The sequence below is a fragment of the Nelumbo lutea genome, chromosome 1 (genome assembly GCF_056320005.1).
Source record: "Nelumbo lutea isolate HS-2025 chromosome 1, American lotus-T2T, whole genome shotgun sequence".
In the NCBI taxonomy this organism is placed as follows: Eukaryota; Viridiplantae; Streptophyta; class Magnoliopsida; order Proteales; family Nelumbonaceae; genus Nelumbo; species Nelumbo lutea.
In genome coordinates this window covers 154,229,370-154,351,529 of record NC_142684.1, presented here as the reverse complement: position 1 = coordinate 154,351,529, position 122,160 = coordinate 154,229,370, and the positions used below count along the sequence as shown (strand labels likewise).

At 38.4% G+C, this 122,160-nt stretch overlaps 3 protein-coding genes, 1 long non-coding RNA gene and 1 other non-coding gene across 9 annotated transcripts; 3 read left to right on the top strand and 2 right to left on the bottom strand.

Moving 5' to 3' along the window:
* Nucleotides 1-2,529: 2,529 nt before the first annotated feature.
* On the top strand, nucleotides 2,530-5,021 carry LOC148878525 (uncharacterized). The gene is made up of 2 exons (XR_016102526.1): nucleotides 2,530-4,077; nucleotides 4,767-5,021. It is a non-coding gene; the product is annotated as an uncharacterized LOC148878525 (long non-coding RNA).
* Nucleotides 5,022-20,699: 15,678 nt separating this feature from the next.
* On the top strand, nucleotides 20,700-26,580 carry LOC148878524 (transmembrane emp24 domain-containing protein p24beta2-like). Its single transcript, XM_088955929.1, has 5 exons — nucleotides 20,700-21,016; nucleotides 21,569-21,778; nucleotides 22,504-22,690; nucleotides 22,784-22,891; nucleotides 26,117-26,580. Exons 2-5 carry the CDS (start codon nucleotides 21,569-21,571, stop codon nucleotides 26,248-26,250), a joined length of 639 nt encoding a protein of 212 aa, XP_088812055.1. The 5' UTR covers nucleotides 20,700-21,016; the 3' UTR covers nucleotides 26,251-26,580.
* Nucleotides 26,581-34,700: 8,120 nt separating this feature from the next.
* On the top strand, nucleotides 34,701-34,786 carry LOC148878523 (small nucleolar RNA snoR14). Its single transcript, XR_016106000.1, has one exon. It is a non-coding gene; the product is annotated as a small nucleolar RNA snoR14 (small nucleolar RNA).
* Nucleotides 34,787-45,422: 10,636 nt separating this feature from the next.
* On the bottom strand, nucleotides 45,423-51,233 carry LOC148878522 (protein NOI4-like). Its single transcript, XM_088955921.1, has 3 exons — nucleotides 51,074-51,233; nucleotides 46,796-46,978; nucleotides 45,423-45,768 (listed from the first exon to the last, which is right to left on the bottom strand). Exons 1-3 carry the CDS (start codon nucleotides 51,077-51,079, stop codon nucleotides 45,724-45,726), a joined length of 234 nt encoding a protein of 77 aa, XP_088812047.1. The 5' UTR covers nucleotides 51,080-51,233; the 3' UTR covers nucleotides 45,423-45,723.
* A 6,230-nt stretch (nucleotides 51,234-57,463) lies between these two features.
* Nucleotides 57,464-103,897, bottom strand: LOC148878521 (E3 ubiquitin-protein ligase UPL1-like). 5 transcript variants are annotated; one of them, XM_088955909.1, is made up of 17 exons: nucleotides 103,432-103,897; nucleotides 88,592-88,687; nucleotides 88,302-88,508; nucleotides 80,155-88,089; nucleotides 79,754-80,071; nucleotides 79,033-79,234; nucleotides 78,657-78,943; nucleotides 78,277-78,566; nucleotides 76,931-78,065; nucleotides 76,695-76,841; nucleotides 76,499-76,579; nucleotides 76,051-76,276; nucleotides 75,797-75,936; nucleotides 59,874-59,980; nucleotides 59,590-59,759; nucleotides 58,077-58,164; nucleotides 57,464-57,854 (listed from the first exon to the last, which is right to left on the bottom strand). In XM_088955909.1, the coding sequence occupies exons 1-15, from the start codon at nucleotides 103,462-103,464 to the stop codon at nucleotides 59,657-59,659; spliced, it is 11,307 nt and encodes a 3,768-aa protein (XP_088812035.1). In that variant the 5' UTR covers nucleotides 103,465-103,897; the 3' UTR covers nucleotides 57,464-57,854; nucleotides 58,077-58,164; nucleotides 59,590-59,656. The 5 variants fall into 5 exon arrangements, with proteins under 5 accessions (XP_088812035.1, XP_088812046.1, XP_088812032.1 ...); XM_088955920.1 differs by having other exon boundaries at nucleotides 57,464-58,164; nucleotides 80,155-80,525; nucleotides 80,637-88,089; XM_088955906.1 differs by having other exon boundaries at nucleotides 57,464-58,164.
* Nucleotides 103,898-122,160: the final 18,263 nt, after the last annotated feature.

Below are 122,160 nucleotides of genomic sequence, written 5' to 3'. Positions count from 1 at the left end.
GAGCATGCATCATATAGGTTTATTTAATTGTTAAATTGTCATTGCTAGTTGTGAATGTGTTAGGATTTCTTTCTTTTTATCATTTTAATTGCTTCTTGTGCTTAGTTTATTTTATTCTTTTATATTATATTGCTGAATTGCATTTTAGAAATAATTGTTCATGCATTGTAGTTAGTTGCATTCATTCTGTGTTTATTTTGTCTTTCCGTTAATCCATTTTAAGAGCATCCAACTTAAATAAGATAAGGTGGGGATTTCATCACCCTTCCTTGGTCCAAAAATCACCACCCTTCACGTGCGGTTTACCCTAACCCTACTTTAAAATTTGGATAGGAAGATCTTTCAGGGAAGCCTCACATTTGGTTCAAAGGTGTGTTGAATTTTAGGAAAGCTTGTGATTTCTTTCCATAACCGGTAGTTGGTGTCTAAAGAAAGAGGTTAAACGGTTATGCCAAAGCGGGTTTTGTGGTTACTTAATTAGGTTATTGCAAGAGCAAGGGGAGCCTCCAGCATCCCCACCTTTTACCTGGCTAACCAAAGGAAGTGGTGTAATTCCAAGTGAATCTAAAAGGATTCATATTGGTTGAACCACTAGTTTAGGAAACCTTAGGTCAATCCTAAGTTGTGTGGTTGATTTGCTTGCATTTTTTAAAAATTTAAAAACATAAATTTGAATTTAAATTTTGAAATCTGAATTTAAACTTAAATTTTAAATTTCAAAAAGAAAACAAAAACAAAAAATAATAAAAATTAAAAAATTCAAATTTGAATTTAAATTTCAGGTATTTAAGTTTCAAAATTTGAATTAAAAAAAATAAAAATTTATTAAATTTGAGTTTAAATTTCAAGAATTTAAATTTCAAATTTCAAAAAAAAAAGAAAAAAATGAAGAAAAAGGGGGTTAAAACAAAATAAGAGAAAATGAATTCAATGGCCGAAGTTTGTGGAATGGGAAACTACTTCCAACCAAAGCCAAAAATTGATTGGAACCACGTGTCTCAACAACTAGACGGGATTAATGGTATGGCCCAAACACTTGATGAAGTCCTTGCACGTCGTCAACAAAGTGGCCCATACCCAACCTTGTCATCCTACCCATCATGTTCCATCTGTGCAAGCGTGACCCATCATGTTAGCCAATGCCCTGCAGTGGGCCCATGTTAACCAGTCATTCCAAACCAAGTACATGCGGCCAACAAATTTTTCTAACCTATTGCTAACCCATCCTTTAGTCCATATAACCCTAGGTAGGAAAATCAGCCCAACTTCAGTTATAGGGCCCAAGTCCAAGAAACCCCCTGCCAGATGCGCACTCCTAATGGTCTGAAGCCCAGACTCACTGGGAGTACAATGATTACCCTGGGACTCAACCGGCTCAACCATGTCAAACATACACGCAGTCCCAACAGTATCATCATCCATCTAACTCTATGGCCCAGCAATTTAAGAAGCCACAAGGGTAGAACCAGTTCCAGCAGATGTATCCTAGGAACCAACCGACCCAATCTTATTAGGCTCACCCCCGACCTCCTCAAGCCCATTCAGTAGATGATCAATTCATGCAGCTTCAGCAGTTGATCCTAAATCAGTAACAGTCCATCGATATATTAGAGAGCCAAATAAGACGGCTAGCCGAAGCTAAGGCGAAGAGAGAAGTAAGGAAAATACCGAGTCAACCAGTTGCGACTCCTAGAAATCAGCCATCGGGTTTTCCTCCACAACAAATTCAACCACCTCCTAAGAACCCTTAGTGCAAAAATACCAAGGCCATTACAACCTTAAGGAATGGGAGGATTTTAGAGGACCTGTGTGAGAAAAAGAGAGTTAATGAAAAGGAGTATGAAGATCATAAGTTGGGGAGGGAAGAAAAAGGAAGGGAGAATTTAGAGGAAGAGCTTATAGTGAACCAACCCACAGTTCCCTTTCCAGCTGCACTCACAGCCAGGTCGATGTGAAAGAATAGAGAGACTCACAACGAGGAGAGTAGGGAAGTCCGTATTAACTTCCCTCTCCTCGACATGATCCAACATATCCTGGCCTATGCCAAGTTCTTGAAAGAGTTGTATATTCAAATGATGGAGCCACAATCGGCCCCACAAAAAATGATGCTTTCGACAGATGTTAATGCAGCTCTCCTAAACCAACTTCTGCAAAAACTGAAAGATCCTGATGGTCCTCTCATAAGCTGTCATCTCTGGAATCACCTTTGATCGAGCCTTACTGGATTTAGGGGTCAGTATAAATATGCTTTCGTCCATTTATGATATGTTTAGGATCGGCAAGTTAAAAACAACCCCAGTAACTCTAAAACTCATTGATTGGTTAGTCAAGACTCCTTGAAGTGTTATTGAGGATGTAATGGTCAGGGTAGTGGGTTCTCACTTCCTAGTGGATTTCATCATCCTAGACATGACCCTAACCGATGAACTAAATCACATCTCGATAATCTTAAGATGTCTATTTCTAGCAACGGCTAATACAAACTGTAAATCGGGGGAAATGAACATTTCATTAGGGGAGCAAAAAGTCCGGTTAAACGTTTTTAGTGCCTCTAAGTATCCAAACTTAGGGAAACATGAATGCAAGGTAGATATAGTAGACAATCTTTTAGATGCCCTACCTACCCCTTGGTTAGACCAATCTGAACCCCGTCTGTTGGAAGATGAAAGTGAGTTGGAGAGTTTAGATGAAGAAAGTGTGTAAATGTGTCTGGCTGAAGACATTAAACTTAGCGCTGCTGGTTGGGAGGTAACCCAACATAATTTTCAATTACTTTAGGATTAGAGTTTTTGTTCCGTGATTCGAGACCAGGTGGCAGACCTTGAACCCCTCAAGAAAGCCCTATTGATTGTCCCCTTTGGCCCAAGTCCTTTTTGCATCAATCTAGTCATGCCATTGGGGACAATGGCACTTAAGTTGGGGGTGAGGAAAGAGAGAAAAAAAAATGAAGATTTGAAAAAAAAATTGAGAAACTAATCCTTTAAATATGTAGAATTAAAATTTCACTAATTTTTTGTTAAGTCTTTTCCATTAAAAGAGATTCCCAAACAGAAAAAGTTGAGGAAAATAATAAAAAGAATATTGAATTTTGTAGAAATTGGTAGCAAGTGATAGGAGTCAAAATTGTTCTCATTTGAATATTGTCGAAACTGTTTAGAAATTGGAAAATACTCCCAAGTTTGCCCCTATCAAGATAAGAAGAGAAAGATGGAGAAATTAGCTAAATAAAATTCTTCAAATTGTTAGAAACAGTGGACTGCCCTAAACAATGCTACAAAAAGAGAGAGAGAGAGAGAGAGAGAGAATAAAAGGTCAATGGATACCCTAGACTTAGTAACTGGGTCTCTTCACCTAAGTCAAGTGTTGAGATTCGCGTCAAACGGGAAAGGGAATGCCAAAGATAATCACCTAACACTTAGTAACTGTGTCTCTTCACCTAAGACAAGTGTCGTGATTCGCGTCAAATGGTGGAAGGTAACAATAGATATAAGTGCGCAAATCAAGTTCAGGGGTAGAAAATCCACTGTAAAAAATGATAAGAAAAAAACTTGTATGATTTTAAAATCAATATCAGATTATCAAGACAGTCTGCAAATGGAAGGGTAAATAAGATTTTTAAGCCACGTTTCTGTAATATTCAAAACAAGACAGTTTTACCCCTAAAGCCTAATACCAATCTATACAGAGTTTGAGAATGCTGGAATCAGGATGCTTGAGTAATTCTGTCACGGATGATCTTGAAATGGGAAGGATCTTTATGCTTAGTGTATTTTTAAGGTTGCATTGCAAAGAAACTAGCAATGGTTAAGTTAGGGGGTACGATAACTCTGCATTTTGATGCCTTAAGGGCATCAGTTCAAGGGTATTTTCAGCCTTAGAATTGTCAAATTGTGTCATTTTCCCAGTTAATTTCAATGTTGTGACCTCTAAGGGTCTTTGTGCAAATTCTTTGCAAAACTGAGAAGTTTTCATGGCTGAAATGCAGGTTTTGGGAAGCTGGTGTGAAGTCCAGTTGAGAGAGGGGGTGGTTTTGTGAAAAACTGAAAGCAGGAGGGCGCCTCCTCACTACTAAACCCAGTTTGGTGCCCCTACTACTATATTAGCATGCTCCCCACGTCTTAGAAAACCCTAGGGCACCTTTTAACACATTCTTTTCACTCTTAAAAAACCCTAGTCGCCCCTAATTGCTAAATCCTCACCTTCCATCCCTTCTAATTTTCACCATCCATTCTAGGGCACTCTCTTTTTAGCATTCTAGTCCTTGGAGCCACCTAACTTCTATTCTTCACCATTCAGCCTTTAGCCATTAAATCTCAACTTTACATAATATTAGGTGCCTTCTCATTTTCTTCTCAGCCTTAGGATCACCCTACAACCATCCTAATCTTTCATTCTAAACCCTAAGGCACCCATATTTTTGCAAAAACCCAGTTGTCACCCCCTCTTTCTCTCTAATCCCAGCTTTATCCACCATTCTCTATAAAAAGGATCCCAAAGGCCCTCGAGAAGGGGTTGGTCAATTCACCCAGTTAACAAGGCTAAGGTTTCTTGAGGAGTTCAAGGGTTGTAGAAGGGTAGGACACCTAGATCTTGTCAAGAGGGGTTCTTACAAGCTGTTCAACCAATCTCCAACTACCGCCATTGGATTTGATCAACCATTCTTTTCTTTTGTTTATTTTCTTTTTTGTTATTTTTATTTCTATAACATTTTAGTTTAATTCTTGTTCGTTTCTCTGTTTTGCATATCTGAATTCATTCGGTTCAAGGAAAAGATGTCTCGAGGGGTTCAAGGGTTGTAGAAAGGACAAATGCCTAGTTCTTGTCGGGAGGGGCTTCTGCAAGCTATCTGGTCGATCTGTAGCTACCGCCATCGGATCCAAATTCTGGATCTTTTTTTATTTATTTCTTTTATTTCCTTTGTTGATTCTCATACTTTATTAAATTCTAATTTTTATTTATTGTCTCTTTTAAATTCAAAACATTTAATTTCAACAATAATAGATTCTATTTTCTTATTTTCTGCAATTCTCAATTGTATTCTCTTGTCCGAATCTAAGTATATATTAATTTTTCACTTGCTTCCCTGTGGATACGACTTGTTCTCACCCATTTACTACATTAGTAGTTGTTTGAGAAGCAGTAAAAATTATAAATGTTTAAACTGGTATTTCGGGGTGTTTAACGATGTGCTTTCGGAGACACCAGGTCTCGATGCCCCACGAGGACACATTGGTGGTGACCATAACCATCGCCAACTACCTGGTGAAGAGCATGCTTGTAGACAACGACTCTTCGGTAGACATCCTCTTCTACTACACCTTTGAGAAGATGAAGCTAACATTGGATCAGCTGCAACCGGTCAATGTGCCACTAGTAGGCTTCTCTAGAGCCATTGTCAAACCAAAAGGAAGAAATCACCCTACCAATCACGATAGGGACAGAGCCTCGTCAGGTGACTAGGATGACCGAGCTCTTGCTCATGAAGATAGGCTCCATTTACAATGCCATCATTAGGAGGTCGACCCTTCATGCACTCAAGGTAGCCATTTCATCATATCACCTCTCCATGAAGTTCCCCACCAAGAATGGCATCAGAGTCGTCTGGGGGAACCAGTAGACAACCAAACAGTGCTATGTGGTAGCACTAAAAGGAAAAAATAAAGAAGCTTTGACGTTGGAAGGACTTGACCTCAGGGACGAGCCAACAAGTCGAGGCCAATTGATCGAGGACCTCGTCTTAGTTCCCCTACACGAGGCTGACCCCAAGAAGACGGTGCATGTCGGGCTCCACCTTCCTCCAGACACACTTTCCAAAGTGATAAGCTTCCTCAAATCTAATGTCGACGTCTTTGTTTGGTATGCTACTGACATGCTAGGAATTTACCCCTCGGTCATTACTCATGGGCTAAGCGCGGACCCGAGTTGTAGGTTAGTTTGGCAGAAAAAGATGAACTTTGTAACAAAGCATTGGAAAGCCATTAGAGAGGAGGTAAACAAGCTACTCGACATTGGTTTCATTCGAGAGGTATACTATCCTAACTAGTTGTCCAATGTGGTCATGGTTAAGAAGGCTAATGGGAAGTGGCGAATCTGTATTGACTTCAAAGACCTCAACTGAGCCTATCCCAAAAACAGTTTTCCTTTGTCGAGGGTCGACCACCTCATCGATGCCACCATAAGGTACGAGCTGTTAAGCTTCATGGATGCCTTCTCCGGATATAATCAGATCAAAATGCAGCCTGAGGATGAGGAGAAAACCTCATCCATCACTAAGCATGGCACATACTACTACAAGGTCATGCCCTTCGGACTGAAGAATGTTAGAGTGACCTACCAACGGTTGGTGAACAAAGTATTCAAGGACCAGATGGGAAGAAGCGTCAAGGCCTACATCGACGACATGGTAGTGAATAGCCTAAGCTAATCAGCACACCTTGGACCTCGAAGAGACCTTTGCAATGCTGAGAAAGTACAACATGAAGTTGAACCCTAGCAAGTGCACCTTTGGTGTCACCTCGGGCAAATTCTTTTGGCTTCATCATCACTTAGTGAGGCATATAGGCCAACCCCAAAAAGATTAATGCCATACTTGACATGGAGTCACCTTGGTCCATTAAGGAAACATAGAGACTCACCAGCCGAGTGGCTTCCCTCAACTGATTCATGTCGAAGTCGGTCGACCGTTGCATACCCTTTTTCCAAACCATCAAGAAGCTAAAAGACTTCCAATGGACTGAAGAGTGCTAGAAAGCCTTTGATGAACTAAAGTCCTACCTTGCCTCGCCCCCTCTACTTACACGACCCCTTTCGGGAGAAGATGAAGGAGTGTAGAGGCTGATATACTATATCAGCAAGGTCCTCTATGACACTAAGACCAGATACCCCGAGGTGGAGAAACTAGCCTTCGCGTTGGTGGTCTTGGCCAGGAAACTTAGGCCCTACTTCTAAGCTCATAGCATCACAGTATCGACCATCCAACCCCTTAAGTCCATACTTGCCAGCCTAAGGCCTTGGGTTAGCTGACCAAGTGGGTCGTCGAATTGTCTGAATTTGACCTGCACTACCAGCCGAGACCTGCCATTAAAGCACAAGCCTTAGTAGATTTCTTGGTGGAGTGCACCTTTAGCAAAAAACCTCGGCCAGGCTCCCGTGGAAGATGAGGGACATTGGCTGACCTAGAGACTATTTGTGGACAGGCCCTCTAATGCTAAGGGCAGTGGAACAAGCTTAATACATCTTACCCTAGACAACAACGAGGTAGAATATGCATTGAGATTCAACTTTCCAGCCTCCAACGACGAAGCCGAGTATGAGGCCCTGCTCACTAAACTACAACTTGAAAGAATGGTAGGATCCATCTAATGGATGCCTTAAAGATTGCGGAATGGGTGGGCGAATTTCAAAATTTTCCTACCTTCTCTCAATTGGGAATCGTATTCCCTAAATTTAGAATACAATATTCAATGATCCTACTTGAACCATAATCGAACCAGATCTGAACCAAAAAGAAAAGGGATGACTATACCTGATCCGGAGAAGCAGTATCTCCCAAAGTTGGTGTTCACGCCCAAAGAGGACACCAAGATCTGCTCCTGCTGAAGATGACACAGCTGTAGGTGGAACGGAACCAGCAGAGTGCGTCCTACACACTGGATCTTTCTCAAGAACCCTCTGGAAACTCTGAGCACCAAATCTTTTACAGTCTTTTCTTTAAAAATGATGTCAAGAATTGATTTCTTGATTTCTTTCTTCTACAAAGATCAAATCTTGCAAGAAGGAATGGCGGCGGCTGGAGGAGAACTCCTAGGACGAAGATGGTTGAATTGCTTCTCTTCTCTTTGGAGTGTGAATGAGATCTAATCACAATTTGCAAGATGCTTTCTTGCTTGAACCCTTGGTTCTAATATCTCCTTTTTCTCTTAGGGTTTCTCCTCTTTTCTTCTTGATTAAGAAACCTCCTAAATTAGGAGTTATCCCAATCCAAATCAGTATTTGGATAGGGGATTATCTTAATCCTATCTCCAAATTAAGTTAGCTTACTCCTGATCTTATCAAGAGGTTACCAGATTCAAATCTGATTTGAATTTGGTCTCCCAAAGTGGATAAGGTTAAAGGCCTAATCCTTTTGCTAACATTAATCTCAGATCCGCCCCATAGATGGGTGATCATATCAGCCCAGCTCGAAATAGACTTTTGGCCCATTAAGTGTTCAGTGCTTAACTAGTTTCCAATCTACTGCCCAGTTGGGCTTGTTTGTATGGCGTGGGACCCAAGCATTGATCTATACACCAGCCACATGGGTTCGGCCCAGCCGAATTCACTAAAAAAGTTCAATGAACCCTTGAGCCCATCACGACCCTATGGGCCCAACACTTACATTAAGTGGTCCCTGGGCCAAGCCATCTTATAAAAAACCAAGGGACTGTGGGCAGGTGCAAAATTAGTCCATCAGGTACTATACTAAATGGTCTTACACTTAACCTCTCAGCCCTTAATGATTAAGCACTGCCCAACAAGAGAGGACTTCTCCCTCGGCTGCAAGGAACAGTGTCACACTCTCCACTCACATGGATCCCTGGAATTAAAACCATTTGCAAACATTTTGAAATCGTACACACACACACACACACACACACACACACACATATATATATATATATCTATTTTGCAAAACAAAATTTCAACGATTGAAATCAACTGCCGGCAGTTTGGTTTCCATCACAGAGAGTGCATTCCCGATCATTACCTTTGTCCGACAAAGGGGCTGATCTTGTCACTATGATCACCCACTCAGATGAATTCTCAGACTGCCCCAACATGCCCAGGTTTTGATCCCCGCTAAGGATCTAACTGATTGGCATATCAAAGACAGCCCAATCCGACACTTAGTGAAGTGCCATAATTGAGTCTTGGGGTCAGGTGTAACTTTCCAGTTTTGTCCATTTGTCTCCAAGGTCTAGGGCAATACTGGAAATTTGGTCCGATTCAAGGATTCGAGTAATCCCATACTGCATGTGCCTTGGGTCTTACCCTGGTGGCCGAGACAGGCCATCCCAACACTTGGTGACACACCAGTATCAGCCTTGGCAGGATAAATCTCCACAGACTTATCCAACGGCTGTGAACATTTAAAACTAACACGAGTCTCTATAAGTGTCCAGTTTTAGGGTCTTACACAGAATTATACCAAACAACATGAATCAAACATGCACTTTATTTATTTACACTAAATTACAAAAGTATATCAAATCGGATTGAAGCTAAGGGCATACAAAACTGTCTAACAGCTCCCACTTGCACTTAGGTCCAATTTGGTACAAGTCGGAATCCCATACTTTCCACGTGTTTCTCAAACACCTTCTATGTCAGTGGCTTAGTCAATGGGTCAAGCACATTATCCGCTGATGCTACCTTCTAAATTAGGACGTCCCCTCTACCAACGATCTCCCGCAGTACATGGTACTTCCTCTCGATGTGCTTTGATTTCGACTAGGCCCGAGGCTCTTTAGCCTGGGCGATCGCTCCATTGTTGTCACACAACAACGGGATGGGTGATGTGCTAGACGGAATCACTCCCAATTCGTGTATGAATTTCTTCATCCACACGACTTCCTTGGCAGCTTCACTTGCGGCAATGTACTCGGCCTCGGTTGTGGAATCTGCAGTGGACCCCTATTTGTTGCTTTTCCAACAAACAACACACGATCCTATCGTAAAAACATACCCAGATGTAGACTTTCTATCATCTTGATCCGATTGGAAATCGGCATCGGTATACCCTAGAACTTGTAGTGAACTACCATCGAATACCAGACAAAACTCTTTTGTCCTTCGAAGGTATTTAAGTATGTTTTTCACAGCAATCCAATGCTCCTGCCCTAGGTAGGTTTGGAATCTGCTTAACACACTCACCGCCTAAGCAATGTCTAGGCGAGTGCACATCATGGCATACATGATGCTCCATACGGCTGAGGCATAGGGAACCTCTCTCATGCCCTCAATCTCCTCAGAAGTCTTGGGAGACATCTTCTTGGAGAGAGTGACTCCATGCTTGAAAGGAACGTTTCCTTTCTTGGAGTTTTCCATATTGTATCTTTTGACAATTTTGTCAATGTAAACAGCTTGGGATAATCCAACTATCCGCTTCGATCTATCTCTATAGAGTCGAAAACCCAGTATGCATGAAACTTCTCCAAGATCTTTCATGGAGAACTGCTGTGATAGCCATACCTTGACCGAAGTCAACATTCCTACATCATTCCTAATGAGTAGGATATCGTCCACGTACAACACCAAGTATGCATGAAACTTCTTATAAACACAGGGTTCATCCGGATTCTGTTCAAAGTCAAACGTTTTGACGGCAGAATCAAAACGGATGTTCCAACTCCTAGAAGCCTGCTTAAGTCCATATATGGATTTATTAAGTTTACATACCATGTGTTCCTGACCAGCAGCTATGAAGCCTTGTGACTGTTACATGTAGATATCTTCACTAAGATCTCCATTCAGGAACACGGTTTTGACATCCATTTGTCAAATCTCGTAGTCATGGTATGTTGCTACATCTAGCAGGATCTTAATGGATTTAAGCATGGTCACGAGCGAAAATGTTTCCTCCTAATCGATACATTCTTTCCGAGTATACCCTTTCGTCACCAAACGAGCTTTGTAGGTCTCAATCCTGCCATCAGGGCCCTTCTTCATCTTGTAGACCCATTTGCAACCAATTGCTTTTACCTCAGAGGGCAGATCTACTAGAGTCCAGACCCCATTGGTCTCCATCGAGTCCATCTCAACTCTCATGACCTCCACCCACTTCTGGGAATCTATGTCTAACATAGCCTCCGCGTAAGTTACGGGATCCTCCTCACTAGTCAGGGCTTCCACCAAGTAACTATCCTGGTCATAACCATATCGAATTGGTGGTTTGGATACCCGAGTGGATCTTCTAAGTTGGTCACTACCTAGAACTTGTGGAACATCTCCCACTGCTCTTGAGCTCTCCTCATCAAGAACTATTTCCTGATGATGGGTGTCCAGGATGTATTCAGTTTCTAAGAATTGGGCATTTCGACTACAGAACACTTTCTACTCACTTGGGTCATAGAATAGATAGCCCACTGAATCTTTTAGGTAGCCTATAAATAGGCAACGACTGGTTTTGGATTCCAACTTGTCCGTACTTGTTCTTTTAACGTGTGCAGAACAACCCCAAATCGTCAAGTGTCTTACACTTGGCTTCCTTCCGGTCCATAGTTCATATGGAGTCTTTAGAACTGATTTGGTTGGAACCCGATTCAGTACATAGATAGCGGTCTCTAATGTATATCCCCAAAAGGATGTGGGTAATTCTGAGCATACGAGAAGTGACCAGACCATGTCCAACAAGGTCCTATTCCTCCTCTCTGAAACACTGTTGAGTTGAGGTGTGGCAGGAGAAACTAATTATGACACGATCCCGTTGTCCTTCAAGTAGTCCCTGAATTCGTTAGAGAGATACTTGCCACCTCGATCCGATTGAAGGGCCTTAATTTCTCTCCCTAACTGTTTCTCGATTTCCTGTCTGAACTCTTTGAACATTTCAAAGGATTCAGACTTGTGTCTCATTAGGTACACGTAACCATATCATGAAAAATCATCTGTAAAGGTGATAAAATACACGTGTTGATTTCGTGTCCTAACACTCAGGGGACCACATACATCAGTACCTTGAAGGCAAGGCTCACAAGTGTGCCTGCAGATCTTTCAAGCTTACTGTCAAATGGCCGCTTAGTCATTTTACCTTGAAGGCAAGGCTCACAAGTGGAAAGATTTTCTACGGTTAGAAAATCCAAAGGACCATCCTTTACCAGCCTTGTGATTCGGTCAACACCGATATGGCCAAGTCGGTAATGCTAAAGGCACGTGGGATTTACTGTATCACGATTCCTTTTCTTGGGATTTTTGACCGACGTAGTTTCGGTTAAGTTAGTTTCCAAAGAAGGATGTAGAACATAGAGACCGTTCTCCAGTTTCCCGCATGCGATGAATTTGTTATTCCGTTTAACAGTAATCATATTACTAAAATAAATAGTATATTCATCAGCACACAGCTTAAAAACAGAAATTAAATTTCTTCTCAAGTTTTGTACATAAAGACTATCTTTAAGTACAAGCATTCTTTCTCTAAAAACTAATTCTACGGTTCCTATTGCTGCAACTGCAACACTCGTAGTCATTCCCAAGAATAGTGTCACTTCGCCTTCATTCAATCTTTTGCTAACTTTGAACCCTCGCAGTGAGTTACACGCATGAGTTGAAGCCCTGGAGTCAACACACCAGGACATAAAAGTAACTAACATATTAGTTTCTATGACACAAGTTTTGATGTTACATTTCTTAGATTCCAGGTAGGCAGGACATTTCATCTTCCAGTGGCCGGTCTGCTTGTAGAAGTGACAGACATCAGATGCCTTGTTCTTCTTCTACTTCTTGGGTTTGGCAGCTTTCTTCTAGGGCTTCTTTGTCTTTCTCTTTTTCTTGCCCGATTTGTTAGCTTCAGCAAGCATAACCACAGGCTCATCCTTCTTGAGTAGATCATCGGCCCTCTGCAACATATTGCTGAGTTCCTAGACACTGACATTCAGCTTATTCATGTTGTAGTTCATTGTGAACGCATTGAACCAAGTGAACGGGGAGTACGAGGCCAGGGAGCCAAATATGGCTAAGTACTTATCCAAAGTCTGGGAACTATCCAACCACTTCTAACACTTTACCCTACATCAAGTCCCACAAGTTGAGAACATGAGAGTCGATACCCTCCTCAAGCTTACAAGTAGCTTGGGGTTGGCCACACTATACATGTTGAGAAGCTCGTGCGACCCAACATTGAGGAGAAGTAGGTGTGTCCAGTACAAGCCGAGTCCTATTGGATGGACCCCATCCTCGCCTACCTGCAGCACGAGCAACTCCCCTCGGACAAGAACGAAGCAATGAAAGTTTGATGGTAGGAAGCCCACTATGCTCTGCTCGAAGGAAAATTGTGTAGGAGATCTTTCATTTTGCCCTACCTCTGATGCCTTCACCGAGAGGAGGGAAAGTATGTGTTGCGAGAGATCCACAGAGGCATCTATGACACCCACCTCGAAGGTAGAGCCTTGGCACAAAAAGTGCTAAGGTAAGGATATTTTTTGTTGACATACAAAAGGATGCCGCTGAGCTAGTGTAGAAGTGTGACCAATGCCAAAGACACTCCAACATCTCCCATCGGTCAGCCACAACCCTCTCATCCCTCAACAGTCCATGGCCCTTTGCTAAGTGGGGAATGGACCTCCTTGGGCCCTTCCCTCAAGCCACTAGGAACAATAAGTACTTGGTCGTCGCGGTAGACTACTTCACCAAATGGGTCAAAGCCGAGCCCTTGGTAACCATCACAGCCAAAATGATCCAAAATTTCTTCTGGAATAATGTCATCTGCCACTTTGGCATCCCCCACATGCTTGCCACTAACAATGGCAAACAAGTCGATGTTGCAAGGTTTTGAGAATGGTGTGTAAGTCTCATAATAAACTAGTAATAGACCTCAGTTGGCTACCCCCAAACCAATGGCCTGGTTGAGGTCACCAACAGAACCATTCTGGAGGAATTGAAGACAAGGTTGGGCAGAGCTAAGGATCTTTGGGCTGACGAGCTGTATAGCATCATTTGGGCCTAGCGGATGACATCTCGTAGTGCCATGGGAGAGACACCGTTCAACTTGACATACGGGATCGAGAACATCATCCCAACAGAGATTGGCGAGTTGACGCTCCAAATCGAGACATACGATGAGGCCGAGAATGATGAAGAGCTAAGAAACAATGTATATTTATTGGAAGGTGTCCAAGAATAGGCTCAGGTCAGGGTCACAGCCTATTAGCAAAGGGTTGCCAAATATTATAACTCTCGAGTGAAGGAGCACCACTTCCAAGAAAGTGACATCGTCCTCAGAAAAGTCATGGTGCCCAAGCCCAATGTTGGAAAGCTCGGCCCAAACTAGGAAGGGCCATATAGAATCAGGCAGGTGGTCAGCTCGGGCACCATTCGATTGGAGTTCTTGGGTGGAAGACCGGTACCTCGTACTTGGAACTCCGAGAACCTTCGAATGTACTACCAATGATGTAATCTCCATTATAAAATTTTATCAATGAAAAGTACAAAGTTCCTTCCACATCAGCTCAAACTTTTAGTGTAAATGTTCCTTCTCCACCTAACTTCTAGGACCCCTCGGCCGCATGACTAGCCGTAGCACACAACCTTCTCCAAGGTTATATGCTCGGACTGGACAATGACCCAAGCACATGACTCTTAAAGAGTTATACGCCCACTTGGCTACTCTCTAAGGCAAAGAGCTTCGTGGACCTCACCTACAGTATCGGCATGCGATGTTAGCCCACTACCTAATGCAAACTAAGGCAAATAAACACACTAAAATGGGAAACACTACTTCACTAAGTCAAGGACACTTTGTGACCTCATCCAGGAATCACTTGCTGAGCCTCGGCTGCACACAAGCCTGTTTTCTATGTCCCTAAGGAGGGTTAAGTCAGGTGAGCTAAGGCAATTGCTTCCCTTTCCTTCCCGCTAAGGAAAGGGGCCTTGAGCCCTCGGTGGCAAAGCTTGACCTCAGCCTAACTTCCTTAAATTCCTAAGTGAATGACTAAGTAAGAAACAACGAGTTTTTATGCTACTTGTGACCTATCAAAGGGGGCATCGACCCCTAGCTCAACAAGAAAGAAAAGACAAGAAAAGAAGAAATTGCCTTAGCTTGACAAAAAAAATTAGTATGTTTTCATTCATTGGCACTGTATAAGCTTTACAAAAAATCGGCCTCAGTTGGGGGAGGCCGAACTCCTTACAAAAATGATAAATGCAAAAGAGAAACTGGGAACTATACAAAGAGAATAAACAAAAATAAACTTCAGAGAGAAGTCCTCGGCCCCGTGTGAGTCATCTTCAAGCATCAACATCCATGCACTCGTTAGTTGCCTCAACCTGTGCGGGCTAACCATCGCTGACATGGCCCTTGGAGGGTTGCACCGTCTCGGCTAGCCCCTGCGCCTCTACCACTTGATCACCTTCGGCTTGAGGCCTTAGCAAGTTGACGTCGAAGTCAAGTTGGATCGCCAACGCTTGGTTTCGTGTCTTCGATGCCCTCCAAATAGGAAACAACACCAAACTTTGCCATCTTGTCCTTGTAAACGTCAATGGTCTTCCACTCCTCGATAGCCTTCTTCTTTGCCTCCTAGAGCTTCTCCCTGGCCTCCTTCAAATTATCTTCGACCTTGTTCAAAGAAGCCCGGAGAGCCCTCACCTGCTCCTTCTTGGCCAATACCTCGGCCTCCATCTCCTTCTAGTGGCCACATTCCTTACGCACCGCTACAACAGATGCCTCCCAGTTGCTTTGCTTCTCAATCAGCTAGTGCTTCACCTTGTTAATCTCCTCCTGGGAGGTCCTTAGCTGCTGAAGGAGGACCTCCACTTTGTCTCATAGGCTGACGGCGGTGGAAGATGTCTACAAGGAACAAGTAGTTGTTAGATCAAAGTATGGAAAAAGAGGAAAATTCACTAAGTATAAAGAAAAAGAGCCTCACCTCGACCAACTGATCCACCAATGTGTCTCAAACCCCCTGGACGGACACTTGGGTCCAGGACTACCTATCCGCCACTAGGAGTATCCCGATCACCAGGGCTTGATCGACCTTCAAGGTGCTGAGAGACTTGCCCTCCCAGATGCTCTAGTTGGGGCGGTAGACTCTTCTCGCCGCCAATGGCATGTCAAAAGAGTGGGGCTAGATTGCTGAGATCCCCCGACAACACCCTTGGCTTGGCAATCCTTCACCATCAGTCTCTTCCCCCTTGGAGGTTGGAGGGGCCTCGGCAAGCCTCTTAGGTGTGGGCGCCTTCCTCCCCTCGGCTTCGGCCGATGCCTTTCTCCTCTTGGCCCCAGTCGGCACCTTCGCTTGAGGTGGTTCCTTTGAAGCAGTTGTCTCCTTCAGGATAGGCCTCCTCAACGGCCCCTCGCCCAAGCCCCTCTTGGTGGACTTCGCCATCTCCATGATTCGATCCTTGATGTCGTTGTCCATCTCTACAACACACAACATAATGCATCAGTTCGAAGGCAAGGAATAAAAGTAAGTCAACGTAGATAACTGACAGCATGAGTGCCCATACCGAGGCGGGTGGGGCTGAGGCCAGCCCACACCAAGGCTTCCTCCACTACCAAGGGCTCGGTGTGAATCGTCTCTGACACCTGAATCCAGTCATCACGTTGGCCTCCTCATCATTATCATAGGGTCGTATCCTCTCAACAACATAATCCAGCTTCCCCCAGTCAAACTTGAAAGGCCAACCTTTCGAACAGGACGCGAAGAAGTATTTCTTCTTCCATTTGTGGACAGACAACAGGTTGTCCATGACTCTACCCCGTCAGGCTTGGAAGTAAAATAGGCCTTCCCTAGCAGGGTGCTTCCTCAAGGCGAACAGGAATCGGAAGACAAATGGTTATGTGCACACCTTGGAGGTGGGCCATCACCAACACAGCTATGATTGTCCTAATGATGTTGGGAGCTAATTGATTGAGGGAGAGATTGTAGCAATTGAGGAGATCAAAGATGAGTGGGGGAATTGGAAATTGGAGGCCGAAGTGGAGGTAGTGTGTGTGCATACAAACCTCCCCCTTGGCTGGCTACCACGACCTGTCACCAACGCTAGGGACTCTAACCTTATAGCCCCCAAGAATATGATACATCTCAGCAAGGGCCCTCACTTGCTCCTTGCTAAGTTTTTTGTCCAGGTCAGAGCATGGATAACATATCAAAGTCACACCTCGTCCTTCGCCTTTGGCTAACTCCTCAGGAGTGAGGTCCTTGGCCTCCTCCGACTCCACCACTTTGGGACACACTAAAATGTTCCCTGTGGCATCGCCCTTCATCCTCGTAGAGCTAGTACTTTCATCGGGAGATTCCTCACCCCGCCAACTACATCGGCACCTCTAGGGGCAGTCCTCACCCTTAGTACCTGGAATTGGGTATGCTAGTGTTAGAGAGGTCAGGAAGTTCATAGCATTCAGGACCGGGGTCAAAGTATGACATGGTTCCAGAGGAGTTCTTTACCTAGTAATCTGAGTTGAAGGAAGAAAGCTAAGGGTTCGACTAGTTGGTGTCCAAGGTCTCTAGAGACTTAAGCGAAAGCAAGCAAATGGTAGGAAGCTGCCTCAACCAACAACCCCATTTAAAGGAAAATGGATAGCTCAGATCGCTTCAATCCAACGACCGTAGAGTTGCCGACTTGACAACTTGAATCAATGCATGCCACATGGTGCCTACCTCGGGATTATGAAACGACACCAAGAGAATCAATCGGTCTGCCTATCGGTTTTGGGACAGGAGTGACCTAAACTGGGTGACCCACCATCCATCTTGACACGGGCACGACCAATCAACGCTGACACCCGTCCCACGTACGGATCTGCGACAAATGCCCGTACAGAACCCGATAGATGAATGCGAATGCCTCGCACCCGTGTCATGCACAGCCTTGCAACCTCAGCTCGACACAACTCTCAAAGAAGCAAGATGTCAACAAAGGAACCGCCACCACAGGGTTACCCAGGGGAGCTCTCAACAACCGAGGCCGAGGCCTCTGCCAAACGCTCCATCCTACGCCTCCACATGGTGCTATAATATTCTCTTCGGCCGAAGTTGAGGTCTCAACTCAACACACCAATTCGACCTCGACCATCATGGCCTCGAGAATGGGGGGCAAGTGATATAGGCATATATAGTGGGGTCCAGGATTAAGCCACGTGGCATCAGTCAGAGGAAATCCTAGTCGTCCATTCCCAGCAACCTCCAACCACTCTAAGGCAAGGTCAAGTATAAATAGGGGTGCCCAGCTCCAGGTAAAGCCATCTTGCTCCTTATTGCTCTCTAGCTCTCTTGCTCTCTAGGTAAAGCCATCTTTGGGAGGTCGGCCCGGCACGACCCACGGCTTGAGCCCATGCGGGCCCATGTCATGTCATGGGCCAGGCTGGTCCATGGATCGGGCCAAGCCTTTTTTTATTTTGAAAAATAATGAAAATTTTAACATAATTTAAAAAACAGAAAAAAACTGGAAAAAAATATGAAAATTTTATTTTATATGAACTTTGATGTATACAATTGTTTATATATACAATAATAAAAAGAAATAATATAAAAAAATTGAAAATAAAATTATATATATCAATATATTATATAATTATTATATATAATATGTATAATAATATATATATGCATATTTAATTGTAAGCCGTCAACACGACCCACGGCTTTGTATGTGGCAATTTTAGATAATAATAATAATAATAATAATAATAATAATAATAATAATAATATACCCAAAATTTTTATACTTTATGTATTTTTTATTATTAATCAAATGCAAATTGCAAAATCCAAATTTGGTTGCATAAACACCTCATCCAAATATGTGATAATCATATCAAATTGTGAAGTTTCAAGTATCTTTGACATGCCTATCTACTTGGCTAGACTCCTCTTTTTGTAGTGCTTTATCTTTTGTGTATCTTTTCTCTTTTGTTCTTTTATAAAAAAAAATTAAGATTTAAATAGATGAAATTGAATGAGGTGAAAAGTAGTAGTTCAATTTACAATTTAGACCTTACAAGTAAATAGGGACTAAATTAATAAATGAATATTTTAGTCATTGTATTAAAAATCAAACCAAAATGGATAGTCAAACCGTTTGGCCCGGGAACTGGTTAGGTCATTGGTTCCATTTTGGCACTGGATTGCTATTTTACAAAAACCATTGAAATGGTTAGAGAACCATTGACCGGGTCGATTTAACCATTAAAATGTTCAACCCAATTAATGGTTCTTGTGTTGTTTTCAAACTAATTTCAAATTTGTTATTTATTTTAAAATATAAATTAAAATAATTTGAAAAAGACAAACTTTCATATTTTATAATCCTATTCGATTGTTCCCAATGGTCAAAACTAGTTAGGGTTTTTAGTTTTTCCATTTTGATTTTGAGTTTTTTCATTTATTTGATTCTTTTTAAGGTATAACAAAAAAAAAAAAAATTGCAACTGCAATGAAGAAATCAAAAAATCGATCCAAGAGATGAGAGATTAAACACCGATCTTATATTAAAATCTAAGATACACCAATGAAGTAAATAATCTAGGACTTGAGAGAGGTTTAGAAAGATGAAAGAGATGTAAGAAAAGAGCAAACTGTGTTGTAGCAATGTTGATGACGAACATGGAGATAGTTGTCGGTGGCGATTCCTTCTTATTATTCTTCTCAAGGCAAATGGTTTTGCAACAACAACCGGTGAACATAGTGACAACCACCTCTGGTGATTCTTTCTTCTATTCTTCTTCTTCTTCATCACCATCTTATTATTCTCTTTTTTTTTCTCAATTTTTAGCTTTAACCAGCCGCCTCTTTCTCAAAGTCTCACACTCCCCTCTCATAATATATATAAGGTGGACTTTGACCCACTCAAACTGGATGGTTGAACCGTTGGTCTAGAAATCGAAAGTCAAAGTGGTTTTATTTTTGGGTCAATTTTTAAAACCTTGATTTTTGTCAAAAATATTTTTAATAATAGTGTAAATATAGAAATATGGATGTGATCAGTTTTTTATATTTTTTGTGTAAAAATAATTTTGATATGTCACACTTATTTTTTGTTTAACATGACAAATAATATGATATTATACATGTGTCTGAATTCTTTTTTTGCAAAATTTATGTATTTTTTAAACTTTATTATTTATTTATGACATTAAAGGTTAACACATTTAACCCAAAAGTTGAACCATTTACTATTAGTTTTTATATTTCATTTTTGGTTAGTTCTATCTTATGTATTTCATTTTCATTTTCAGTAAAAATAATTCTTGTTTATTACACTTATTTTTTAGTTTGATTAATAAAAATATCATAAATGTGTCTAGTTTTTTTTTGTAATCTTCTATATTTATTTCTATTTAAAAAATTTTATTACCTAACTATGAGTTCATAGGTTGATCAATTTGATTTGAATTATTGAATTGCATAATCGCTACTTGGATAAAGAATGATTTTGTTTTTGAGTCAGTTTTAAAATTATGGATTTATATTGTTAAAATATTGACATAGATCTAATTGATAGTATTTATTAGCGAAAAATAACTTAAAAAATATAGGATTTAATAAGAGAAAATGAGATTTAATACCATAAGTGTAAAACTTAATGAGAGGGGATTAAATGACCTGTAAAGTAATAATTAAAGTTACATTTTCAAACCTTACAATTAGAAATAAATTAAAATACACAAATATAGTCATTATGATAATCATTAAAACTATAATAAAATAACTTTTATATCCTTTCTCAAATAAGAGAATGAAGGATAATTTTAGTCCAAAAAAATTTTAACACTTTTATATATAATATAGATAAATATAAATATTATAGATCATACCAATACGAGGACTGCAAATAACACGACTCGATCGTATGATTTCATACCAGCCCATAGACCTAAAACCTCAAACCCGATACATCCTGTACAATCATGCCATACCTGGCACGGCCCCCGATCTATATGCCGAGCCGTGCCCAGCCACGGGCGGCACAGTCCGATTTATTAGAAAAGGGCGGCAAGAAGCATATTTCGAGGGTTGTCCGGTAATATGTGTGACGCTACGATTCAAGCGGGACCCACTGACGAAGAGCCCGCCTTTCCACGGGTTCGAACGCGTACCTTCCTCAACGGGAGGGATCCCAATTCCCAAATAACAACCTTTATTACAACAAATGTCAGGTCATTTATCGTTCGTTACTTCTCGGTCTGAAATAAAGAAGCGGAGAAGGCTCGTTTGGTTAGTTTACCAATTTTATATTTGAGAGAGCTCAATATTGAGGAGAGAAGGTGCAGTCTTTCGTCTTCTCCTGCAAACTTTCCCTAGATCCATTGCATTCTTCAAATCCAAAGGTAATTAATTCCTACCTCATGGCCATAGTTTACATTTCATCTTTTTCTTTTAACCGATGAAATCAAAAGGGATTTTATAATTTCGTTGGATGCATAATTATCCCTTTCTTTTCATCAGAGTTCAGCTTATCAGATCTGATTCTACGTTGTTTCGTCTTCGCTAGATTTTAAATTAAAGTTCTACACAGGAGCCTTTTTTGATTTTGCATTCTTTTTTCCATCCTTTTTTTTTTCTGGGAGGGTGGCGGGTTTCCGTTTTCTAATTCTTTGTGGTTGTTGCAATTTGAAAACAATCCGTATTAGCGTGAATCCGGTTTTATCTCTCTCTCTCTCTCTCTCTCTCTATGTATATATATGATTTCCAGACTCCTAATTTCTTATTAATGGATTGTTCGTCTCTCTCTCTGGTCTTGGGTGGGTGTGTGAAGTCGTAATTGTCTGTAGATATAGCGGTCGAGGACAAAAAACAGTTTCACGACATAATACTTGGTTTGTCTTGGGAACCCTTTTATCTCTAATCAATATTTTCGTGTTGTTGTGGTGAATTTACAGATGGAGGTTCTTCCCTCGATATTTGCACTTATTGTCCCACTGGTGCTTCTATCAAGCTTGCAAACAGCAATTGGAATTAGATTTGTTATCGACAGAGAAGAGTGCTTCTCTCACAACGTTCAGTATGAAGGGGATACCGTTCATGTTTCCTTTGTTGTGATTAAAGCTGACACACCATGGAGTTACGGTGAAGATGGTGTAGATCTTGTGGTAAGTTCTGCTTATTTTCGGGGAAGTGGGATCAGGTGTACCAACTACCAAGTATCTTCATTGCCATTTTACATTTTTCTCAAACATTTAAAGCAATCTACAGTAATGATTTTGATGGAAACAGAAGAAAAGAACTTAATACCTATTGATACCATACCAATAAAAAAAAGACTTATGGTTAAGCCAGTTCATCCCATCGATTGAATTGGATTTATCCAGCTCAGTCTCTTTTCTAGGTGTGTTACTGGCATAGATTTTAATATATGGTGTATAAAAAGGGTGTGCCAAGATGTTAAAATTCAAACCGGTGGAGTTTCGGGAGTCAGATATACAGTATAAAATTGGGATATCGAGGGCATCGGTTAACGAGTTTTTTTAGGGGGACCACAAGAGAAGACTGCTAGGGATTTTAATTGCGTAATCAACGATTGTGTGACAGAAAATTGAAGAAAATACTCATCAAAATTTTCAGTGGTATCCTTTAGTTGTATGATGTGTTCCCAAAGATTCGCTAGCAACCTTTTCTTTTTCCCCTTCCTTCTTCCAAAGTCCTTAAAAGGAGCTTGTATTTATATACTAGTTTGATGATTTCGGACTTCTAATGCTACTCGGTTGATTTCCTGAGATTTGTCTGTCTGAGACTTTCCTTAGCCTTTGTTTTACACCGTTCTCTCATTTGCTATAAATACCATCACATGATTGCATGAGTGTGTTGTTATAATCAGGTAAAGGGGCCTTCTGGTGATCAAATTCATGACTCTCGTGATAAGACAAGTGAAAAGTTTGACTTCACAGTTCGCAAGAAAGGTCTTCACCAATTTTGCTTCACTAACAAATCTCCTTATCATGAAACCATAGACTTTGATGTACATGTTGGCCATTTTGCACACTTTGATCAGCATGCTAAAGATGGTAAGAGCACTATGTTTCTGGGTTATATCTTCTAGTTTGTGTGCACCTAGCTTGAGTGAATAGACTTCTGATAGCTTATCTCTATGTCCGTAGAACATTTCAACCCCTTGATGGAACAGATTGCTAAGTTAGAGGAATCTCTTTATAATATCCAATTTGAACAACACTGGTTGGAGGCTCAGACTGACCGCCAAGCACTAGGTATGTATAAAAATATCTTATTTTAATCAACAGAAAATCTCATTCAGATAGAAATAGAAAACACAGTGCAGCCTGCTCTCCAAGAAACTTGGAGTGGTATAAAAGAAACAAAGTTAACAGTCAATGATTGACAGCATCGGAAAGCCCAAACATAAAACAAAATTACAAATGTTTCCCTTGACCATCCGGCATCTCCCATAGTTATCTCTTGTTGACTTCCATCCTGGATAGACTGTCTGCTGTTAGTCTGTTAGCAGACCTGGGAGTCCCACCCGAGAAATCAAGGTCATTCAATCTGAGAGAAACCAACTGATCACAACTTGACAACCTACCTCAACCACCAACCTCTTCAGTCTCTTTCCCGTGCAAATCTCAGACCATGCAAAAGACCTAATGGCCCTTAAAAGAGTTTCTCATTCTAGCTGGGCCAATATATAGTTAAAGAACATATTCCCCATGTGATATCTGAAAACTAGGGGTCATTGCATGGTGTGATGGTAAAGTTTTGGGCTGACAAGTGTAAGAATGTGGGTTCAAGGGCAGCCATTTTGTGCAGAAGAATGCAAAAAATTAGGACCGTATCCAGTTTGTTCCTTCTTAGACCCCAAATAGCTGGTACCAACTTTGGGCAATGGCCTTTTTATATCTGAAAGCTCCTATACCTGATTGGCCTGGGTTCCCGAGAGAGCTACCATCAAGCTTTAGCTCAACATATCCTTGTTCAAGTGCAACCTATGGCGTATAGAACTGACTAGTCTTTGACTATCCTCTTAGGATCAATTCAATTGGGATTCCTTGAAACCCCGCTCTAGCGTTGAACCTATCTTCCACCCATATCAAGCAAAGATCTATAATACTATCACTTTCTGAATTTTGACTTTTGTTCTCAAAAAAATTGTATGTTGCTCTTGAACTAAATACTTCGTTAGAATTTCTAACCTTATTCAGTGCCATAGAATTTTCCCTCTTTTTGTCTGCATAGGAAGAAGCCGACCCCATATAGTTGGGACCAGGCTTTGTTGAGTTGAGGAAGGCAACCTGACACTTTAAAGTGAAAGGACACTCAAGAAAGAGATGATTCACATTCTCATCATTTCTCAGACAAAAGACACATGTATGAGGAGATATGCACTGATTAATCCTCCTCTATTAGAGCATGTCACCCATGTTCATAATTTTCAAGAAAGCCTCCCAACAAAAGACTTTCACCTTAGGAGACAGGTCCAATCCATAGAGCTGATGCTGAGAAATAGGGGGTGGAGAGAGCTATCACCAAAGGACATCAAAAAGAAATTACAAGAAAATCAACTGTGGATATTGATGTCCAGATTCTTTGATAATCACTGTGGGAACAAAAAAGATAGGGCTATGGGTTTTAGGAGGGGCTTGAAGGATCACGAAAGCCTCAAGTCATTGGTCTGTTGAATAATGTAGTTTATAATTTTCTATTTTATTATTATAATCTCTAAATAAGAATATAAAAATATTTTATAGCCCCATGTACAAAATAGCTAGGTGCTTAAGTGAGGTGATCCTCCATGGGCACCTTGTCGCCTAGGTGTCCACCTTGGTGTTGCCTTGACAACCCCTTACCATCCTGCATCAACTTTGGTGTAGCTCCATTTTAATCTAAATTATTGAATGAATGCCCAATGGAGTAGGGAACCTTGGAGACAAAATCAATTTGTTGGATGATTCTAATTGACCAGGTAAAATATCTCTTTCAAGATTACAGCCTTTTTATTTGATTGGCCAAGAACTCTACAATCTTTTTAGATGTTAAGGCCATCTGATTGACTTAATATCTGGTATACAAAATCCTCAACTAGAATATGATAAATGAAACCTTTAGAATTTTAGGGAATTGTGCACCATGTATTGTAGGGGTGCATGCTACCAAAGTTCTGGTGGTAAAGAAACTTAGTTATGTGCATCTAGGGGTGCCAAAGCTGATCTTTTCACGAGCTGCTCAAGCTCGGCTCAGCTCGGTTTCAACCGAGCTCGAGCCCAATTCACTAGCTCGATTATGAAACAAGGCGAGCTCGAGCCTACTAGAGCTCGGCTCGTGAGCCTCACGAGCCGGCTCGAATATATATATATATATAATAAAAATATTATAATTCTTATTTTTTTAAATATCAAATAAAAAATATTCAAAATCGAGCTCGAGACTCATACTATTCAGCTCAGCTCGGCTCGAATTCACCCCTATGTGCATCGCCTTCTATCCAGGAGAAAGTGCCAGGTCAATGGTTCATACCATGTGGGAAAAAAAAAATCCTTCCTTTTGGGCAATTGTTTTGCTGATGTGGCAGTTGTTTTTGTTTTCAAAAACAAAGCCAACCACGTTGTCAAACACCCCCTTAATGTTAAACATTGTATAATGCGTTGAGTTTGGATGGGGTACTGAATGAATGACAAACCTAGGGTGTAGTCAGTCTAACAGTCTGTATTGAAGACATAATATAAGGAAAGGATATGCATGACCATTTTTTTAAACATTTGACAGACATTCTCTCTCTCTCTCTCTCTCTCTCTCTCTCTCTCTCTCTCTCCCCAAAAAAAGTCTAAATCCTGTTTACACTATTCTTACACATGGCAAGATTGTGGAAGCTTAATGATCCATCAGTCATTTTTGTTCATGTTAATCTACTTCAATTATTTACCATGTAAATACTCTGCATTAAGAGCATACACTCAAATTCAACACAACAGTCTCATCCCGACTGGATGAAGTCAGTTACATCAATCCTATTTCACCTATTCGACTCTACGCTTTGCAGTACCATGTCTATTGTTGATTATGGACCCTGCAGTTGTTTCTCACTACTTCAACACATGTCTGTTTTGGCCTCGCCCTGATCTTCTAGATCATTCAACTTGCAATGGATGACTTCTTAATTGTGCTGTATAGTGTAAATGACCGGATCATCTTAATCTGCTTTCCCTCATTTTATCTCTTGTCAGGGCTACTCTTGAATCCCATAAATAAATATTCTAAGTGAACAATTAAGTTTGTGTAGGCATCGAAATTTACAATTTTCTCTAGCATTTCCTTATGATATAAAGAGAAGTTTAAACAATGATTGAAGAGTTCTCTTATTTCAATTTTATATTTGGGAAACTAGCATAATTTTCAATGCATTTCCAGCAAAAGTAGATATTATAATGGATCTTATATTTCCATCATTCTTTTAATTCTGATTTTAAGCTGACAAACCGCAGTGAATGAAGGAATGAGCCGGAGGGCAATACATAAGGCCATGTTTGAGTCAGCAGCACTAATAGGAGCTAGTGTTCTCCAAGTCTATCTCCTTCGTCGCTTGTTTGAACGAAAACTTGGAACATCTAGAGTTTAGGTTCAACGGTGGAGTTTTTATTGGTTGTAAAATTCAAAGGATATTTTCTTCCCTGGATAATTTTTTTTTCCTTTTTTAGTGAAAATGGAAACAAAATGGTTCTGTAGCTCATTCCTTCATGGAATTTCCCTACAGGGAATAATATGTACAGTTGCTAATTCTGGGATTTTACTTGGAAGGTTGGATTTTACTGGGATTTTCCTTTGGTCACCTAATTTTAGGTGGATAGTTTTTTGAATTTCTGATACGTATATCTGTATTTTCTTGTTTTAACTGATTATGTTATGTGCTTCGGAAGTAAATAAACTGGGAAAAAATTGCAGAGCCAAGATATCTTTTATTTATTTAGAAAAAAAATGAATAATTCATTAATTGTCTAAACAGTAAACATATTTACATATAGTCCCCTAGCAGATAACTGATAGGTAATATTTACATTCCTTTTACAATCGAAAGATACATCATAACATTATGGCCCCATTCGTTTTTCCGGAAAGTTATTTACCCAGATTTATCCATATTCTTTTATTTTCAGGTAAATAAGAAAACGTCTGTTTTAGCCATAAAAGGCCATTATTAAAAGGGGTAATGTTGCTCAATTCAAGTGTTGGCAACTTTTCTCCAGATGAGAAAGTTACTTACCCAGGAGATAGGGTACCAGGGAAATAAATTTTTTATGATCCCCTTATAAATCTAAAAAAAGAAGATGGGTATCTTGGTCAATAGAAACTAAAATCTCATTGACCAACTTTCTCCCCTCTCAAATCCAAAAAAAAGAATGGGCCTTATGTTTAAAGCAACTTTCTGTCCACACACAATTAGTGGATTTGCTTTGCATCAGGTTTACTATTTGTTTAGCATCAGAATAATCTATGATATCCTTAATTCTTTTAATCTTTGCTTCCAAGATTCCCCAATTTCTGCAAGCACCCTGTCATTGCCATCAATGATGGTAAGTACAAGCCGCTCTCTCCAATTGTTGCATCAAAGAGCCATTAGCATAAATGCGTTTAATATCAAGTTTATGTTGATCCTCCTTAACAGATACATTTGTCTTTGGAATGAGCTAATTTTGTGATTTAGGATACAAGTATACATGATATCAGAGATGGCAATTTCCACCCTATTCGATGGTTACTTGCCCCTACTTTCCCTGACGAGATGGGGAGATTTTTATGTCTGAAGAATGAATTTTGCAGTGGGGATAGGTTATTAGATTTTACAACCTGTACGGGTGCAGTTAGGGTACAGTTCGGTAAAACTTGACTCTTCCGATTTACACATTGAATTTACTAAAATAACCTTGGTATTTATAATTAAATTATTGTTTTAAGGCATGTATACTTATGCATTATATATTGAATTTAATTATGCTTTGAATCTTATATATAGGATAATTAATAATTTATGTATTTGTTTACATGTTCGAATCAAATAATTGGAAATTTTGATGTCTGTTTAGATTATTATTATTATTATTATTATTATTATTATTATTATTATTATTATTATTATTATTATAATATATACACCAAAATTCCCATTTTTGGCTTCTGCCAATGTTCTATTATTTTATGAAATAACTTTCCTAAAGTGTTTACTTTAGATATATTTTTCTGAAGCCCGAACCAAATAGCTCTGGCGTATTGGTAAGAGAAGAAAATATGATTCAAGAGTTCTCTATATGAACAAACAATATTGCTCATAGATTTTAAAATATTCAATTTGTCTTTTCTTTTTGATGGATCCCAATAAGTTTTGCATAAGAAAAGCTGAAATTTGAAAGGAAATTTTAATTTTCATATCTCCCTCTAGTTTACATTTGTATGAGATACAGAGAGAAAGTTTAAATAGCACTTATATGCGGATTTCACTATGTACTGATGTGTATTTGAATATTTCCAAAGGATCATGTCTCTATTGATCTACATCTACCTCTACTAATTTAACTCCAGATTAGAGTCTTAAGATGCTTTGAGCAGAATGCTTTTAAATCCACACAACAATTTGTCAAACCGCTATCCCAATATAGCTATCCCAATATATGAAAGAGTGGAGTTGTTATTAATCCTTAACAACTTGTCAAACCACGCTAGTCAAGGAGAGTGATTTTTAGGGTTCATTTGTTTGTTTTTTTTTGTTTTTTTTTTGGATTTTGAGAGGGGGCTAGGGGGAAGTTAGTCAATGGGACTTTGATTCCCATTGATCAAGATACCCGTGTTCTTTTTTTCAGATATACGTGGTTTTGTGGAAATTTTATTTTTCTTGGGTATCACTTACTTGGGTAAGTGCATTTATCTGGGTAAATAATTTCCCGAAAATCAAACAGGGCCTTAATGATTTTTTATTGATACAAAATCACTTTGTGCTTCTAATTTTAAAACACAAGTCCATTGGTTTGGTTCTCAAAAAACACAAGGGCAGTCCCATACTAGAAATGGTTTACATAGTCTAGTTAGAAGATAGAACTTACTATAAGAATCGTTTCTTATATTTCTACCCAAGTCTTTTAGCATGCTCCTAGCTCCTCTAGTCCCTTCTATTTGTAATAGATAGATGTTGTCAAATGCTTTCTATGTACATGATCAAACCATCTCATGTTAGAATGCACGTGTGAGTGTAGAATCTCGCATTGAAAAGAGATAAGAATGAAAAGTACTTTATATACAAGGATTGGCCCACAATTAAATAGTTCAAGCTTTGGGGTTAAAGGTATTAACTCCAATGTGTATATCCTACATATGTTTAAGTTCCCTAATTTTGACAACTCCTCTCATTGTACAACAGTAGTATTAGAGGCAAAGGTTCAACTAGGCTCAAGTATTGACTTGCACACATTTATTGAGTGTAAGAAGAAGAAGAAGAAGAAGAAGAAGAAGAAGAAGAAGAGGTATGGGAGAGAATTGGATGTTATTGTTCACACCTAGAATATTCCATTATATGTTAAATATGAAATTACAGTCATGTCCCTAAGGGTGCCAAAAATACAAATAATAAGAAAAGACAACAATACTCCTAAAGCCAAATACACATTCTCAACACTCCCCCTCAAGCTGAGCATAGATATCTATCATGCCCAGCTTGTTCAAGTTTCTATCAAGTTTTGACTTATTGAGATCCTTAGTGAGGCAATCAGCAAGTTGGTCTCTGACCTAACAAAAAGCACACGTATCTCTCCATTATCTATCTTTTCTCTAATGAAGTGTTTGTCAACTTCAATATGCTTTATGCGGTCATATTGAATAGGGTTATGAGCAATGTTTATGGAAGCTTGATTATCATAGTGTAGTATCATTGGGGTTTCATCTTGGATCCTAATTTCTGATAACAAGGACTTCAACCATAGCAGCTCCGATACACCATGAGTCATAGCTCTATATTCAGCTTCAGCACTAGGTCAGACAACAACAGATTGTTTTTTGCTTTTCCAAGACACAACATTACCCCCTACCAAGGTGTAGTAAATGGAGGTGGATCTTCTATCATATATAGATTATGCCTAATCAGTATCAGTATAAGCCTCAACCTTGAGATGTCCCTGGTTAGAGTATAACATTCCTTTACGTGGACACCCCTTTAGGTAGACAAGAATCATGTTGACAGCCTGCATATGTGAAGTTCTAGGACTATGAATATATTGACTCACCATGCTAACAACATAGGATATATCAGGTCGAGTCAGGCACAAGTAAAGAAGCTGACCAACAAGCCTCTGGTAGACACCCTTGTCTAGTAGAATATCTTCATCATTAGCACTCAATTTATGATTGGAGTCAATAGGAGTTTCAACCGGCTTACACCCCAGTTTCCCAACCTCATGAAGTAGATCAAGGACATACTTCCTCTGTGAAATGAATATCCCTCCCTTTAACCTTTCCACTTTGATTCCAATAAAGTATATGAGATTCCCAAGATCTTTGATTTCAAATTCAGATACAAGGAATGACTTTAGTTGGTTTACCTAGAGTGATCATCTCCAGTGACAACAATATCATCCACATACACTATCAACAAGGTAAATAGGCCATTAACCCTTCGTATAAACAAAGTATGGTCCGCTTGTGACTATGTAAATCCAATTTTGATAATAATCTTCCTAAATCTATCAAACGAAGCTCCAGGGGATTGTTTAAGCCCATAAAGAGATTTTCTTAAATGACAAACATTCCCCTCACTGTTGGGTAAGATTACCCCTGGTGGTAAATCTATGTATACCTCCTCCTGAAGATCTCCGTTTAGGAATGCATTATTCACATCCATCTGATATAGAGGCCATGAATAATGAGCAACAAGAGACATAATAACTCAGATAGAGTTCATTTTGGATACAAGAGCAAAAGTCTCTTGATAGTTAATCCCATATGTTTGGGTGTATCCTTTTGCCACCAACCTAACTTTGTATCTTTCAATTGATCCATCAGCCCGATGTTTAATGGTATACACCCACTTGCAACCCATTGGGACTTTGTCTTTCAGGAAGAGGAACAAGCTCCCAGGTATGGTTTTTTAAAAGAGCCTCTATCTCTTGGTTCATAGCATCCTTCCACCGAGGTGACTGAACTGCATCTGAAACATTATGAAGAATAGAAATAGAGGAGGTAGCAATAACATAGGCATGATAGGAGGGTGAAAGAGCATCATAAGAAACATAGTTAGTGATGGGGTAGGCAGTGCATTTCCTTTTTCCTTCTCCCTTTTCTAACTGTAATGGGAAGGTCAATGTCAGATTGTACATTAGGCTCAATAATAGTAGGAGAACGAAGTTTAGGGTTGCTTTTAGAGTTACCTGGAATCGGGTGCTTCAATTGTTGTGGACATTCAGCCTTAGGAGTATCCTTCATTCTATGCCTTATAAATCACTATTGCCAGGATTGTTGGAGAGGAATAGGAGGAGGAGGAATACTGTTACTACAAGGGGAAAATGAACTAGGAATGTCCATAGAGGTAGGAACAAGGAAACAAAAAGGAGTCTGATCTTCACAAACACTCTCCCCTTGAAGAGAAAGACAAGTGGACTAAAAATATGGAGTAGACTCAAGGAATGTAACATCCTTAGATATGTACATTCAACCAATATGGGGATCAACGCACTTATACCCCTTTTGGACTGGAGAGTAGCCCAAAAATATGTTTTTGACAAATTTAGGGTCAAGTTTCAAGCGAGAATGACTCATGTCATGAACAAACAACCAAAGACTCTAAGAGGCAAACTGAAAATATGATCCTTAGAAAACAAAAGTTGATGAGGTGATTGAAGAGCAAGGAATCGTGAAAGAAGTCTATTAATGAGATACACTGTTGCTTCAATTGCATCTCCCCAGAATCGAGTTAGTACATTCATTTGGAAGAGAAGGCCTCTTGCCACCTCAACAACATGTTTGTTTTTTCTCCCTGCTACACCGATCTGTTGTGGAGTATGAGAACATGAACTTTGATTAATTGCTCCATTTCCTTCAAGGAATAATCGCAGATGCTTTTTAAAATACTCCTTAGCATTATCAAGTCGTATTATCTTGATGTGCCTTTCAAATTGTGTTTCCACCATCTTGAATAAGTTTTGAACAATGGAAGGGACCTCATCTCTACTCTTCATAAGGTAAAGCCAAATATATCTAGAGTAGTCATCAATGAATAATATAAAATATTTATAGCTGCCCATACATGGAATAGAGTGTGGGCCCCAAATATTAGTGTGTATCAAGTTGAAAGCAACATCACTCCTATTAATTGCAGGATATATAGCTCTACATTGTTTTAAGAGATGACAAACTTCACATTGCATCCCCAAACTAGACTTAGACTAACATAAGTTTGGAAACAAAAATTTAATGGACTTAAAAGACACATGACCAAGGTGACAATGTCACAACTTCAAAAAACTCAAATTTCCATCATGACATAACTTAGTTCGGCATATTAATCCTTGCTCAGAGGTTTGATAAAAAAGGTAAACTCCACCAGCTTCATGTCCAGTTCCAATCGTCCTTCCCGTTCTTAGATCCTAAAAAACACAATGAGAAGGGAAAAAAATGTCATTAAACAATTATGTGATTTGGTAAGAGTGCTAATAGATAAAAGATTCTAGTAGAAGTGGGGGACATGAAGGATAGAGCTCAGGAAAATATCATGAATAAGCTTAACTTCCCCCAAACTAGAGATAGGGGTTTGAGATCCATCAGCTATAGTGATTTTTCCTTCCCCTAGAGCCAACTTATAAGATGTGAAGTGTGAAGACATACCGGTCATATGTGCACTAGCTTCAGAGTCCACAATTCAGGAGATAGTAGGAAAAGATTGACAAGTACAGTACCTGTTTTTGCAAAAGCATTGGAATGATTACTAGAACTAGTAAAGGTAGAGAGCCCAGACTTCTCAAGTTGAGTCAACAGAATCCTGAGCTTCTCCATCACATCAGAGGAACCATGTGTGGGAGTCTGTACATTAGGTGGGCAATCAGCCCATCTAGCAAGTTTGTGGTCATCAACTTTTGGCTTCTCCTCTCTACCAGTAACAAATCCCAGCTTATCCCTACCTTTGATAGTAAGCTTGGCTGATTGAGACCACTCTAGGAAGTTGGTTCCATCAAGTTTTACAGTGGTTATCATACCACTAGAGACATTGACTTTACCCAGCAGCACTTCGGAAGTGGTTTGTAACTCCTTAGGCACATCCATTTGAGTTGGGTAGGCCTTTTAACAGTTTTATAGCACTACAACCATCAACCTACACACATAAGACCCACAAAAGATGGAAAACACTCGGTTGGAATTCAATGGGAGGCCTAAAACTAAACTGGCGACAATATAGGAAGGAAAAAAGACCTCCCATAGAAATATTAGAGGTTATAAGGATGTGAAACCACTTCCCATACCTTTAGCAATGCCAAATAAACCAAAACCAACAAGTTTCAAGCATGCATTGAACTCAGACAAGGAAGAAAAAAATCCAAACATCGAACTAATATTTTTCTGTAATTTTTTATTGTAAAATCTGGGAAAATTCATCGACACATCAGATGAAGATAAGAACCATACCACAATAACCCTAAAATCAGGGTGATCCAGAGTATACCAAATTCAAGGGTTGTTGTCGGTTCCTGTATGGACTGCTGACGTCATCCAGCGACGACCTGACATCAGCAAGTCTTCGGGAGTTTGGGAGTTGGCAGAGGAACTTAGTCCAAGACTTCTTCCCACTCTGATACCAAGTTGTTGAGTGTAGGAAGAAGAAGAAGAAGAAGAAGAGTTACGGGAGAGAATTAGGTGTTACTGTTCACACTCAAAATATTTTATTATATGTTAAATCTGAAATTACAATCATGTCCCTGTTAGGGCACAAAAAATACAAATAATATGAAAAGACAACAATACCCCTAAAGCCAAATACACATTATCAACACACAATGACTCCCATGGCTTTGTTGGTTTTTCTCATGGTCAAGTAGTTAACAAGTATGGTTGACCTCTCATGATGATTCCATCCATAGGAATATGTTCCCATAGTTGGCTCCTTATGATTGTGAGCAAAGGGCTCTAGTCTGGTGCAAGCCAAAATTGGTGATATGATAACCTCTTTTGTTTGAGGGGAATATGAAATACCTCATGTAGAAGAAATCTACACATATGGCGACGAGATTGTCGTGATGCACATGTTAGTGTAAAATCCTACATTGGAAAGATATGAGAATGCAAATAACTTATATACAAGTATTGGTCAATGTGTGTTACCTAATAGCTTAATCTTTTGGATTAAAAGTGGTGTCCAACTCTTATATGTAAATCCTATGTGTTTTTTGCAAGCTCCCTAATTTTATTGATTCCCATCATTGCACATCTCAGTCTACTTTATTTTATTTTATTTTAGGGTAAATTACAAATACCCCTGTACTATGGGGTCTGTGACAAAGACCCCCTATACTATACCGTGAGACAAAGACCCCCTTCCGTTAGCCTTTCGTCAAAATCTGTCATTACAATATTTTTTAATCTCCATACTACCCTTGGAAGAAAAACATTGTTCATCTTCCCCGACCTCACCATACACACAGCAGCACGAGAGACTTCTGAAGTCCTCCCTCTCTCTCTTCTTCCCCTTCCCATTTTTCTCTGGTGTAGAGGCTGAGTTCCGTTTCAGAACAAACCGAGGCGATCTCTGAGTTTCATTTCATCTCCAAGCACGACTTGGATAGCCGTTCCTTCATAGCAGAAGCTGGCACCATCAATTGCAGAAGTTGACTGAAGATTAGAGTGGAGAACGTTTTGCTAGAAGTTTCCAAATAAAAGAAAAAAACATTCGACAGGAAAACACGGTGGGTACTCTAACCTTCATAATAAAATTTGGCAATTGCTTCAGTCTAAACATTCTCCCTCACTTCTGATTGTTCTCCACTCTCTTTAGTTTCCTTATTTCAAAACACTAGTTAATGGTGTGTTGATGGATGTTGGGGGAAGACGAGGTGACGATGAAATTCATGGTTTGTCAATCCACTGAAATTATTAGTGTGATGTTAATCATGAATTCGACAGGTTCTGATTGTTTTCTCCACAACAACCAACACCTTGAATTCATTTCCAACATGCATTGGAGGTTTTGTTTCTTTTTTTCTTTTAATTTATTTATTTGGGCTTTGATTTTCTTTGATTTGCAGCTTTCCCTTTTTTTCGTATATGACAAGACGTCGATGCCTTGTATGAGTGGGAATAGAGAACGTAGAGAACAAGCCGCGGCCGTTCTATACGGAACGGCTTGTTCTGATCGGAATAGAGAACCGAACTCAGCCTATGCACCAAAGAAAAACGGGAAGGGGAAGAAAAGATATCGGAGAAAGAAATGGAGGACTTTGAAAGTATATTGTTGTTGTTGTTTGTATATCGTGGGGTCAAGGAAGATGAACAGTATTTTCCTCCTAAGAGGATTAAAAAATATTGCAACTAACGGAAAGGGGTCTTTGTCTCACAGTCATAATGCAGGGGGTCTTTGTCGCAAAACAAAGTACATGGAGGTTTTTGTCACAAACCCCATAGTACAAGGGGGTCTTTGTAATTTACCCTTTATTTTATCATCTATTAGAGATACTTCTAGGTTCTTTATTTGATTTCATTTTTAATCAATTTTATCAACATGCCTGGCCTTACAACTATTTATAAAATCTTCCTTTTAATCCATTTTAGTGGTATTTGCCTATCATATAAAACTTCATATATACAACTTTATTTGCTGTCAGATTTTATATACATTTTTAATCAAACTTTTGTTAAAAAAAAACGAAAGACTCATTTACAAGAAAAAAACCTAAAATGAGAGTTTGGATCTATTGACCACAATACATTGCTGTCTATGTTCACACAGTCACACATTGAGAACATTTCTATACTTTATCTAACAAATATTTTTGATGTATGGTTGGGTGAATGTGACCAGCAATGTGTTGTGGTCAGCAGATATAGATTCCAAAAATGAGGCATTTTTTAGCTTTGAATAAAACATTGTTATCTGTTTAATTGGTTCTCTTTAACATATCAAACTATTAAAGTAGTGCCATTGCTCGTTTTCTTCCTTGCCTACTGGGTAGGGCTGTACATGGGTTGGTTTGATTTGGTTTTATGTACACCAACCAAATCAATCTTATCCGGTTATTTATTTAACCAATTGAAACTGACCGAGAAGTTCGTAAAATTGTAATTAACATTGGAAAACCGATGGGGGTTGAGCGGGAAGCTTTGTCAACTTATTTATTATAAGCTTATAGTAGAGCCCAATAGTATACTATTGTGAAATGAATTTGTTAGACAATGTATGCCCTTAGCTCCAATCAGAATGATGTACACTATGACATTTATTGTAAATGAATAAATTACATATTTGATTCATGTTATTGTGGTGTGTTTTTGTGTAATACCCTTAAACTGTACACTTATGAGACTCATGTTAGTTAGAATGTTCACAGCCATTGGATAAGTCTAGGGGGATTTATCCTGCTAAGGTTGACACTGATGTGCCGCCAAGTGTTAGGGTGGCCTGTCTCAGCTGCCAAGGTGACACCCGAGGTACATGTAGTGTAAGTTTACTTGAAACCCTGAACCAGACCAGATTTCTAGTATTGCCCTAGACCTTGGTGATTAGTGGGCAAAACTGGAAAGTTACACTTGACCCCTAGACTCGATTATGATATTGCACTAGGTATCGGATTGGGCTGTCTTTGATATGCCAATCAGTGAGATCCTTAGCGGGGGTCAAAACCTAGGTATGTTGGGATAGTCCAAGAATTCATCTGAGTGGGTGATCATAGTGATAGGATCATCCCCTTTGTCAGACAAAGGTAATGATCGGGGATGCACTCTCTCTGATGGAAACCAAGACTGCCAGCAACCGATTTCAATCGTTGAAATTTGTTTTACAAAATATATTTTATATATGGATATATATATAGATATATATTATGGTTTTAAAATATTTGCAAAATGTTTTAATTCCCGGGATCCATGTGAGTAGAGAGTGCAACACTATTCTTTGCAGTCGAGGGAGAGGTCCTCTCTTGTCGGGTAGTGCATGATCATTATGGGTTGAGAGGTTAAGTGTAAGACCATTGAGGGTAGACTTGTTCATGGGTCGGGTCGGGTCGGGTTGGGTCGGGCTTTCACTTGTCATTAAGGGAAATATGCTAGGCCCGAGCCCAAGCCCGGCCTGACCAACGGGCCTATAACTTGGGCCAGAGCCCGGCCTTGATAAAAAGCATGAAGCCCGAAGCTTGACCTAATAAAAAAAAACAATTTTCCCTATTCAAATTAGAATTAAAAATTCAGATAGTTTTTTTTCCTATTTAAATGAACAATGGGCCTACAAGATGGTTTTTTTCCCCTTTCTTTTATATTTTAAAACACATTTTTACATTCTTAAATAAAAAATTTTATTCTAATGAACATAATCACATTACTCACTTTAGGTCTAATATTAGGTCGGGTTGGACCGGGCTCGGGCTGGGCTATTTTGACAAAACCCGAGCCTGGCTCAAATTTATTGCGAGCGTGGCCTTTTGGCCCGAATTTAAGCCCGTGGGCCTATAACCACGTTCAAGCCCGTTCGAGGGCCGAGCCGGGCTGAGTGGCCCGACGAGTCTAATTAAGGGTAATATCTGATGGGCTAATCTTGCATCTGCCCACAGCCCCTAGGTTTTTATAAGGTGGCTTGGCTCAAGGACCACTTAGTGTAAGTGTTGGGCCCATTATGAGTCCATGTGATGGGCTTTAGGGGGTTCACTATCTTTTCAATGAATTCGACCAGACCTTGTAACAGAGGCTGGGCTGAACCCATGTGGATAATGTGTAGATCAATGTTTGGGTCCAACGCCATACAAAGAAGCCCAACTGGGCAGCAGGTTGGAAGCAGTTTGAGCACTTAGACTTATTAGGACTAAAGCCCATTTCGAACTGGCCTAGTTTGACTAGTTAAATAAAGGGGGCGGATCTAGGATTAAATCAGCAGATGGGATAGGGTCTTACCCTATCCACTCAGAGAGTTCAGATCTAGAAACCTTTTATGAGATTAGGAGAGAACCGATCTAATCTGCATATAAGACAAGGGTTTATCCTTATCTCTTAAAGAGAACTCCTTATCCAAATACAGATTTGGGTTAGGAAACTCCTAATGAGATTAGGAACTCTCTTTAAGGCTATAAAAGGAGGAGGGAGTGAACCATTCAGTTCATCCTCAGCATCCTAAGCTTCTCAAAGATCAGATCTCAGAGCACCCAGAGAGAAGACAACAACAGTGTGACTATGCCATTTTCTCCCTGCAATTTCCTCTAGTGCCGCCATACTGTCAGTTCGATCTCCTTCCTTTGTAGGAGCGATCAAGAAGTATCTTGATATCAATCTTTGGAGAAAGGCTGACCAGAAGTCGTGCTCACTGCCTCCATTTGATTCTTACTGAAGAATTCGGTTTGTTGGACGGACCTTGCTGATTCTGCTCCACATTCACTGTGTCATTTTAGTGGGAGCAGTCTTTGGAGTCTTTCTTTGAGCACGAACACCTTTGTTGGGAGGTATTGCATCTTCGTATCAGGTATATCCCTCTCCTACAGTTTTGGTTTAGATCTGGTTTGGTTCTTGGTTCAAGATTGATCCTTGAAAAATGTAGTTTTTCTAAAACAGGGAATGTGATTCCCAAATGGGAGAGAGGAAATTTTTTAAATTTTGCCCTACCTTCCTGCAGGGTTCGACCATCTATATGATGGATCTCTCATCCCTTCAAAATTGATGTCTTTTAAACTAGTTCAGATTCAATTTACAACATAATAAATTACAACCAAACGGAAGAACTGGGTTTTGCTCTTTTTTTTTCAATTCGAGATCGGTCGATTTTCTTGAAAACCGAACTATGTTGCGTCGAGTTACTCCGATTTGATTTGTTTGGTTGGCTTATAATATTTTTTGGATAAACTTACTGCTGGGAGGTGCCGAAAATAACTTAGAAATTCATATCTCCAACCCATAAGAGTCCTACCCACACCTACTCTCTATACATTGGAAACATCTCCCCATGAATAATGTAAATACATAAAGATGATCTCAATACATAATGTAAATACATAAAGATGATCTCAATAATGTAAATACATAAAGATGATCTCAATGTGTGGCTGTTGTGATGTATGGGTAGGAGATCCGAACATATCGCTTGGGGACAGAGAACCTTTGGATGGTGGATCTATGACCCTGAAAATTCTTCAGGTGTTGCATATTTCAAGGATTGCACCACCACTAATATACTAGGGCCTAGGTAAAAGCATCAACGTAATGGATAACTTACAACCATCTACAGTTTAAGTCCCGGATTCATGTGTGATTCACAGAAAAGTCATTGGGGTTTTTATTGTAGTCCGTCCCATAAACTTCATGGGGAATGAATAAAAATTCAAGGGATAGTGTGAATCATAGCCTGATAGGTGAAGATGTAAATAAAACCCGAAAACTAATAAAAGTTCATGAGGTGGACTGAACTCTAAATTTCCCACATAGGGGTAGAGGGAGGAGTTGGCAAAATGTGTTGGGACAATTTTTTTTCATTCTAACAATGAAACGAAGCCTAAAATGAGACTTGGAGGATGGGAATTTTGGTAGATTTCTGGAACAGGACGACCAAGAGCTCTTACTAATCCAAACATCCTTTCTTGATGTATTTTTTAACTTTATGTGGAAATTTCATCTTGAAAATGAACCCGATCTTCTCCAAGTAAAAACTCTATTCACATATTTTCATACATAATTACATATATATACATACAAGTATACTTATTTGTATAAAATATATATATACATATATAATTTTAGAACAGGTTCATTGACCAACCTGAGTCTAGCTTGAGCCCGAATTCAATCTGAGTGCATCAAATTACAATGCACTAGACACGGGTTGGAAAGATCGAGTTTGACCTCATGCTTGATCCAGGCTCAGGCCTTAAGCCCAAATCCTAGGATTGGACCTGGATAGAACTTAAACCCGGCCCAACCCACCCAACTTGCACCCCCAATGAGAACTGAGGTCATAAAGTGCAATACATACCAATACAAGTGGTTGTGTGTTCATTAGCCAATCCCACTATGTGATTTTCACATACTATACTACCATTTTCCGAAGGAAAAATATTAAATTCCAACATACTACCATTTTCCGAAGGAAAATTATTAAATTCCAACTCGCATTAGCATCTACCAATATATATTTTTGGCCTTGCCAAAGAAATAGAGAAAACAGAAGAGGCTTTGCTCAGACAGTTGTTTTTACAAAAGCAAGCTGATACTCTTGTTGAATGTTGATGGTATCGTGGAGGCCCAAATGACAATAAACAATGGACGTATCATTAGGCTACAGGAATCTTCTGCTCTCTGGACTAGATCGGCTTCGGTCGGGGCAAGTCTGTGTTTACACCATTCCAACTTCATTTTGCAACTTTACATTGAGAATATCTCCCCATGAAATAAAGCATATAAGTAGGTAGATATTTTCAACATAAGGCTGTAAAGGCTGCAAGAACAGGCTTTGCCCTAATCCAAACCGAACTCGGTTTTAGCCCACCTAATCCCACGCTTCAATCCTTTGTATGTCTGATCAAATTCAATCAGGCTTCCTTCCCAATGTTGAGCCCAGCTATTTGGGGGGTCCTTGACAAAGGTAAGATGGATGTAGTCGTAACCATAGTTCTCAACTTGTCAAGGCGTCACAAGATGACTAGATGTCTTTGGCTGGTCACTTCGCCCAAATGCCTTGACTTATGCAACTAGGCATCTCCCTAGGCCACAAAAATGACAAGGCAGGCAATCTTCTTATAATATCATTTATATTAATGCATCTTATTAATATGTGTGTGAATACAATTTATTATATACTATATATTATTTATATTTTGTTTTGATGTTTTGGTATTGAAATTTAAAAGTCAAAGATTTTTTAGGAGAGAGAAAGAATGAAATAAAGAAAATATAATTAATAGAGGTTTCTTTTTTTTTCTTTCTATTTTCCCTTTCTATTTCTTCAATTAAATAAAACAGCAATTACATCCTTTTTTTCTTCTATTTTACTTTCCATCTTGAACTTTTATCTTACAAAGTTAAAAACCTTCTTTAGTTTCTACTTGATATGGAATTGCTCTATTAAATTCTTATTATAGTAATATTATTTTTGAAAATAATGAAATTAATATATTTAAAAGATTTTGTATCTTTTAAATATGATGCTTTGTAGGAAATTTCATGTTTTTAACAAATAGGATTGTTTTTTTTTCAATTAATATGCATGTAGAAGTAATATACAAAACTAAGGAATTAGCTAAAAATCATTTCTTTATATTATAAAATTTTTATCACCTAGGCCACTAGGTGTGCCCTAGACCCCTAGTGTTGCCTAGAATCACGTAGCCATGTTGACAATATGGTCGTAACCTTAAGACCTTTTTGGCACAAAGAGGCCACTCTCAGACTGAAACCTGTTTTCTCATCTCGCGCTTGTATGGGAAATTTCTCCCCATCAATAAAGAGATACGGGTATGAAGATGTTAGAGGTGTAAATCAGATCATGCACCTATGGTTTGGCATGGTGTTATGCGGGACATGTCAGGCACAACACAATTGTGCGAGCTATGTTGGACTGGGGGTTTTAGGTCCATGGGTGGGTACAGTTCGGCTTGATCCACGACATGGCCGAACAAGGCCCTTATATATATAATATATTATATGTATTATAATTATACAATAATATATCAATAAAAATAAATGATTGTTTTCAATTTTATTTAATTATTATATATATAAACAAGTGTATATATCAAAATTCATATAAAATAAAATTTTTAAGATTTTTTTTTTCAATTTTTATAAATAAACATTTCATAGTCCACAGCCTGGCCTGGCCCAAGGCTCGACCCATGGACCAGCCCAGCCCGTGGCATGGCACAGGCCTGCACGGGCTATGGCCGTATTGGCCTAGCGCAGCCCATTTTACAGATCTAGATGTTCCCAATGCATGGCTGAAAAAGTTGTGAAAACGGTGTGAGCACAATTTTGTGAGGAGATGCTAAGTCCCTTCTTGGATTCTCCCTTCCTCAGACCTACAACAGTTGTCCTAAACTAAAGGGAAAAATACTCGATTAGTACCCTATACTTTGGGTCTAGTGCCACTTTGATCCCCGAACTTTTAAATGCAACAATTTAATACCTGGACTTTCAAAACGTGACAATCCAGTATTTGTCGTTAACCAGGCATTAAGTGGCATTTGAAAAAGACACAAATGTCCTTCGAGTGTCATCAAATTTTCTTTATCAACCATCCAAACATTGACAAAACATTAACAGTCTCAAATCCTTGCTTCTATTCAAGAAAGTTGGAGTCACTAGAATGCCTAGTCAAACTTGACCCCAACTTTTTTGAATGGAAGAGGCAAGGATTTGGAACTATTAATTTTGTCAATGTTTAGATGGTTGATAAAGAAAATTAAATAACACTTGAAGGGTATTTATTTCTTTTTCAAATGTCACAAAATGACAAGTTAACAACTGATTAATGACAAATACTGGATTATCACGTTTTGAAAATTCAAGTACTGAATTGACGCATTTTAAAGGTCAAGAACCAAAATGATAGTAGACCCAAAATCGGGAAATTTTCCTTCTACAAAAAAAAAATCAGGGAATTTTCTCTAAACTAAATGCTATATCTTTCGAGTTTATTATATACTGCCATTGTTGGTTAAATGCAGCAACACGAACTGCATCCTTTTAAGTGGAAAATCAAATACAATTATCATCGAAAAGAGAAAAAAGAAAATGCAAGGAAAATCGTGCACCTTGGTAATTAGGTCCCACATTAGTAGCTCTCTCCTTCTCCAGTTCCCCTTCTCTCTTCTCTCCTTAAACCTCTCTCCTTTCTCCCTTACCCTTTCCTAGCCCTTCCATGTAGCCATGTGGTAGCCCTCTCTTTTTCACTAGAATCACACTCCAAATCTCTCTCTCTTGTTCACAAAAGTTTCTCCTAAACTATCTCTCCCACGGTTCCACCTAAAATTCATCCTAAAACACCTCTTAATCTATATTGCCATGTGACAGCCCTCCCTTCTTCACTAAAGTTCCTCTCTCTCACTCTCTATCACTCTCTATCACTCTCTCTCTCCCTCTCTCTCTCTCTCTCTCATGTTACCAATGGGCTCAACCCCCTCCTAAAATTTCCCCTAAACAATATCTCCCATCAAAATTCCTCTTAAAACACCTCTTAATCTATATTATAAACCATCCAAAATCCAAAAACATTGTTAAACTAATTTGGGTAGTTAAATTAATTTGTGAAATATTTTTTATATTTTGAATAGTTGTTGATATTATTGAATACTATTTAGTAAATATCAACACCTAAACTATAATTTTTCGTAATTTTGGTAAATTGAAATTTTTAATTAAGAAATACTTGCTGAAAATTACTGATTTTGGTAATTTAATTTCAATTTTTTTAAAATTAATTATTAATAATTAATAATAATTAATTAAAATATTAAAAATGAAAATTTAATATTTTAAAATTATTAGTAATTTTTAGCAATAAGTAGTTATTGATATTTTCAGTAATTTTGGTCAATTTATTAATATTTAATTATATTATGAAAATAATAATTAAAAAATTTCAGTAATTTTTTAGTGGATAGTTAATCTCAATAAATATGAATTTATTTTTTATATTTACTATAATTTGTGAGCAATAATTAGTGATTTTGTTAATTTAGTGAAAGTTAAATTATAAATTTTCAAATAAATAATTAGAAATTTTAATAATCTCCATAAGTATAATTACCATAATTAATGGAACTATATTTATGGGTTTGGGGGATAATCCCAGGGTAGGAATGGTAATGGATGTGTAGGATCATACTCCCCATCCTGATTAAGTCTGTAAACGAGTCGAATTTGAATTGGATCAGGTAATATCCGAATTTGAATCCGATTAAAAAAATCAATATCCGAATTCGATTCGAATCTGACGAATATTGAAAATTAATATTCGAATTCAAATCCAATTAAATATTCAAATATTTGATTCGATTCAAATTTGACTAATTAAATATTTTAAGTAATTAATAAATATATAAAATAAATATTTTATTTATATAAAGTATATAAATATATAATTACATAAAACATTTAGAAATTCTATATATTATATATAAGAATTAAATAATCGATCAAATTCGAATATTTATCGAAGCGAATCAAGTCACATCCGAATTCAAATCCAATTAACTATTCAGTATGAATAGGATATCTGAATTCAAGCGGTTAGATATTCGAATTATCCGAATTCGATTCGTTTATGTCGAATCTCGAATCCAAAATCGGATTTTCAAATACCGTTGACACCCCTAATCCTAACCTCAAGTTTTAAATTAATCCATGTTAAAAAATTTAGCATTCACACCCGGTCCTCGATAGAGAAGGCTTCCCCATCAGGGACCTAAATCCCTAAATTTTTTAATTAAAAGTTTGTTTTTAGAAAGGTATTTATTTAAAACAAAGAAAAAATTTAAATGTAAATAATATTTTAAATATATTTTGATATTTATATATAATATAAATAATATTATAAATAACCTAAATAATATAATATATATACACATATATTTAATATATATAATTGGGGTTGAGGCGGGTGTGTGGACTTCACTCCCTATCCCCAATTAGGTTTTCCTATTAATCCCATCCCCACCCAATCCCCACCAAAGCAATCTTCATCCCCATCCTCACCTCATCGGGGAGGTCGAGTACATGGCAAGGATGGAGAAAATTGTCATCCCTACCCCTAGGTTGTGCAAGTCCATAAAACAACAAGTTCTAAGTCTAATTCCGTGCATTGCACAAGGGTCCACTAGTGTGTGTATATATATATATATATACATGTATTTTAGCAATAAATAGCATATAATTATGTTTTATATGTAATATATGTATTTTTTATATTTAATTTATCTTATGTTTTTTAATTCAACTTTAATTTTTTATTGTAAAAAATATTAAAAATTACAATTTGATATCAAAAAAATAGGACTTTTTGACAAAAATAAAAAATCACCTCCATTGAATATAGAAATGCAAAATTATGACCTCCCAAAGTTTATATACACAATTAGTATGCAATCCACGACCCAGTCACCAGATCAACTGGATCAATGATCTAACCATCCAGGTCAAACGAATTTTGACAAAATCAACAATTTTTTACCTTTCTCCGGATTTTACTGAAACCAGACCTAAAATCTGGACCAGATGATTGAAAACACTGATGGATACATTAATATGAAAGTATATTTTAAAATTTTGAAAAATAGTAAAGGGCCGAAAAGTTTTTTAATCCAATTGTTGTACCGGTAATTAGAAACACATGCATTTTTTAGTTTTTTTTTCAAAATTTCGGAGGGCACCTTTTTAGGTTATTTAATCACTAAAATCAAAACTTCATTAAAATACCTTAAAAAAGGCGTATTAGTCCCAAAGATCCGCATCGAAATTTTGTTAAAATACCTTAAAAAAGGCGTATTAGTCCCAGAGATCCGTATCGAAATTTTGAACTTGAATGAAAAGCCTATCCTGCACTGTTATGGTAAAAGAAAAACCACTCCAATAATAAAAATAAAAAGAAAATGTCACAGACAAGCAGTAAAGAATATATTATATAGGAGAAAGGAAACAGAGCTCAGCTTATAATAATGCCCACAGAACCAGAATACATAAATACAATAATAAAGCTTGTCTACTGTAACTTTTCCCTTTACCCAACTCATGGTTTTCGTCGACCCATTTTTTTTACAGCACAACAAACAATTCAGGCGGGACCCCTCGCAACCTTTTTTGCTCTACCTACATCTCCGGTTTTTAAGGAAATCTGAGGAAGTCGGATATTGGATGAGTTCGATCTTCCAATTAGGCACTATCAAGCTTACCATCAAGACTCAGCATAAGCAGGTTGAACACAGCAAAGCCATTTTTTCTGCAAAATGGTGCCTTATCCACATCAAACACAGAAAACTACATGCACATGCTGCAATGATTTTCCTATGAATTAATCAATTAACTAATTACATGTTAACAATTTTCCATTTGATCTATTACAAGCCAAAAGGTCTAGGAGCTAGGAAAGACCAAATAGTATATAGGTTTGTAGGAGTGAGAAATGATTTGAGGGCCCATGATTTAACAATTGATATGGCACTGACCAGAACAGAATGACAAAACAGGTTTCAGGTGCCGAGACCCATATAGTTGGGACAAGGATATGATGATGATGATGATGACAATGATGACGACATGGCACTGAACAGCGCGTGATGGCAGAAGAGAATTTATGCAAGCAACCCCATATAGTTGGGACAAGGCCTAGTTGAGTAATAGTTTTCCTTTTTCTTTTTGATAAATGAGAAATTCCATTGCCCATTTTTCTTTTCCACAAGTTCTGATAATTAAGCTAATATTAGCCACATCCAGAGGGCATCGTGTCCCCTGGCCACTAGAAGCAATGATGATGGATCCAAATAATCTGGCCCTTCAACTACATACAAACAACATGCAAGTGTTGGGATCAAGAGATTCTTCAAGACCAATGATTCCATGCACAAACCTAGGCCAACAATTAACTCAATCAAATCATATTACCAGTCCCATCAAATTCCAAATTTATATTGACTAAAATTTTCTGATTATCCCAATCCTCTGATTAATTTTGATGTATTTTATCATCTAATTGGATTAGTGTTTTAATAAGTTCTGACAAAAGATGTGATGCTTAGAACCAATTTACTGACTTTTAAGTCATGTTGTCAATTGTCATTTTTCTTGTCATTCATATTATTGGAATAACCTCGATGTTTAGGATAATCAAATCAGTTTTATTTTTTGAACAATGAGACTTCATCTCTCCTCCATCTACACCATTAAGTCAAATGTTGACAAGACAGAGACATAATCAATATGCTCCCTAACTTGTAAATCATCGCTATAATGGCAAAAGACCAACTTACACCCTGAGGCTTGGCAGAATCTGATCCATTCTTAGTGGTGGAATCATCTTTTGCTGGTGAATCAAGCTTGCCGCCTGTCTTTTTCTCATTCCTAGCCTTGTTGAAGATTACAGTGAATCCTTCAGCCGAAGCAGGGTCATTGACATCCCATTCACCGAACTTTGGCAATGGTCGACCCTTTTCCTGTTGAAATCATTTCAGACTTAATGAGCAATGCCAAAGATGAAAGGATCTGTGTAATACTCTCACAAGCTTATTTCCTAGCTTAATGCTGCTACGCCACCCACAAAAACAGTATATTTCCTAGCTTAACTCAGGTCAAATTTTAACCTAGAAGAGAACTAAAGATCAGTTGGCAAAGAAACAAATGTTATGTTCCACTATATTTCATATACATCATTAGATGCAAATACTAAGTTGCATCCTATCAGAGAAACCACAATCAATTGCATTCTTCTGGGAATCATTATAATTATCAAATTATGGTGATTGATACTTGTCAAAAAATTTGTGTTGATTGATGGAAAAGAGAACATAGATAGCCAACCAACTATGCAGCCAAGGCCCACAGATGGACATATTAAAGCAACATAAAGTGCCTCTTTGATTGATTAAAAGAAGTAAAAGAGAAAAAAAAAACATATAATTACCATAGTATCCTTGTTACATTTTAGTGAAATCTTAAACAAGCCCAAAGACTTTACTTTTTTTTTTTTTTAATTGTAGATTTGCCATATAAGGTGACAGATGTGGTCTACTGCTAGAATGAAACATCTTAAATTGTCGTAATCATCAGTGATCTGACAAAGGCACCCAGAAGCGGCAACTTGTATTATGTATTCTCGCAGAACCGGAAGCAATAGAATAAATTGGAAGGTCAAGTATTGCCTCAGAAAAATAAGTATTACTTCTGCGAACAGTATCACCATCACACGTAACAAAAGCAGCTATACTTGAAAATAGAAAAAAAAAAAAAAAAGTGCAGACTGATAATAGTACTTGTCCCAATTATGACATAAACATGGTATTGATATTTACCACACGAGCCCTCATTAATGCATAAATAGAACGATCAAGTGATTAATTAAAGCTTCTGATGAAATTGGTTAGTAAATAGGAATGATATGGATATGGTCTCCTCAAAGAACCGGCACAAAATGTGTCAAATGGCATTTCAACTCAAAAAAATAAAAAAATAAAAGGTAAAACAGTAACTTCCTATATGAAAAGAAGATTGAAACAATAAGAACTTTTTCAAACACCTCTTTCTTTATTGATCTTTTGCCTCCTTCTGGAATCCCCAAGGAGTTAACACTCCACATATAAGAAATTTCTTGTTTAATCACCATATGTAATTAACGAAAATAGTTATGTTGTAACCATTCCATGTTCTACACATTCCTTGTTTATTACTTGTTTGCAATATGCAATTAATTAAAAACAAGGTCATTTTTTATAGGTAAAAGGGTCCATTAGAGCCTTGTCCATCAATTCCATCTTGATGACCATTTCCCCACCTTCCATGAACAACTGGACATAATATTTGAACATTCTTCCTTCCAGGAAAAAGCCTTAAACATTATGATAATCAAGTCATCAACAGGTTATACTAAGCCAGTTGGAAACCTGAATAGAATTGTAACCAGCCCATGATTACACTGAACTCCACCTACACCTTTCAGGAAATATTAATAAAATCCTGCCTCCTTCAAGCCATTTGTAATCACTAGAACTATTGTACCAAAAAAAAAATATCTAAGGCCTCAGATACCAATATTACTGCCTTTTTGTATAGAGAGACCGGGACCAAATATTCTTCATCCACCACTCCAATTAATCAACTGGAAAAATCCCGTCTTATACCCTTTATATATTTCCCCATCAAAACACTCAATGGGAGCACAATAAACAAGACAAATGCATACAACCTTAGATAAATGATGCAGGTTTTCTAATAGATCGCCTTCACGTAGTTTAGGATCTGCCTCGATCTTGTTCCCACTCCCTCACTTACAGCTTAACCTCATCTTACACTTCTTGATAATGAGAATTTTTTCACATGAACCTTGAGCATGCAGTTCTCCATCTAGGTCTTTCTTGACACCAATGTCGTCAAAATCTTACAATTTACGATATGATTCATGATTTGAATCATGAATCCCAAGGGTTTCGATTTGAATCCCATGTCTGAATCCTTTTCTACAAAAGTCACAATTTTTGTTTGAATCCTACGATTTGATTCATAAACCTTACAATTTATACGAGTTTACGATTCACTACAATTCAAATAAATTCAATTAAGAATTAGTTCTCTACTTTGGTTTTTTTTGGTGCGTGTATGTTTAGTTTTTCCATGGGAGACTTTTTTTTAAAGCCCTTACTAGAAAATGATTTATTTACATTATTCAATACTAGAAATTGAGTTTATTATGTATCATATGTAAGTTAAAGGACCACTGTAGATTTGTTTGATTTTCAAGTCAAACTTGATTATAACATCATAGGTTTCTATTGTATAAGTGGCCCTTTTCCAAAAAAAAAAAAAAGGTTTCTATCGTATAAGTGGCAAATTCTATTGTTTTAAGTACATATGTGGTAGATATAGATTAAAAATAGGGTAAAGTCACTTTTCTATATATATCTAGACATTTCATATATCTGTATTTAATTTTTTGACAAGTTTGTAAAAAATAGAAATAATCTTATGATTTACGATATGATTCACAATTCGATTCGACTCAACTTTCTCTACAATTTATGATATGATTATGATTTTCAAAACATTAATTGGCACAGAGTTCAGAAGGCTTCACAAAGAAGAAATTGATCAAAAAGATCCTCCCAGAAGAAGATTAGGTAATGGCAACCAATCTATACCAAATGTCGACAAGGATAATATTTATATTGCAGGTTGGTTTCTTTGAGACTCTTAACAAGCTCAAATTCTAACAAAGTACTTGCATTTCCTAGCCACCGTCAAATTCATAGACCCCTCCAGATCAATGCCATGCTGCAAGAGAAGCCCCTTTTCCAATATTATGTAATATAAAGATCAAATCTACCATTAAACCCATGTCAAAAATAGAAATTCCAAACAAGTACACACATTAAAAAGCATCTAAGATAGCTATTCCTATTGTGACATGTAAAAGCATCAACGGTCAAGAAGCATATTCAGGTTAATCTGGAGTGATTACTTGGTAAGCCAAGTAAGATTAATCGGGTAATTCAAAGTTAGTTCCAGCATTTGCATGTCCAGTGAATCTAGTTAAAAATCTATCCATTCAAAAGAAAGTGCATAATCTCAACTTTTTTACATAACCTTTTTAGACTAACAAACAACACTCCGACATATAAACAAAAAAGAACAAATACCTTATTCAAGTTCACAATTAGCTACTCATCCTTGGTAAGGTTTGATAGATGAAAGCTATTTATGTCAAATACTCTAATGATGTAGGAATTGTTTTCGCCTGAAAAATACAAACTTGTGACAGTATGAAATCAATGGTATATTGATGCATGCAACAATATGTATCCTTCAAAAAGAATATAACAGCTCAAATGAACCCCGCGAACACCGAAAGCAAAAATCATAAAATGGTAAAGACCCATCATTAATCGGAGGAAAGAGGATCTAAACTTCATAACGAACAGACAAATGAGAAGCAAGGATATTGACCAGAACTCAAAAAGAAAATCTCGTAGAAATCCAATCAAATTTTAAAGAGAGCAAAAGCGATAGAAGGAATCAAAAAAACAAAAAAAAAAAAAGAAGATAACCATAGATTGCATTGTTATGCCCTCAATCTAATTTATCTTATTACAAAATGGAGCAAATTAATGGTATAGTATTAAATGAAAAAGCATGATAAAAACCACTGGGAACTAAATTGCACTAAAGAATGTTAATTAATCTGAATACAATCATAAATAAACATAATATACAAGAAAAACCGCAGCTTTCCCTCAAAATACACAAAACTAACACCATTATCGAGTTATGCCTCAAATGGATCAATTACAAAGAAAGCAGAAGAAATCGCTATCGAAAGGAACCAAATGAATTTAGACGAACTATGAAGGCTAAGCAATATTGATAAAAGCCATCAATCATCATCTGAAAACCTAAAGCAGCATCACAATCGAAACCATAATCCACCTTATCTCTAATCGAATCAAGAAGGGGAAATAGAAAACGAAAAAAAGAAAAAAAAAAAAAAAACATCAAACTATAAGAAATTGCTAGGGTTTTCAGGAAGAAACTCCATCTCTTACCGACATGAATTCCGATATAGATTCCTCAGAATTCGCCTCGGCCTCGGCCTCGCCTAGAAATAATAAGAGAAGAAATGGAAGAGAGGAGACGTATTTATATTTTCTAACAGGGCGAGGTCTGAGAGGTGGGCCGCTTCTCTCTCCTTTTCATATGAGCTGGGCTAATGTCTAGCGATTGAGGTGGCCTTGGGCCTCGGCCCTTGGGTGGTGGGGCCTTCAGTGACGTCATTACGTGAACGGTGAACCCCGTTATGATTAACGGTAACGGGGCTCCATTATCCATTCGTGGTCCTAGTCTCCTAGATCGCACCGTTGCCGCAAAAGTCGAAACAAGCGCTAACAAAAACGAAACGACTACTACGTTGTGGCCTTGTGGATGTGATGGAAGCACTTTTTTAAAATAGAAAAGTAGAAAGGTAAAGAAAAGATAGAAGTGATTCTAAAGCACTAGCTGTCAACTGTCGGACGAATCCATCAAACACCATTAGTCTGTTCTATCATTATCCTTGGATGCCGAATTTGGAGGCAGATGCTAATGTTGCCAATACGGAATGTCAAATGCAGCCTCAATCGTCTTATATATATATATATATAGAGAGAGAGAGAGATAGATATAAGGGCTAGACACCGGCAGGTAGCACATCCCTTGTAACTCATTTGATGGCGTTTTCACCCCATGGCGTCATATTTGCCTCAATGAAAGTGGATTAGAAACTAAAATTTGGACTATTCTCTAATATATATATATAGATATAATAAATTTGTACGTGCTTTGTACATGGCAATTTTAGATGATGAAGATAGTAATATACATCCAAATTATTTTAAATTTTGCATATATTTCTTTGTGTATAAAATAATTTTATATTATAGATGCCCCAAATGTTTTCTACAAATATTTTGTATTTTTTGTATTCTTATCTTTCTTTAATTTTTATTATTTAATTATGACGTCATGGATTAACCCATTTGACCCAGATGGTTTACCTTACCCACCACCTAGACAAAAACACAATTTCATTTTTTGGTTCAATATTGAAAAAAAAATTATGATTTATATTGTTAAAAGTATTGGATATAGATCTAATTGCATAATTTATTGGTGAGAAAATATCTTAAATATATCATTTTATGAGAGATAATGGATGTTAGTACCTCAAATACATGACTTAATGAGAGGGATTTGAATGAGGTGAAAAATAATAGTTCAATTTACATTTTTACCCTCACAATTAAAAAGGGATAAATTCAAATTTACATTTTTATATTTCCATGTGTATAAAAATAATTCTTATTTATGACACTTGTTTTTGTTTCACCCAAATATACAATATTAGAGAGAAATGCACCCAAATGTTTTATTCATTTGCAAAATTTATGTATTTTTTCATTTTTTTGAATTTTTATTATTTAATTATGACATCAAATATTGACATATTTGACCTAAATCTTAAACTGTTGACCTAGACCAAATAGGAAATCAATTTCATTTTTTTGTTGGTTTTAAAATTTGTATTTCATTTGCATTATCAATGAAAATTTTGTTTTGACACTTTTTTTCATTAATATGATTAATATAAAATATTAAAGAAATTGCCCATTTTTTCTACATCTTTTATTTAAATATGACATCATGGATTCACCTAATTGGCCTAGATGGTTGAATTGGCTTACCCACCACTCAGATGGAAGAATGGTTTCATTATTTTTTGTTAATTTGAAAAAAAGGTAAATTACTAAAACCTCCTCAGAAGTTTATAACCGTTGCTGAAATCCCCCCTAAAGTTTGGTGCACAGTTGCAAGTAGACCCCCCCCCCCTCTTAGAATCCTCTAACAAGATGCACACAAATATCCAAAATATCCATGTAGTTATTATTGAAGCTAGTTTTTGCATAACAAACAATACAAACTTTAAATAACAAAAAAAGTTTAAAATTGCAACTTTACCTTTGAGGGATTGGAAGGGTTTGAGGTAGGGGTGGCCATGAGTCGAGCTGCTCATGAGTTGTTCGAACTTGGCTCGACTCAGTCTAAACCGAGCTTCAAGCCGAACTCAAGCCTAATATATAGGCTAGTTTGCTAGTCGAGCCAAGCTCGAGCTTAATAAAGCTCGGCTCTGTGAGGCTCGCTAGCCTAATCAAGTACGTGTACATAGGGTGTCACCTTGCCTCGGCACCTTGGCTACTAAGGGAGACATCGGCTCAACACCTCGGCCACTAAGGGAGACGTAAGCTCAACACCTTGACAATTGAGGGAGACCTCAGCTTGGGACTTCAACAACTAAGGGAGATCGACCTTAGCTCAGCACCTTGACTGCTAGGGAAAGTTTAGCTCAACACTTAAGTAACTGAGGAAGACCTTGGCTCAGCACCTTGGCTGTGAAGGAGACCTCAGCTCGGCACTTTAGTAGTTGAGGGAGACTTTCAATCAAAGGTAGTCAAGCTCGAGCCAATCCGAGCTTGAACTTCTAAGATTTTGACTTGAGCTCAAGCCTCTAATTCGAATTAAGCTCGAGCTTGAACCTGATAGTTTATGAGCGAGTCGAACTCGAATAGCTAGATATTCAGCTCGGCCCAACTCAAATCCACCCCTAGTTTGGGGCATTGATTGATATGAAAGAAAAACTTGGAAAATTAACATTTTAGCCAAAGCAACTACATGGTTATACTTGCAACTATGTTAAAGTTCAAGAGAAGTGATTGCAATTACCAAACTTTAGGGGATGTTTTCAACAATGGTTAGAAACTTCAGGGGACATTATAGCATTATACCCTTTAAAAACATGGGTTTCATATTGTTAAAAACTATTTTTGTATTTGATAAAGATTTAATGTGAGAGAATGTGAGTTAATACATTAAGTATAAAACATAATGAGAGGGAATTAAATAAGGTGAAAATTATAAATGATATTACATTATTAACTCTTAGAATTAAAGAGGGACTAAATTAAAAAATAGGGGTAGTTTAGTAAAGCTCTACACCCTCATTGGTACTTTTAATAGTATAAATAAATATACTATGTGTACGTTTGTATGTATATATGTATGTACATACGTATGTATGTATAAAATAAAAATAAATATGCACAAAAATTCTGACTTTACGTGGAAATTTTAAATTACAATAAAAATTATTATCATTAAATTTTGTATTCTATTTCCAACATAAGTAAAAATAAATTTTATTTTAACAACTATTTTCATTTAATATGATGAATATATAACATTAGAAATGTTCTCAAATGTTTTAGACAACATTCTATACTTTATTATTTTTGTGTTTTATCTTTTTAAATTATTTATTATTCAATTATGACACCATGATTTTATTTGAAAAGTTGGATAATTGACCCACCATCTAGGTAGGAAAATAGCTTTACTTTTAGATCAATTTTAAATTATATATGTCATCTACATTATATAAATAATTTTTACTTATTACACTTAATCTTTGTTTGATATAATTAATATTAGAAATGTGTACAATTTTTTATATTTTTTATATTATTTTGATTGTTTGTACTTTTTTACTTTTTAAAGATTTATTATTTAACTATGACATCATAAGTTAATCCATTTGACCCAACCCATGACCCAAAAAGGAAAATAGTTTGGTTTTTAGATTTTTCTAGTTTTTTTTTGTAATTCTTTTTATTTTCTATTTTTTAAATTTTATTATTTGACTATGACATGATTTCATTTCTAGGTTGATTTTAGATTTGACGTTCCATTTTCATCATTAATAAAAACACTTCTTATATTTTATACTCATTTTATAAAATATATAAATAATTACAGAATTATATAATCTTAATTAATTTTTTATAAAAGAGGAAGAAAAGCCTAATGAAGCATAGATCTACCCCAGAAGTCCATATATACTACAAATATAAGAAAGTCTGTCCATTGAAAACCTAAAAAGACAAATTGAAGAAGTAAGTTTGTCTCCAATTGTGAAAGTATGAAAGTATGAAATCCAGCCGCTTGATTTCTTTCTCTCCAAATGTGAAAGTATGAAATCCAGAGGCCATTTTGTTGGCTTCTGTAAATTCATTAATAGCCCTCCTTGCGTTTTCCAAAGTCTTTGTTGGGTCATCATCAACATTTTGAAATATTCTTTTACATCTATTTTTCCAAGTACACCATAATAGGAAGCAAATTTTTTCCCATAAGTTTTTCCAAGTTTTATGAATTTTAACTCTTCTGCCCTCTAAAGCTAGGACATTATAGCATCATTGTTATTCATTAGAAATTGAGTAGCTTCCTCGATGGTCATCCAAATTTGCTTTGCCACTTGGCATTCCTTTAGGATATGGTCTGTGCTTTCTAGTTGGCCACAAAGGGGGCTCTCTCTATCAATTTCCATTGCTTTTTTTCTTGGTTGGGAGCTCATTTTCCACGGTTAGCCACATAAATAACTTGATTTGGGGCAGAATACAACTTTTCTTTATTCTTTTCCACATTTTTTATGCCATTACTCAAAAGAGCTATTTGCTATTAGGGTCTTGTACATTGATGTAATTGTAAACTTCCCTTGGATTCAAATTCCATTGGACTTTATCCTCCTCTTGGGTCTTAGGAATTAAGATGAGTTTTATTTCTCTTGGGACCCATCCCTCTATAGATTGCAGATTGGGTCTCCCATAGTTTGTCATTTACTTTCATGTTTAATATTTCCTCACCGTGAGATCCTCCGGGTTAACCTTGTTAATAATTGGGCCCCAATTTAGCCATCTATATCTTAATTATGTCCTTGTGATACAAGATACCTTTTCAAGCCCAAGATCCATTTTTATTGGGTTTCCAATAGGTCTTTATCCTTTATGTATTTTCTCCTTGTCCTTTCCCCATAAGAACTCAGCTTCGAAGCTTATTCAATGTTTTTAAATTTTAGTTATTAAAATAATTAATTTCTTATTAAAAATTAAAAAAAATCACTTAGACATATTGATGGATCAATAGATTTTATGGATTCTTCTTATAGTTCTCTCCGGACATCAAAACTATTTTAAATAAATTACTATTTATGATTTTTTAGGAAACCCATGAATCTATTATTACAGATTTACAAGCAAAAACATTGTAGATCTAACAATAAATCAATGTATCTTTCTATTTCAAACATAAATGACAAATCATTCCGCCAACACATGCTTTGTATCAAATTAAGACCTGCATTCATTTTCGAAAAGAAAAAAATTAAGACCTGCATTTGTTGAATGTGGCATATGCTGCCGGAATGACATGATACCGATAACCACCTAATCCGTTACCATGTTTGTGATACTGGTTGATCGGTTACAACTTTTTCTAGAATTATGTCTTTGAGTCTTTCCGATAAATCTCTCCCTTAAAATTATAGGGGGAAAGTTGGTCAATGATCCCATTGACCAAGAGTTTCATGTTCTTTTTTCAATTTTATGTGGGGATCAGGGAAAGTTTATTTTCCTGGGTATCCATCTCCTAGGTGGATAAATAACTTTCCCACCTAGGGGAAAAGTCACTAACACTTGAATGGGACAAAAATGCCCCTTTTAATAATGAATTATTATAGCTAAAATAGTCATTGTTTTATTTAACTGAAAAATAAAAGAAAATGGGTAAATGCACTTACCCGGGTAAATCTTTCCCAGGAAAAACTTATCCAGGCAACTGCATTTACCTAGGGAAGTAACTTACCGAAAAGAGAACAAGGCCTAAAATGCAGTTTGTTCCCAATATTGCTTCCAAACCTTTTAGAATTTTGTAATCTTTTTTGAATTTTTAAAAATTAAATTAAATATTAGGCTATTTGAGCTCACCCACAACCAAAGGGTTGGAAACAAAATAGGTCATCATAAAAATCCATTTGTGCTGTTGAGCACGTTTCTCCAACTTCTGCCCATTGAAAATCTTCAAAAAGAAAATTACAAAGTTCCGGACGATGCATCAACCTCCATTGGGTGTTTTACAAGTGACCTATTAACAGAATTAGCAGTTCTAAGTTCCAACTTTTAATCAGACATTCAAAAAAATGCACTGCAGCCATGAATTTGAACAAGATTTGATGCAACTCCAAATATAAACAGATAAATTTGGATTAAATCCACTGATGACATCGGCGTTATGGGCAATGATTAGCAGTAACCAATGACACACGTTCCTATAGGGCCATAGATTATCTTTTTGAGATCTTTGAATTATTTCCAGACTTTTATAGAAATCCAATTGGCTATTAATAACCTCATCAAAAGGACCATGTTGATAACGAAGATTTGTTCTATACAACTACAACATAACTTGATCAAGTAAACTGCACGAGAAACGACAGCCCATGCTGCTCACACAAACATGTTACATACACAACAGGTTCACAATTAGTGATTCATATGCTCTGTAACTTTCCCATGTACAAAATATAAAAAATATTCAAATTAAATCTCTAGTCTCTGGGAGTTTCAGGATATATTGCAAATATAATCAATGCAACTTGTACAGATTACAAAAAAAAAAAAAAAAGCGTGCCTGTACATGTCTTCATTAATCACTGTGTTAGCACCATTTGAATGGGTCCAAGTCCAACCAACATATAACATAGGATCTAATTTATCCAGAAAAATATGATTTCCAGGAAAGTTAATTTTTTTTTTTAAGGGCAAGACAAGACTATCAATCCACCAATTATTGATTTCACCAGCTGCCAACATCCACAATCTTAGTTACCAACCTTAAAAACCAAGGGTAACTGGAAGGAGAAAAAACCCCAGGGCGGACCAGAATGATCATCCAGAAGCCAATTCGCTGCAAGAAAGATATAAGAAATGAAGGGTAAACAGAAGTTTCCAGGGATTTACTCACAAAAAATATGCTTCCCAATCTGTTGAAATTGTGAAAAGCTTAACAAATCAGTCCCTGTGCTGTTGACATCGCCGTTAGTCATTTGATCCAAAGAAAACCATATTTACTCTTTAGAAACTATAGAAGCTTCCCACATTAAAACTTGTGGCACAGAAGCTTACGGACCAAAATTCTGAACTACATTTGCATTCTCTGCCTCAGAATTCCAGTATTACTAAATCATTTTCATTTGCCTGGATCAATAGCTTAATGTCTGCAGAAACCGGCACTTGCAGTTAGAAAATTAATTTATACATATATCATATATATGTAATCACCCATGTATTTGTAGACTTGTAGATAAATAGTCCAGGCAGAGCAATTCCATTCTCAAATTTCCAATGCCAAACTGAACAATTGCAAAATGCTATGCACAAAGAAACTAAAACATATATTCTGAAAAACTGCATTATGCAATCCAACAACACCAGACATCACAAACCTCTGATGCATATTTGCAGGCCCAGGCTTAGGCCAAGATAATCCTGTGCACAACTGTTGACCCAGGGAGACAAAGTGCCTAACCAGCCAAATAAAAAGCCAGGAAATACAAGCTAAGCAATTGCATTGGGAAATTTTTTTGAGAAAAGGTAATGAAGATTTCATATTGAAAATGTCAAATGCAACCCCAGACCATTTACATACCATGGTTAAATCATAAATTCAAACAACCCATAAAGTTCCTGGGACAACCCAAATGTCACCTCCAATAGGCTGGGCAAGTGCACTAAGGGCAGTAATGTACACCTCTATGTGTAGATAAGCAGAAGAAGAATAAGGATGAACAAATCTGTTATAAGGCAAAACTACATCAAAAGTGCCATGAGATCCACTGTCAAACACTTATGTGAATCCATCGACCATTAAACATGTAATGTTGAAAGTGGTGGTGGGGTGGTTAAAAAACGACAGAAGAGGAACCTGACATCATTGGAACACTAGATGGAAATTAAACACAGCAAGGAAACTCCTTGTTACTTTCAGATGGGAATACAGATCAGTAAACACTCTCCTTAGCAAAGGAAGGTTTAACGGGGAAACGGGGAACATCTGTACTTGAGGGGCGGGGGGGGGGCGGGACCTTGTAAACTCCAGAATATTTTGTAGGTGTTAGGGAGCAATGGCCAGCCTAAATTAAGAGGAAATCACCTATATAAATAGTGTTTTTTAACTTCGTAACCAATAAAATTGGCAACAGTGCCAATAAAAAAAATGAAATGTTGAAGCACATTATTATGAGGTCATATATAAGTTAAAAAAAAAAACAGTGCAGAAACTACCAAAACCCCTTTGCATGTGTCCTGGTTACATAACCAACGTATCATAACCAATAAAAACTGTGAATTCAGAAGGTGACACCAAAACATTTTTTCAGAGTCATCATCATCATCTAAGCCTTGTCCCAAATCCCAAGTATATGGGGTCAGCTACATGAATCCTGTATCTCCATTCTGTCCCATCAAATTATGGGCACTTAAATCATTTCTTATTATTTCCACCCACCCAAGTCCTTTATGGTAAAACATTTTTACCAGTCTCAAAAACAAATTAAACAGCCAAATGGTATACAAATATGCAAGTAATAAAAAGGATGATAATCACAAATTACTCCAGTTAAGGGAAAATATGAGTTCCTAACCTGTACACAGCAATTTAAAGGGAGGTTGCTGGCATCAGAGGACAAGATTGAGCTAAAGAGACTTAAATCAACCAAATCCAAAACCTTCACTGGCTTCATGAATGGCAAGCAACAAGCGTTCTTGAAGCTGTTCCTTGGAGGAGTACTCAGGAAGGTCTAGTTGGTTGAAGCTGAAGAGAAATATATTAAACATAAGTACCTTAGTAGTTAACAACCATTAGCTGTCACAAAACCAAGAATTATTTTATGTTTATATAGTTATTCAAGCCATTTTAAACACTAACCAGGTATGAGCCGATGGTAGCCTTTCTGGAGCACCATAGGCCTTGTGAATCTGAAAGCGTTGAGGACCAGAGATACCTTGAAGTGCTTTAAACCCCTCCAAAGGAACCTGAAAAATCACATCAAAGATGACTTTCTTAGTAGCTGTCACACATAGCTTGCACCCACCTTGACTAATTAAATGCTGAACGTGTCTGTTATCAGTTCTTAGCAAAGAAATAAAGATCAAAAGAATTGAATCATGCATTTGTTGAACTCATAAAATAAGGCATGGAATGAAAGGTACACATCAACATGGTTTAAAATGTCCCCCTTTTTATCAATAACAAAAACTTTATATAAGAAAAATCAACAATTACAGCATTCAAGGGGAGAGGTAAACTCTCTTAGCCCTCCCCAAAGACAACAAGCATACAAAATTACAAGCAATCCCACAAAGATTGAACCCTTCCCACCCCCTGTCTAGCTAGAGAATCAGCAAAGGAGTTAGCACTCCTTTTAACCCGCTGTAATCTCACTTCTAAGCCACTGGATAACCATTTGAACTTCTTTCCATGACATATTTCCATTTCCCTAATATTCCACATATTTACAAAATGCCCCTAAATTCCCTAATATTTCCACAACAGATTTCCATTTCCATGGCTATCGACACGAAATTTTACTGGAATCGACATATTCCACAGTGAACACTACCAGCAAGTACCATATGACTACAAGAGATAGTATTATAATCAAGGTTCAAAATTTCGCAACGTATCAGACCGTATCGGCCGATACGTATCGTTCTGTTTAATGCCTGATACATGGAACATATAGAAACCAACTGTCTCGTTCCTTTTCACCTGTATGGACCGATTCAAGACCATATCGGGCCATTTCGGGTCTGTATTGGCCAATATAGACCCAGTACGAGCCGATACTCTAATGTACCGATCGATACATTGCAAATTAATTACTCTCCCTCTCATTAATCTTCCTTTTATTGCTAATCCTTCTAATTAATTTCTTTCCCTCTCTCTCATTAATTACTCCTTCCCTCTCTCTCTCTTAATTTTAAGACAAGTTTGAATTTGAATTTTGAAATTGGCACGCCATTCTAATGCCTAATGCACATAATCTTAGGTGTAAAAGCTAAAAGTAGACATAAGAAGATTCGAACCTTGGTCACATGTTTACAATGCCCATGAGTCTACCACTACACCCAAATCAATTTTGGTGTTCAAATGTTATCCATTTTCATCCTTGAATAAATTTTTTCTTTTTAGTGGATGCTTATTGGGGTGATTATGGGTCAGTCACGCCTTATATTAAATAACATAAAATATACATATAATTTTTTTTTATGCATTATATATTTATATAATAGAAAATGTTATACATAATATATATTATAAGTGTCATATTATAATATATATATATATATATATTTATTTATTTATTTATTTATTTATTTAAAGATATGGATTGGGCCAAGCCTGAACATGAAACCCAACTCCAAACCTGGAATTTCTGAGTTGGGTTGGACCAAGATGATCACCCCAAGATGTTTGTCAATAAATGCTAAAATTGATTATTAAAATTTATATATTAACAAATATTAAGACAAATTATTTTGATTTTCTAAAAACCAAGGTATATATGCACACATTTTAGTTTTTCCATTATTTTTCAACAGTTACTGATTATATCCCGATATCTCATACTTCATGTGAACCATTAAAGTAAGGTTTTTAACTTATTTATGGTCATATATACCTTGTACTTTATTGTTATTACTATATTTTTTAGGATTTATTTGAGTTTCATAGCGTGTGCATATCCTAGTTTTTTGTCCATATCTATGCATATCCAAAGCACATCCCGGTACGTTTCTTAAAATTGCCTTTCCGATACACTTGTGTTTCCAATACTTCAAAACTTGATTATAATATAAGCTGGTGACAATATTGTAGATATGTGGAGTAGCAATGTTATTACCCGCCTAACTTACATGATTATCACTTTGAGACAGCTCAATATTCATTTCAAACATGAAGTTAAATATTAGTTTTTATTTCTGTAAAAGATTCTTTGGTTGATCTATTAGAACCATTTACATTTTCTCTGAGTTTAACTTTCCTTTAACTCATTCTATCATGTGGTTTTGAATCTTAAAGTTTACAAGACAACTTCAGAATGTTTTCTTTTGTGTATAACCTTAGTTTCTGAGCTTTGTTTAATGATTTGGAACAACAAAATAATTTAAAATGGTGTGTCAATGCTTCCTATATCATTTCATAAAATATCATTCTATATTTTTGCATATTTTATAGTGTTTCTACTATGTCTATAATTTTTACAATATTTCCATATGATATTTCTGACATTTCCGACATGTTTCCTATATCTTGATGACCAATATTTCCACCGGTATTGACATTTTAAACCTTGCACATCAGCCACACAATGCTCAAGCACAAGTAGAACTTGCTTATTATGCATAACCAAGACAAGGAAACCATCCCTTTCACAAACATAGATGCCGGGAAGTTTCAGGCAAGGGATGAAATTTCAGTATTATTCATAGGAAATAATAGAAAACTATTGCACAAAAAACTTTTTTAGAGTACATTTTTAAACACTCCTATGTATTGATCTTCATTTAACTGTAAACAACTCCTAGATGAAAATCTTGGAGATATTTTTAGAGTACTGATTTGGGCACATCCTATTTTTGAATGGACAGGGCACATCCTGGGTGGAAAACAAAGAAACCCTTTTTATTATGATGAAGATCAATACATAGGAGTGTTATGGAGTGGTAGCTCTCATGCTACCACTTTTGGACAATGATTACAGCTGTGCTTATCAAAAATGGGATGTGCCCAAATGACTCCTCTATTTTTAAATGGGCAGGCACCAAGTAGCTCCCATGCTACCATACTGTAATAATTTTTTTTTTTTGAAGAAGGTAAAGAATACTTATCATTAAATAAAAAGAGCTGTACAATGAGATGCTGTACCAGTATGTGCCATTAGCCCCCCTCCCTGTCTCTGTTATGGACGCCTTCCTCGGGAAGGCGTACCATCGCCGCCGGCAGCAACAGGCACCTGACCCACCGCCAGCAGCAGCAATGATACAGTGATACTCATCCTACCCAGTTCGGCAACAGCAGCCTTATCTAGATTAGATTAGCTCATTTGCTTGTTCTTATCTCTTATCTTATCTTGTTAGTAGCTTATCAGATTAGGATTAGCTTATCTTATCCTTAGCAAGATAGAACTGGAAGTCTCCCTATTCAGCAAGGAGACTCCCTTTGATTAGGACTCTTGTAATCTCCTATTTAAGGAGACCCCATTATTGAATGAGATATCGAATATTCAGTTGAAGAAGTGAGTTAGGAGAGTTGGTGATCTCTTGAACAAATCACCAGAGGCGCCAAGATAGGTTCATCAAGAGCAGGAAGGAACAAGGGAAAACAGGAGGTTTTCCCCGTGGACTGACCTGTGATGAGATCCTATTCCCGGGCCCTCAACAGTCTCCCCCTCCCAAAAAAAAAAAAAAAATCCACCCCCAAATGGCCCACAGAACTGCCATAGGAATTGCTCACCAGAAAACTTTCCCTTTTCTGGACAAACCCAAGATGCCCCATTCTTGCAAAAGATCTTTAATAGAGAAGGGGAAGCACCAATGAAGATTGAGTGCCCTTGCGAAGTTCAAGAACCCACAACAGGAGTGAGCCATTGTATAACTTATTGGATAGAACAGTAGATTACAAGCATGCCTCCACCAATATAACCTTATATCAGTATAATGACCAGAATAGTTATGTTACTCATTTTTTTGAAGATAAAGAAAAATTTTATTAAACAAAAAGAAGATACAAGGAAAAGTGATAAGCAATCACCCAAGGAGAAAGAAACACCCAACAAAGATGAAACAAAACCAGCCAGCCCAAACCAACCCAACATGGCCAACCCCTATCAAAAAATACACATAAACAATACAAAAAAGGTCAGAAACAACCCCAATCATCAAAGAACAAAAACCGACACCCTTACATGACCCCAAGCACCCACACCCGTCACCCAACAAAAGACCCAAAACAAAAACCCAACCCCTAATTGACTCCAACTGAATCAGTCTTTTTGTTCGAATTTTGGATGCAAATTTCTTGTTGTCTTCTGACTACATTTTTTATGTTTTCTTACTATCTTGTTAGGTCCAATGCCAAACGGAGCTCCTTTTATCCTTGCAAATACCTTTGACGCTGCTATCTGCTGTTGACTTTTTCTATTCTTCTGAGGTCTGCATCTTGTAACTGTGTTTAAGGTTCCCATAGCTTCTTTCAATTTTCCAGCAAGTTTCTGACCTCTATCCAACCCCTCCACCCCTCCAATTCTTCTTCCTTTTCCTTGATTCCATTCTTGCATCCTCCAATCGGCTCTTTCATCCCTTGAATTACCAAATTACTTGAGTTACAGTCACCCACTAGGTCCTCTTTATTATCGTTCTCCCCATTTCTTTCTTCCATGGACCTAAATGCTTCCTTCACAAACTCCTCTCCACCTAAGAACAACCCAGACTTCTGCTGACTTCGACTTCCTTATTTATCACTTTTTCAATGTCACAATTCTCCTCTATCTTATGAACTTCATCTATCATCGGATCATCCTCAGTTTCCTCCCCAGAGCCCTCCCCCTCCGCTTTCTCCCCTCCCCCTTCTCTGTTTTCTTCTAAAGGAAAAGTTTATATCTTTCCTAGTATTAACCCCACCCCAACTCTTCCTTCCTACACCCCCGTTTCCCCCTCCCTCATTCCCTGCTCCTTTCCCCCCTTCTTTCTCCTTTACAATGCAATTATCCCCTTTTCCTCCACTGTCCCCTCCTAACTCTTCCTCTTCTCTACCATTCTAGCACTCCCCCTCAAGTTGAAGCACAGATGTCATATAGCTTCAACTTGATATAAATGTGACTCATTCTGTTCTTAAATTCTTTTTTTTTTATCAATAACAGAACCAATTTTATTAAAAGAAGAAATTTAGTACAAAGAAGGGGAAGGGATAAACACTCTTAGCTCTCCCCAAAAGGAAGATTACAGAACAGCCCAAAATAACTCATTCCTTCCCACCCCTTGTTTAGCAAGTGTATCAGCAACAGAATTTGCGTCTCTTTTGAGCCAATTACAAGACACCTCTACCCCTTGCAGAAAATTAACAGCTTTTCTCTTTTTGTGAATGTAGCACCACCATCCCTCTTCCTCCTTTTCTTGAAGCCAGCTAATTACAAGCTTTGAATCACCTTCTATCACCAACTACCTGATATTCAGCTCTTTAAACTTTTGGATTCCTTCCATAACAGCCACAATTTCAACTCTTAAGGGATCCCCTTCACCAATTGAGCCTGAGAATAGTGCAATGACATTTCCTTCTTTGTTCCTGAAAACTCCTCCAATGCCAGAAGGACCTGGATTACCTTCACTGCTGCCATCAAAATTAAGTTTAATGAAACCACTAAAGGGTGGGGACCACAATGGCCTAACCACCTCCTTAGGAGGAGCAGAATCAGCCACGTCCTTCCACATCCTCATCACCTCAATGCCAGGAACATCTCTGCAAATATCCAAGGACTTCACCCAATGCACTACCTTGATGGAGATAGCTTCAATGACAGCTTCTATACTTCTTGATTTTTCATGGAAAAGCCTTTGATTCCTCTCCTCCCAAATTGTCCAGCACACTGCTGCCCTTGTGCATCTCCACAGTAATCTTCCCCTCTTTTTTGACCAGCTTAGGAAGTTAAAAGCAAATGGGCTTTGTACACTAGGAGGAGAGTTCCACCTACAACCAAACAAAGAAAGGAACCATTCCCAAATTGAAGAAGAAAAAAGGGCAAGAAATTAATAAGTGATAGCAATTCTCACCATTAACTTTTGCAAAGGGAGCACAGTGAGGGGAAAGGCACCAATTGGGTCTTTTTCTTTGTAGTAGCTCACTAGTATTAATTCTTTCCAAAAATATTTCCCAGCACAAGCCACCCACCTTGAGAGGAATACGATCTCTTTGGAAGGAAAGGAAGGCCCTTGGTTTTCGCTTGAATGAGTAAGGGCTGTGTTTGACAGCTGTGCTTAGGTGGTTCGAACCAGTAGAGAGAAGGGAGAAAGAAGAAGAAGAAGAAGAAGAACAGTCGAATCTGGTAGCTAAACCCTATCAGTCAATCATAATTTAGATTAGCATCTAAGTAGTTGTACAAAGACTAAACTGCCCCCACTTAAGTATGGGACAGGAAGTCTCTATTAAAACTGCCACATAAGCACATAACTTAACAGAAATAAAATGACTAATATACCCTTATTCGGCTAGCTCTAACACTCCCCCTCAAGCTGGAGAATATATGTCATATAATCCCAGCTTGTTACATATGTAGTTTCACTCTCCCTGAGTTTAAACCTTTTGTAAACAAATCTGCCCATTGATCACCTGAGCCCACATGTTCTGTGCTTATCTCTCCAGTAAGGACCTTCTCCCTCACAAAGTGGCAATCAATCTCTATGTGCTTTGTTCTCTCATGAAAAACAGGGTTATATGAGATGTGGAGTGCAGCTTGATTGTCACAATACAATTTCATAGGTCTGTCCATGGAGAACCCGATTTCTTGTAGGAGATTCCTCATCCATACTAATTCACATGTAGTGTGTGCCATGGCTCTGTATTCGACTTCAACACTGCTCCTTGCCACAACCGTCTGCTTCTTACTCTTCCATGTCACAAGACTTCCTCCAAGAAATGTGCAGTAACCTGTAGTAGATCTTCTATCCCACACTGAGCCTGCCCAATCTGCATCTATATACCCAATTACCTCAAGTCTTCCTCCTGGTTTGTGCAATAACCCACAGCCTAGAGCTCCCTTTAGGTACCTTACAATTCTAAGAACTGCATCCCAATGAGGTATCCAAGGGTTTTGCATAAATTGGCTCACCACACTGACTGCAAAGGAGATGTCTGGTCTTGTGATAGTCAAATAGTTCAGCTTCCCCACTAATCATCTGTATCTTCCAGGATCATCAAATATTTCCCCTGTATCACTGCTTAATTTAGCATTTGGCTCCATGGGAGTTTCAGCCGGTTTTGCACCTAACAGTCAAGTTTCATCCAGCAGATCAAGAACATATTTTCTTTGGCACAGATTTACACCTTGTTTTGATCTGACAACTTCTATACCCAAGAAATACTTCAACATCCCAAGGTCTTTTGTTTGATAATGGTTTTGCAGAAAGACCTTTAGTTTATCAATCCCCAATTTGTCATTGTCAGTTATGACAATATCATCCACATAGACCACTAATAAAATCTTTCCGGCTTCTGAATCATAGCTGAACACTAAGTGGTTAACCTGACATTGTTTCATTCCAAAATTCTTCACCACTTCACTAAACTTCCCAAACCAAGCACGAGACGATTGTTTCAACCCATAAATTGCCTTTTTCAATCTGCACACCTTACCATCCTCCCCCTGAGCAACAAACCCAAGTGGTTGCTCTATATATACCTCCTCCATAAGGTCACCATAATGTCAAGTTGAAACAAGAGCCAATCATACATAACTGCTAGGGAAATTAAGACATGGGCAGAGCCAATCGTAGCCACTAGAGAAAAGGTCTCCATATAGTCCACCCCATACAACTATGTATAACCTTTAGCAACAAGTCTAGCCTTCAGACGCTCCACACTACCATACGGCAAGTATTTAACAGTATACACCCATTTACAACCCACAACATGCTTACCGGGAGGAAGAGTAGTGAGCTCCCACGTTTGAGTATGCTGAAGGGCAGAGAGTTCCTCTTCCATTGCCTACCGTCACCCAGGTGAGGTAAGAGCCTCCTGGACATTCTTAGGTATAGAAATAGATGACAACAGTGAAACAAACTGGCTATGTGAAGTGGAAAGGCAAGAGACTGGAACAAAATTGGAAATGGGATGGAAGGTACAACTACGTTTACCTTTATGTAAAGCAATGGAAAGATCAAGTCCTGAAGGTTCTGGAACAGGACCAACAATAGGATTCGCAGACAAGGTAGAAGCTGGAGGAGGAGCCGGTGTCTATCGATGAGTATACACGTGTCGGATCGGTGGTCGTTTAATATGGATCTGCACTGGAGGAGGTGAAGGGTCAGCCCCAACTGGAACAACCGGAACGGGATCACGGACTGAAAGAGGAAGAGGAAGCAAAGGTGGAGATACCAATACTTCAGGTCTCGAGAAGAAGGGGACAGACTCAAAAAATGTGACATCAGGACAGACATAGTACTTCCGAGTAATGGGATTGTAATACTTATACCATTTCTAGGTCCGAGAGTAGCCAAGAAAGACATACTTAATAGAGCGTACATCCAGCTTGTCTATCCCAAGACTCAGATTGTGAACAAAGCACACACAGCCAAAGACTCAAGGTGTTAATGGAAAGGGAAACACGGTGGGGAACAAGATAGAAAAGGGAGACCAACCATGAAGAATGGAGGGCATCTGATTAATAAGGAAACAAGCAGTAAGTACAACACCACTCCAAAATCATTTAGGAACACTCATATGATGAAGAATAGACCGAGCAGTTTCAAGAAGATGACGGTTCTTTCGTTCAACCACCCCATTTTGCTGAGGAGTGGGTGCACATGAACTTATGAAGTTTGATTAATGATGCCATGATGTTCTAAATACTATTGAAAGGAAGTAAGAAAGTACTCACGACCGTTATCTGAACGAAGAACTTTGATTAGAGCACCAAATTGTGTACGTATTTCAACATGGAATTTTTGAAAAATGGAAAATAATTCACTCATTTCTTTCATTAAATAAATCCATGTCATCTTTGAACAATCATCAATAAAAGTGACAAGATACTTGTAACCATTATAAGACTCTATTTTAATCGGGCCCCAAACATCTGAATGAACCAAAGCAAAAGAACTCAACATACGACTATCAACTCTAGGACTGAAGGGAACCCGACGATGTTTCCCATACTGACATGACTCACACTGTAAAGACGACAAATGACTCAAAGACGGAACCAGTATCTTGAGTGCCTTGAGAGATGGATATCCTAGTCGACAATGCCATTGTAGATGAGTGAGTGAAGTCTGAAGTGCAACTGACGATCCACCACCGTCAAGGTAATACAATCCACCGGCCTCATGCCCCCCACCAATCTTTTTCCCCGTCTTGAGATCTTGAAAAACACAAAATGAAGGGAAAAATGTAATAAAGCAATTAAGAGTCTTAGTTAATTTACTGACAGACATAAGATTGAATGAAAATTTAGGTACATATAGAACAGATGATAAAGAAAGAAAAGTCGTGTCAACATTACCAACACCACAGATGGGAGAAGATGAACTATTGGCAAGAGTAACAGTTTGAGATGTGGAAGTTTTAGAGAGGGAAGATAACACACTTAGAGTCCCGGTCATGTGATCAGAGGTTCCAGAGTCAATAATCCAGGGAGAGGGTTTGGACGACAGGCAAGCTATACCTGAGTGGGCAAGGGTGGCAGTAGTATGCTATGAGGTAGTTTGGAGGAACCATTCATACTCATCACGTGGTACACTCACCATCTCCTTCCCGGAAACAGATGTAGATGTGGAAGGAGTTAGATCTGCCTGTTGGTTATCACTGACATCAACCCCACTAGCTACTGCATGATTGGCCCATGTAGAAGGAGGGCCATGGAGATCATAACAGAAATTCACCAAATGTTCGTCCTTGCCACAATGGGTACACTTCCTAGCAGAGTTACTTTTTCCTTTACCACGGCCTCCCCCTAAGTCACGACCACCACCACAACCAAATATGGAACCACCACAACCTCCTCGGGAAGCATGTCCTCCCCCTCTAGTACCACGTCCACCTCCTCTAGCTATCACAAATGTTGATCTGTCAGACGGTGTGGAATTCTCTGTAGATCCCAAAGAAATCATGCAAAGCCATGCAAAAACTTCCTCAAGTGTAGGAAGAGTAGAGCCTCCCAATATTTGGGCCTTAATTGGTTCATACTCTGATTTTAACCCCACTAAGAACCTAGTGACATCCAGTTGCTCCCTCTATTGTTGTTGAACCTTAACATCTAGAGTGAGAGGATGATAAACATTGAGTTCCTTTTTGAGGTTCTTCATACTGGCATAGTACTCTTCTAGGGTTTTATTCCCTTGCTATAGATCAAAATACTCCTGATAGAGCTTATATACTCTTGTAGTATTATCCTGCCCAGAATAAAGCTTCTTGGCATGTTCTCATATGTCCTTAGCTGTGTCTAAGAACATAAAGTTGGCACTTATTTTGGGTTCCATACTATTCCATAACCATGTCATAATTTAGGCATCTTCCTGTTTCCAGTCCTCAAACCCTGGAGAGTCAGCTGATGGCTTATCTTCCTTCATGTGTTTCACTTTCCTCTTTGCCTTGAGGAAAACTTCCACTGACTTGGCCCATGGCACATAATTCTCACCATTAAGTTTAATAGAAGTCATCTGCACACCCAATTAGTCGAAGGGGATCATCACACTCGGTTTCTGATCACTAGAACAATCTCCCATTGCTGCCATTATGTCCCCCCACTTGTATCTCTAATGCTGAACTCTCAGTCACCAACCAAATACTGTTGTCAAGGCAACACTACAGCACATTGATAACAATCTCACTTCTAGTCACAATCAACACTTGATGTAGAGTAACATTCAGGTTAAGAACTAGATTCGGCTACCATCCAGATTAGAACATTGATGAAGGCTACTAGGCTGAGGTATTCGGCCACTTCTTTCAGCACAAAAAAAAAAAAAAAATTATGTTCACACCACTACTGACACCCCAGAAATATTAGGCAGCATTACAACAACACAACACTCAAGCACCACACAAAAATTCTTTTCACACCACCACTAACAATCCAGAAATAGTAGTCACCATGACAGCAATGTAACCACTCGAACAACCACACACAAACCCTCTTGAAATGGTTCAGTAGAGGGTAAACACCACAAGCACCAACACACGACTAGGGCTGTCACACATGGTGACAGCAGTATTAGGCCGATATCCTAGGGCTGCCGCACCTTCCTAATACTTGTAATAGGGATTGCGGCAGTCCTAAAAAAAAATAAATAACAGATGCAGCAGCTTTCAGATTGTGTACCTCAGATTCGCAGCCCAGAGAAGAAGAAAAAAGAAGAGGGAGGAAGAACTTGAAGTCCAAGCCTTCTCCTTCGTTTATGGCTCTGATACCATGTTTGACAGCTGTGCTTAGGTAGTTCGAACCAGTACAGAGAAGGGAGAAGGAAGAAGAAGAAGGAAGAAGAACAGTCGAATCTGATAGCTAAACCCTATCAGTCGACCAAATTTTAGATTAGCATCTAATTAGTTGTATTAAGACTAAACTGCCCCCACTTAAGTATGGAACAGGAAGTCTCTATTAAAACTGCCACATAAGCACATAACTTAACAGAAATAAAATGACTAATCTACCCTTATTCGGCTAGCTCTAACAGGCTGGAAGGATGGAATCACAAGAGGAGGTACCTAAGGGCGACGGAGTCTAGATTCTCCTATCCCTCTTACTACCTTCCAAAAACACCCCTTTTTCAAGTTCTGCAGGAGGTCAATGACAGTGTTCATTTCATAACCATGTAGCCCTCTTCTTAACCTCAAATCCCAATTGCACTCTCCATTTGAATTAGACAAGGCCAAAAAGCAAGAGTAGGTTCCTCTCTATAGTTGGAAATGGTATACATTGAAGGGAATTCTGTTCTTAGTGATTCACTGCCCACCCAAACATGCTTCCAAAATTTCACGTGATTTCCATCTCCCGGACTATACCTGATGTGTGGTAAAAAGAGGGGTAGAACATCATAGATGGACTTCCAAGGTGAAGCCCTTGTAGCCCTAACCAAATTTCCAGAGTCCCGCCACAAGACCATCAATACTAACTATTACCTTCGCCCACAACTTGTCCCTCTCCATCGGCAATCTCCACAACCATTTCCCTAGAAGAGCTGTATTCCTTTTTTGTATGTTCCCTAGTCATAAACCACCATATTTCTTACTCCTACACACCAGCTCCCATCTTACTTTGTGATCCTTCTTTTCCTTCCCTGGTTCCCACAAAAAAAATCCCTCGTCAACTTCTCTATAGTTTTGCCCACCCCAATGGGAATTCTAAACACTGACAAGTAGTAAGCTGGTAGGTTGCCAAAGTAGATTTGATTAATGTAATTCTTCCTCCAAGGGACAGATAATTGCTCTTCCACCACGCCAACCTCTTAGCAATCCTCTCTACCACAGGATACCAAAGCCTACCTCTTTTTGGATTATCCCCTAAAAGTAAATCCAAATAGGTCATCGGCAATTGGGAAACAATACATCCCAAAATTTCTACACTTTTTTAAATCTCCCTTTCCTCCATATTCACTCCCACCAAACAACTCTTCTCCAAGTTAATCTTCAAATTGGACATTCTTTCAAAAGTTTGCACCACCAAACTTAAGTTCCACACACGGCTAATTTCACCCTTTTCACCAAATAAAATGGTATCATCGGCAAACTATAGGTGAGTAACTGAAACCTGATCTCTTCCCACTCTCCATCCCCTTATTAAATTTCTTGAATCTGCCCTCTCTATAAGTCTCCCAAACACCTCAGCAATCAGCGTGAACAGGAAGGGGGAAAGTGGGTCCCCTTGCCTAATTCCCCTAATAGTTGGAAAATGATCTACTGTCCCATTAATCAGAATTGAGTAATGACAAGTCTTAACACATCCCAAGATCCATCTACACCACCTATCACCAAAACCAAAGCTCACCATAACATCCTTCAAGAAACCCCAATCCACTAGATCATAAGCCTTCTCCAAACCTAATTTACAAACAAACCCTTCCTTTCCACTTCTCTTCAATTCCTCAAGTCTTTCATTACCAATCAGAATCTGATCAATTATTTGCCTTTCCCTAACAAAAGCCCCTTGACTTTGTGAGATAATGAGAGGGAGAACAGCTCTAGTCCTTCGAGATAGTACCTTGGCAATGATCTTGTAGAAGCTATGTACCAAGCTAAATGGTCTAATCCTTAAATTCTTAGTAAACAAGCCAAAGAGTTGATCTTCAGTTTTCACCTATAGTATAGAAATGTCTTCATTAAGAACCTTTTCCCTCACAAAGTGACGATCAATCTCAACATGCTTGGCTTTCTTATGGAATATTAGGTGGGATACAATGTCTATGGCTGCTTGGTTTTTGAAAAATAATCTCACAAGTTCTGCAGTGGGAAAACTGATATCAAACAACAAGTCCATAGCCTTATATTGTACATCAGCACTGCTTCTTTCAAGAAGTTGAATACTTACAAGCAGTAAAAGTAGCAATGTTTGAATTTCAATAATGTTGATAACCCAAGTTGTAATTTGAAAATAAGTCACTCAAAAAGTAAAAGAGTACCATATAACAGTTTGACCACACCTAAAAACCAGTTGCAAGGTTGAAACTATACCATCAACAGCAATAAAGATGGCAATTTTCAACGTAAAACCGGGGCCCCGCTCTGCCCTACCCCAAACGGGGCGAGGATGGGGAAAATATTTTTGCCCCGAACCAGGGACAATGTTTGCATATAATTTTCCAAACCCAATGGTAAATTAGTAAAATATCCCTAGATTTAATATTGATTTTTGAAATGTCTCTAAGTTTTTCTTAAATTCTTAAAATCCTAGGATCCCATAATTCCATTTATAAAGTACCCCCAAATTGTCATAATTCAATTCCTAAAATACCCCCAAATTCCCATAATCCTATTTGTAAAATGTTCATAAATTAGATTAATTTTTAGGTGGTCACCTCGGGGCAGGGAAAATTCAGGGATTCCCCATCCCCGATGGGGAGTGGGTGCCCCACCCCATGGCCATTCCTCAGTGGAAAATTTGCGGTGTGTGGGGGAAAAGAAATTTTAGGGCTCTTCAAGGAGAAGGAAAGAGGTGTTGCAGAGATCATTGATAGTATTTTGATAAAGGTAGCTCATTGGGTCAAAACATCATATTTATTTGCTCCTATCTCCTTTGATGATATTTGTAGGAGGTGGCAATTAGTGACTGAGTCTTCTACTGGAAAAAATAAACCCAGTGCTGTTTGCCCTGGAGACTCCACCTCTCCCTTTTTACAAGCTGAACTTTGATGGCTGCATCTAGGCAAACCAGGGCCTTCAGGAGTTAGGGGAGTGATCAAGAATAGTGCAGGAGATATAAATCCCCTATTTTCAGGACCAATTGGTATGGTGACTTCACAAGAGCAGAACCCTTGATGGTGCTAATGGACTTAAAAAAGTTTAAATCTCTTAACCGTTCAAGTGTCATCATTGAAGGTGATTTGAAGGTTATCACAAATTGGTTAAACGGCAATCAAGAGGAATCATGGCACTATAGACATTTAGTAAGGGAAATAAGAAGTACTTGGGACAGTTGAATACTAGCTTAAGTTGGGTTCCTAGAGTGGCAAACAGCATAGCTGATGGATTGGCAAAACAGGGGGCAACAAAAGAAAATATGTTTTGGGATCTGCTGTTGTAGAAGTTTCTCATTATGTATTGCACTGACACTGTGCCCAGCCGAGACTATTCACTTATGTAACTCCCTTTTTTTCGTAATTTTAATTGTTTGTACTTCACTTTTTTTTGTGATTGCTTATCACCTATTTGGATGTAGTTCTATTTTGTTATCTTAATGAACTTTCTTCTTTATTTACTACCAAAACAAATAATTTTAATTAAATTTGTATTGTTACTAATCAAAAAACCTATGCCACCAAACTAATAAACACAGCTGTTGCATCATTAGATAGCCTTAGGAATCACCACACATAGCACTCCAGATCTGCTGATTATCCATTAGCGAGATCCATTGTTGGAAACCCCAATAGGTATGCACCTTCAAGTGTGTAGGTACAGACTGTCACATAAATACAAAACATGGCCTGTATTTACATGCCAAAGCTGCATTCCTACTGGGGATCCAGCCATGGATCTCACTAACAGGTAACTCACAGATACCAACACCACACATAGAAATCACATGCTAGTATGGCAAATAGAGACATCACCCACTGCTGTCACACCACAAACCAGTCACACTAAACATATCTACTATATTTGAGACCTGCATCACTTGCACACCATAGCCCTTGTTGAATATCCACAGAGGGTCTTCACACGAACACAAACACAATGACCTGATCACTCAGAGTGAACATCACTACAGCAGCAATGGAATTCTCAGGTCTGGTCTCTAGTTAGAATTGAGCAAGCAGAACTAAGAGAATAGAAAAGAAAGAGATGAAAAGAAAAAAAAAATGGTGGTTCAAGAGGCTTCTATTACTCTGATACCTTGTAACAGTGGTTCAGAGCTTAGAAGAGCGAGAAAGAGAGAGATCCCAACTTGAAGAGAAAGAAGAAGGGAGTTCTATCCTGTTTGTGAGTGGTCCCTATACAAGACTCTATTACAGGCACAAGCCACTTATATCTAATTCGATAAAATGATAAATTATAAAAAAGCCCCTACTTAAGTAACTAAGTGAGGACAGACCAATATAACCCCACTTATATCATAATGGCCAGAATACCCAATGCTACTCATACACCCATTACAATAATGATTCTAACATATAGTATGGATACTATGGTCAATGATGCATGATCTGCAAAGATTTACAATTATTAGCAATTTACTATGCCAATTTCCAAAGATATCCATTTGACCAACTACAAGATTTAATCGTTTCTGAATGATCAAAAAAACAAGGATTCTATTCTTCGCAAGTTATAAATGCTTTCATAATTAATCTCAAGAAACATCAAATTTACAAAATAAATTAAGAAGTAAACAACTTAGGAGAACAGCAAACTATTCCATTTACCTTTGATGTTCCAGTGACAAACTGCAGAAACCTTGCCATGTCTTCCTTGTTGAATGTTTTAACAACCTCCCAGAACCATTGAACAACACTAGATGCAGTTGTATAACCAGTATACTCCGTATTGGCTTTCAGATCATCCACTGCGAAGATAAAGCATGTTATCAAAAATTTACCAGTACATGGTATATATTATCCATAAAAGGAGCTAAATCATCAATTAAAAATTGAATATCTTAAAGGGCAGCCCAACTCACAATCAATTTCTGGAAGCCCACTGATTAGTAGTTCAAGTTCTTTGCCATTAAATAATGAAATAAGTTCCCGTGGAATTAATTCATTGAAACCTTCCAGGAATGAATTTATTTGAGGACGGATGGCATTTGTTAGGATGTGCTCAGCCACTAGGTCCACATATTCATGCTTTGTTTCTTCTGTGACTCTGATATTCCTTCCTCCAGGTATAAGCTCATAATCGGTGACCTTGCAGAAAATAGGAAGTTATAAAGCATAAGTAGAAATAGAAAAGTCTACACAATCAGTTGAAAGTTTGCAAATGTAATCTGAGTGCAATTAGACTTGATATATGGTCAGATGTAGGCAATAAGCTCCAAAAGGTCTTATAAATTCATGTGAGCTGAAATGTGCATAAATTTTGAAGATTAAAATTGCTTGGGCAACAAATATTTCAGCAACCTCCTTTACCTCAGTTTTTTCATAAAGTATATGCTTCTCTTCATCCGCATCCATGCTAAATGTCAGGTCAGGTATGTCACTCACGTCATTCTGATTTGAAATATAAATAAATAGTTATTACTCCATTTCCATCTAAGCACAACATTAATTGCCGTGGCTTTGTAGAGAATCATAAAAACCATGTAATGCTATTGAATCCACTAACCTCAAGCATCCACTTCAAATTTTTGTAGTAATCAGGATCAACAGCCTCTATATCATGGTAGGTCACCTTCACACCAAGAATGTGCTTATAGAAGGACCGAGTGAAGTAGACATCCATAAGTTGGCCATCAAAGAGTGCCTTAGCAACCTGTAAGAGGACCAACATCATAAGATAACGCAGCCTGCAATACAAAAAAAAACTAGTTTGAAAAGGAGAATGTTTCCAGGTAGAGTTACCACACGGCCCACAAATTTGAAATAGGAAAGATGCTCAGTTTGGTAGACAGAATTTGGATTGGGCTGAAATGTTGCATTGTTTCCCACAGTAGTGAAAAGCAGAGCTCCTTTGTCAAAAATGACCCTAGACAGCAACTGGTACCATTCTCTTGTCAGACCACCAGCATCAATCCCCTCTTCACCTTGGAACTGCACAGTTAAGCGCCCCTTCAGGTCTTGACTCGAACGCATCCGCAACTGATTATATGAGTCCTCTAAGACATATGCTCGGCGAACACTTATGCGCAGAGGCACAGAAGGGTGTTGCTCATGTTGTTGCCTGATTCTTGAGCGGAAATATGCTCTTTTGTTGTCAAAATCAATCAACCTTGGTGCCTTCAGCATTATACAAAGTGATTTCTCTAGCAACCCTGGATTTTGTCTGATAAATGCATTCAAAAGGCGACGATGCTTCTCAGTGAATCGGAGAAATGTCAAGGTTCCATCAGGCCTCCTCTGCAAACTCCCAGCACCTTTCGCAGGTGTTCCCATTGAAGTACCTGCATGCTCCTTGACTTCTCTTGCAGTAACATTAACATGGTCTTGTTGCACAATGGAATTATTTTCTTGTAACTTCTCACACAAAACAAAGAAAGCCTCAATAAAGGGCAACAGCCTCTGGGTTCCAGGAGGCACAGGCGGAGAAAGAGAAGAAACACCTGCAATATAGTCCCCAGCATTTAAATTTGACATTGGTAAAGAGAAGGCCAAACTTTGCCCAAGTTTTGTCTCAGTCATGCTTATACAGTCACTCAGTTCTTGCCACAATGGCTCAAGTGCATCATTTAACTTCCACATGATGGTGTGCTCTTCCTGTTCCTCGTCATTCTCGTGGCTCTTCCTCATATCGTCTATGGGTGAAGTGAGTGTGCTCAGTGCCTGTAATACACGTAAGATTGCAGCTCCAGCCATAGACCCAACACTCAAACCCAGCATGTGTGTATTCTTCAGTGTAACAAGTTCATCCACTGCTGAACTACTCAAGCGATGAGCTAAACAAGCTAACTCTGAAGTAAAGAATTTCCGATGAGGAACAGCAACAAATGCTAACTTCTTCAGTACCTCAGCCGCAAGCAGATAGACCTTGTCTGACAGCCTAATCAGTTAATAGTTCAAATTAATTATTCTGACATTATAGCATAAATGGGTAATAAAGAAGACTAAAGAACAACTGATGCATAGAAAATTTACTTGTAGATGCTCTACTGAAATTGTAAAAGGCAACATGAAAATTTTAGAATGTTATATTTAACAAACCAAACTATTGACAGATAACTGGATTAGATATCAGTCCACAAAAGAATTACCCCTCATGAGCAAGAAGGCTGCATAAGTTACGCAAATCAGACTCTGGAAGCTGCAAGAAGACATCATATGGACCAACACTTCTCTTCTCATCCAAAGCAGTTACCTCAACCCCACCTTTATCTAATTTTTTATTGGGGATTGTTTCTGATATAGGAGGATCTATCTGAACATCGCCTGAAGTTTCATTGGGATGTGGACTTTGAGAATTGGCTGAAACCTGTTCAGAATGTGGCCGACACTCTACCTTTGATGCTGCAGTATATACAACTACATGGAGCACACCAATGACCTGACAAGAGGAATTAGAACCATCATATACCAAAATCTATGAGACTGAATAACATTGAAAAAATCATTTCTGCCAGGAGAGTATTAATACCTGCTCAAGATGAGCACTACTACGTAAAAATAGAGGTTGATTCAAAAGCTTCAGGAATAATATTAGAGGTATATCCTTCTGAGAGGCATCCAATGGGTTTGACAAAGCAAGTCCTTCTACAGTTTTCTCCTTGCCTTTCTCCTTCTTGACTTCTGGAAGTGTTGTGCTTGGAGATTCAGGGATCAATGAGGGATCAAAGTAAAACAAGATATTTGCGACAGAAGAATGATTAGCAGCTAGATATGTCAAAATCTCGAGAACTCGACGCGACACCAAAGGTGGAAGTCCTGCATAAAAACAACAAAACTCCCAATAAGAACATAGTCACTTAAACTAATACATTTAAAAAAAAAATGAAGACATCAAAAAGGAGTACCATTCAACAACTGTGGCCGACCATACACAACATTCCATTGACAGCCATAAAGTCTTTGAGATGTAACAGTGGAAAATCCACCAACAGAACCTTCAGCCTCAGGCCTAACCATATCAAGCAAAAGCTGAAGTAGCAGCCCTCGTGTAACAGTGTGTGCACATAAGTTCAACAAGAGTCTCTGGAGTAGGCCTTTTCCGAGGGGCTTCCAACATAAACAAAAAGGTCAGCAAATTTTCAAATATTTTAATTCAGAAATCCAGAACTGAATCATGACATAATCTGTAAACAAAGGATAGAGACACCATGAAGCCTTCCCCCCATATGTCATATAGTAAATTTTAAGTTACTACTTATTTCAATTTTCATTCATTTATCCTATTTATTTATTTCAAATAACTTTACATGTTACTACATGGTTCAGATTGTTCATTTTTCCTTTTAATAACCCTTTCTGTTTTGTATGCATATATGGAAATACATATTTAATGCTAGCATATTTTACTGATCTGTTTAAAGAAAACATAATTGATACACTTTCAGAACATAGATCTTATACTAGGATAATTTAGTGTAGTACTTGGAAGTGAATTGATAATTCATCTAAAATTTGGCCCACCTGGCATCAATACAGATACTTTATCCCACCAGAAAGAAAGAAAATAAATTAAAAGGAAATTCCAAAAACCACAAGAAAAACCCCAAGTAGTTAAATAGCACATACCTGTGCTAACCTTAAGAGCCGAATCAATGCTTTCAAAGAATTGGCATCCAAAAGAGGTGCACCCTCAATTTCCTTCACCTTCAAGCTATCTGCAATGGCAGAAACTGCCCTTCGACCAATTGTAATCCCAACACCACTATCCATTGCTGTCTGCCTATCAAACCCCAGACCATTCCTCCTACCATTAAGCCTGTGGCTGCTTCCAAAAAGGCTGCGAGCCTGATAATGGCTCATTGCTCTGTCCCTGAGCATTTGAGCTTCAGCAAGTAATGGAGAAGGCAATGCTGACAAAACTGCTTCTGATGAAGTCAAAAGAACCTGAAATAGAAGCAAAAAGAAAAGGTTATTTCAATTCAATATGGTATTAATGAGGATAGGATGAGACAGAGCAAAATATGAACCTCTTCTCGCAAATCCGCAGGGAAAGTAGCTATAATTGAAGCATTATCCATGTCAACTGGTTGTCCTGCTTGCTGAGACTGCGCAACCCTTTGTGCCCGTTGTTGTGCTAAAACTTCTGCTTGGATATCTGGAGGAAGTGCAGCTAAAAATTCAGGGTCTATACCTTCTTCAGTAGATGGTACATAATTTGGAGTTTGCACTGACTGTGCTTGTTGGGAAGCTAAAACTTCTGCACGTAGATCTTCAGGTAAAGCCTCTAGGAAAGTTGGGTCAATGGCGTTTGCACTAGAAGCCTCGTTATTAACATTGGCCAGATCAACTTGATTAGAACCTTGAGCAGCTATAGTGCTTTGAACAACTAATGGAGCATCTGCACCACCATCAGAAACAAGCATGGGGCACTCAGTTTCACTGACTTCAGGGTGTGAAGCATTGGTTTCATTATCAGCAAATTCATTAATTGAAGAAGCATGCCCATCACCTGTATCAGGCAGAACTGAAACAGAATCCATCACTACAGGATTAATCAACTGGCTATCTGTTCCTGAAGGTCCATTATAATAAGCACTCTGAAGTTCTACATCATGAGGATTTTCTAGCACAGAAACACCTCCTTGACACTGAGGAACACCATGTAATTCAGTGGGTGGGGTAACAAACTCGCCGTTTTCCTCTAATTGCCCAGTGGAAGTGCCTTCATCATCATCATCCAGTTGCCTTGACATGGATTCCTGAACCCTTGCACTTTCCTCTGCTTCTCCAGAATCATGCTCTGCCCTGGTTTGTCCAAAAACTGATTCAGAAGGATGAGAATCAACTTCATTTGTGGGATTCTCCCATTGATGTGCTGATTCAGTAAGAATTTCTTCATTCTGAGTTCCATTTTGTTCACTTCCAACATCATTCCTGGTTATGATCAGTTGACTGGCAACATTTGATGGTGGGACATCTGATTGCTGCTTCTCCTGTGGCCCTGAGTTCTCTGACAGCCTCTGAGATGGAGGATTGTTTGCGGATGCAACACTACAAAACTGAGAAATAAACAATTCCTCAACTGCCTGTGCAATTGCAGAAGCCTGACCACCTGTTTGTGGCTGGCCATCATCAGTCCACTGACTATCACCGGGCCCTCTTCGACCTGTCATATGCAAAGGGTCCATTCCTAATGAAAAATCAATTAAAGGTGGAGGTGCAGCACCAACAAAGCGGTCACCAAAGAGAGTAGCTGGCACATGTTCAGATGGAAGAACAGGAGCATCAAACATATAAAAGTGAGCAACATCAAAACTTCCAGTTGATAGAGCTTCAAAATCTCTGGATGAGTTCCCAGACGAGGACCACAAAGAAACTGGATCCCCTGACTGGGATGGCCTCAGGAGAAGTGGGTGTTGAAAACCACTTCCATCTAATCCAGGTCGTTCAAGGAAAGTCCTATTACCAGTTTGATGGCGGCGCTCAACACCTAAAGGCCTCCGAATACCAAATATATCATCCACATTCACCCCCTGAAAAGGCTCTGCAGCAATATCAATAAGACCACTTCCAGCTCCAGGTCGCCCAAGAACTTGCAAATGATCAAAACCATCCAAGACCTCCCTCCACCTTATTTCTATAACACGGTTCTCATGGAAATCATCATCTTCATCAATCATATCATCATTGTATTCATCTCCAAGTCCATTATCATCATGGTCCTCCACATCAGTATCAGCCAGAGACATCAAAGCAGCACCCTCTTCTGCTATATCCTCATCTTCATCGTCATCTTCATCATCATCCTCACCATCATCCCCCATGTCCTCATCATCTTCATCACCCATATCATCATCATTCCTGTGCTCAACACGAAAAGTCATCTGAACCCCACCTCTGTTCCTTATAATACCCCCTTCTTCCATCTCTTCATGAGCAAGCTCTACTGTGTGTTCCATAGGTGGGTCATTGGGCATAGTTTCATCTGCTCCCGTTCTCATATCTTGCTCTGTAGACTGATCTTGATTTGCATCATTATTCCCTTCATTAGAATGAGGCTGAGGCAGTTGTTGTTCAGTTTCAGCTACATTTCTAGTCTCTCTTTCTATACCCCCATTCTGACCATGCTCTACATCTTCACAGGCTTCAGTTCTTCCACTTGTACCACAAGACTTTTTCTTGTTGGCCCCATCCAACCTGTATACTTGCTCATTGGCATTAGCAACCCTTGTTAAACTCTCCAACACCTTTAGTATAAGGTTCACAACTTTTGGAGCATCAGGATGATCCAAATCAATCACTTGAAGAATTCGAGCCAGAGACTGAACAATACCTCCATCTATCATTGTTTTTGCTATATCTGGTGAACAACCAGGACCAGGTAAGTTTCTTGAAGATGAATTTTTTGACAAAATGGAATTTACCAGGTCAGAAAAAGCTAGAACCTTTTTATTTGGCAACAAAATGTTGTTGGAGCAACTGCTCTCTAAGCTAGAGAATAAAGACAAGGTCCTCACAATTTCAGCAATCACTCGTCTACGGCCTTCACCAGAATGACCACAAAGCACTACCAAAAACCATGAGGCCTTCTCGAACAACTTATCTCTCCACTCTTCAGCAGTTTCCTCCAAAGGCAATGGAAGAAGATGGTGCAAAACATGATAAAGTATCCCACCATGTCCAGGTCCATCTAGTTGACTAGCTCCCTGGGTTTGACTAGTCTCTAAATCCCGTCTCAAAATAACTCCAACCGCATGAACATACATTAGAAGAATATCACTCATCAATTTAAGTACAAAAGTCACCTTGGCTAGTATAGCAGATCTTTCTGAGAAGTTATCAGACTCCATTTTCCTTTCATCAACCTTTGACTTACCCTTTTCCTTACTAGCAGGTTCATCAACCTCCATGGGCATTGAAGTGCTAATACACTCTCTTTGTTTATTTGGTGGTGGGTAGCTCATTATTATTTCCAGAAGCTGGTCAATTACTTGAGTGAGGTTTGCAGGAACTCTTTTGTGGCCCTTAGAACATCTTGCCGATCCATCATGTAGCTTATTTTCAGGTATCCTGACACATTCACTGGAAGATACTCCAAATTCAGCACCAGATGCTTTTGACTTGTCCTTTTCCTTCTCTTTTTCCTTTGATAACACAACAATAGCCCTCCCACCTGATGAATCCAATTGACAAACTGTAGCTGCAGCTCTCATGAAGATTATAGGATCTCTAGTTATAACAGGTGCCATGGATGTCAAAAATGTCCTAGGGGAAAGACGACCAGCATGCCGGCTGAGGATGCCACTCAGAGTTTGTTGTATCTCCAACTCCATAGCTGTTTGTAGTGTTTGTGGATCTTCAAGAAGATGTCGAATGATAGCAGATGCCACAGTGTCATAGCCAGGGAAAAAACAACTTCGTGGAAGGTTAAAAAGTGCAGTCAAGCCTCCACTTTCAAGAAATTGCAGAGCTATAGAATGAGTTTTGGTCAATCGGGCACATAACTGCAAAACAGCTTGCATAACCACAGATGGAACATGTTGTTTTATAAATTCACAAGTAACTGATAGTGCCCTATAGCACTCATCAAGAGTCAGATAACCAGTGGACTTGCCTAAGATCTTCTCAAATGCATTGCCAGATTCTTTAATATAGGCATCTGTAGCAGATTTCTTCTCTGCAACTGATGTTGGCATTAATAAGGAAATATGCAGTCCAGAAGAGTGTGTTAAAGATCCAGAAGGAATTCTATCAGTATCATCAGAAGGAAATCTGGGTTTAGATAGCAACATGTTATCTAGGATAAGCAGTAGTGCACTAACACATTTTGGGACAAGAACCCCTTCGAAATTTGTCAAGATATCTAATGCAGCAGAGACAATACCATTCTCTGCAGCAATTTCTCGTGTGCTACCATCTTCAGAAAGAAGCAATGCCAAAATATGTGATACAGTACACAATGAGCCACTATCTTTCAAAAAATTTGATGGACAAAGCTTTAACTGTTGAATAAGATAAGAGACCACCTTTGGGCGATCTTCTCCTTTATTCCTATTGCAAAGAGCAACAAGCAAATCCGTCAAAGGGAAGGCCATTGAATCACTGCTTTGAAACAGCTTCATGGATGCAGTAAGAATATCATCTACTGGAGGTGCCTCCATTCCCTTGTCTTCTGTCAGCAAATCCTGTGATTTATCAGTACTATCTTCTTTGGAGGTTTCTGATGAATTTCCCAGTGACAATGCGAGTGCTCGAGCTAACTCATCATCTTCCTGCACAGAATCTTCAGCATGACTAAACAACCACTCCATAGCCATTTCAACACTATTTGTTTCCACCCGTCTCAGTGCTTCCTCTGCTCTTGCTCTGGTAAAACCCATCTCAACTATTGTAGCAATGGTAGCTTCATCAGGAGGAGGACCCATGAACCGTTGGATTATAGTTCCTGCAGTACCATTACTACCCTTCTTTAAATCCCCAACACCAGAATATATGTATGTAACAAGTGAAACCATGGAAGTGATGAAAGCTGGACTGCAATTAGGAAACATGGGATGGTTCCACACAGGAAGTATTACATCCAGAACCTGAGATTGCAGCATACAGATAAAAACTTCTGGGTCCCTTGGAACAGGGAACAACCCAATGGATAGCCCCGCTGCAGCAGGCTGAACAACCAGCTGGGCTTGAGATGCAGAGTTAGACAAAAGCAATGCAGAATTAACAAAATATTCAAGCACACGACAATAACTCTGTAATGTATCAAGCAACCACGAGCTATGAGACAATGTGCTCCCTTCAGATGCCTTTTCTGGATCGACACCAGATGCAGGAATTGGGTATCGTAGTGTCCAAAGCAACTGACTTGTAGCCTCAAATGTGGTTAAGAGTTCTTTGAAAGTCCCATGAACATAGAAGTTGTTTACCAAGGCTGTATTGCATAAACGACGTCTACTATCAAAAGTAAGTGCCACCATATCATCCACAACTTTTCCTAAATACCGACACTTCACTGACAGTGCAGTTTCAATCCCAGCAGATGTAGAATGACCTGTGAAACCAAGAGCCTCATAAAATGCTTTGGATAAGGCAGCTGCAAGGCTCTTAGAAGCGGAATTCAGTGACCCAGATTCAGCTCTGCGACGGCTTGGAGATGTAAATCCCTTAACAAGAGTTGCATAGAAAGAACGTATAGCAAAAGCAAGCTTGCTCAGATTTTCCAAACCAAGAACATTAGGGCTTTTCTTTTTAGCATCTAGGGCACAGGTATCTGATACATTTGTAGAACCTTCTGAATCAATGTTTGAACCCTCCATCTGTCGACACGTCCTTCCACCCCGTATACGTGTCAATCCATGTCGACCATGACAATGTAAACCTTCACTAGAACGGACCACTGACAGAAACTCCTGCTCTCCGTTCCAGTTAGATTGAGAACCACCCCTTACTGAAACAGGATTCGTGTATCTTACCACTGGAACATGGTTTGAATCATCATCACTTTCCCTGCCCACGGCATTAGAAATTGCTGCATCTGTGGTTCCATTTTCTTGATCAGCATCCCTCTTTTCATCCACTTTGACGTCACAACATGAAGATATATGCCAAAGAATTTCCTTGTAAGCCTTCCCAAGATCCTTTAAAACATCAGCATCTGCAGATCCCAATTCAGATACCATAGTAGTGGTCCCCTTCAGAAGAAAATTGGACAGTGAGAGAATGCCTTCAAGAGTAGAAAGACATCTTAAGACCTTTGTTTGTGTTGCAACTTCCAGCTCAGCAACCTGAGTCCCTCCAACTGAAGTTAATAATTCATTTGTTAACCACAAATGTTCTCTCAAGAATGTGCATACTGCCCGAGAGAGAGAAGTGGAATGCTGAGGTGAGAAGTTTTTAAAAGCAATAGATATACTCTGACCAACTGACACTGAAAGAGGCATTAAGGGCAGAGTGAATAACTGCAAAACAGTTTCAATTCCTTTCTTCTCAATAAATATACGGCATGTTTCAGCATTCTGAAGAATTGTTTCTAGAAGGCGGGCAACATTGCTTACACATTCAGGAAGAAACAACTCAATGTTGATCAATGAACCATCAGAAGACAGTTCAGCTGTCTGCTCAAAACTTTCCATCTTGGATGAATCACCATCATGTGATGATACCAAATTCCCCTCCTCTCCATCAGTCTCCGTGGGAACAGGAGTAGAAGAAAACAGTGAATCATTGGATGGGCAAGAAGTTTCCACTCCAGATCCAATCTTGGAAATAACATTCAATATCTCAATTAACATCTCCACACCAGGTCCACGCAATGAGGAAGCATGGCGCATTAGTTCATCCAATCCTGTAGACAAGGAACCTGGTGTATCACCGCTAAGAGCACGTAAATATGTTCGGGAAGTAAATATCTTCACAAAACACCTCAACGCATTACGATCTTTCACAGCTTGAAGACCATTGTTGTTGAGGCACAAGGCATCTAAGCACTGAGGTATGCAAGTTACAGATTCAGCAGAACAAAGAACACCACCCATTATAGCATCAAGGAAGGCAGAAGGCAGGCCAGCCGCATCTAAAGCAGGAAAACAGGTTGGATCTTTATGAATAAGATCACTCATAACAGTTTCTGCAAGTGAAAACACCCCACCACCAAAATCCTTTGCTCTTCTGAAAATGATACACAAACAGTGTGGCAACAAACTCTCTGAACCATAAACTCGAGTAGTGGTTCCAGGAGCATATGTCCCAAGTGAGATGGCACGTAGTAAAGCTTTCATAAGTACCCGGCGGTGGTAAGCAACCAATGCTTCAGAATAAAGAGGCTGTGTGTTTTCTAAATCACTAGAAGCACCAAGGATGACTTGTTTGCCTTTCTTACCACATTGAGAATCTTCATCATGCTTTTTCAAACCCCTCTCTACATAGGAAACTTCTACCTTTAACCGAGCAATAGTATCATCCAAACCTCCCAAATCTCTGAACAATGCAGCAGCAGGGTTACTATAGTCCATGAAAGCTTCCAAAACATGAACTGCTGTGCTAACCAAGTGCAAGTGCTGGGGATATGTATCTTTAAGAAGAGGAAGAAGAGTAGGTATAAATCCTGATTCCCGCAGAGCTGAACAACCTGAAGATGATGAGACTAAAACAGTAACAAGAGATAAAAGAGCCTCAGCAAAAACAACAGACCATTTTGATGAATCATTGGAAATAGAATCAATGGCCTTCTGCATGAGACTGGGTAGGATTCCACGGTTCCCACCAGATGCCACAGAAGTCAGAACTGTTAGCTGACGAGATCGGTCCTGGCACACAGCAACCAATGATAGAATACCCAGAATCTGAATTTTTTCAGGTACAGCGTCTTCATAGATTAGCAGTGATACTAGTTCATTGACAAACTCTGGCTCATTGTTAAAAAAAGCAGCCAAGTCATCAGCATCATTGCTTGCCTGAACAAGAACTACAAAGGCATAAAGACGAATACATATATACTGCTGTCGCAAGGTTAAAGAGTTAAAGGCCCTTGCAAATCGTAACCTTGTCAAAAGTGAAAACCTTAATCCAGAAGGAACTTTGTACTCTGTTACTAACTTATTAAGAAGTTCAAGATCACTCTCTTGATAAGCATTGACGTTAGGCAAATGAATGACTTTCAAACCTTGCACATCTGCAGTTGGCAGCTCTTCTAATGAATTGTTGACTGCATAAAACTCAAAATGGAGAGTGGAACCCAACTCCAAAGCAGCAGTGTCACACCCATCTTGCACAGAGCATGCAATTAACCCAAGGCCTTCCTCCTTGCCACCCCAACCTTGAGAAAAAGCAAACAATTTTGAACACAAAGAGGCATCTCGTATGGAACATTTCCCAATTGTTTTCTTCAAGAATGCAACCAATGTCTGTAAGCTAGCCTCAACCACATCCGCATCAGTGGAAGAAAGTAAAGTTGAAAGATGCTGCTGTATTTGCAGAAGAATAAATAAATGAAATGGAGAAACAAGATCAAATTGAACAAAGATAATAAACATTGATGAAGTTTGTAATTCTACATTGAACATGGGAATTTGTACAGGTTACAAAGATCTGGCACAATATCGGATTCTAAGTATCTAAAGAAGTAACAAATATAAACAAGTAAAAGAGGACAACTCCCTCAGGTAACGGAACATACTTCATAAGAACTATAGAAGTGCTTGTTTGTACAGTTCTCCAAGATGATCCTTATAACACGAAGAACTTGAAGAACAGCATCTCTGGGAAAAGGAGGATCAGCAGCCAAAAAGTTATCCTCAAGTTGCAAATCCTTCCTCAATTTTATGTACTTTTCAAAGAATGAATCAAAATGATTAAAAAGATCAACCCAGTGGTGAAAATCTCCCTGTATCAAGAAAATTCAAATAACCATTATACAAATTTTATGTCAGCAGCCATAAAATCGTAGAGCAAAGGATCAAATCACACCTTATCGAACTCCCAAATAAAACCTTTTAGAGGTTCTTCTATATTCTCAAGTGGAACAGCAGTAACATTGTTAATAAACGATCTGATTTTTGGAGGCTGAAACCAAAGAAAGAACATTCACGATTGTTATATTTCTAATGATTGCAAACCCCGTGAATCACAAAGAGCTCATCTTGATAAAACAAAGATATCACCAACCTGTCATTTTGCATGATACAATTTCTCAAAAAATACTAAGCCAGATGTTAGAAAATTGCTTTTTGGATGATAAAGTACTGCATTGTTATGCCAAAAAGAGAGAAACTGCAGCAATTTACAGAATTACATGGTAAAAGAAACAAAAACCACAAACATCTATACACATGTATAAAGACTTGTATACTAAAAATTACTATCTCCAAATTTCTTGTGAAATGTTCATATTTTAGCCCCATAAGTTCATTCAAAATCAGCTTCCAAGCAACTATAATCAATATCCTTAAACTTTTCATAAATAATCAAATAATTAAAAAACAAATAAATTTAGTAGGTCTTGCAACACTAACTACAAAAAAATACAATTTAATATAGCAGTTTAGATACAAACAGGCATTTCACATGTACCTAAAGTTGTTCTTGCAAGTGTTTGAAACTAGAAATACATAGGAAGACATGTGCCACATATTAGATTTATCTTAAAACATTGCAGAAACTCAACTCAACTTGACCTTAATCCCAACTATTTAGGGTCAGCTACACAAATCCTGTCCCGCCATTGTGTTCTATCAAAAGCTATGTTTTCTGTCAAATTGCAAGTCCTTCAATCACCCTTTATCAATCTAGATTCATGCTTTATTTGGTCTTCCCTTTGATATTTTAGAGCCTTCTCCTTGCATCAAATGACTCCTCACTTGTGTAGTCATTTATCATCTATGCACATGACTAAACCATCTCAGTTGATTTTCCTTCATTTGTCTAACTAGAGCTACTCCCATGTTCTCTCTAATGTGTTGTTTTCTGATCCTGTCCTTTCTAGTCAGGCCACTCATCCATCTCAACATCCTAATCTCAGATACACTCATTTCTTGAATGTAGGAGTCATCCATTCAATAGAACAAATTATAAAAGAAATCCAAACAAACTATAAATTAAAGTCCCACTGATTCCATGGGCATGATCATGCGGCAGAAGTGCTAATAGTTATTCAAGATTCTTGGTCATTCAAGCAGTTTGATTCCATGGGCATGATCTTGGTTATTCAAGATTTTTTAATTTTATTTTAATTTCCATTGCAATATGATAACAAGGATCCACTAGAATCTTTCAGTGAGGACCTGATTGGCTCTCTATTATTTTCTAAGGGTTGTGGGGTTCTTTTGTATATACAATGTCTTTTCTGCATAGCATTTTGTAAATCCCCTCACTGAGGGTGTCTCACCTTCTTTTATAGATATAATACAATATACTTTTTACTGCCTTTCAAAAAAAAAAAGGACCCAGAGTGAGGCTGATTAATGGAGAGGAGCACAGAAACTCAACCATAATCCTTTGCAAATCACGCACCAAGATTCCTTTAAAGTCCACAGAGTTAGTTGCCCATAAGTTACACAAGTTATATGAGAAATTGAGTCTTCAAAGGATCTGGATTTGTTTTCAAATATCAAATTATTTCTTTCTCCCCCCCCCACCCCCCACCAACACAGCATGTACAACAATACATCAATAAGTTTTTTCCTCTTCTTCCGGCCTCTACCCTGCCACTACCAAAAAAAGTCCACAATGTGCTTGGGAGTTACCCAGCTGTTCTCCCCGTCTCCAGGCAGTGAAGGAGGTGCTCAGCTGATTCTCCATTCCAAAGGCATAAAATGCACGCATGAAGGGAAATACTGATTTTGACTCTGTTTGGATCTAATATATTCTGCACAGTAACCTTCTTTCAAACAAAGAAAAAAAATAAGGAAAAACAAAAAACCTAATATTTAGGAATCAAGGAAGTTTACACGTTTATAAAACTTAACGATTGTTCACTGTGCATCCTTCATCCTTTCCTATTCTAACTAACCTAATGGTTATGAAATTCCACATTTTCAACCCAAAAATGAATAATAAAGGAACCACAAACAAAATAGAAAATTTTTAAGCAAAATAACAAGGGTATAGATTAAAAACACTGCTACCAAAAGTGGCTACTTGGCACTTACAACCTAGGGCTTAGGCCATAAAGCACAAAGGGCATCACACACCCAGGTTGTGTGTGTAAATAGCATATCTATTAAAAGAATGTAGAAGTTATTCACATATTATCTAACATATAGAATATTGTTGTTGAGCCGATCTTGGTTCTTTTCTTATGATTATTCTTTTCTTCATTCTTTTTTAGTGGGCCTTTGTTTAATTGGTCTAATAGCCTATTATTTGATGGTTTTTCTTGAAGAGTAAATGAAAATTTATTAAAAAAAAAAAAAAGAAGAGTACAATCCAAATGGTGACAAGGTGTCACCACTGCTCACACAACAAACTAACTGTTAATAAGAGCAGACAACAATCCAAATTACAACCGCTGAATTTCTAGAATATTCCAAAAGTTCCTCCCCATTTCAGATCTGCTGATTTGATTAAATTCTGGTGGTACCCAAACCCAATCCGCTACTAGCTTCCCAACCAAAGCAACTAGAGTTTCAGTGTTCTTTGAACTGTCTTCAAAAAGCCTTCTATTTCGTTCATTCCAAAGAACCCAGAACACTGCAAAAGGAATGCAGCTCCACACTATCCTTGCTTTCCTGGTGCTGTTTAAGTTTGGCCAGGAAGAGAATATTTCTGCTGTAGAGCTAGGCTGGAAAACACTCACCCCAAATAAGAAAAATAGAAACTCCAAATGACCTTTGCTGTCTTGCAAGAGTAGAACAGATGAAAGACATTTTCTTCACTCTCCCAACAAAATATGCAGACATTTTCCAGGGAAATCCCTCTGCTCTTTAGATGGTCAACAGTAAGTATGTTGTCCGAGGCCACTAACCAAACGAAAGCTTCCACTCTGGAAGGAACTAGGTTCCCCCAAATCCCCTCTACTTGATCTTAGTTCAGCTGATCCTTCACCGACGCCATGTAGAAAGACTTTACAGTAAACACCCCATTCCTGGACTCTTTCCACCACAATCCATCCCTCATAGTGGGAGATACTTCAACTTTCTGAAGTATTTCCAACAGCTAAACACATTCTACTACCTCCCAGTCCAGCAAAGGTCTTGTAAAGTTAGGGCACCATACAATCTGGCCACCCCCCCCCCAGTTCAAAACAGTGGGCTACCTTGACTTGATGTTCAGTCAACTTGTACAGCTTTGGGCATGCCTCACAAAGTTTTCCTGCTGCACACCACTCATCCTCCCAAAATCTTATCCTTGATCCATCACATACCTTAAATTTAACTGAAGATCTAAACACTTGATTGAAGTGCATAATTCCTTTCCAAACACTCACACCATAAGAATTTGAAACCTCCCTTGATTCCCAGCCAAACCTCACCAACCCATATTTCTCAGCTAGTATCCTCCTCCAAAGAGACCCTCACCAACCCAAACCTCCACAGCCATTTACCCAAAAGGGCCTTGTTGAAAACCTTTACCCTCCTAATTCCCAAACCCCCTTCCCTTTTTGGCCTGCACACCTTTCCCCAATTAACCAAATGGTATTTCTTTACTCCCCCTGCTCCTTTCCACAAAAAAAAAATCCCTCTGTAACTTCTCAATTTTTTCTGCCACCTTTGCTGGAATCTTGAGTAAAGAGAGGTAATAAGTCAGTAGGCTGGAGAGAACACTTCTTACTAATGCGATTCTGCCCCCTAGAGACAGATACTTTGCTTTCCAGCTCTCCAGCATTTTCTCCACTCTTTCAACTACCAGCCTCCAAATTACTGTTGCAGAAGTTTTAGACCCTACTGAAAGACCCAGATACTGAAATGGCAGTTCCCCTAACTGACATTCAAACACCATAGCAAACTGCTCCAGCTCCTCCCTCCCTATTTCCCCCACCCCAATCAAAGAGCTCTTAGCTAGATTCACTTTCAGTCCTGTGAGCATCTTGAAGTTAGACAGAATAGCCCTAAGGTTCAGCACCTGGTCCACTGAAGCATCCAAGAAAATGAGAGTGTCATCAGAATACTGAAGACGAGAAATACAAGGACCCTCATCACCCACTTTGAAGCCTTCAACCCTGTTAGAGTCGACAGTACAAGGGTATTTTGGTCTTTTGTCTATCTAATTGAGAGTGAATAGTCTGTTCTATTCAAGTTTAAGTTACGTGTCCCATCTTTAACGAGGGACAATACTGTCTTTTGTAATTCAGCTTATACATTATAAATACAAAGTGGGTCGGCTGGGTAGTGAGACTTTTCTCTTCTAGCCAAACCCTTCTTTTCCTCCTCTTCTTCTTCTTACATACTTCGAACCTAGAACTGAATAGGATTAATCTACCTATTTACATGGTATCAGAGCAATAAGAAACCAGTTCAATTTTTAAATCTTCTCTCATCTTCCTTCGTCTTCCTGGGATTGCCACCATATCAGATTTTTTTTGAATATCTCTTAGACAGATTGGAAGTTCGGTAAGGGGCCAAAAAACAAGTGGTCGTTTTTTGTTCTTGGAGGCAAATATGCTTCCAGTTGCTGTAGTGGTGATCGTTGTGGTGGTTTACTAAATACCCTCTATTCGATGGTACGAAGAGGGCTGGATGTGGACAGGTTTGAACAGAAATTCCTATTCGGCTAGTAGTGGACTGCGGCTGCTTCCTTTTGGTTTGGATTTCATTTATGTGGCAGTGTGGATTGGTAGGTATGCATATGAACCTCTTTTCATTCTGTTCATACCTGGATATATGAGTTGAAAGTAGGGTTTTCGAATGCTGAATTCATGACAGCAGCAGTGTGGTCATAATTATATTTTGTTGAGTAGTGTGTGATGTGGTGCTGAATGGTAGAATGACCTCTCCTAATGGGATGGCATCAACTGGAGATGGTAGTGACAATAAGGCAGATGTTATGATTTCTTCTAATTACTTAAATGTTCAAATGACCTCAATTAAGTTGAAAGGTGAGAACTATGTGCCATGGGCCAAATCTGTGGAGGTGTTTTTAAAAGCCAAAAAAAGGTAAACATGTGAGAGAGGAGAAACCCCCCTCTGATTCTCTAGGGTTTAGTGATTGGGAATAGGAAGGTGCACAGATTAGAACCTGGTTGTGGAATAGCATGAAACCTAAAATTAGTGTGAATTTTATGTTCTTGGATACGGCTAAGGAAATCTGGGACCATGCCAAGAAACTTTATTCTAGCCAAGATAATACCAGTAGAGTATATCAGCTTTACCAAGAGTACTCTAATCTGAAGTAGGGTAACCAAAGCTTGGAGGAATACTATGCAAGCATGAGAAATCTCCGTAATGAGCTTAATGTATATCATCCTCTGACACCATATGTTCAATTTCAGCAACAACAACGAGAGCAACTTGATGTGACAAGGTTTCTAGTGGGTTTGAAGGCTCAATATGAACCTGTTCGAGCACAAATACTGGGAGGGTCTGCTCTCCCCTCTCTTGAAGAAGTGTTTGCCCATCTTCAGAGGATTTCTATTGATTCAACAGAATCTTCTCTCTCGGACAGATCTGGTTTTGTGGTGGCTAGAGGGGGGATGTCGTGGAAATAGAGGTGGTGGAAGTGGTGGCCGTGGGTTTCCAGGAAACCAAGGTGGCCCTATGTTTAATCGTTCTAGTGGCCGCAGTGGAGGTCGAGAGTCAAGGGGAGGTCGTAGTAGAGGAATGAGTAATGGAACTAGAAAATGCACATACTATGGATTAGAGGGACATACTATTAATTTCTGTTATGATTTATATGGTCCACCCAACACTTGGGCTAACCATACTGTGACTAGTGGCAGTGGTACAGTTAGTGAAAACCAACAGACTGATCAGACCCCCTCCACATCCACTAGTGCTTCTGGGAAGGAAATGTTGAGTGTACCACGTGAGGTATATGAGAAGTTCCTTCAAACATCCTCTCAGCAGAATACAGCTACTCTTGCTCATTCAGGTATGGCTTGCTTGGCTTCCAAACCCTCACACTGGATCATTGACTCTGGAGCCTCGGATCATATGTTTGGGACTCCAAATGTGTTTTCTTCACTTTCTCAATCTTCTACATCCAAAACAGTTACCATTGTTAACGGTTCCACCTCTCTTATTTGTAGTGTTGGTGATGTTGATCTTACCTCCTTATCTTTATTCTCTGTTTTATATGTACCCAAGTTTCCTTTTTAACCTTATGTTTGTTAGTAGATTAACCAAGTCACTTAATTGTTCTATAACCTTTTACCCCTCTTCTTGTGTGTTTCAGGATCTCAAGACGGGGATGAAGATTGGTGGAGAGCATGAGGCAGGTGGATTGTATTACCTTGATGGTGGTGGCCCACCAGTAGCCTTTCAGTCATCTCTTACTCCTCTCCAGTGGCACTGCAGACTTGGTCATCCGTCTCTCAAGGCTCTGAAGTTGTTAGTTCCGTCCTTAAGTCATCTTCCATCGTTGGATTGTGAGTCATGTCAGCTTGGGAAACACCATAGAGTCTCTTTTAGTCCAAGAGTTGATAGTCATGTCTTGAGTCCTTTTTCTTTAGTTCATTCAAATGTTTGGGGTCCAAATAAAGTGGTATCATACAATGGTTATAAGTATTTTGTAATTTTTGTTGATGACTTTTCAAGGATGACATGGCTCTCTCTTATGAAAGATCGAAGTGAATTGTTCTCTATTTTTCAAAAATTTTATGCTAAAATACGTACCCAATTTGATGTTCATGTTAAAATTCTCCGCTCAGATAATGCAAAAGAATACACCTAACACCATTTCAAGAATACTTAGAGCATCACGGGATAATTCATCAAACTTCTTGTTCTTATGCCCCACAACAGAATGGAGTGGCTAAACGTTAAAATCGACACTTACTTGAAACCGCTCGGTCCATTGTGCTTGATTTGAATGTTCCAAAGCGTTTTTGGAGTGATGTTGTTCTAACATCATGTTTCCTCATCAATCGGATGCCTATGTCCATCCTTAGAAGTCAATCACCTTTCTCGGTCTTGTTCCCTACTCTTTCTTCATTCCCTCTTACTCCTAGAGTCTTTGGTTGTGTTTGCTTTGTTTAGAATTTAGGACCTGGTTTAGACAAGTTAGATGCACGTACTACCAAATGCATCTTCCTTGGATATTCCAAGACCCAAAAAGAGTATAAGTGTTATAACCCTAGCTCTAATCGATCCTTTGTGTGTTCAGGTGTCACTTTCTTTGAGTTAGTCCCATTTTTCTCGAGTATTAAGGTTCCTTATCCTGCTCTTGTGGTTCCACTTCCTGTTCCAGTTGAGGACCCCCTTCCCGTGATTCCTGTTAGATGCCAAGGCATGGGATTAACTTGTGTCAAAGGAAATATGTCCTTGACCTACTTGAAGAAACATGGTTGTTAGGTGCCAAACCAGCCGAAACACCTATGGAACCTAATGCTAAGTTGAATATTGATGCAGGTGAAGAGTTTGATGATCCTAGAAGGTACAGGAGGTTGGTGGGAAAATTGAACTATCTGATTATCACACGACCAGATATATCATTTGTTGTAAGTATGGAAAGTCAATTTATGCAACATCCTCAGGTTCCACATTGGGAAGCAGTTCTAAGGATAGTTAGGTATCTGAAGGGTGCTCCAGGTCGTGATTTGTTATACAAAAGTGGAGGAACTCTTGAGATAAAAGGGTATACAGATGTTGATTGGGCTAGTTCTGTGCCAGACAAAAGGTCAACTACAGGATATTGTACCTTCCTTGGTGGCAATATGGTAACTTGGAAGAGCAAGAAACAAACAATGGTGGCAAGAAGTAGTATAGAAGCTGAGTACAGGGCTATGGCTCATACTACATGTGAACTAGTATGTATGAAGAATTTGTTACAAGAGATGGGGTTCTTAATTGACAGACTCATGAGGTTATATTGTGATAATCAAGTCGTTGTACACATTTCTTCTAATCCAGTCTTCCATGAGAGAACAAAGCATATTGAAGTTAGCTACCACTTTGTAAGAGAAAAAGTGATCGATAGAGTGATAACTACAGCTCATGGGAGTCCAAGAAACCAGTGGGCAAATCTATTTACAAAGGGGTTGTCTCGAGGTAGAGTAGATTACATATGTGACAAGCTGGGACTAGACCTGTTCATGGGCCGAGCTCGGGCCGGGCTTTCACTCTTCATTAACAGATTTTTTAAGGCCCGAGCCCGAGCCTAGCCCAACCATCGGGCCTACAACTTAGGCCAAGCCCGACCCTCATAAAAAGCTCGAAGCCCAGGCTTGGGCACGAGACCGAAGTCTAAAGATCATGCCACTGCTATCGCTGAAGCAGCTAAGCAGAGAGAGGAGAGAGAAATTATAAAGAAAAAAATATAAAAAATGTATATATTAAATTATTAATATATATTATACTAAATATTATATATTTTATATTATATAAATCAGTCGGGTCGAGCCGGGCTTTTTTGACAAATCCCGAGCCCAGCCCGAAACACAACCGAGCTTGGTGTTTTGGGCCTGAGGTCAGGCCCGTGGGCGTAACTACTTGTCCTAGCCCAACCGGGATGCCAACCGGGCCGGGTCAAGTTGTCGGGCTACCCATCCCATGAACAAGTCTAGCTGGGACTATATGACATACTCTCCAGCTTGAGGGGGTGTTAGAGTCAACAATACAAGGGTAATTTTGGTCTTTTGTCTATCTAATTGAGAGTGAATAGTCTGTTTTATTGAAGTTTAAGTTATGTGTCCCATCTTTAATGAGGGACGATACTGTGTTTTGTAATTCATCTTATACATTATAAATACAAAGTGGGTCGGCTGGGTAGTGAGACTTTTCTCTTCTGGTCGAACCCTTCTTCTACCTGTTTACAAACCCAACCTAGTTGGGAAGCCTTGACCATTAGCAGATTCAGCCCTTCCCTCACTAACACAAACAGCAGCAGGGAAATTGGTTCCCCTTGTCAAAGCCCTCTAGAGGCATGAAAGAACTCCAAAGAGACCCCATTGAGAAGTAAAGAAAATGATACAGAGAATATACAAGCAAACACCCAGCTTCTTCATTTCTCCCCAAACCCCATGAGCCTTTACATCTCTTCCAAGAAACCCCATTCCACATGGTTGTAGGCCTTCTCAATGTCAATTTTACACACCAGCCCCAGTCTCCCACTCCTTAACCTGGAATCAATGCACTTACTGGCCACCAAAACTCCATCTAGAATTTGCCTCCCTTCCACGAAAGCCATTTGGGTTTCTCCCACCACCTCATGGATCATTCCCATCAACCTTCTGGACAGCACCTTAGCCAAAAGTCTGTAAGGGTTGCTAATCAGGCTTATTGGCCTGAAATCTTTTATGTTCACTGCTCCATCTCTCTTTTGAATCAGCGCAAGGAAAGTGGCATTGATTCTCCCGTCAATTTCTTTTGTGCCACAGAATTCCTTGATCATTTGAAAGAAATCCTCCTCTAAAAAACTCCAACCAGCCTTGACAAAACTGAAGTTAAAGCCATCCGGCCCTGGGGCTTTATCCCCATTTATCTTTTTCAGAGCTTCTCTGAACTCTTCAATCTCTATCTCTCTTCCCAGCCAGTTAACAGAAAAGTCGCTTAACTTTTTAGGCTCCAAGCTTCCTAGAGCCACCCATCTCCAGCCCTTCTAAAACCTCCTTTTCTCTGCGCTCCTCTCCCCCCAACACCTCCGGCCTCCTACTTCTCAACTCTTCTTCCAAAAGTTACAGTTTTCTCACCAGCTTGTGGCCAGCTAAACCCTCCACGTGCATATTTTTTCACTTTTCCTCTGCCCATGCCAAGAAATTTGGTTCATGTAACCAAACATTCTCGAATCTGAAGGGCTTTACCCAGTTTATAGCACCAAAACTTCTCAACAACACAGGTCTATGATCCGACATGCTTGATGTGAGCACCTCTTGCACCACCTCCCCCACATACTCCACTCAATCCCCTGAAAACAAGAATCTACCCAATCTTCTAAGAATTTCCGGCACCTGCCCGTTTGACCACGTGAATCTCCCCCCACACAAAGGTGGATCAATAAGTTCAAACCTGCTTCTGACCTCCCCAAACCTCCTCATCCCCACGCTTATCCTCCTGTCCCTACCCCCCCCCCCCCCGATCCCTCTCAGCCTTTCCAACTCCTCCCAGAACTCGATCCTTTCCCCTTCTGAATTTGGCCCATAAACATTTGTTGCACCCCATAACCAGTCCCCATTTACCTCCTTCAAACATACTGAAATTGAGATCTTACCCACCTTTTCACCAACCTTTTTGAAAACCCCTGAATCCCACAGAGTGAGTAAACCCTCTGACAGTCCCTCAGCATTCAACCCCACCCAATCCCCACTGTTCCTGCCCCAAATTTCCTCCATCACGCCAATGTTAAAAGCTTCCAGCTTTCTCTCTTGGAGCAAAACCACCTCAGGACAAAGTCTACTGATCATATTTCTCACTGTTGCCCTTCTGTTACTCTCTCTCAGACCCCTTACATTCCAGGTCAGCACTTTCTTCCTTCCTGTCCTCTTCCTTCACTCCTTGAAGAAGACAGTCTCTGGCCCTTCACATATCCTCCCCCAACAGCTCCTCCTCATCCCACCCTCTGCTTAATTCCCTTCTCTCCTGTCTTCTAATTTTCTCCTCTCTCTTATCTTTCTCAAATTGTTCAAAGGCTCTCCTTGCAAACTCCACCCCTCTCCAGAAGAACAAACCCAAGGACTTTCCCACTGTCACTTCCCTCTCCACAAGAGTGTTGATTACCACCTCCCCATCTTGGATTAGATTCACTTTTTTCCTGTGTCTCATTTATCTTTTCCTCTTCCTCCATCCGCCTCCCCCCCCCCCCTCCTCCTCTTGGCACTCTTCCCTCTCCCCTACCCTGTCCCCTTTTCCTTCTTCAATCTCCGAGTCCCTCCCCGTCAACCTTTTTTTCTGTTAAAGACTTTTCCAAATTTGTCTCCCCACTATTATGTTATGTTTAAGTGTGCAGCCACCCTACTAAGGGTGTTTTTGTCTTTGTACAAAAAATTAAGTTTAATAAATACAATTAGATTGGGCTGGAGAGAGATTTTTTTATCAGTGGCTGGAGAGAGATTCATGATCAACTCTCTTCTTGTAACCCTTTTATTCTTCCATCTCTTCTTCTTCTCTAGGTCTGAATCCTTTCTTCTTCTCTTCCATTTTCAAACTCTTAATTTCTTCTATTTTTTCTGTTTATATTTTTCTTCTTGGTATCAGAGCCTGTTTGATCAAGTGGTATAGTGTTCAAACCTTGTCACCCCCATTATAACTAATGAAATTTCAGCACAAGGTATGGATGGACCTATGCTTGTCTACGCTTTAAGCCCCAATAGAATTCCACGTAAGGGGGCATGTTATAGAATAAAAACCTATTCAAGGACCTCGCCTAACAACTTAAGCTTTTAGGTTGAACGATTCCTTGAGATGTGCACCTAGGCAATAAGGTGCCCTTGGTCGGATGCCTCACTTGAACGCCTTGACTTATAGCAACAAAGTGCCTATCTGAGCAACTAGGCACCTCCCTAGGCGACAAAAATACAAGACAGGCGATCTATTATAATATCATTATTATGGTTATATCTTTACTTAAATATGTGTTAATACATTCTATTATATATTTATTTTTCTTTTGTTCTTTTTTATTCTCTCTGTTATGTTAAAAAAAATAGTGGTTCAACCCTTATTCTTTCTCTTTTACTTATTCTCTATCTTAAATTTTTATCATATAAAATTATAGCCTTCATTAGTTAATAATTTTAAATGAATATTGCCTTATTAAATACTTATTATACTAGTTTTTTTAAATACTGAAATTAATATAATTTAAAATACTATTGAAATTGCAGAGAAAGATGTTTCAAATGATGAAGGGGTAGTTATGGATAAGACTCGTGAAATTGGTAGATCTATAGATTTAGATTTTTTTTCTTGTGAGACTGCTATGGATTTAGAGAAAGTGGTAAATATTAAGGTGGAGGTGAGTAAAACCTTGGGATTACATTTTGAATTTCCAAGGAAAACTTTCAAGAAGCTAGAAGAAAATTTTCCTTTGAAGCATAAGGAGAAGGTAGATTTGGACACTTTTTTTTTTGAAGATAAAAGAAAAAAAAAATTATTGAAACAAAAAAAAAAAGATTTGGACACTGATTTGGTTAACTCTTCTTCAAATCATAATGGGATTTGGGGTAGTTTGTTTCCAGTGATTCCAGAAGGGGATGTTACATCTGAGAAAGGAGCTGAAGTTGTCCATCAGACTCTTACAAAAAACTGTGGTGTTGAAACTAGAAAGAATCAATGATAATCAGAAGAACATGAATAATTTTTCAAAGGCAGTTAAGCATTTTAGAAACAGGAATAATCATTTTTTTTGAAGGATCAAGAAAAAATTCATTAAATCGAAAAAAAAAAAAAGAATTACATCTAAACACCATTGGTTATCAAGTTCACACACCAAATACACACTAGAAGTCAAATTAAAAAGGATTCTTCATTACAAGGCTGTAAATCAAAGGTATTCCAGAATCTTTCCAACAAATCAGCTTTGGATACTTTGTCAAAATCTGGAAGACTAAGGACCCAGTCTGAAATCAGATTGATCACTGCAGCTACCATTTTAGAAACAGGAATAATCATCACCCTGTCCAAGTTTCAAAAGTGTTTGCTAGGTTGAAAGGCAGTCCTTTTGGAATTGGGCCGGTCAAAAGGGTGAAGAGAGTTAAGAAAGTTAGCAGAAGGTTTAAAGAAGTTAAGATTAATCGAGCTGGCAACATGGAGTAATCACAGATCTTTTGGTTTGAAGTTGTACAAATTTCTCCTTCATGATATATTTTGAAGTGTCACTATTTCATGTTATCTATTTTGAGGGATTGCAGTATGATTCTTTCCTTGATAGAATGTTGTGAGTGCTGAAGGTTTGCTTTATTGGGGCAGGTTAGGTTTTATTTGAATCTGGCGTTTTTTCTCTTTTCTTCCTTCGAGTGACTGCTGGTCACCTTCCTTTCTCTTGTATTCTTTTTGTTTCTAATAAACTTTTTTATTACCAATAAAAATATTGTTGTCTTTGAGATATGATGATTTGCCATGTTTTGAGAGGAAAAATTTAAGGTTCTTAATATGATGGGAACAGGCCAGATCATTGTTATGTTTTTGCTTCAATGTCAGAGCTGATAAAGAAATGGGAAAAAAATCCTGGTTTTGGATTCAAATTTGCACTGACTTGTCCCATTTTTTTCTCTACATGTGGAAAACAGTGGTTGCTTGTAATTTTTGCAACCGAACCTTTTATCCTTTTTATTTTGCCGTTTTCTTTTTTTTTTTATGAGAAAAGTGACTGGAATGAGAAGATCATGAGTAAGGTTCAAAGTATCGATACACCCTGATACGGTGGAAGGGGTGTATCAGTACGTTGAACCCCACTCTATTTTTTTAGTTTTTTTTTTATCAAAACTTTTTCAGAGGGGTTGGCTTAAGGCATGCCTACCCCCTCAAATGGGGTTTGACCCCAAAAGACCTGTATTTCACATATCAACAAGCTACCGATATGATACAATATGATATACCTAATACAGGGCATATCATATCGAACTTTTGAACCATGATCATGAATACTATAGGATATAAAGTTTCTTGGAGACACCATTCATCATCATCATTATCATGCAAGCCTTATCCCAACCATATGGGGTCAGCTATATGAATCATGTTTCACCAGTCCATACTGTTTAATGCCATATCCATTGTTAAATTATTGGCTTTTAAATCATTTCTTACTACTTCTACCCCGTCTGGCCGTGTCCTTTTTGGTCTACCCCATGCCCTTCTAGCCCCTTTCAACTTGCATCAGATCACTCCTTGTGGGTGTCGTTGATGGTCTTCCATGCACATGCCCAAACCATCTTAGTCTACTTTCTCCCGTTTTATCACTTATTGGAGCCACTCCTAAGTTCCTACGAATGACACCAATTAAAAAATAATAATTTCTCAGAGACCACAATACAATGTGTCATATATTATTCCAAATAAAGGCCTTGATCTCATAAAACCTTGTAGTCTTGTGTCATGCTCATAAGCATTCAACCGTCTAGGTTTTAAGTATACCTTAGAATTGCCCAAGTGGTCACTAGACTACAATATATGATTTAGGGGTTGAAATGAATAATTGAATTTTTCTGTTTTTTTTTCTCTCTATTTCCTTTTATGGGTGATTTTGAAGACAATTCACACAAAGTTTTCACAGTAATAATTGAGTTCCACGTCAATTATTATTAGATTCCACTCATCATTGGCACCCAAACAACAATATTTAGATATCAATATTGAAAGCTGCCACTTTTAATTTTCAAAATTAATCTTGAACTGACCTGCCATGAGTAGCAAACTACATTTGAATAGCAGAAGTTCAAATTAGTGAATACTGGCTTAACACTCCCAGTTTTTAATCAAAAGTAGAAGAAAAACAACAATAAAGCATGCATGAGGGACAAATTAAGTAACAACGGGAAGCAAATTTTTGTTAACGAAAACAGACCCAATATTTACTGTCCAACATTCGATGAGCAGAGCAACAAAATCACTTCCTAATCAAGCAAAGCCATAAAATGTACTTGGATGCTATGAACAGGGTCGAACTAAGCAATTGGCTCAAAAAAAAGGGCCCTAACCAAATATTCCATTCGCCTTAAATACTGATATCATGAAAATTAAGGAATAAAAGACGACAACTTGTATTGAGAATTCCAATACCACTTCTAAAACCCTCCTCCTCTTCAGCTTCATCTTGAATTAACTAGCGGAGAGCATTTCCCGAATGGTAGATGCGATGAAAAGAGGTCAATTCTCCCCTGGAGAACAAATGAAAATTGTAACTCCGATCAAAATAGAAAGACGGAGGTCATTTCCCAAAGAAAAACTTGATCGTTGTATTGGTGATTGAGAAACACAGATAAGGGTTGAAATGAATGAGAAAGAAAAGAATTTTCAGTCTAGAATGTTTGGGTTTTCGGAGAAGGGTTACGCTTGTTGATCCGACCGAAGAGTGAGGAATCCCAAGTTCCCAACTATGGAGAGAAGCTAAAAGAGTATCGGGGTCATAGCAAAAGAAAATCACGGAGACGGAGAGAAAAAAAATTAAAAAGGGTAAACTTAGAAAGGGCCCTGGTATGGGGTTTGTGACAATTACTCCTGAACTTCTATTTGCGACAAAGATTCCATGAATTTTAATTTTCACTTTGCGACAAATACTCGTCAGCGAATTAGCGCTTTACTTAAAAGGAAAAATTCTGATTATTACCCTGTATTCTAGCTCGAGTGATAATTTGGTATCTAAATTTTAAAATGCGATAATTTAATATTCAAACTTTTAAAATATAACAATTAGTATCCAAATTTTCAAAATGTGATAAGGCAGTACCTGCAGTTAATTAGTCCATTAACTAATATTTGAAAAGTCAAAAATGTCCTAAGAATGCCATCTATCAATTGGAGCTGTCATAAGTTTGGTTAATTCTTATTTCATTTTATGACATGAATGTTTATCTTCATCTTAAAATATAAAAATTATCCACTCCATTCTCAAATAAATGAAGAAAAACAACACAAAACCTTATCTATCAGAAAGAAACATGTGTCACTTCATCTAAATATTAAATTTAGCTAGAAATCTAGAATGGTTTATTAGAGTAATTGAGAGGACTTCAATAGTATATCAGAAAATTAATTGAATCATAAATATTCAAACAAATAAGAAATTGGTAGCTTGGGGATGTACAAATTTTTAAACCAATGAATAATTATTTTTTTTTGAAGTTAACGGGCAAAACTCTAATGACTTAGGTATTTGTCACAAAGTAAAAGTTCAAGGGGGTCTTTGTTGCAAATGAAAGTTTAAGGGGCAATTGTCATTGGCCCCATAGTACATGGGGTCTTTGTAATTTAGCCTAAAAAAATATAGAAGAACCAAACTAAATCGGTATTCTCTTATGCCCTACCCTTGTAACACTATGATGTTTTCAACATAAAGGTGAGCATGGGTCGGTTTGGTTTGGTTCCATGGGATAACATAGAACCTACCTTGTAGGGGTTAGTTCCAAGTTATTGGAACCAAAACCTAACTTGTGAAAGTCAATTCTAGGGTCATCTCTCCCCTTGGTGGTTCCCAAGTCTACTCGTAAAACTTGTTATTTCTTTATTCTTCCCCTTAAAAAGAATGAAACATGTTATTTAAAAACTTAATTTTCGGTAAGAACAATATATAATTTAAAACTTATGTTATTTTTGTTGATTAACTTGAATAATTTAATATGCAGATTATCATAGTATATTAATATATGGTTCATAACTTATCTCTATAATTTAAACTTTGTAAATATTACCTTCTACGTTACTAATTATACACATTCAAGTATTAAAATGACAACAAAAAATCAAACCACTCAAGTAACTAAATGACCAAGTGAGACCATAGCCTTTTGTAACCATGAGTGCTTGGGTTCAAATCTTCACAATCTTAAAGTATTTTTGGGGTTTATTTCAAGGTAAGTTCCACCAAGGTTGGTTTATGTAAGGTAAACCCATTAGATCTTAGAACCAACTTGGGTGGGGATTGGGTTCAAAGAATTTGGAATCAAACATTACCTTGTTATAAATTGGGTAGGATCGGTTCGAGGCTGGTTCAAGGTCAATTCCATCCTGTTATAGGTAGAACCTACCTATTTGCTCATACCTATTTGGATAAGTGGTTGTAGAGAATAGAATAATTTTCTAATTATCATTGACAAATTTGTTAAATGCAATTGTAAGTACATGTTCACTATGACTGCGATTGCAATGAAGGTACAAAATTAGAACCACATAAGCACACATGGTGACACGTAAGCCGACGCAGATCCGTGACGAGTCCATAACTCGTCACGAACCTATGATGAGCTCAAGAACGTTGCGGACATGCGATACACTTAAGAACTGGCGTTCATTTACAACAAGCCAAAGACTATTCACAATAGAACAACCGAACGATGAGGAACAACTAGGCCAACATGTCAAACTAATTCCAATGTCACCCACGCCACGTTGACAAAGGGGACCCATGAAAGGAAGTAGCATACGTGCACTAGGAGAATCCTTAGACAAAAGGAAATTTAGTCCTGGAAAGATCTCGTGTAACATGTGGCAAACCCCCAGTGGTGCCCTCCTAACGACCGATATCAAACCGAGAATCCCCTTTCCAAACAGGAGTCAAATCCCTTTTTATCTCATTCCCTTCAAGGCCTCCGGATCTCCCCTTAAAAAATGGAGTGTAGAACACAACAAAAACATGATCCTGTCAATAAAAGATCTTAGCATACCCCTATTACCCAAGACTCCTAGCATTTCTTCATCCTTCAAGGAGACCATTATTCTTTGCCTAACCACCCCACTTACATTAGAATCTCTGTTTCGTCCTTAATCATGGAGGATGGGTGCTCATAAAAGCAACATTTCCCATGTTTCAAAAGAACAACCCAACAACCTTGAGAACGCTAACCTAAAAGTCAATGACCAAATTGGCCAAGAAATCGCTAACTAGGCTGATATCGAAATCCTAGCCAACAAGGTATACGACTTCGAAAACTGTTTCGACCGTTTGGAGTAGATGCAAGCCAGATCCCAAGGTATTCAAGCATATATTCTCATAAACTTCAGATCCCAAGGTATAAAAATCATGTACAATATCTCTATCCTATTTGGATGGTGGTCTGAACTCGGATTGCGGGTCTGAACTCAGACATGAACCCACTCAAATCATATTTGAATTTGGATGATAACAGTGCCAAAATTGCAATCCGATGCATCAGACCTGCCTCATTGATGAAAGTGTAGCAATAAATGATGAGATCAGACCTGAGTGCACTTGATTTCTAATGAGGACTGATATGAGATCTGATGCAGTATATGATCTAAAATATCTGTGGACTACTATTTTTGTTATCTTATTTGCATCCAATCTGATTGACTGCTAACAATACCAAAAATTGTAGACATGATTTCAGGACTCTGCAATTATTTGATATATATGAGCTATACAAGTTTGAACTTCAATTACAGAGCTTAAAGCTCTTGAACCAAGCCTAATCCAGATATGATTACAGTCTAGTTCAGATTTTTTTCCCACTTCAGATCTGATCCCAGCCCGAATGCAATTCAGATCTGATCCTAGCCCTAACTGATGTATATTTCAGTATATTTCATATATCAATGGTTGTGTATTTGTATACAAAAATAGCTCAGATCTGATTGTTATCTGTGGACTATCAGTATTAAAATGTTACAGACTTTAATCCATCCAAATCAGATCTGAATTTGGATACTAACAAAAATTGCAAACCTGATTTTAGGTCTCTGCAATTTATGGATGTAGATAAGATGTGCAATTTTGAACTTTGAATAAGCTCTTGATTCCAATCTTTTTTCGGACCTAAGTGCAACAGATTTCAGACCTACTTATTGATATTAGGCTTGGAATTTGCATTTCTATAGGTGGTTGTTCTCAATAGCTAAGATTTCAGATCTGATTTCATAAGGTTAGAACCTGAAGAGCAACCTAAAGATCCTAACTTCAGCACTGATTTCAGACCTGTTTACAGTAGAGTTTAGATATGTTTACTTATGTTCATTTTAGTTTAGAATAGTGTGTAATAAATTCCATTGCTAATCTAGCTAGCTCTTTTTTTTTCTATTGATGATCTACTTCACACTTGAATGTTGGTTTAGTTTCAATAATGGAGCTATGTTTTTATAGTTTGCAAATTTATAAGAAAATTAGTGTGGGTTATATCTGCATACATTCACTTACATTGCTGAAATCCTAATGCAGATCTGAGCAACAAGAAAAAAATATATATATAATATTTAGTTTATTATTCTAATTTCAGTAGGGTAGCTGCATTCTTGCATATCTTATAAAAAAAAAAGTGTACAATTCAGATCTGATTACCTTACCTGTCATTTCTACAATCACAAATCAGATCTGAACTCATTATAGTTGCCATAGTTTCAGTAGAGTAGTTGCTCTTATTGTTTTGCTTCATCTTTGGTTTTTGTTTTAGTCTGGGTAATCTAGTTGATTGATGGTGGCTAGTGCAGTTCATATCTGATTATCTTAGCTATGATTTATGAAATCAGAGATCAGATCTGAACTCATTATGGTTGTTATAGCTTCTGCTCTTTTTGGTCTACATATCTTATGAAAATAATGTGGATCAGATCTGGTTACCTTACCTACCACTTCTACAATCAGATCTGAACACATACCGATTTATATCTGATGACACTAGCAATAGAGTGATTCAGATCTGTATCTTCAATTGTGAGTTTTGGATTTGTATCTATGGTATATACAGATCTGAAACTTTGATACCATGCATAGTATAGCCACAGATTCAGATCTGTATACACTAACTCTTATTGCTGAAATCACATATCAGACTTGAGCACACTTAACTGCCTTTTTACTGTTTGATTTCAGTTTTGTACAGCTCCGTTTTCAGCATGCTTCATTGCTGATATCAGTGGTTTGTCTCACTGGTTTGCTTAGTTTTTAGTAGCCACTTTAGCTGATGTTGGTCGTGCACAATTCATAAAACAATGGGGTCAGATCTGATAGTTAGTAGCCTTTCAATATGTAGCTTAGACCTAACACAGTCACCTGAACACAGCTGTTATAGCTACTGATTTCATACCTAAACAGTGACTTGCAATAGTGGAGTTTCAGTAGCCACTGATCTCAGCTATGAAATCAGATTGGTACAGTGAGAAAGAATTTGTAAAATTGCAGTAGCTTTCAAATCTGATATCAGATCTATGTAGAACTGATGTCTAAATTGCAAGAACAAATTTCAGATCTTAGTAGAAATGATTTCAGACCTAAACAGTGACTTGCAATAGTGGAGTTTTAGTAGCCACTGATCTCAGCTATGAAATCAGATTGGTAAAATGAGAAAGAATTTGTAAAATTGCAGTAGCTTTCAGATATGATCTCAGATCTATGTAGAACTGATGTCTGAACTGCAAGAACAGATTTCAGATCTGAGTAGAAATGATTTCAGACCTGTATACTGATGGTGTGGCTGTTGGGATTTCAGATATGATATTGTATACTGTATACTGAGAAAATTTTTCTTTATAAGTTGCAGTAGCTAACTGATTTCAGATCTGATATTGAGAGAGAAATTGTAAATTGTTGTCCTACTCTTAGTAGCTACTGAATTCAGATCTGTACATTGATATTTATTAGCTTTTCAGCAGTTCAAATTTGTGCAATTAATTTTTATTGCTGAAATCAAGAGGTTTGTATACTACCCAAGGTCTATCCAGATTGGAAACCGAGGAGCAGCCTAAAGTTATTGATTTCAGTTTTGTTTCAAATCTGTCTACAATAGATTTCAGATGTGTTGATTGCTTGGACTTTTGTATTCTTAGATAGCATTCAGTCTTTACCTTGTAAATTGCTATTAGATTAGGATTACTTATTGATTAAATTATTTAGATTTTTTCCTTTCTTATTTATAGCATTTCACTTTAGATAAATTTATTTTAGAATACAGCTTTTGATCTCTCTCCTTCTACTATATGATGATTTTCAACAGAGAGACTCCTCATCAACAGAGTCATTGTAGAGTTTGAAAATAACCTTCAGGGAGTCCTCTATACATCTCTCTTTACTTGGTATTGCTCTTGTTGGATTTATTTTTACTCCCTAACACTAGGAACATTGGGGACAATGTTCATCTTAAGTGTGGGGGAGTTAGCTTGAGGCTAGGGTATGGGGGCTGGAACCATGCACCTCATTCACCCCAACACACACATACAGGCAATGACATGACTAATTAAACTGAAACCCCTCAAGCTCATTGTTGTTTATTAGGTGATTTTAAAGAGGGAGTACAAAGAGTTAAGGGAGACCAATGTATGTATATGTTTTTATTCTTATGAATAAACCGATTTAGTACATGCATGAGGTTAAGGGGGGGATGAATATGTCTTTCATCTTGACTAGCCCTAACTACCTTCATGAGTATGAAAGCACTTGATCTCATCATTAATGGTCAGTCGAGCTAGTTCACTTCTGAACTACTGATGCATGAGATTCAACAAATGCAAAAAGGACAAAGCCCAATTGACTCTGCTATTCTGAGCTAAATAGTAAAACTAGCAGCTTGGAATATGAGTCTTGTTATCTGCCTCAAGCCTGTGACCAGTGTAAGATGGAGCATAAAAAGCACTCATACAAAAAAAAAGAAAAAAAAAGTGTGAGATGGAGCATAAAATGCACTCACACCTAGAAAACAATTGAGGAAAGAAAAAGAAAAATTGGTGACGGCTGAGGTTCAAGGGGACAAAATGCAGTTGAACTCTCAATGAGGTGCAGTTACAAATTCGAACCTAGTTCAAATTGATGGTTAATTTTCGCAGTCAAGGAGTTGATCTACATATTGAACGGGAGTGAACTAAAGCTTGAAGAATCTCATATTCTCTATTTCCTTGGCTCTTATGCATGTGTTAAATAGTAGTTTATATGAATAGGAGTTGAATACTTACAAAATGTTTCCTAGCCACTCAAGGCAATTCCCTCCTACAAACTCACTCGGTAATTGGTGAGAATAAAGGGGGGGATGTTTAGTTTATGGATGATGTCTTTGCTTGAGGACAATCAAAAGCTTAAGTGTGGGGGGTATTTGATGAGTACACGGTTTACTTACAATTTATGCAGTTTTTGTATGAATTTTATGCCGATTTGATTGAATTTCACCCTATCTTAACTTGATTTCAATAAAGAATTCAGTAGAAACCAACTAAAAAAAAGAAGGCATAAAGCAATAAAATATAGCCAAAATTTAATCAATTTAGCCCAACCCAGCCAAGAGAGCAATGAATGAGCAATCGGCCCATGTAGCCCATGCTGCACTCTTTGGGGGAACCCAAAGAGAGAACCTACCAAGCAAACTAAATTCGGCCCAGCAAAGAGAAGCCCATTTCAGCCCAAAAGCAGCCTAGAGTAGAGCCAACATATGCTCAAAACTCAGCTAAGTTGCAACCCAAAGGGAGCAAGGGACGGCAACTTCTAGAGGTTTCAAGAAGAAGAGACAAGGGCAATAAATTCTAGAAGATTCAAGAGAGATGTGAGGTGGCAACATCTTACACTCCTTGAAAGCCTATTTAAGGAGGCCTCTTAAAGGGGGAGAGTGTTCAATTGCTGGAGTTCAAGGCTCTCCCCTTGGGTTCGAAATTCTTGAAGAGAAGAGAAGAGGAGAGGAGGAGCTAGGCACAAGAAGGAGAAGGGCTGAAGAGATCCAAGAAATCAAGAGAGAAGAAGGTGAGTTCGAATTGGGGGAAAGCATGATTGAGAGATTCTTTGTTCTATTTCTACTTAATTTTTGTTTTCTTGAGTTCGAATTCATCTTCAATTCATGAAATTACTCTTCCGCTCTTTCATTCCTTCTCGTTGTAATCAAATGCTGTAAAATTCAGATTATGTAATCAAGTTCATTGAAGCATTCGAATAAACTAGATCTAATCTTGTTGCTTCTTGAATAAAACTTGAATTGTAGATCATATTGGCCAAATTGATCACTTAAAAATCTAGATCTAAGATTTGTAAGAACTGAATTGCTTGAGAAAGAATTCAAGCCTTCATATTTCAGCTTTGCCAACTTGATCTAACTCTTGGAATTTCTAGAGTGCTTGAGAGAGACTCTAGAAATTCATATATGCTATTCAAGAACTGAATTGCATGCAATGTTAGATATAACTTGCACAATTCAGTTGGTGATCAATTCAAATTTGAATTGATGCCCTTGAAGTGTTTGATTAAATGCATGAATGATTAGATTCTTGATAGAGATATGAGAATCACCATTCTTGCATAGGATGAATATGCACTTGAAAGAGGTTGTTCATTACCTTGGGGTTTCACCAAACCAAGGCTGAATCATGTCTTATTCGAATGAGTTAAGAAGGTTGATTGTTGAATCATGAATTTGGATTTTTAGCTTACTCTTTCATCTTGAATGTAAGGTATTTAAGCCAATGCTTCTTAGGTAGATTGTAGCTTAGGATTTTGAATTTGAATAAAAGTGTAATGTTTTGTTAATCAGATAAGAGTTAACCAATTTAGTATTAGTAGTTGCTTCCTAAATCCTCGTGGGAGCGATACTCTACTCATCTCTTTACTACTTGAACGGTTAGTGCACTTGCTAGTGTCACAATGACCCGCCAATAAAATTATTATGGAAAAATACTACTTTTAAACTCTTTATTTTACAAATTCAATTGTTGAGCACACTTTAGATATATATCTTCGTGCTTTCATCACAACCCCCAACCAGCTTATTGCTAGTCTTTAGCATGATGTTCAGCTTAAACAGAAATCTAGCAAAACCACTTGGGCATTTCAAACAACAAGGTTGGGAAAAGACCACAGATGCTATCAAGATTACTTTAATTATGACTTCCAAAAGTGAATGTGTGTGAACTAAGCAAAACCTTCATACCACAAACAGCAACACATATAGCATTGAGAATTAATCAAAGTAAAAGCCACAAGTCTATACTCTCACAGTTTAACTATTTTTGGGCAAGGGATTTCTCTCATGGAGTTGGAAATCAGATAACCACTCAAAGAAAAGGCCAAATTTATGGACAAACAAACAAACAAACAATCAATGATTAGAAGATATGAAAGTTAGTTGTTTAGAAGTCAACCATTCTTTCCACAAACCAACTTCAGGATTTCGATTTGTCAAATATGAGAGTAATACAAATAGAAATCGAGCCTAGTGAGAAAAACTATTCCCCATGAAGTTTGTCTTTTGAATTGACGGAAGACTATTGTACTGAGTCCCTTTTTTTTATGCAAAGTAGGGAAAGTGCTAAGTTTCTCACATAACTAATATTACACATGTTATCCCAAAAGCTTCACATAACACGAACTAGCTCACCCTCTCTCTCTCTCTCTCTCTCTCTCTCTCTCTCTCTCTCTCTTTCATTTCATCCTTCAGCTTATCATCCAATCATTCCTCAAACCAACTAATGTCATTCTAAACAACAATTAACCAATTCAACAAATCAATGGAGATTTGTAAGTTGTTTCCTCAACTCTCCACTTACTCACAAAAGATGTGTGAGTATAGAAAAATGTGTGCTTAAACATGACAATTCTCTTAGCTATATATATTGAACATTCATCTAACTACAAAGCTTAGTATTATGCGCAAAGAGTTTTCAGAAGTTATTCTTTGATAATCAAGATACAAAAGTGACTTAAACCAAACAATTTTGAAATCATACCTAGATAGAAGAGCAAAAAATCCAATATAAGCTTCTCAAACATGCAATGCAAACTTATTCACACAAAAACTACCAAAATAAAAGCAATAAGCAAAGTGTTGGTTGTCTCTCTTTCACACAAGAAGAATGTATAAAAAGTGCATGCAATGCTACCACCTCCAACCTAAACAAGACAGTGTCCTCACTGGCAAAAAAATAAAAGAAATAACAGAGCAAGGGATAGAGGACACCTGAGCGATGGGCTAAGACTAGACTTGCAAATTAGTTAACTAGAAGAAGGAAACATAAAAACCAATAAAAGAAAAACAAGAACAAATGAAAGGAAATAAAAATAAAGTGGTAGTGCAGAAAGATAGAACCTAATTAATCATTAGACCAGAGCTGCAAGAGTGATCTCCTCAGGTTGGTCTACACTCTCCACATAATGCTTCAACCGTTGTCCATTAACTCGGAAAAAGGTTCCATCGGTTGGATCCTTAATCTCAAAAGCACCGTTGGGAAAGACTCGCTTCACCACAAATGGAGCTGTCCATCTAGATCTTAGCTTTCTTGGGTGGAGATGCAAACGGGAACCATAAAGATGCACATGTTGGTTTGGCTCAAAATTCTTCCGTAGGATTTGTTTATCATGAGCCGCTTTTAGTTTAGCCTTGTAGATCCTAGAACTGTCATATGCACCGTTCCGCCGTTCTTCTATCTCTGACAACCGTAACTTCTTTTGAATACCTACAACATTTAAATCAAAATTAAGTGCTTCGATAGTCCAATAAGCTTTATTCTCAAGCTCTACAAGTAAATGACACGCTTTCCCATAAATGAGTCGGTTAGTGTCCAGACCCCAACACACTAGCCCATAACCATTAGTGAAGGTTTAATGCATTGACTTCCTTTCTCTCTTACCCTAGGTGTTGCATAGACTTCATGACTTAAACAAAGCCTGCCCTAAGGACGAGTTCCCATTATCAAATATGGAAAATCCTCATTGATGCTACAGTCAAGAACCAGTTGTTCTCCTTCCTAGATGCATACAATGGCTATAAATCAGATCTCTATTAACCCATATACGCACTTCATATAGCGTTTCAAACACCAATAGGGAATTTTTACTACAAGATATTGTCCTTCAGTTTGAAGTACGCTAGGGCCACATACCAAAGAGCAATGACAAGTGTCTTCCATGATATGATGCATAAGGAGATATAGTGTTATGTGGACGACATCGTAGTCAATCCCAAAAAGAAAGAGGAGCATTCTGAAGTATTGAGGAAAGTATTCACATGATGCGAGCCTTCAACTTGAGGCTTAATCCACTTAAGTGCACAATCGAGTGTAGTTAGGAAAATTCTTGGGTCATCGAGTCGAAAGCAGTCTTGGACCTGCCACCCCCGAGCACTGAGTCATAATTGAAAATGTTCTTAGGAAAGGTCTCCTACCTCATAAGGTTCATCCTTAACACACGTGGCATTGACTCTCCTTAAGCTCACTAAGAAATTCGTGGAATACAAGTGGTCAATGCAGAATCAATATGCTTTTGACCAACTGAAGCAGACCCTAGCTAAGGCCCCAACCATGTCCCCTCCGAAGAGCGGTTGAGAATTCAAGTTATATATAGCATCTAACTCATAAACTATAGGTTGTTTGTTAGCCCAAGAGAATGACAAAAAGGTCGAGTACCCCATCTATTATGCCAAAAGGACTTTGAAACCGATAGAGAAAAACTACTCGCATATGGAACAGTAGTGTTTAGCATTAGTCTTTGTCGCACAAAAATTCAAACATTACATCCTAGGCCAAAAGGTAGTACTGATAGCAAGAAGTGATTCGATCAGGTACTTCATTGATATGCCCCCACTTTCTAGAAGATTGATCAAATGGATGATGTGGTTGAGCGAGTATAGTATTGAATACATCCAACCCGGCAATTAGATGTCAAGCGGTTACAGATCTCTTAGCTGACTTCTCCACTAGTGATGACTTCCCTATCTCCGAAGAGATACCCGGAGATCTCCCCATCATCGCAGTAGTAGAGAAGGTAGAGGGGTCATAACATTTGATGCAGTAGCACTAATTCCTCTGTGGGAGCCGAAGTTACATTGACCTCGCTTACTAGACAGACTTCAACCTATTCCTTCAAGTTGCAATTCCCCTACTCACAACATCACAAAATACGGGGAATTGGTGCTAGGTTTAACAATAGCAAGGGATTCTGAGGCAAAGAAAGTAAAGGTCGTAGGAGATTCTAAACTAGTGATTGGATAGATGGTAGGTAGCATGACAGTGAAAGAATTAACAATCTTGTCGTATAGAATATTTATCCAAAACCTAATCAAAGACTTAAAAGTAACCTATGAACATCAGAATAGGGAAAAGAATAGTTATGTTGATGCTCTATCCACCATGGGATCTAAGATACAACCGAGCAATGGACCAATTACCATAACGATTTAGATGTTCTGTGAGCCATCAACAGAGAGATTGGGGCACTAGGTTGAGACCAAGGGTGATGTTAACGAAGGTTGATGAATCAATTTTTGGTGATGTATCAATTTTTTGTGCTAAGTACCTCATCATTCAGTCTGCTTCCAAGTGGCTGCCAGGTCGCGCCTGGGCCAGGCTGCCAAGTGGGACACCATCAAATTGGCTAAGGCAAGTTGTTGCCTAAGTGGTTTCGGGTGTCACCTAGTTGTTCCGAGGTCCCATATGTCACAATATCATTGGAGGGCCAAATCCACCCTCATCAAAGGTGATTAGAGGTACGACGTGATAGAAAAATTAAATAATCCAACGACAATGATGCAGGATGACAAGGTGCTTTTGTGATTCCAATTGGTGAATAGGGTATTGTATCACAAGGTGGTAGATGGAGTGCAGGCAAGGTGTCTAGGACCCGTAGAAGCGGCAGTAGTGTTAAAAGAAACTCATGAGGCTTCTCGCGGAGATATAACAACGACATTGTATCGGAGGTTGCAAAGGTTGGGGTACTACTGGCCAGAGATGAAGGCATTTATGACTAAGGTACAAAATGGCTATGAAAAGTGTGTGCTAGAGGCTGATAAGAAAGAGTGCCTCTTGGTGGATGACTTGAACTGTAGAGATATGTATATAAATTAAAACAAAAATGGTGTTTCACGACTTGTCCTAACACTATAAAGGAAACTTTTGACCAAAGTTAAGAAATTTTACTTGCAAAATAGGGTGTTATATAGGAAGTCCTACACGGGGAAACCTCTGCACTACCTAGCCGGTGACAAAGTGGAAGAAGCACTGGACACAACCCATAGCTCTGAACCAGCCTCACACCAGGGAAAAATGTCCTTACACGTCCATCTTTTGCACCTAGGCTTCTACAGGCCAACCATGCTAGAAGTAAGGGTCACCACGAGCCAATGCTTTCACGAGCTATTCGAGCTCGGCTTAGCTCGATTCAATTTAAACGAAGCTTCAAGCCGAATTCGAGCTTGATATATAGGCTTGTTTTCTAATCAAGCCAAGCTCGAGCCTAGTAAAGCTCGGCTCATGAGGCTCGTGAGCCTAGTATTAAATAAATAAGTTTTATTATACATACATGCACATAAATATATAAATATATATAATAATTTTATTATATATAAAAATATTTTTATTTTTCATTTATAATAGTAAATAATTTTTATAATTATTTTTTGTATATATAATTGTTCAGGTCATGGCTGAGCTGGTCCTGAGAGATATGTGGTGGCCGCCCAGTCATCGCCTGGTCACCCTGGCCACGTCGGCATAGCTCGGCCAACTCTACGCGTAATGTGGATAAGCATAACTACGGATAAAGAGGAGTAAGGAAAACAACTCCGCCAAGGAATAGGACTCTATCCCAAATACCTCAGTGGCTAACCGGATCCCAATAACCCTAGAAGCCCAATCCGACTAGGACACAGATCTTCGGCTATAAAAAGGTACTCCATGCTCAAGGTAAAGGATTCCAACTTCTGACACCCACACTATTACTCTGCTCGCACCAGCACCCTTATTGCTCGGCTCGACCATCCACCACCTCTTACTGACTTGAGCATTGGAGTGCCTACACAGGGATAACACCTTGGGCCTCTGACTTCTTCTTTCTTGATCATAGGTTTTGAAGCGTATCCTTGTCCTTGTAATCTTGGCACCGCCCTATTGGCAAGGACTATCTGGTTGTTCTCCTTAGTTCGTGCACCACATCGGATTAAGCAGCATCAATAATATTAAATATTTTTTATAATTCTTAATTTTTTCTCTAAAAAATAAAAATAATTTTTATTAAAAAAAACTTGCTTATAGTTGAGCTCGAGCTGAGCCGAGCTCAAACTTGCGATCTATGAATCGAGTCGAGCTCGAGCTCAAGTCTCTAGCTTGAATTAAGCTCGAGCTTGAGCCTGATACTATTCCTGTTACCCGAGCTCGAATAGCCAAGTATTCGACTCGGCTCGTCTCAAATCCACCCATAGTTAAAAGATACTCAAAGACATGTACATAGGTGTCATGCATGCTAAGCACATAGTCAACTAATACACCACCCAGCCAATGACCTCCACCTCATTATAACACCATGGCCTTTCCATACTTGGGGAGTAAATCTGATAGGTAAAATACACCCACCCTCTAAGGGATATTGCTTCATCATTGTGGCCACAAATTATTTAATGAAATAGGCGGAGGTCATACCATTGAGAAGAATCTATACAGAAAATATAACAATTTTCTTAAGGCAACACTATTAGACAGTGTATGCCCTTTGCTCCAATCAGATTGATGTACATTATTAACATTTATTGTAAATGAATAAAGTACATAGTTGATTCATGTTATTATGGTGTGTTTTTATGTAATACCCTTAAACTGGACACTTATGAGACTCGTGTTAGTTTAGAATCTTCATAGCCGTTGGATAGACCTAAGGAGGTTTATCATGCCAAGGCTGACACTTATGTGCTGTTAAGTCAGTTGGGGTGGCTTGTCTCAGCTGCTAAGGTGAGACCTGAAGCACATTAGTGTGGGTTTATTTGAAACTTTAAACTGGACCATTTTCCAATTATGCCCTGGACTTTGGAGACAGATGGGCAAAACTATAATGTTACACCTAACCCCAAGACTCGATTATGGTACTGTACTAGGTGTTGGATTTGGATGCCTTTGATATGCCAATCAGTGAGATCCTCAGCGGGGGTCAAAACCTGGGTATGTTGGGACAGTCAGAGAATTCATCTAAGTGAGTGATCATAGTGACAGAATCAGCTCCTTTATCGGACAAAGTGAATGATTGGGAAATGCACTCTCTCTGATGGAAACCTAAACTACTAGCAATTGATTTCAAACTTGTTGAGTTTTGTTTTGCAAAATATATTTATATAGAGATATACATATATATTATGGTTCCACAAAATGTTTGCAAAAGGTTTTTAATTCCCGGAATCCATGTGAGCAGAGAGTGCAACACTGAACTTTGCAATCGAGGGAAAAGTACTCTCTTATCGGGCAGTGTTTGATCATTACGGGCTAAGAGGTTAAGTGTAAGACCATTTAGGGCTTTTACTTGATGAGTTAATCCCACTTAAGTCCATAGTCCTTGGGCTTTCATAAGGTGGGTAGACCCATGGACCATTTAGTGTAAATATTGGGCTTCCTAAGAGCTCCTACTGATGGGCTCAGGGGTTCATTGTCTTCAACAGTGAATTCAGTCAGGCCTTGTAATAGAGGCTAGACTGAACCCATATGGATTTTGTGGATATCAATGTTAGGGTCCCACACCATACAAATAGATCCAAGCTAGCCAGGAATTAGAAGGAAGTGAGCATGAAAGTTTAATGGGCCTAAAGCCCAATTCAAACTGGGCTTAATTTGATTAATTAAAAGAGGGTGAATTTGAGATCAGATCTGCTTCTAGGTCAACAAGAGGATAAGATATGTCTTATCCACTTAGGATTTTTTATCCAAATAAAGATTTGGATCAAAGAACCCTCTCTTGATATGATTAAGAAGCTGATCCAAGAAGGATTATAAATAGAGGGAGAAATTCTTCTGTTAAACACTTTTTGTGAATCTTAAATCTTCTCTATGCTCTTGCCACCCTACCTTGTTCGATCTCAAGTTCTTGGAGTGATCAAGATTGGATCTTGATATTGTTTCTTGTTAGAAGAAACAATCTTGATGTTATGCTCACATCCCTGCATGGTTTTTTGTTAAAGAATTGGAGTTTTTGCTGAAGAATCTCTTTGTTGATCCCGCCTCACCCTAAGTTGTGTCATCTTTAGGGGATGAAGGATTTAGTGAACTCTTTGGGTGTGAACACCTGCGTTGAGAACTACTACTGATTTCGTATTAGGTATATCCCTCCCTTAATCTTGGTTTTAGATTTGGTCTGGTTTGTTTCAAGAACGAATCTTGAAAAATGCAGTTTTTCTAAATCAGGGAATAGGATTCCCAGAAGGGAGAAAGAAAATTTTTGAAGTTTTTCCCATCCACCCTGCATGGTTTGGTCATCCATATAATGGATCTCCCTTCCCTTCAAACACATAGTTCACTGATTTGGGGTCCTGATGAGGATACTTATGGACAATGGATTATATATTAAAAATCAAGAAGTTCAAAATTTATTAGGGCAAGCATAGGCGACTAACAAAACATTTTTGAAGATGTTGAGTAAGATGGTGGCTAAAAATCAAAGGAACTAGGCTGAGAAGTTATCCAAGAAGACACTCTAGGCCAATCGCACAATGATTAGAAAAAAGTACATAGGTGATTCGATATTCCTTAGTCTATGGCCAAGAAGCAATCTTATCAACAGAAATATAGACGGTGCCCGCTAGATTTGCTTATGCGGTGGGGAAACATTTCCAAACAGAGGAGATGAACCAGTTGCTTAGTGACAAACTAGAATGTGTAGAAGAAGTCAAAGAGAAATCATTGCAAAAACATATAAAATACAAACAACTTATGGTTTCCAACTTCAACAAATTGGTTTAGCCTCGCAAATTCAAAGAAGGGTATAAGGTGCTAGAGACAACGCTACATGTGCAACAAGGGAAATCGGCTGGAAAATTCACTCCTAACTGGGTCAAACCGTACATTATTAAAGCAGCACACCCAACCAAATATTATGTGTTATGGGATATAAACAAAAATGAACAAGACGAGACAATGAATGGACATTGGCTAAAATTGTACAATGAATGACAATGATAATTGTATTTGATATGTATATGTTCTCTTTTGTGTTTCAAATTCATGTGCTAAATACGTTTTCTTAAGCAACTATTTAATTATTGTCTGCTACTCATGCGATTTCACTATGGATTATTGTGATTTACTAATTGTGCTTTGCGATTGAAGATTGAACCAACAACACAAGAAGACCCTGACAACCCCATGTGCGATTACATATTCCCTAACAACCCCACGAAGGCCCTAGCAACCCCAAGCACAATTATATATTCCCTGACAACCCCAAAAAGGCCCTAGCATCCCCAAGCATGACTATATATTCCTTGGCAACCCCATGAAGGCCCTGACAACCCCAAGTGCAATCTCTCATATTCCTTGGCAGAAGGCCTTGGCAACCCCAAGTGTGATCTCTTATATTCCATGGCAAACCCAGGAAAGCCTTGGCAACCCAAAGTGCACTCTCACATTGCCCTAGCAACCCCAAGAAAGCCCTGGCTGCCCGGGGCGCAATTACAAGTTACAGTGGCAACCCTAGGGAGACCTTAGTAATCCCAAGCATAGTACCATACTACCTTGGTGACCTAGTAAGCGATCTTTCGAAGCCCTAGCAGCCCCAAGCATGGCACACTACTTAAGAAACTTGTGTAGTTAGCCCTAGACACTAGTAAGCTACCCCATTTATATCTCAAACATATAACAAAATGTAAGCGATGATAGCATACATGCCACGACCCGACCAATGGGGGGCTAAGTCATAGCCCAAGATTGAGATGGCTATTTCACTCATTAAACATCACCCAAACGTATTGATATTATCTCAAGATCATTGACAGGTTCCCAGGAAAGTAACAAACCCAACCAATAGGGATAGCAAAATATATACAACACAAAATGACAAAAAACATAATACAATGCACATAAGAAAAAGCCGCTTCATTGAATGGTATCAATGGTTGAATATTTACAAAAGTAAACTACAAGATACAAATTTCCTACTCACTAAACCACTCGTTGCGCATTTCAGTGATCTTCTCTAAACTTGCCCTCTATTCCTGAATGGTGACAATTTCTTAATACTCTTCTTACAACTGTGATAGCACCTTCTATTGGTGAGTGGCCTTGTGAAGAAGAGTCATTATCTTCTCCTCAGTCTTCAAAATACAGGCGCCCACAATGTTCAATCGCCTACGAAGTTCATCCAAGCCCTTGGAAGAAATTGGGTTTGATTCCTTATAGCCGGTCTTCCAGAACACGTGAGCCATATGAATCACTCACTCTTCAATATGCTCCATCCTAAAGCCCATCGCAATGAACGAGATACATGTCTTCAACCACCGAGTGAATAGAGACCATGATAGTGACTCCACTGACTGTGACATAATAGAGATCATTAAACCTGCCATCGTGTTTAAGGAGGCACTCATAACCACAACTGGAAATTCAACAGAAGCTAACCACCCCTTTTGAATAACCAACGACATCGTATCAACAATGCTGTGAGACAAAATGAATTGCTCCTATCTACGAACTCCTTGAACCACGATGGGATCAAACATTGCGAACCCAATACGTACCATATCTTCCCTCCCGTAACAATCTATCATCTCTTGGCGCACTATCTTGAGTTCAGCAATAAGGTCCAAGTCACCAGCTTGCGAGTCCAAATCATTGACCTCCACTTGTGTCGGCTATAACTTCAGGATGATTAGGGCACTTGACTTGAATGTCCACCGATGAAAGTTGAATCCTTGGGATATCCTCGTTGATGGTGGCAGTGACATGATCAATAGGAGAAGGATCCTGCTCATGCCCTAAGTCGCATAACATAGGTGCATCCGCACGTTCACCCGCCACAAGGCCCATGGGGAGCTGCTCTGACACTGTAATAGGAGTCTCAACGATTACATCGGTGTTAGCAAGCACACCATCCCCATCAAGAGCATCATTCCCCTGACGACCATCTAAACTAATGGC

Coding starts and splice junctions, on each gene's coding strand:
- LOC148878524 (XM_088955929.1), top strand. CDS start 21,569: ATGGAGGTTCTTCCCTCGATATTTGCACTTATTGTCCCACTGGTGCTT. Junction 22,691..22,783: donor TGATCAGCATGCTAAAGATG/GTAAGAGCACTA, acceptor CTATGTCCGTAG/AACATTTCAACCCCTTGATG. Junction 22,892..26,116: donor GACTGACCGCCAAGCACTAG/GTATGTATAAAA, acceptor GACAAACCGCAG/TGAATGAAGGAATGAGCCGG.
- LOC148878522 (XM_088955921.1), bottom strand. Junction 45,769..46,795: donor ATTCTGCCAAGCCTCAGGGT/GTAAGTTGGTCT, acceptor ACCATTTTGCAG/AAAAAATGGCTTTGCTGTGT.
- LOC148878521 (XM_088955906.1), bottom strand. CDS start 103,464: ATGAAGCTGAAGAGGAGGAGGGTTTTAGAAGTG. Junction 88,688..103,431: donor GGAGGAGGGTTTTAGAAGTG/GTATTGGAATTC, acceptor CTTTGGTTTCAG/CCTCCAAAAATCAGATCGTT. Junction 78,944..79,032: donor TCGGCCACAGTTGTTGAATG/GTACTCCTTTTT, acceptor GTTTTTATGCAG/GACTTCCACCTTTGGTGTCG.